Genomic DNA, 143,276 nt, shown 5'->3' with positions numbered 1-143,276 from the left:
ATTATGTACTTGACAGAACTTGTATCTAAAACATATCAAGTGTTAAATGATGGTCAGCATCATTGACTTAGGAAAATGAAAATTGAACTATGATGAGATACCACAATATATACCTGTTAGAATGGTTAAAATTTTAAAATACAAAAATGAATGTTGCCAAGTGCTAGCAAGAATGTAGAGCAACCAGAATTCTCATCTATTGCTGATGAAAATGCAAAATGATGCAGCCATTCTGGAAAATAATGTGGCAGCATCTTTTCTTAAATTTTTTTTGGTTTTTACAGACTGCATTTTGATTCATTGTACACAAATGGGGTACATCATTTCATTTCTATGGTTGTACTCCATGTAGTCATACCATTAGTGTAATCATACATGTACATAGGGTAATGATGTCTGTCTGATTCCACTATTTTTCATACCCCCTCCCTCTCATTTCCTTCAACATAATCTAAAGTTCCTCCATTCTGCTCTCATCCCCCTCTCCCCGACCCCTATTATATATCATCATTCACTTACCAGGGAAAACATTCAGCCTTTGGTTTTTTGGGATTGGCTTATTTCGCTTAGCATGATATTCTCCAGTTCCATCCATTTATCTGCAAATGCCATAATAGTATTCTTCTTTATGGCTGAATAATATTCCATTGTGTGTGTGTGTGTGTGTGTGTGTGTATATATATATATATCACAGTTTCTTTATCCATTCATCTGTTGAAGGGCATCTAGGTTGGTTCCACAATATAGCTATTGGGAATTGAGCTGCTAAAACATTGATGTGGCTGCATTACTGTAGTATGCTGATTTTAAGTCCTTTGGGTATAAACTGAGGAGTGAGATAACTGGGTCAAAAGGTGGGTCTGCTCCAAGTTTTCTGAGGATTCTCCATACTGCTTTCCAGAGTGGCTGCACCAATTTGCAACCCCACCAGCAAGGTACAAGTGTGCCTTTTTCCCCACATCCATGCCAACATCTATTATCATTTGTGTTCTTGATAAAAGAATGTGGCAGTATATTATGAGTGTAATCACAACCTATCTTGTGACCTTTCAATCCCACACACCAGAGGAATAAAAACCTATGTTAACACAAAAATTAGTACACAAATGTTTACAGCGGTTCTATTCTTAATCACCAAAACCTAAAAACCCAAATGTCCTTCAACAGGTGAAGAGATAAACAGTAGCATGTTCGGTACAAGGAAACACTAGTTAGCAATAAAGAGGAGCAAACTATTGATACATTCAACAACCTAGATGGATCTTAAAAGCATTGTGGCAAGTGATAATAGGCTAAAATAGTTACATACTGAATGGTTCCATTTGTATAACAGACTATAAAATGCATACAGAGAGTGATTGTCAGGAGTTAGTAGTGAGTTACCACAAAGAAAGTGAGTAGAATAGAATGGATGAGTGAGGGATGGGGAAAGAGTGCTAGGGACAAAGGGGCAGGACATTTCACTGCATACCTAGTTTTGTGCAGCTCTGACTCTTCAAAGCAGTAGTTTCACGTACCCCAAATCAAACAATCAGTTAGTAAATTAATTAAATCAACAAGGTTGTGCAGAAAATCAAAAATGGAATCTGAGACAACAAATGAATCTAATCATATTAGTAACGAACACCATAAACGCAAATAACCTAAGTAATTTTGGAAAACAGTATTTTGACCAGACACTGTAAAAACATGAAGAACTGCTCACAACACTTGCACTTTGACAAAATTTTGTTAAAGAAGTAGGGATTATCAATTCTGAAATTATGTACATCTGAGATTTGATTGAATAATTAAATATATTGTGAATAATGAGAACCAGAGATACAGGTATGGAAAAGAGAATGAAGCCTGTGGAGTTGAATAGGATTTGGAGGCACCAGGGTGCTCTCCTTGTGTTTCATATGCAGAGGCTAAGTAGAGACATACATATCTATATGGCAATAGACTGTGTTTTATATATATTTTTATATATATATATATATATATATATAAACACACGCATATATATATTCTAACCAAGAGGTCCTATAAACAATGACACCACAGTAGCAATGAGCACAGATCTTATTTTCTAACTACCATTCTTCAATAAAAAGAACCAGGAGTCCTTGAAGAGTAGTTGATATCGGAGATTAGAAAGAAAATACAAGATAAACCTGGAAAGTTGAATGCTGCCAGAAAGTAAGGAAGCACTCAAAAAATGACAGGGATGGGGCTGGGGATATAGCTCAGTTGACAGAGTGCTTGCCTTGCAACAAGCACAAGACCCTAAATATTCAATCCCCAGCACCACAAAAAAAAAAAAAAAAAAGTGATGGGAATGAATGAAAAAGTTCACAGGAACCAAGTTAAAGGAGTTCCCAATATCCAAATCTGGGACAATTTAAGCAACAAAATAAATAATGACTATAATGGAGAGATACTAAATAAATATCCTGGAGTCATTAGTGATATGAATAAAAACAAACAATAAATCAATAAATAGGAGAAAAGGAACAGCTCTTCTTTTAAGAGCTCAAAATAATAAATATAGAAGGAATGATGAAAATTATCACTAGGCAAACAGCCCAGCAAATAATCATTACAACCAAGAATCATTTGTAGATGCTAAAATTAGTGGACAACTTGTGAAGAGAAGCAAGATATTCCCATGATCTTCAAGTATCTCCCAAAGGATACTTATCTGTTATATTTTTAGAGGTTATGACTACAGCTTTGTGTCTGTGTGTGTGGTGCTGGGGATGGAACCCAAGATTCTATGCATGTTAGGCAGGCACATTACCACTGAGTTACACCCCTCAGTCCAGGACTTCAACTTTTAATAAGACAAATAACAGAATAAAAAAGGAGAAAGCTTTTATGTCTTTTATGACAGTTACAGGGGCTTGGGTTGTGACTCAGTAGAGCACTTGCCTAGCATGTGTGAGGTACTGGGTTTGATCCTCAGCACCACATAAAACTAAATAATTACTTATACTTATATTACTTAGTTATAAAAAGGTTTTTTAAAAAGACAGTCATAGACCAATAAGTACATGATAAGATGCTAAGCATAATTAATCATCACAGAACAAATCAAAACTACTATGAGAGAGCCCTTCATACCCAACAGAATGCCTAAAACCAAAAGACTGATGATATCAAGTATTACCAAGGCTGTGAAGTATCTGGAACTTCCCTATATTGCTGGAGGCAATGTAAATGGCATAACTTTGGAAAACAGTTTAGCAATTCTTACAAAGATAAACAGACAGACAAAAGGCTAGGAGAATAGCTTGGTCTAAGAACATATAGACCCTGGGCTCAATGCCCAGCACCAAAAAATTTTAAAATAGATAAACGTATCACATGGCCTCAAATATGCATTCCTAGATATTTACCCAAGTTTTAAAAAACATGTTTCCACACAAAGAAATGTATACAACTATTTACAGTGACTTTTTCCATAACATCCAAAACTGAAAACAACCCAAAGGTCCATCAACTGGTAAATGGAGGGCTGGGGTTGTGGCTCAGTGGTAGAGCACTTGAATAGCACGTGTCAGGCACTGGGTTCCATTCTCAGTACCACATATATAAATAAATAAAGGTACTGTACCCATCTAAAACTAAAAATATCTTTAAGAAAAGGTGAATGGATAAACAAATTGTGGCATAATTCATATAATTAGATATTATTATTGATACAAAAAATCTTCTATACTAATATGTGAGAAACTATCAATTAATTTTTTTTTTTTTTTTTTTTTTTTTTTTTGTGGTGCCGGGGATTGAACCCAGGGCTTTGTGCTTGTGAGGCAGGTACTCTACCAACTGAGCCATATCCCCAGCCCAAGAGAAGTATTAATAAATTTCAAAGCATCACCTCAGATACAGCATTAAACTCCAGGATTAATTAACTCAAAAAACTTAACACCAAAAAAACAAATAACCCCATTAATAAATGGGCAAAGGAACTGAACAGACACGGCAGAGAAGAAGAAATTCAAGGTCAACAAATACTTGAAAAAAATGTTCAACATCTCTAGTAATCAGATAAATGCAAATCAAAACTACTCTATCATCTCACTCCAGTCAGAATGGCAAAGATCAAGATTAAAAGGAACAATATGTGTTGGCGAGGATGTGGGGAAAAAGGTACACTCATTCCTTGCTGTTAAGACACAAATTGGTGAAACCACTCTGGAAAGCAGTATGAAGATTCTTCAGAAAACTTGGAATAGAACCATTTGACCCAGCTATCCCACTCCTCGGCATATACCCAACAGACCTAAAATCAGCATACTACAGTGATGCAGCCACATCAAAGTTTATAGCAACTCAATTCACAATAGCTCAACTATGGAACCAGCTTAGGTGTCCTTCGACAGATGAATGAATAAAGAAAATGTGGTATATATACACAATGGAATATTATGTATATTATCCAGTCATAAAAAGAAATGAAACTATGATATTTGCCAGCAAATGGATGGAACTGGAGACTACCATACTAAGCAAAATAAGCCAGTCCCCCAAAACCAAAGGCCAAAAAGTTCTCTCTGATATGTGGATGCTAACTCACAAAAAGGAGCACAGGGTAGGGAAGAATAGAAGTACTTTGGATTAGACAAAGGGGGATGAAGGAAAGGGATAGGGAATGGGAATAGGAAAGATAGTAGAATGAATCAGACATTACCTGCCTTTGTGCATATATATGCATATATGAATACACAACCAATGTAATTCCACATCAGTACAACCAGAAGAAAGGGAAGTTAGCTGGGCACGGGGGCACACACCTGTAATCCCAGCAGCTCAGGAAGACAGCCTTAGCAAAAACAAGGTGCTAAGCAACTCAGTGAGACCCTGTCTCTAAATAAAATATAAAATAGGGCTGGGGATGTGGCTCAGTAGTCGAGTTCCCCCAAGTTCAATCCCTGATACCTCCCCCACAAAAAAAGAAAGGGAAGTTATACTCCATGTATGCATAATATGTCAAAATACACTCTACTGTCATGTATAACTAATAACAGGGATTTTTTAAAAAAGAATGCAACCTGCACCTTTTCCCTAAAGTTGCTCTCTCCTCTAGGAATTTTCCCCTCTTGCCTTGTAAAAATGACAACCTGCTTTTAAGTGGATTTCTGGTGGGGAAAAATGGTGTCCAGGTGAGAGAGAGAGAGAGCGAGAGAGCGAGAGAGAGGGGAGAGAGGAAGGAAGGAAGGAAGGAAGGAAGGAAGGAAGGAAGGAAGGAAGGAAGGAAGGAAGGAAGGAAGGAAGGAAGGAAGGAAGGAAGGAAGGAAGGAAGGAAGGAAGGAAGGAAGAGAAAGAAGGAAGGGATAGAGTAGGAAGGAAAGGAGGGAGGGAGGAAGGGAACAAGGAAAGAGAAAAGAAAAGAAAAGAAAAGAAAAGAAAAGAAAAGAAAAGAAAAGAAAAGAAAGAGAAAAGGGAAGGAAGGAAAGAAAGAATTATATAATTGGTTGCTTTGACCAGGTCATATGGGAACTTTTTCGGGTAATGGAAATGTTATATGTCTTTAATTGGGGGGCGGTTCTGATAGTCAAGTTTCTGTCACTCTGACAAAATACCTGAGATAATCTCCTTAAAGGAGGAAAGGTTTATTTGGGCTCTCACAGTTTCAGTCCATGGTCACTTGGCCTGTTGCTTTGGGGCTATGGTAACAGAACACAATATGGGAGCACATGGCAGAGGAGATGAGTTCTCCTTATGGCAGCTGGGAAACAATAAGGGGCTAGGGCACCAATGTCCTGTTCAAGGGTACACCCCCAGTGATTTAATTTCCTCCAACCTCTTCCAGGTTCTACCACCTCCAAATAGTGCCAAGAACTGGTGATGCCTTTAACACATGGGCATACACTTCCAAAATAGCAAAAGTTATCTAGGTAGATCTACTTGTCAAAACTTATTGAACTTTATACTTAAAATATGTGCAATTTCTCCATGTAAACTGTATTCCAATTGAGTTGATTTTTTAAAATAGAAAAGTTACTAATATATGAAATGACATGAATAAATTGCACTGACTGAAAGAAGCCTGATCCAAAGGACTACATATTGTATTACTCCACATGTATGAAGTCCTGGAAGGGGCAAAACTAAATTATGAAGACAGAAATCATAATAGTGGTTGCCTCTAGACAGAGTGGCAAGGCTAGATAGTGAAGAAAGAGGCAAAGGCAAGATTGTAGGAAGGTTGTCAGGAGCAGGAAATGAATTACAGGTTTCTTTGAACCATCCCAAGACAGAGGCAATGCCCTTCTAAGAACTCTGTTAGTGGAATGGTGTCTATTGAGATTGCTTAGTTGCTGGAAATGTCCTGTTCCAAGGGGAAATTCCATGCCTGCCACATACTTTATTGGTTCAGTAGCCTTAAATTCAAATGCCATCTGTCTGTAAGTAAAAGAGATATAGGTGCAAGCTGATAAGTTTTAATTGGCTGCTTTTGCTCACAACTTTGTTTTGTTTATCTTGAAGCAGCTTCCTTTTATCCTGTTTATCTTGAAGAAGCTTTCCTGCTTATCTTGAAGCAGTAAATCCTTTTGATGTTTAAACCTATATAATAAACATGCAGAGCCTTCTCAGAGTCAGTCTCTCTCCTATCAGGAGTTTGGTTGATCCACTAGGTCCTGCTTTCTCTATATGAGTGTTTGTCTTTTTTCCAATCCTCTCACTGCCCCATTTGGGAAACCGAGGAAATGTCACACAGGCCCAGACAGAAAGTGGAAATATTCTCTATCTTAATTGAGATCATCAAAATTTACCAAACTATTCCCTTAAAACCTGCTTTTAGGGGGCGGGGAGATAGCTCAGTCAGCAGAGTGCTTGCCATGTAAGCACAAGGCCCCAGTTTCGATCCCCAGCACCCCCTCCAAAAAAAAAAAAACAAAAAACCCTGCTTTTAGCTGGGTACAGTAGTGCATGCTTGTAATCTCAGCAACTGGGTAGGCTAAGACAGAAGGATTGCAAGTTCAAGGCCAACCTCAGCATCTTATCAAGGTCCTAAGCAACTTAGTGAGATCCCATTTCAAGATAAAAAATGAAAAGTACTGGTTCATTGGTTAGTTGCCCCTAGGTTCAATCCCTACTAAATAAATAAATAACATAATTTTTTTTAAATTTTAAATCTGGCTTTTTGTGTGTGTGTGTGTATGTGTGCTAGAGGTTACTCTACCACTGAGCTACATCCCCAGCCCTTTCTATTTATTTTGAGATAGGGTCTTGCTAAGTTACTCAGGTTATCCTCAAACTTGCAATCCTTCTGCCTCAGCCTCTTGAACCTCTGGGATTATAAATGTGCACAAGCATGCCCAGCTAAAATCTGTACATTTTCTTGTACATAAACTATATATCAATTTTAACAATGAAATAAGAAATAAAAAATAATACAGATGAGCATGGTGGCACACAATTTTAATCCCAGTTACTCAGGAGGCAGAAGGATCCCAAGTTCAAAGTCAGCTGTGGAGAGCGGTGAGAGTGACAAAAGAGGCAAAGATCTGCTTCAGAACTAGAACACTTAACCTAAGAATTGTAAAGGGCCCCACCTCACCTGAGATAAGGCTCTGCCTCCCACCTTACTACATGCCAGGATGGCTCCAAAATAAACCAGACTTCAGCTTATTTAGAGTTACATTCAAAAGATTGGGGTTTTTTTGTTGTAAAATTACTGTGATCTCAAATAGGGAATATAATGTAGAGCTCAGCCAAAATTCAAGAGAGCTATTACACAAACTAAATGTTTTTACTGTTGTTAATTCCATTTTGTGTTTTCCTTATAAACTCTGTTGCCTGATTAATGTTTTGCAGAAGTACTACTTCAAGAATAAACAACCTAAATTAGAGATAATAAGCCATCACGTACAGGACAGATAAGATAATATAAACCCCAATTAAATAAAAAGGGATAAATGACTGTAAATTCATAAACATTAAAGTTCACTACTCTTACTTTATGACTGGTGAGACTGGCTTGCTGGATGTTTAAGATCAAAATTAGAGATTGAGATTAAAATAAAGGGGCCAAAAAACCAGTATTTGGCTCTTACCCGCAGAGTCAGCCTGAATCCAGTGAACAAGAGAACTTCTCTAAGAAGCTTTGCAACTCTGGGCCACACAGCCTTCCAATCAGGGACATTGATGAGATCACTGGAGGATGAAAAGCCAATCAGAGCACCTGCTGCAAAGGAGGGTCATTGCAAAAAGGGAGCCAACTCATCAAGGAGACCCTACCTAGTGAATGGCAGGCACTAAAGGAGCTAAGAAACTGCTCTCCCATCCTCTGTCACTGCTCTCCACAGTTAGCCTCCATAACTTAGTGACACCTTGTCTCCAAATAAAGAGTGAAAAACAAAGCTGGGGATGTAGCTCAGATATAGAGTGGCTCCGTTTTAAATCCCTAGTACCAAAATATTAATTAATTAATTAATTAATTAATTAATTAATAATAATAATAATAAATAGAGCATTGAATGAGTTCAAATGAGGCTTGAGAGGAAAGGATGGAAGACCCAAGAGGGTGGTACTGAGAAAAAATTATCTTTGTACTCCCCAGTGTCACAGAGGAGCAGAGGATGACCTTTTTATTTACCACAGGGAGCCCTGTTGCTGGCACATTTTCTCAGAATCTTCTCCTCCCTTCTTAACCATCATTAGTTCCACGGCTAATTAGCTGTGTATGGGCTTTGAGGCCCAGGAGTCTTGAAAAAATTAATGAGCTGTTTCTCTCCATAGGATGGAAATCCCGGGTTCCCTCCCTCCACCACTGTACCATACCTTCCTTAATATTGCCATTGCCACTAAAAGAGATGTCAACTTACTGGACTAAAATGAAGAAGTTGCTGGCAAAGAACAACCTAAGGCCTCAAATGTCCAACAGAATGATGGCAGTGGAATATGATTAATGTATGAAGGTAGAGCCCACTTACTTGGGTTCAAGTCACAGCTCTGATTATATGATCCTGAGCAAAGTATGTAACCTGTCTGTGCTTCCATTTCTTCATCTGAAAACAAGAATAGAATACAGTAGTAGTATCTAGGTAATATGTTTTCTATGAAGTATTTTGAAAACTGTGACAGTAACATTAGGATCAACATTATGCCTGATCACTGACCTTCAATTTCTTTGAAGGTGGCCAACCCTCCTCAATTTACTTTCAGTTTTCATTGTGAGGACCCAGTTGAGGCAGCAACAAGTCCAGAAGCTCCTAATCATGGGAAGCTCTGGCAGTGAGGTAATAAGGAATTTTTGACCTGACCATGGGTAAGTCATGATATTTTTCTTTACCTAATTAAGAAAAAAAAACCCACAATGAACAAATCTCATGTCAAGTGTGCCTAAGCAAATGAGAAACATGACCAAATTAAACATTAGAAATAAATCAAAATGGGGGAATTAATTAATAAACATCTTTATAACAGCATTGAATATAAATAGTCTTAACTCTCCAATTAAAAGACATAGACTGGAAGAATGGTTAAGAAAAAAAAAAGATCCAACTGTATGTTGTTTAAAAGAAATGCACTTTACAGGCAAAGTAAGCCACAGACTGAAAGTAAAAGGGTAGAAATAGCTATACCTTGTGAATGGAGACTGAAAATAGCAAGAGTAGCTACTTTCATATCCGACAAAACAGACTCCAAACCAAAATTAATCAGAAGAGACAAAGGTCACTTCATACTGATAAAGGGAATAATCTAAAAAGAAGATATAATGATAGTAAATATTTATGCCATCACGTGTGGGTGCAACTAATTAAATAAAAGAGACACTACTTGAATTAAAGCCTCAGAGAAACCCCAGTTCAATAATACTGGGTGATTTCAACACACCTTTCTCACCAAAAGATAGGTAATCCAGACATAAATTCTGTAAAGACTCTTTAGACCTGGAAAATGTTTCAAATCAAATGAACTTAACAGATATCTATAAAATATTCCATACAATAATAGATGAGTACGCATTCCTCTTAGAGGCTCAAGGAACCTTCCCCAAAATAGACCATATTTTAGGACACAAGGCAACTCTTAGCATATACCAAAAAATCTGATATAATTTCTCACATCTTATCAGATCATAATGGAATTAAATAAGAAATCAAAACCAAAAGAAACCCTACAGAAAATATAAATACATGGAGATTGAACAATACGCTTTTGAATGATGAATGGGTAATAGAATAATTCAGGGGAGTAATTTAAAAATTCTTAAAATCAAATAAGAATAGTGATACAACAAAGCAGAACCTCTGGAACACTATGAAGGCAGTTCTAAGAGGAAAGTTTACAGCTATGAGTGCCTACATAAGAAAATCAGAAAAATCCCAAATAACAACTTAATGATGCATCTCAGCTCGTGAAAAACAAGAACAAACCAATTTCAAAACCAGTAAAATGAAGGAAATACTTAAGATCAGAACCAAAATCTATGAAAATGAGAAAAAAATACAAAGATCAACAAAATGAAGAGTTGAGTCTCTGAAAAGATAAACAAGATTGGTAAGCTCTTAGTCACACTAACCAAAAGAAGACCCAAATTAACAAAATTAGAGATGAAAAAGCAGAAATCACTACAGACATCACATAGATCCAGCAGATCATTAGGAACTACTTTAAAAACTTATACTCCAATCAAGTGGAAAAACTAGAAGAAATGGATACATTTCTAGACACATGATCTGCCAAAATTGAATCAAGAGAACATATAAAACCTAAATACACCAATAACTAACAATGAGATAAAAGCAATAATAAAAAGACTTCCAAAAAAGAGAAACCCAGGACCAGATGAATTCTCAGCTGAATTCTACTGAACCTTTAAAGAAGAACTAATCCTAATGCTCCTTGAGTTATTCCATGAAATATAAAAGGATGGAACCCTTCCAAATTCATTCTATGAAGCCAGTATCACACTCATATCAAAACTAGATAAGGACACATTAATAAAAGAAAACTACAGACCAATATTCTTGATGAATTCATGCAAAAACACTTAATAAAATATCAGCAAATCATATTCATATTAAGAAGATTGTGTCCAACGTGGTGGTGCATGCATGTAATCTCAGCAGTTCAGGAAGCTGAGGCAGAAGGATGATGAGTTCAAAGCCAGTCTCAGCAACTTTGTAAGGCCCTAAGCAACTTAGCAAGACCCTGCCTCTAAATAAAACATAAAAAAAGGGTTGAGGATGTGACTCAGTGGTTTAGCACCTTTGGATTCAAACCCTGGTACCAAAAGGAAAAAGATTATACATCACGATCAAGTTGGTCTTATCCCAGAGTTGCTGTTTAACATATGCAAATCAATAAACTTAATTCATCACATAACTAAGGGACAAAAAATCACTTAGGCATATGAATAGATGCAGAGAAAGCCTTTGACAAAATCTGGCACCCATTCATGATAAAAACATTGAAGAAACTAGGGACAGAAGGAACCAACCTCATCATAAAGGTTATATAGAAAACAAGCAAAGCCAACCTCATAACAAATGGGGGAAGACTAAAAGCATTTCCTTTAATATCTGAAAAATACAAATTGCTCATGTCATTGAAAATTTTCCATGTATTTGTTGGTCATTTGTATTTCACACTAGAGAAGTATTTGCTTAAATGATTTGCTCACTTATTAATTGGGTTATTTGTGGGGTTTTTTGGCATTAAGTTTTCTAAGTTTTTTTATATAGTTTAGATCTTAATACTGTCAGAAGAGTAGCTTGCAAAGACTTTCTCCCATTCTTTAGATTCTTTCCTCACATTCTTAATTGTTTCCTTTGCTGTGCAAAAGCTTTTTAATTTGATACCATTCCACTTAATAACTCTTGGCATTATTTACTGAGTTTTTGGGGTCCTATTGAGAGAGTCGCTGCCTGTGCCTTATATACTGGAGTGTTGGCCCTACATTGTCTTCCCAGTAAACATTAAGGAAATTGAGGAGCCGGATTTTTGTCTTACATACCTTTATATTCTAGTGTCCGGCACAATACATGGCAAAATAGGCACAGTCAAACCCCCACATCCTCAGGTCCTGAGTTTTTGTGTTTGGTTTTGTTTGGTTGGTTTTGTTTGTAATGTGTGTGTATGTTAATGGAGATTGAACCCAGGGCCTTGTATATGCTAGGAAAGTACTCTACCACTGAGCTATATCCTCAGCTCAGGTTCTGTACTTATGGGTTCTACCAAATACAGATGGAAAATATTTGAAAAAAATTGCATCTCTACTGAACATATACGGACCTTCCTTTTGTCATCAATGGCCTAAATAATAGTGTAACAACTCTCTTTATACAGCATTTATATTGTATTAGGTATTGAGTATTCTAGAGATAATTTAAAATTTATAGGAAGAGCAGACATGGTGGCACACATCTATAATTTCAGCAATTTGGGAGGCTGAGGTAGGAGGATTACGAGCTCAAGTCCAGACTCAGCATCTTAGCAAGACTAGCCTATCTCAAAAGAAAATGGTCTGGGGATGTAGGTCAGTGGTAAAGCAACCCTAGGTTCAATCCCTAGTACCACAGAAATTTTTTTCTAAAGTATATAGGAGGATGTGTATGAGTTGCATGCAAATACTGCCCCATTTTATGCAAGGGACATTTAAGTCCGTGAACTCTGGTATTTGTGGGGGTTGGTTAAAGGCTCTAGAACAAATTCCCAGGGATAATTTAAATATTTATTATATGCATACATGAATTTATCAGTAAATGAACACGTAACAGGAGAAGCAAAATGATCAATGAGCATCTTCCATTTTCTACTGTGCAAGACATCTTCAATACGTTTCCTTAAGAGGTGTCTGTGTGTGTGTGTGTGCGTGTGTGTGTGTTACAGGAAAAATGTATGTATACTGTAAAAAGGGAGACAGACAAGGATAAGTACAGTAGAGAACTGTAGCATGAACAAGAGCAAGAAGTTTGGCAGCTAAACATAGGCAGGACAATCCTTGGATGGCAGACCCTTCCTGGACCACCTTACTCTTTCCCACTCAGCAGAAGCAGCAGAAAGCACATTAGTGCAGGAATCAGAGCCTAGAGCAAGATTATAGCCTCGTGGACAAGTAGATAAGAACTCTTTTCCCAAGACTGAGGATTCAGTCGCCAGGACTCCAGTATGTAGGAACTCCAGGTAGTACTAATGGTCATCAGTCAGCCAGTGGCCACTAGATCTCACAGCTTCCCCTGGGCTTCTAGAATCTCCACAGTTTAAGCAAAGAAGTATCCACTCCCAGACTGAGTTTTAGAGGTTGGTTAATCACCCGTTCTGGTCAATTAAAGAGAGTTTCCCCTCCCCTTAAAGTCTCCACAAATCAGGATTAAAAACCTCGCTCCTAAATTCACCAAGCACCACATTTGTCCCTAACCAGCAAGACTCTGGGATGGTAACAAAAAGTCACATACACGATTTGGGAATTTTCACTGTGGAGTAACCGCAAGAAGCAGCTTGGATCCTCCTTGGAAAAACTAATTCAGGGAATTCCCTAGAGAGGGTATGAATTCAGAGAAATGATGCACTTTCAAGGAATTTGAACAGCAAATTTGGATTATGGACTTCTTTCTCTTCCCTCCTCTGTGTGAAAATCCCTCCTTAATTGAGTCCAAAGAAAAAACTATTCCAGACTGAGTGTCCCCATTCACAAACTTGGAAAGGATTTCTTCTTGGAAGCCTGTCATTTTTGCTTCCTAATGGCAGTGTTAGAGGATGTTCTTGTTCTTGTCATAACTTCTCTCAAAGACAGAATTTTTATTTAGCCGGGGATTGATACCAGAGGCGTTTAACCACTGAGCCACATCCCTAGCCCATTTTTGTATTTTATTAAGACAGGGTCTCACCTGAGTTGCTTAAAGTCTCCCTAAGCTGCTGACGTTGGCTTTGGATTCATGATCCACCAGCCTCAGCCTCATGTGCCCTGGGATTAAAGGCTTGCACCACCACACCCAGCAAAGAGAGAATATCTTACCTTATTTCATTTTTAACAAAATCAGAAACCAGACAAAAATGCAGAATTAGGGATTTTTTTTTTTTTTTTTTTTTTTTTTTTTTTGGATCAGAGCCCAGTGCTCTGTGCTTGTAAGGCAAAGAATTAAAGAATTAGGGATTTTGATAGGTTAAAAAGATAGAACAAGTGGCACAGAAGTCCATGAACTTCCCTGTTGCCCCAAGCTGATGGGTGGCTCTTATCAAGTTAATCTATTCATAGGATCTTCTCTGAAGAAGAGCCTCCATTCCCTTCTGTGAGTAATGCCTCACAGAAGTTCTCAAGAGTGCTTTGAGAATGAATAATGCTTTAGAAATGCAAACCAAACTCAGTCCAAAACTACTTTAAATTCGTATTTACTGAAGGTTGAAGTTAAAATTCAGTGAAGACAGAATGGTGGGTGAGAAGCATGGCAAATACTCTTCCTAAAAGTCATCGGTATATATGGACAAAATAAACACCACCATTTCAGGACTCTGTAATTTAACCAAAGGCATTTGCCAACCATTTTCCAAGTCACACACAGATCCATCAGCAAAGGGTGGAGCTTTACTGGCTTAAATCACAACTTCCAACCAATCATGGGTGACCAAAAACTTAATACTACAACCAAACTCTAAACAAACAAACAAACAAACAAGGGTAGCCCAATGGTAGAGCACAGGCTTAGTGTGCACAATGCCCTGGATTCAATCCAAGCACCAAAAGATAAATAAAAAGGAGAAATTTCTTTTAAAAGCCCACTAAATCACTAAGTGATGACGTCAATGGCTACACACAGCAAAGGAAACTTATCTCATAGAACTTGTCAACAAAAGTAATTAGATACAGCAATAGTTGCTATCCCTTAGAAGTGGGGTGATTGTAATCTCAATTGTAATTGAGAGCTGATACAATAGTATTTTCTAAATTATCCGATTTTAACAACAAAAAATGCAAAACAAGCAAATATGAAAGTGTGACACATCCAAGGGAGGGGAAGGTCAATAAAACTTGTTTCTGGAGCTCCCAGATGTTGGACAAAAACACCCCAAAGCATTTATAAGTATACGTGCAAAGAAATAAAGTGATAACATCAAGATTCATCATATAAAAAATACCATTATAAAGACTATAACAGGGAGTCAGTCATTCGGTGACCGCGCATTCTATCCCGTTCGAGGGCACGCAGAGCAGGCAGGCCTACCCGGAAGCGCGCGCACACGCACGCACGCACGCACGCCCCGCCCCGCGCCGGTCAGCGAATCCGGTGGGGACCCGGCGGTCCTCTAGACTCAGAAGGTGAAGCCGGGGAAGGCGGGGAACCCGGAAGGGGCCCGGGAACCCGGAAGAGGCCCAGGAACCCTTCGAGGAGTAGGGTGCCGATCGTTCAGCCCTGCAGAGTACGACCGAGAGGAGCAGGGCGCCGCGGAGTCCGATCCGGAAGAGTCAGACCCGGAGGAGGCGGGCGGCGGGGAGGAGATGAAGGCCGGGCAGCCGCTACCGGTGCTGCGCTCCTTTAATTCGAGCGAGCCCTCCCGGGTCATCCTCCGCAACCGCAGCCCGCGGCCGTGTCGCTGGTGTGGCTTAACTTCCGTGGTGAGCCACAGAGCTTCGGGACGCTGCAGCCCGGCAGACACCTCCGCAGCCACAGCTACCGAGATCATCTTTTGCTCTTCGGAGATGCAGAAACACAAGATGTGCTTCTGGTTAACCAAACTGAATTATTTGTGCCATTTGCCACCGTTGATGGACAGCCCACTCTTGCCAACATCACACTGCCAGTGTATACCCTGAAAGAGCGATGCCTCCAGGTGGTTCGAAGCCTAGTCAAGCCCGAGAACTATAGGAGACTGGACATCGGCCGATCACTCTCTGAAGATCTGGAAGACCACCCGAATATACAGAAAGACCTGGAGCGACTGACACAAGAGCACATTGCAAATCAGCAATTGGAAGAGAAGACTGAAGAATTAAATTGAAATTAGCATTCTTGTGACTCAGCTTTTCATGGTACTGAAGAGTCTTGGTCTAGATAATAGGACTGGTCGCTTAATCTCGTTGCAGAGTGCCTTATTCTTGAGTACAATATACTCCATTTCTTAAAATAAAGTTAACCAACATCCCTATGAATTATGATGTTTAGGGGCAAACATCACAAAGTGTCGTTTAATAAGTGCCCTTTTTAGAAGTACTTATCAGGAGAAAGCAGTTGCATTTTTGCCCTCTAGTAAGTCAGGAAAGTTTCAGTATGTTTGTGTAATCAATAAGAATTACAGTGTATCCTTCAATAGTAAGAAAGTGGTGGTGTCTGCTCTTAATGGATTGTGGTTGGTGTCTACCTCCCTTTTTAGAAAGACTGAAATGTCAGGGACAGGTTTTTTCGCTCCAGTGTCCAGCGCATTATGAATCTTCAGTCAGTATTTGTTGGATGCTTTGGTAGAAAGTGTTGGAGGATTGGCTTCTGTTGGATCGAAGAGAGAGGCCTTAAGGTGTAAGTAAGCAAAAGTCAAAGGGAGTTAATTTTCTAGAAGCACTTTTTCCAAGTTTCATGCTTTTCTTGGTCCACTCTTGTTACAATGGTGTTTTGTTTTGGTTTCTAAACCGGGACTGGTTTTGCAGCATTACTGATAATGGCCTTTTTTATAACTTTATATCTACATAGTATAGCAGAAAAGAGTTGTCCTCATGTTTATTTCTAATATTAAAGAGCTCCTGTACTATAATTAAGTTGCTGCCAAGTCTAGTATTTCTGTTGCTCTCTCTGTAAATTCATAGCATTATCCATTTAGTTCAGCATTTTACTTCAACAGGACCTAGTTACACTTTTCACCCAGTTAGAGGAGAGGCTGAAGCCCTCCATCCTTGGGCCAGTTAACCTAACAGTGAGTTTATGGAGAAGCCTGGAATGTTTTATAGTTTAATAAATGTTCACATCCTTTCTTATAGACTGGAATGAAAGTCATTAACTCAGATTCAGTACTTCTGTCAGACTTTTAGTAACAGTTTTAAAAAGAAAGAAAGAAAAAACTCCCCAGTGGAAAAAATTTTAGAGAAGACAGAAAAGTAAAAGAAAGTGGAAAGATCACTGTAGATACACTACTTAAATACAACGATGGTTAACTTTCTGAACCATTTTCTCTCAGCCTTTCATAGGCATTTTTTGGTTGAGTGGGTGTTTCGTTTTGTTTATGTTCTGAGGATGAAACCCAGAGACTTCCCACATACTAGACAAGTGGTCTACCACTGAGCTGCACCCTCAGCCCGGATTGTTTGGTTATCTTGATATAGTTAATATCATACAGTATACACAGTTTTGTATGCTGTTTTTTATTTAACCTTATAAGTTAAATATTTTTCCATATTATTATAAACTTTTCATGGATGTTAGTATAGTCTTCCTTTTATAATTAATGGGTGGGGTATTTCTTAGCATCATTAATTTCTTCGGACACAATCCCATGCTCTAAAATCAGAGTGAAGCAAATTAAACAAGCTCTGCCATTTCCCTACTACCCTTTCAGTGGCACCCAATTTTAGCCCCTTCTTTCAGCATTCAACAAATAAACTGACTGTTTTTAGCATATTGTAGTTTTTATTCAATAACACACCTAAATATTTAATTTTTTGTTGAAATGTTGGATGGAGAGACAGATGTGAAGGCAGAGGGTTGTATTTGCTGGTGTAGAACTTGGCTGAGTGAGATCTAGATTGGGATAGGGCAGGGATTTAAGGAAATTGGCTGGGGCCATACTAGTTCAACATAGGTTTTGTGTTTTTAAAATGACCTTGTGTCAAAATTAGATTTCGTGTTCCTCTCATTAAAATGTAATTTGAATTCTGTTTCTGTGTTGTCTAAAAAAGACTAAACACTTGTAGCATGAGTAATTTATGTTTGTCATTTGGAATCTGCTACTGTATTAAATGTATTGTTGGTGGCTAAGCTACCTACCTACCCATCAACAGATGAATGAATAAAGAAATTGTGGTGTATATACACAGTGGAACATTACTCAGCCATAAAGAATGACTTTATGACATTTGCTAGTAAAAGCGTGGATCTGAGAATATTGTGCTAAGTGAAATATGCTAATCCCAAAAAACCAGAGGCCTGTTTTTGTTGATAATTGGAAGCTAAACCACAATAAAGCAGAGGGAATGGGAAGAAAAGTTCAATGGATTAGACAAAGGGGAACAAAAGGAAAAGAGGAGGGACAGGGATAAGAGTAGAATAAATCTAACCTAATTTTTCTGTGACCATATGAAAATACCTAAATGCACCCCACCATCAAGATACCCTATGCTTGTATAATTTTACCAAAATGGATTCTACTGTCATGTGTAGCTAAGAAGAACCAATAAAATAAAAATTGTTTAAAGTGTATTGTTAAGAGACTTTGTTATTTTTTAAAAGACTGGTTTTTAATACATTAAACAAGGCTGAGTAAAAGTGGGGAGAAAGGAAGAAAAGGAAGGAGAGCCCAAATAGAAAATCTGGAGTTGAAAAGTATATTAACTGAGATTTTAAAAAGTCACCAAAGTTGGTCATGATGCTGCAAACCTGTAATTCCAGTTACTCAGGAGACTGAGGCATGAGGATCACTAGTTCAAGGTCAGCCTCGGCAACTTAGCAAGACCCTATCTCAAAATTTATAAAGGACTGGGGGTGTGGCATGGTGCTAAAGCACCCCTTGGGTTCAATTCCCAGTACCACAAAAAAATAAAGGGCTGAAAGGATGTAGCTCAGAGGTAGAATACTCCTGGATTCAATCCTCAGTAATGCAAAAAAAAAAAAAAAAAAAAAAAATCTAGAAACTGTCTAAAAGATCCAGGAGCCAGCATCTGGCAAGTGTCGTCTTGCTGCAACATCCTATAGCAGAAAGCAAAAAGACAAAAGGGGATCAAACTTGCCCTTTTATAAGGAACTCATTCCCACATTAAGGCATTAATCCATTAATGGGGTCAGAGTCCTCATAACTTAATTGCCTCCCATTAGGACCCACCCCCTAACACTGTTGCAGTGGTGTTAAGTTTCCAACACATACTCTTGGGAGGACACATTCAGGATTCAAAGTATGACACTTTCTTAATAAACTGCAAAAAATTCTAGAATTTCATAAAGAAATTTTTAAAAAGATAAGAAATTTTTTAATTTTAATGAAGAAGCCTGAAGTTCTGAGGTAAAGCCCAATCTAAATGCTGAGATATGAGAGTTTCTTTTCTTTTTGTGTGTTGCAGAGGGGAGAGGGCAGTATTAGGAACTTAACCCAAAAGCACTTTACCAATGAGCTAAATCCTCAGCCTATTTTTAAAATTTTATTTGAGACAGGGTCTCACTAAACTTCTGAGGCTGACCTCAAACTTGAAATCCTCCTGTCTTAGCCTCCCGAGTCACTAGGATTACAGGCATGTGCCACTTCACCTGGCTTGAAGATTTTTCACATACAGCTCTAAGGATCCTTCTGATACTGTCTCATCAGATGATATTCAGAATCTAAAGTTCAACTGTAAGAGCCTAAATGTTTGTACAAAACAACTTATTAAATGAAACTGGTACCATTATTCAATACTTGGTTACCACAAATACCATTACTTCATTACTTAGTAGTGATAAAATAAAGCATGCTGTTACTTGACAGCAACACGAAGATTTTAAAGGATAGGGGAAATTTTATGTTTTTTTAGATATCTATACAAATGTGATAAAACTGTCAAAATAAAAAGGAGATTAGAAACCTCAGAGTTAGTGAATCCCTCCAAGGAAGAGGCAGTAAGGTGGGTCAGAGAAGTGGACACAAGATGTGAGTTAGTAATTTTCTAGATCTTGGGTTCAGTACTAGGTTAATGAATGATGGATCATTAAAGATATGATTTGTACTTGTATGATATTTTGTGTATTAAATTTTGTTTAAAAAATGCAATTTATAAATATTTATGTACCTACCTTTGACCCAGAAATTCTACTTACAGAATTGAATGTCAATATATTTGTGTGGCATAAAATAGATATATGAGGTTACTTACTGCAGTATTGTTTTTAATAGCAAATTATGAGAAATAAAATTAATAAGGGAGTAGTACAATAAGTAAAGTTACATATAATGGAATAATATGTAGCCTTTGAAAAGAGGCAACTTTATACACACTCATATGGAACAATCTCTTAGCAAATGAACATAATGAGGTAATAAGCTAGTATTGTGTTCTAAAAGTAAGGACATTACATATTTATAGTTATATTTGTATGTGTGCCAACATATTATCAACATATTGGCTCTCAACTCCAAATTCAACTTCAATACTTGTTTTGCATTAATAGGCAGAATTCCTTCAAGGATTTCTCTGTCTTGTGGAAAGAAAGAGAGCTCTGGAGAAACATTACAGGAGAAAGGGGCTTGTCTTCTGGATCCACTGCTGACAGGTGGAAAGGTAAACTAGTTATGTTCTGCCCCTTCCATGTGTCTAGAATACATAGCAATCCCATGGCCCAACCCAGCTGTTGATCATCTTTTACAGCCAGCCCAAAATGATGGACACCCCCACAGTTCCCTCTGATCGTCTGCACCCCCAAAAGATTTTTCCCTACAGCCCTCCCAGTTCAGACAGGACCACAAGTCCTCCCACCTAGGGTGGCACTCAGACTCTATGTATGTCAAGCACCCTCTCGCCAACTGTGGCTTTCCTGTGCCCCCAAGTAGGTGCTTCCTGCTTTCTCAGCGCCTGTGGATCAGCTCTGAACCAGGGAAACTACCAAACTTCTCTGCTATTCCAGTAAGCTACAATACCCCTTCTTTAGTGAAGTTGGAATTCTGCACTGGGAGAAGGAGCTTAACACTCCCTTAGCCCAGGAATATCCAATAGGTTTATATTTACATTGTATAGTCTTTTAAAATTTTTGTTTGTTTGTTTATTTATTTTTGGTATCAGGGATTGAACCCACTTAACCACTGAGACATGTCCCCAGCCCTTTTTTATATTTTATAGAGACAAAGTCTCACTGAGTTGTTTAAGGGACACACTAAGTTGCCCAGATGGCTTTGAACTCAGAATCCTCAAACTCCTCCTGAGTTACTAAGCAGCTGGGATTACAGGCATGTGCCACTGTGCCCAGTATTATAGTTACTCTTCTATCATAGCTTAACTGCTTTATTTTAAACTTCCCATTTGAAACACTATGATTTCTGTCTCCTAACTGGACTTATACCAGTAAAATATAAATAAAACATTGTGAGCATATACACTAGTATAAAATAAATAAAATAAGAAACTGGTCACAACTGTTACACCTAAGAAAAGGGAAAAGTTTGAAGAACAAACATGGGAGGGAAATCTGCTTTTTCTTTTGTGTGTGAGAGTAGCACTGGGGATTGAATTCAAGGCTGTTTTTATTTTTTAAATATTGAAACAGAGTCTTGCTAAGTTGCCCAGGATGACCTCAAATTTGTAATTCTTGGTCCCCAGTCTCCTGAGTCACTGAGATTACAGGTGTGCACTACCAAACATCCCAGCAGGAAATCTATTTTTTTAAGTATATCCTTGACTGACCTTTGAATGTTCCAGCTGTGCATGCTCTACTTATTCTAACAAATTCTAACACTTGTGTGTGTGTGTGTGTGTGTGTGTGTGTATGTGTGTGTGAAAGAGAGAAAATTTTAAGCTGCTGTAGGCTCAGGATAGAGGTGGCTACAAATTTTTGCCTGAATAGGAATCAGTTTCTGTGCTCATCACTAGTGGCCAGGCAAAATGGCCATAATAAAGTGGTAACCAGAATAAAAATTAAACGAGGTTAAATTTATAAACATATTGTTCCTTATACACTCCCAAAGCTTGCATTATCCATGAATATCGTATATGCCCAAAACTAACACAGATTGCTAATATATCCCATACTGTTGTGGTTTAGATAAGAAGTGTCCCCCAAAGCTCATGTGTGAGAAAATGAAAGTTTAAAAATGAAATGATTGGGCTATGAGGGCTTTAAGCTAATCAGTGCATTAATTCCTTGATAGGGATTAACTGGGTGGTGACTATAGGCAAGTAGGTTGTGGCTGGAGGAGGTGGGTCATTGGGGTTTGACTTTGGGGTATATATTTTGTCCTCGTAAGAGAAGTCTGTGCTTCTTGGTGGCTGTGTCCTGACCTGCTCTCCTTTATCCCCCTCTTCTGTCATGATGTCCTGCCTCCCCTTGGGCCCAGAGCAATGGAGCAGGCTGTCTGTGGGCTGAGATGTCTGAAACCATGAGCCTTAAAGAAACTTTTCCTCCTCTAAAATTGTTCCTTGAGGTCTTTCGGTCACAATGACAAAAAAGTTGACTAAAACACATACTACAATATAAAGCCAGAAGAATTTCAAAAAAACTAAACTTGGGAGAGACTCACCAAAATGACACATAATCCTGAGATCATCATTGAACTTGCTTTGTACTTGTGCCTATAACCACATATGAAAAGCATCTGAATAGATCAGAAAAGCTAAGGCACTCAAGGACTGCAGAATAATGTGATGACCAAAGGACTGTGACTTTGTGATATAAGAAATATTTCATGTCTTCCAGTTCCTGGCAGGGAGCTCCTAAAACCCTTGTAATTTTCTAAACAATAGGAGTGCTAGGAGAATCTTTATTTCAGATCTAATATTTGATCTTTGACCTTGGTTCCTGACACAGAGCTCCTTATCACTTGGAATTTCTTTGTAAAAAGAACATCTTTTGTACTAATAAGGTGTCACTTGGGTTCCTAAATGGTTTCTAGTCACCAAAAAAACCAAACCATGATTAGAAGCTTGGAACTTTCAGCTCCACAACCCATCCTCTGGAAAAGGGAGAGGGGCTGGAGATGGAATTAATGATCAGTTATCCCTGCATGATGAAGCCTCCATGAAAGATTCCTGAACAATGGGGTTCAGAAAGCTTCCAAGTTCCTGAACACACATAGATGCTGTTCTCCAGTCGGCATGCCCTGGATAGAGTATGGAAACTCTGAGTCGCTTCTCACATTCCTTACCCTAAGCATCTCTTCCATCTGGCTATGCAGCTGCATTTTGGGTAATACCCTTTATAATAAACTGATAAACATAAGAGCTTTCCTGAGTACCGTGAACCACTCTAACCAATGATCGCATCTAAAGCAGGGAGTTGTTGGAATTCCCGTATGTAGCCAGTAGGTCAGAATTTCCAGAGCCTGAACTTGTGATTAGCATTCAAACTGGGTGGCAGTCTTGTGGGATACCTTAACCTATGGGATATGACTCAACATCCAGGTATATAGTACAGAATTGAATTAAGTTATAGGATGCCCAGTTGGTGTCCACTGCAGAATTTCTTGGTCAGTGTGGGAGAAAAACAACACATTTTAGTGATCAGAATTGTCAAGGGTTGGGACTGGGGTTGTAGCTCAGTGGTAGAGAGCTTGCCTAGCATGTATGAGGTACTGGATTTGATTTTCAGCACCACATGGAAATAAATAAAATAAAGGTATTGTGTACATCTACAATTAAAACGATACTTCTAAAAAATTGCCAAGGGTTGAGAGCATAGTAGGAGAAAGCAGCTAAGGTTTGCTTTTTATTTTTCCTGTTATACAGGATTATGACCAATTTTGCAGTAGTCAGATTGTCTTGAACTTGAACTTTAGACCCACAAATTCTTACTCAGAATATGGTACCAATCCATAATGTTTGTATATTTCTGGCACGTTGGACATTCAGCAGCAGCAGAAGTTAAGATCAGTCTTGGTGAGTGGAAACACAAGCTGTTGGGCCCATTTGTACCTTCTGCCTCCATAGCTACTGCTTTCATGAGCCCATTGTGCCAGCACTGAGGTGGCCTATGCAGAGGCTGATTGATGTGAACTGAAACACTCATTCTCTTCCTTGGTGGTTTAGTGTGTCTTCAATTATGAATGTGCACTGGTGGGCATTAGCATACAATACAAAAATACTCTCACACTTGTTGCATTTTCACAGAATCATTCATGTGCCTCTTCCCTGGATTTCATTCTTTGATCTTCCAAACCTTGTCCTTCCAAGCCCTTGGTCATCTAGCTAAGCCATTTGTCAGAGTGTATTTACGTCTATTCTCTACTGAGCCACTTTTCCTTCCATACAAAATGTATAACCAGGTGTATCGCCCAAAGCCCTGTTCTTTGGGAAGATTTCCCATCACTGCTTCTTCCACAGCTACTTTTGAGTAGGGCTACAGTGAGCAGCAGTCTCTTTTTGTTTCTTATTTTATGTTCTTATTTATTTTACTTTCTTATTTTTTGTTATTTTATTCATAATTGTGGAGTTCATTATGACATAGTCATACATGTGATACCAGTTTGGTGGAGTTTGGGAACAGGTTCTTGTTCCCCAGTGTAGAATAAATACCCAAGAAACACTGAAGCAAGCATAGCAAGCAAATTTTATTTAAGAAAATGAAAGAGGGCAGACTCCCACAGAGGAGAGGGCACTGGAACATAAAGTTGGTGGGAGGGGATATGACTTGCTTTCTTATAGATCCCAATACCCCCTCTTTAAACACTGTCTTCTCTTTCTTCCCTGTATACATGACTAAAAGCAGGAGCACAAGAGGTTGTTAGTAATCCAGAGGGCCCAGGAGCACACTCCCAGAGGTTGACCAGACAAACTCATTGTTCTTTCTTTGATAACCAGTCATCATTGTCTCACCCCCCCATCCTTCATTACTTACATTGACTGCTTAATCTTTGCCCCTGCCTCTTGCTGAGGAATGTGATGTATCCTATCCACTTAGGCCAGGCAGGGATACAGGCAAATTGCTTTTTGGCAAAGAAAGAATGTGGGGGTCAGCACTGTGGTCCCATTTTATAGAGTTATTCTCTCAACTTCATGTTCCCCCATCCTTATCTATTTCCTAACACATGCATATAATATAATTTGCTCCATTTCAGTTCCAGTTTTCCCCTTTCCCTCCCCTTCTCCCTCCCTCCCCCACCTTCCCCTACTCTCTTGGTCTTACTTCTATTAATTTGTTTTAAATGATATATTATGGATATACATAAAGTGTAATTCATTGCGATATATTCATACATGCACATAGAATGGTGCATAGAACCAGTTTCATTCTGTGGTTCCTCCCCTTTCCCATCCCTCTTCTTTCCCTCTTGATTCCCTTCCTCCACTCTTCTGGTCTCCCTTCTATTTTCATGGAAGCCCCCCTACATACACCTTTTTAAAAATGTCTTCTTTCTCTCCAGCGTCTGCGTATGAGAGAAAACATTTGATCTTGACTTTCAACATGCCAATGCAGGCACCAACTTCCTTAATAAGACTCCCAAAGCTCAAGAAATAAAATCAAGAATCAATAAATGGAATGACTTCAAATTAAAAAGCATCTGCAAATGACTAATATTATTCTTCTTTATGGCTGAGAGATATCATTACCATATATACATGTATGATTACATGAATGGTATGAATCTACATCGTGCACAATCATAGAAACTCAAAGATGTACCCCATTTGTGTACAATGAATCAAAATGCAGCCTGTAAAAAAATAAAAAAAGATAATTAAAAAAAAGCATCTGAACACCAAAGGAAACAGTTTAGACATAAAGAGAGAGCATACAGAATGCAAAAAATCTTTGCCAGTTATTCCTCTGACAGGTGATTAATATACCAAAAATATAAAGAATACAAAAACTTACACACACACACACACAAAAAAAAAACCCACAAATAATCCAATCAATAAATGAACAAATGCCAGGCACAATGATGCACACCTATAAATAACCCCAGCAACTCAGGAGGCTGAAGCAGGAGGATCACAAGTTCAAATCTAGCCTCAGCGACTTAGCGAGACCCTATCTCAAAATAAAAAATAAAAAGAGCTAGGGATGTGGCTCAGTGGTTAAGTGCCCCGGGTTCAATCCTAGTACAAACAAATAAACAAATGATCTGAGCAGACATTTCTCAAAAGAAGAAATACAAATGAGCAGGAAATACATAAAAAACTTTCAACAAGCTTAGCAATCAGGGAAAGGCAAATCGAAACTGTACTGAGACTTCATCTTACCCCAGTTAGAATGGCAATTATCAAGAATACAGATGATAACCCGGCACAGTGGCACATGCCTGTAATCCCAGCCATGTGGGAGGATCCCAAATTGGAGTCCAGTCTCAGCAATTTAGCAGGACCCTAAAGAACTTAGCAAAACCCTGTCTCAAAATAGATAATAAAAAGGGCTGGAAATGGAGCTCAGTGATAAAGCATTCCTGAGTTCAATCCCCAGTACCAAAAAGAAAGGACACAAACAACGGCAAGAATGTGGGGGGGAAGGTACACTCATATTGTTGGTAGGACTGCAACTTAGTACAACCACTTTGGAAAGCAGTATGAACATTCCTCAAAAGACTAGGAATGGAACCACCATACAACCAGCTGTTTCACTCCTTGGTATTTATCTGAAAGAACTAAAATAAGCATACTGTAGTAAGTACATGCATACTAATGCAACCCAATTCACAATAGCCGAGTTATGGAACAAGTCCCAGGTACCTATCAACAGCCAAATGGACAAAGAAAATGTGGTATATATATGCAATGGAATTCTACCTAGCCATAAAGAAGATAAAATTAGGGCATTTACTGATAAATGGATGGAGTGGAGAAAAATATGCTTAAAACAAAAAGCAGTCCACTTTAGGCTCACACCAGTGCATTGAATTGATTCACCCATGAACTAAGATTAGCCTTTTTTTCCCTCTGTAAACTTGTCATAAGGTACCCCTCCCGCTAAGACAGATTAAAGATGGCTATAAACTCTTTGACAAATCTCCCATCAGGAAGGGTATCTACTTCCCATCCTCTTGAATCTGAAACTGGTCTGTGGCTATTTTGACCACCATAATGTGACAGAAGTGACAGCATGCCAGTTCTGGGCCTTGCCAGTAAAAAAACTGGCATGGCTCTTGGAGTCCCAAGTCACCATGTAAAAAACTTGACTTTCATGCTGGAGAGACCATTTGTAAGGTCTTGAGATAACATAAAGACAGAAAGGTCAAGATGAGCCCAAACTGGTAATAAACTCATCAGGGTGCCAGGCTGGAGCCGTCTTTCAACTGAATACCTCCAAGAGATCCCAGATGATACAACATGAAACATAAGACTCACCTAACCAAGACCTTCCTGGATTCTTGGCCAATTATACTGTAAGATACAATGACATTGTGGTAGGTTTAAGCCATCAAGATTTGGAAGATTTTATAATACAAGAAGAGATAACCGGAACACCCCCATGAGTCACTGATGAAAGCCAAGGCAGAGGTACTGAGTCAACAGTGTGGACCACATGGGGATCTGGGTTACCTGCTGATACACCTTGCTTTTGCCCTCCAGTCCTGCTCATGCTATATCTAGAATGTATCTAGAATGTGACCCTGTGACTTTTTCATATTGTGATTGGTTTGACAGTATTCAGATAATGATGGGCATTTCAAGCCTAGTAGTCACTTGATCCCTACAGTCAGGAGTTCTGTCTCTAATAAGGTCTTAGCAGGCTGGGAGGACTTCCTAATGGAGTACACTTTTATAACACATAGCATAGACTTGTTGAAGAACTCCAGAGGTCTGTGTTGTCATTCTCCTTTGGAGGTTTATCAATATCACAGGGCATCTTTTCCCATCACTGATACCTCTAGTATCTCGTACTCTAGAGTCTGTTGGGTCAGCTGACCAAAGTAGCAGGGCTGTGTAGAAGAGCCACAGAACCCCTTCCTGCTGTGGGCTCCAGTTAGCCACTAGTGAATAGTTCCATGCTTAGTAACCTTATGAATGTGGAATATGCCACCCCTAGAACTAAAAGACTATCAAGCAAAAATGGTGTTACCATCAGCAGTGCAAGTGCAATAACTTGTCCTCATTCCACTTGCTAGAAGTGGTGTCACACCTCTAATCCCAGGGACTCAGGAGACTAAGGCAGGAGGATTCCAAGTTCAAGGCCAGCCTTAGCAATTCAGCAAGATCTTTAAAAAAAAAAAAAAAAGCAGTGTGGACCAGAGGCTGGGATGCAGCTCAGTGATACCCCTGGGTTCAAATCCTCAGTACTCAATTTAAAAAAATGTCTAACATGCTCCAGACTACTAGACCTCTAAAAATTTCAGAGATGGTCTTGAATCTTTATAGGGTTTATCTTCCACCCTCTGGAGTGTTTTGTCTTACCAATGGCCTCAACCTACTTACCTTTCTAGTTTATTCTATTTGATTAACTTGTTGTCATCAATATAGTGGAACTATGGGATGTTTTGTGAAATGTCCAGAAGGTCATGTTCAATTGTATGCTGGGGCTAGTTCTTACTGCCTCATGGAGCTGATTTTTAAATTTTCAGGAACTTTTCAAACCAGTTGTTAAACAGCCAATACTAAAAATTGCTATATAAACTTTTATTCAAATAAATTATATTAAGACAAATTGTAATAAGTACTTAAACTCATCATTTCCTAGTTATTTTACCATAGTTCACTGTTATTTGTGCTCTCATGGTTATTAATATCTGTTGTATCTGTATAATAAAACTACTATATAATATATAACATAGTGTGTTACTGTGTGTCTCTTTCCAACCTTTTTTTTGAAATATCACATTGACAGCCTAAAATGGACAATGGTGGGAATATTTTAGACTATGGAAATCAGAAAGGGCTACAAATCATAGCTTTTGATTTTCAACCTGGAGTAGCCGCTTATCAGTGTCCTTATCTCTTTAGACCACATAATCCTAAAGCAAAATTGCAAATGCGAACTTATATCCACACCCTGTAACTGTAAATTGTCTCTGGTCCTCTTTCCTGAAAGTATTTGAACAGAACATTCATCAGATTGATGGCTGTGTAACATGGACCTGGAACCATGTTAATCAGGCACGATGACTGCAATTACTATTCCTTGGGTTAGTTTATGATAGTCCAGTCATCTTCCAAGATTCATATGGTTTTTGTAGTGACCAGATTGGTGAATTAAATGGGGCATATGAGAGGGATGACTAGCCCTGAATCCTTCAAAAGTGACATCAGGCAATCATGTCTTTTTTATTATAACATTGTTCCTGATTTCCTGCATTTGTGGAGAAGGGAGTGCAGATTTAGGTCCTCCATTTGGCTTTCCTCGCTATTCTTTTACTCCACATACTGAAGAACCAGTGTGGGGATCCTGCATCCCCTTTACACCGTAAAAGGCTGCAGAGATGACTTCCAGGTAGGTCAACAGGTACATTCACTTGATGTGGATTTGGGCCAGCTGAGCCCACAGGACCCAGCTATAATGAAGGAGAGTTATGGTAATGACTCAGCTGAACCATGTCAGGGTAGGACTAAATGCTCTAAATTCTTACAGTCCTAGGGTTTCATAATTCTGTTACCTCAGAGAGAAGTGTTGAATGGAAAAACAAGAAGTTCAGTGAATCCTAGGCCAGGCATGGTGGTACACACTTGTAATCACAGATACTCAGGAGGCTAAGGCTGGATAATTGCAAATTTGAGGCCAGCCTCAAGTAGCTTAGTGAGACCTTGTCTCAAAATAAAATATGAAGGGCTGGGGACATAGCCCAGTGTTAGAGCACTTGCCTACACAAGGCCCTGGGTTCAACCCCCAGTACTGCAAAAACCAAAAAAATATGTGGGGCCCTGAGTAAATGAATCAGAGGCTTGAGAGGGATAGCTGGAAGTGGAAAGGAGACACATTGTCCTTATTCTTGCTATTGACAGAGAGAAGCATGAGTGACCTTTTAACCTACCACTGTGTTGATGACTCTTGCTTGCATATTTTCTATAGACATTCTCCTGCCCCTTTACCATAATTATGGGCTAATTAATTGTCTATGGGCTGTGGAACCCTAGGGTCTTAACAGAATTAATGAGTTCTTTCTCTCCATGGGATGGGAGTCCAGGGACCTCTCTTTTCATCACCACACAATGTCAACCTATCTAGCTCCAGTGCCACTAAAGCAGACTTCTCCCAGATTGAGAGAGAAGGTTGTTGGTAGACCTTCTTAGCAAAGAGGTATCTCTGACCTCCCTTGGCCTCATCTTCCCGGCAGTTAGGGTGGAGTGTGGTTGGTGAACAGCCAACACACTTGGGTTGACACATCAGCCCTAGTGTTTATTAACTATATTGCCTTGGGCAAGTTACCTAAATTTACTTTGCTTCAATTTCTTCACATTAAAGGAAAGATAATACTAACACATAGAGTTGTGAGGGACAATTAGAGGAATCTGGAAAATGTTTAACAATCAGCTTGGTTGAGGGAGGCAGTCAATTTGTAGTATTTGCCCATGTCCATAGTGTAAATACTCCTCCTGTAGCTAATTCAGGCTACCAATGACTTAATAAGAATCTCACAAATTCTCTGAAAATTTAATAATCAAAAGACAGCAAGAGCCAGCTCTAGCTCATCACATACAGATGTGCTTCAAAAGTGCTTGCTAGTAAACATTAGCAATCTTTGTTAGAACCACAGACCTAGTTGCCCAAAGAAACCTATTCTTTATTTTTAGTTGTTCTGTTTTGTGGTGCTAGGGATCAAACCCAGGGATTCATGCATGCTAAACAAGCACTTTGCCATTGAGCTATATCACCAGCCCTTTAGTTTTCTTCTTGATGTCCAAGTGGAGACTGTGCCAGCTACGTGTTTTGTCATGGTTGATTGCTGGCAGCAAAGAGATTTCTCTTTGATTGAGGGTAAGTAAAATGTTTGGTCTTCTCCTATGAGATATCAGTTCCCACAACAGTAAGACATCAGATTTGGAGTTGGAGGGAATTTTTGTAAGACACATTGAATCAACCAGCCTGACAGGTTCATCCCTCTAGCTCTGAACGGGAACAGGCCATAGTCAACCACAGTTCCCAAGTGGGCTCCCTCTTTTTGGGCTTTTCTGAACACCTAAGACTGGAAAAAGAGTCTCTAGAATCTTGGTCCTGACACTTATTAGCTAGGTGACTTTAGATAAGTTGCTTATCTTTTCTGAAACTGTTCAGTCTGGTAAAATTGGGATAATAACATTTTCTTTGCAGGTTGCTATGAGAACCAGAGGTTCAGGGAGCTGCTTAGTATCAGGCTCAGCACATAGGAACATACAGGAGCCACTAACAGCAATAGTAGGTAATGACTATGAAACTATCATAGACCCTTTAGGGAGGATCCCTAACCCAGCTCTTCTTACAATGCTGGCACCTTGGGGCTCAGAAAAAATGAATAAAAGCACAAATCAATAAATGAATGTATATGAAGGAGGAGAATTAAGAGAAAAGTAGTAAACGAAAGACATCAAAAGAGAAAAAAAGGAGACAGTTCCTTAAAAAGATGTAATCTAAACCGGATGCATCGGCAGATGCTCGTAATACCAGCTATTCCAGAGGCTGAGGCAAGAGGATCACAAGTTGGAGGCCAGCCTTAGCAACTAAGACCCTGTTTCAAAATTAAAAGGACTGAGGATGTAGCTCAGTAGTAAAGTACCACTGGGTTCAATCCCCAGTACCCATCCCCCCCCAGAAATAAGGTAGAGAAAGAAAGCAAAGTGACAAGAGAATGACCAATTTAAAAATGCAGAAAACTGATTAGGATGATAGTTGACTGGTGAATTAGAAATGGTTGGCTATTGTTTAAGATTGCATACAAAGAATTGTATATTACAAAGAAAACAAAGGAGGGGTGGCTGCTGACAGGCACAGAGTTTCTTTTGGGGTGATGTGAAATGTTCTGGAGGTAGGTGGTGTTAATTACATAACTGGTGAATATACTTGAAAACTCTTAAGTTTGGTTGGTATGTGAACTATATCTCAAATAAAAGAAAAAGCAAGAGAGAGGGAAGGAGGGAGGAAGAAAATTGAAAATTCAAAGCCAGGCACAGTGGTGCACATCTGAATTCCCAGCACTTGGGAGGCTGAGGCAAGAGGATGACTTGAGCCCAGGAACTCAAGACCAGCCTGGGCAACGTAGCAAGACCCTGTCTCAGCAAGCAAACAAACAAATTCAGAAAGTTAAGTTCTATGCTGAAGGTGGAAAACTAAGAAGTCAGGGAGGGGTACATAAGAGCTTTGAAGAGCTTAAAGTGTTTGTTCAGTTCCTTAACCTGGGTGGTGGGCACCACACAGATTGACTTCATTATTTTTTAAGAGCAGGCACAGTGCTGCACACCAGTAATCCCAGTAACTCAGGTGACTGATCACAAATTCGCCGAGGCAATTTAGCAAGACTCTGTCTCAAAATAAGAAATTTAAAAAGCTGGAGATGTAGCTCAGTGGTAAAGCACCCCTGGGTTCAATTCCCCCCCACCACACACACACAAAGTTATTCTTGTTTATAATGTTCCTATGAACTCAGTATTTTTAACATGTATGGGGCCACTCTCCCCTCTCGCTGGTAAACTTCCCATAGTAGGACGAAGCATGTGGACCAATTCTCCTAACCAGGTCAGCTGAGTGACTTAGATTACTAAAGAGGCCAGGGCAACTGAACTGATCTTGCTATGAGTGCAAGTCTCTTAAAATGAAAGAAAATCTCTCCCATAGATAATGCATTCTATCTCGGATAATCTCCCTTGCCAAGGAAGTATAAAATAGAATATGAAGTTCTACAAAACTCATCCAACCAACAAAGAAATAATCAAACCTATGGAAATAATGTATATTCAGAACATTCATTCCAAATGTATTTACTTGCTATTTATTCCAATGAATAAATTAAGTTAGAATAGCACTCAGAACTTAGGGCACCCAACAAATCTCTGCTGAATGAATGAGTTGACTGATCCACATTTGACATCAGCCTCCTTTGACCTCAGTCAAGTCAGAAGCACCAGTGTGAGGCATCTAACAGTGTCCACCACATTCCACACACTGTCCATTCCCTAGCCATCTGACCAGGAGTGAGCATCCAGGGTGTTTTTACAAAACAAGATGGAACATACTAATCCGACACACTCATCCCTCTATCTCTGAACAGGAACAGACAGACCATGGTCAACCAAAGTTCCCCAGTGGGATTCCTCCTTCTGGGCTTCTCTGAACACCCAGGACTGGAAAGGATTCTCTTTGTGGTTGTCTTAACTTCCTACCTCCTCACCCTGGTGGGCAACACACTCATCATCCTGCTGTCTGTGCTGGACCCCATGCTCCACTCCCCAATGTACTTTTTCCTCTCCAACCTCTCCTTCTTGGACCTCTGCTTCACTACAAGTTGTGTCCCCCAGATGCTGGTCAACCTCTGGGGCCCCAAGACCATCAGCTTTCTGGGCTGCTTCATCCAGCTCTTCATCTTTCTGTCCCTGGGAACCACTGAGTGCATCCTCCTGACAGTGATGGCCTTTGACCGCTATGTGGCTGTCTGCCAGCCCCTCCATTATGCCACCATCATGCACTCCCGCCTGTGCCAGCAGCTGGCAGCCGTGGCCTGGATCATCGGATTGGTGGAGTCCGTAGTCCAGACACCAGCCACCCTCCACCTGCCCTTCTGCCCCCACCACCAGGTGGATGATTTTGTGTGTGAGGTACCAGCTTTAATTCGGCTGTCCTGTGGGGACACCACCTACAATGAGATCCAGATGGCTGTGGCCAGTGTCTTCATCTTGGTGGTTCCTCTCAGCCTCATCCTTGTCTCTTATGGTGCCATTACCCAGGCAGTATTGAGGATTAACTCTGCAAAGGGACGGAAGAAAGCTTTTGGGACCTGTTCCTCCCATCTCATTGTGGTTACGCTCTTCTACAGTTCAGTCATTGCCGTCTACCTCCAGCCCAAAAGTCCCTATGCCCAAGAGAGAGGCAAGTTCTTTGGCCTCTTCTATGCAGTGGGCACTCCTTCACTTAACCCGCTCATATATACCCTGAGGAACAAGGAGGTAAAGAGGGCATTCAGAAGGTTGCTGGGGAAGGAAGTGGAGCCCAGACAAAGCTGAGGGAGAGCTGCTTGACGTGTTTTAAAACTGAGAGGAGATGCTACATGCTTTAATCAGGAAGATTGAGTTCTGCAGCCCTGTCTTCACACCCATCTTGTTAAATCAATAGATGATTATGTGTGTGCACACCCGCGCATACACACCTATGCGAGAGAATATAGGTAGGGAGATAAGTATCTCTATATAAAACATTTATAGTGAATCAAACTTAATATTTTTTCTCTATTTTATTTTCAGCAATTCACCCTCACAATCATGTTCCTAATGTTATCATTCTAATTCCCCTCCCTCGTCATATTGTCGCTATTTGTCTCCATTCCCTGCCCTATTTTCTTTGCTTCTGAGTTTTTTTGTACACTTAACTTACATGTCTGGTTTGCATTCCCATTCTGATTTGTCCCCCAAATATCAGTAAGGGAGAGGGAGAGCTGGTAAGTTCAGACACTCACCCACAACACACAGTGTGAGAAGTAAATTCAGGACCCCTGACAACCAGTCAGACAGTTCCCAAATACACACTGTTGTTTTCAGATACCCATAATCAGATACCCCACTATCCTTAGTCTTGAAGGCAGAACACATCCATGGGAAGAAACCTTAACTTCAGTCCTGGCATTTCTTCCTTATAATGCCAGCAACCAGCTCAGAAAAGGAAAAGTGTTCATGTTTGTATACAGGGGACCTTGGTGCCCTCTATTGGCCAAATGTGAAATTGCATGTGCCATCCCTGGCTCATGACCCAAGACTTCATGAACATCAGCACACACTGTACTCTGCTCAGACAGGAACTATTATTATAAAGTATTTATATACTGGTTAAGAGATTCCAGATACTATTCAGTGTAATTTCCACACATTAATGCATTTAACCATTGTAACAACACCATGAAGCAAATAATACATCCTTTTTCAGAAGCAGAAACTAAGATACAGAATTTGGAACCAGAACTGACCAGACTCCATGTTCTTAGCCCTGCCTTTAGGTACAATTATTGCCCTCCCAGCCCAGGCGAGATGCCTCAATTTCTCAACAAACTTGAAGGCAATCATCCCAATCTAGCAACACATGTATCATGGTCACTCCGTTTTAAATCCCTAGAATTGTGGCTTTTTGTTTTTTGTTTGTTTTTAGTACTAGCAATTGAACCCAGGGATATTTTATCCCTGATCTACACCCCCAAGCCTTTTTATGTTTATAACACGGTCTCACTAAGTTGCTCAGTCTGGCCTCAAATGTTTGATCTTCCTGCCTCCAGAGTTGCGGGATTACATGTGTGTGCCACCATGTTCAGGTGGAATTAGTTTTCAAATGCTTCAAACCATGGCAACAAAAACAAGTAAACTCTTGTACATATTTTTACAACTCAGCTCCTGCCTTGGTTCTTCCACTAGATTTCAGGCTTCTATGAGGCAAAGAATTTTGCAGAAAATTGGCAACCAATTCTATGAATAAATGAGTGACTGACTGAATGAATCTTACTCTCCAGAGAATGTGTAAGTGGCAATAAAGTCCTAATCCTATAGATGCTACCCGCTGGCTTTTCCATGGCACTGATAGCAATACCAAATTCTATTTCTAAGATGGTCATGATGATGCACACCAGCAATCCCCAAAACTCAGGAGGCTGAGGCAGAAGGATTGCAAGTTCAAGGCCAGCCTGGTCAACTGAGACCTTGTCTCAAAATAAAAAGAGCTAAAGATGTAGCTCAGAGGTACAGTGTCCCTGGGTTCAATCCCCAGTACCACAAACATTTTTTTTTTTTTTTTTTGCAGCGCTAGGTAGGGATCAAACCAGGGCCTCAGGCATGTTAGGCAAGGGCTCTCCTATTGTACTACATTCCACTCCCAAGTTTTTAAATTTTATTCATTTGTGTCAAGGTCTTCCTATGTTGTCTAGGATGGACAAATTCTCTTTGAGTACATGCCAACAAAGTAAGAAAAATGAAAATTCCAGTTTCATTTCTAGGCCCTACATAAAATGGCTTTGATCCAACATTTACCATTATCAGCCCAGAACAGCAGCATTAACTCTATTCTAATCCTAATCTTCATCCTAGTCATTTATGTGTTAATCTTATTTTCTCCTCAGCCTAATTACTAATCTTAAAGTAGGGCCTTCATTCTACGTTTAATAATTCTAATCTCAGCCCTATAAGCGACACTAATGTTAATTCTACTTTTCAAGTCTCTTATGTAAGACTGTTTCTCATGACCTGCTCCATCTTCTCTCACTGGCACCTAGAGACCTCTACTTTTTCCTTCTGTTTATCAGCTCCCTAAGCCCAGAGGCCCTAATGTTTGGGAATAGTACCATTGTTTCTACATGAACTCTGGCAGAAATACAAGAGAATTAAGTTGACAGGAATCTGTTTTAATGAAACCTGCTTAGTTAAATAAATGGTTTAACTCATGCATTACGACCAACATTTCCTATTCTAAATTCATTCAATATCCATGTGGAAAGTTATCTATTTGACACTCTAGGAGAAAAACCCCATTTAAGTTTATTTAATCACAATCCTAAAAGGTAGGGACAAAGACATATCTCCAGCACAGGCAGCAGTAACACAACTGAGTTGGGAAGAGATAAAAGGTCAAAGGAAAGCACAATAAAAGCATACGGTGTGAGTGCTTGTAAAAGTGTGGTAGGTCAGAGAAGTCTTCATAGAGGTTTGAACCATGGTGGAGAGAACAAAATTAATTTGAAATATTTGCTGGTTTACTGGGTATAAAGGGGTAATGACAGGACTTATGCATGTTACACATTAAGATGTGGAGGTGTGGGCTGGGGATGTGGCTTAGTAGTGGTAGAGCGTTTGCCTGGCATGTGTGAGGCCCTGGATTTGATCTTCAGCACCAAAAAAAAAAGATGGGGAAAGTGTGCTGGCCCTGTAAACTGGGCTTCTGTGCTGACACCATCCCAAACACAATCTTTTTTTTTTTTTTTTTTCATAAGCAATTTGCCTACAGCCCTGCCTGGTTTAAGTCAATAACATGTTACATTCCTCAGAAAACAATCAGTTATTTGCAGGAAGAATGTAGGCTTGAAATTCCAATAACACAAGTTACCCTAAAGGGGGAGACTATTGTGACCCTTATTCAAACCAGATTCCAGAACTCAGGGAGAATTCCCTCTAACCATTAACCTGTAAGAAAGGTTCCAATTAGAACCAGTCAGCATTGGGCCAAAGTGACCTAAAGTTGTCATGCTCAGTGGGAACTTGAAAGTCTGAAGTCATCCTGCTGTCAGTCAAAAGTTAGGAGGTAGACCAGAGCAAGCCTCTCTGGAAACTTCCATGGGACCCCAATAAAACTGGAGGGCAGGAGAGGCACACCATCCCTGTCTTCTCTAAGAGGATCCACTCTCTCCCATGAGAGGGTCTCCTTTTTCTTTTCCCTATTCTTTAGCAAATTCATGCCTGCTACTCTGAGCAACGTTATCTGAAAGCTTCCTGGCATGATCACAAGAACTGGGGTGAGATGACTGCCATGGTTGACTGAGCTTGGTGGCATGGTATCCTGTAACATGGTTGGTAGCTAGTCAGCCATAAGTGGGTAAGCAGAGAAAAGACAATAAAGGGTAACAGAAAGCCAAGGGAGGCATATCTGACAGATAAGTACCTGGAAGATGCAGGCCTGATATGTTAAAACCTTACCCAGCCTTAAGAAAACCTACCATTTCTGTTGTCATTATCTCTTGTAACCAAGTATCCAGGCACTTTTTTATCACCAATACTAAGTCACAACCCCCAATCTCCCTGATAACCAAAACATCAAGACCCTCACAAAGAAAGGGTGATGGGAACTATTCAAAGGATAATAAATCAATTAAGGTCATTGAGGCAAAAAGAGAACGTGATAACAACCCCATTACGAGGACAGGAAATTGAGATAAAAACAGGGGGACTCAATTTTGTTAAAAATTCCAGTGCTCGCTTTGGCAGCACATATACTAAAACTGGAATGATACAGAGAAGATTAGTATGGCCCCTGCAAAAGGATGACATGCAAATTCATGAAGCGTTCCATATTAAAAAAAAAAAAAATAACAGAATGAATCAAACAACATTGCCCTATGTAAATTTATGATTACACAAATGGTATGCCTTGACTCCATGTACAAATAGAGAAACAACATGTATCCCATTTGTTTAAATAAAAAAAAAAAAGAAAAAAAAATTCCAACTCTGAGCACCATAGTAGTCCATGCAGTTTATATACTGTCAAAAAATAATAATAATAATCTAAAGGTGGACTTGGGCAGGACTCTGGAAACTTCCCTGACTCCCAATAAAACTGAAGGGCAAGATGGGTGCACTATGCCTCTCTTCTCTGAGAAGACCCACTCTTCCTTGAGTGTCCCTTTCCCCCTTCTTTCTAATAAACTTATGCCTGTAACTCTAAGGAACATTTCTGAAATCTTTCCAGCCTAATCACAAGAATTTGGAGTTGAATAGCCTTCACGCTGCTTCAGTTCCAAGAGAGCCCCAGCTATTTAAGAGGCTGAGGCAGGAGGATCCCAAGTTCAAGGCCAGTTTGGGCAACTTGGTAAGACCCTGTTTCAAAAAATTAAGGAGGACTGGGATGTGGCTCCGTGATAGATTGTCCTAGGCTCCATCCCAACACTGCAAACTAAGAGGGGGAGGATATGTGTGAGGAAGGAGTTATACCAGGGAGGCAAAAGATTAAGTAGGAAAGTATTTTAGAGAGAAATAGAAGCTGCTGGATTGGATTCAACTGAAAAAAAAAAAAAAAAAGGCAGGGGTGGGGATGGATCCCTTTCAAGTGTTTCAAGCCTGCAGGACTTAGGATGCCAAAGAATAGGTACTTAACTATCCACCTAATTCCTGTTTTGGAAAAAGGGAACGTTATTCAAGAACCTCAGGGTTTTAGCTAAGGTTCAAGTCAGGTCACCAGCCCACTTACAGGGTCCAGCTCCTGTTTATCCTCCAGGCCCCAGCATGAAGGCAGCCTTCCCAATTTCTCCAGTGCAGAATATCACCACCAACCCCCCTTGAAGAGTACCAGAATAGCTACTTTGAAATATGCCTCTTTAGCATATGGATTCAGCTAAAGGTCATGAGAACCAATGGGCCAGAGAATGCTCTCAAAACTGGGAAGAGGTTTTTCCTTTGGTAAAGGAAATTTACATTTGTAAAGGTATAATTTTATCTATGAAGAAAGCACCAGCTTAAATCTGCATAACAAGCTTCACTAACAGCTTTCTTCCCAGAAGCCCCAAACCTTCCTGCTTTGTGTATGTAGCCTAAGATGGTATAAAGCCCAGATTGTTACCACCCCTTTGTACTAGTGGTAGTCCCACTGTTACCCCACACTAATCTTATACGCCTAGGTGACCTAGCTGAATTTCTGCCCCACCCTAATATTTGAGGACAAGATGTCTGAAGGCCAGAAGTCCCTCTTCAGGTGGGCTAGCTGAAAACATCCCAACCTCTATAACTTCACCATGCTAAATGACACCCCTCCCCTAGCACCATGACAGTTGAAATTGCCATGTGGAAGACTAGAAAAAAACATGAAAAGGAGCAAAAAGAGGTGGCGCTTAAATTCTCAGAAAAGTTCCATCCATCACCTTAAAAGGTATGAATATTTCTCTCCTTTATTCACCTCCTCCCCCCTAATTTCTTTTACCCTATATCTATAACCTCCCAATGCCCAAGGGGTGAGAAGTTGCTTTGCAAGTTTATCTCCCACTTTTCCTATTCCTGGCCAAGAATCAGTCTCTTCCCCTGCTCAACTGGTGCTCAGGCTTTATATTGGTTCCATAATTCTAAGAGGGAAAAGGGACCTAGCCTTTGGGGTCAAAAACTGGTAAAATCACACTGTGTGGTGGCACATGCCTACAATCCCAGTGGATCACAAGACCAGCATCAGCAATTAGTGAGGCCCTGAGCAATATAGGAAGATCCTATTTCAAAACTAAAACATTTTTAAGAGGGCTAATATAGTTCAGTGGTAAAATGTCCCTGGATTCAATCCTTGGTACCAAAAATAAATAAATAAACAAATAAATAATTGGTAATACCATTAGTACACATACAAATCATGTTAGTAAACTTCTAATAGTTTTCTCTTGTTTTTTAGCTTTGGTACTAGGGATTGAACCCAGGTATGTTCTACCACTGAGCCACACCTTGAGTCCTATTTATTTTTATTTTGGAGACAGGGTCTTACTAAGTTGCTTAGGGCCTCACTAAGTTGCTGAGGCTGGCTTTGAATTTATGATCCTCCTGCCTCAGCCTCCAGAGTTGCTGGGATTATAGGCTTGCACCACTATGCCAGGCTTTCTCTTGTATAATATCTTTTACCAATCTCATTGACAGAATCTCAGCTGGAGACCAAAGATAGGTAGATAGGTAGAGGAAGATTTTCTTCCCTCTCCAATACCCTTTCACACACACCTCAAGATGCACATGCATGCTGCATAAATATCCCTCACTTTGTTATACCAGTCCCCAGCAGTGTCTGGCCCACATCAGCTTCCACCTGTGTTCCAATGCAGCTGCCACTGTTGGTAGGTCTCATCTTCCATGAGTCACTAGTGTGTCCTTCCTTACTCCAGCGGGCATATAAGTGGATTCCATGTTGTTGAAGTATTTTGAATATCACCTATTAGAAGACCAGCTGTCATGTGATTGCCCTTAAGTTAATGGACTATGAAGGGCAAAGAAAAGGAATTCTCTGCTCTAAAATCCTAGGGAAAAAAAAAACGGTTTCCTGTCTAGGTTGGCCTAAAATTAATAAGGACCATGAGAGGAGCCACAATCACCAGGGCCATTTTCAACACTGTAGATGAAGGGCCAGGTGTGGGGCAATAGCCAGCCCTGAAGCTCCCACAAGGAATCAAGGGCCTCCTAAGAGGCTGAATGCCAGAAAATAAACATGATTGGGGTGGTTAACTTGGAAGAGGAGATAAGTAGTGGAGTGAGCCATAATGAACACTGGCTTTGGAGTAAGCAGGTTAGACCCATGGATCATTTTCTCAAAGGAGGCTACAACAATATATTTATCCCATTCCACATGTGGTGTTGTTTACAGTGTGATAAAGTCTGTACTTCCACCCCCTGAATCTGGCACAGACTTGTAACTAACCAGACCAAGATAATATGGCAGAAGCCCTGCTAGTGATTTCCAAGCTTCCAATAGGGGAAAAAAAAAAAAAAAAAAAAAAAAGGTAACACTGTCACTCTCTTCTCTCTCTCTCTGATACTCACCTTTGGAATCCAGTCACATCATGAAGAATCCCAGGATACAAAGAAAATCATGTGTAAGGGTTCCAGCCCACAGCCCTAGTCCAAGTCTCAGTTGAGCCAACACCCACCTTTCCACACTGAGTGAAGGAACCTTTACATGATTCCAGCCGCCAGTCTTCAAACCTTCCAGCCAATGTGGAGTAGCCTGTCTGAACTTCTGACCCATGAAGGATAAGTTATTATTGTTAAGTGGTTTTTGGATAATACGTTACATAGCAATTGATAATAGCACACAGTATGAACACTGGTTATTTTCCTTATTAGCTGTATGACACTGTACAGGATTCTTTCTCTCCCCAAGCCACAGTCTCCTTATCATTCATTCAGCATACAACCCCCTCCCTGCAGGGTTGTCCTGAGCACCAGAGCTAATGACTGAGATGCTCAGTGCTCCTGGTTGGTCTCTTACACTGTCTCATTTTATTTGTTCATCTTCACTGGTCATTACCCCATCTTGGGAACATACGTCCCATGCAAGGGATCTTGTGCACTGCTCTGCCTCAGTGCCTAAAAATGCACCTACCACAGCAACTTGCCCAATCGACACTTGTTGATGGATTGCAAAGATAAGCATACAACAGCAAAGTGCTCACGAAACACTCTCAAGCCAGGCATGGTGATGCATGCTTGCAATCCCAGAGGCCTGGGAGGCAGAGGCAGAAGGATTGTGAGTTCAAAGTCAGCCTCAGCAATTTAACAAGGCCCTGTATCAAAATAAAAATTTAAAAATAGGCTGGGGATGTGGCTCAGTGGTTAAGTGCCCTGGTACAGGAAGGAAGGAAGGAAGGAAGGAAGGAAGGGAGGGAGGGAGGGAAGAAGGGAGGGAAGAAAAGAAAAGAAAAGAGAAAAAGAAAGAAAAGAAAGAGAAAGAAAGAAAGAAATGCTCTCTATACATGACAGGGACTAGGGCAGGGAGGCAAGAGACCAACACAGAGGAGAGCAGAGGATACCAAGACCTGGCATGCAATCAGGAGTCTGTGATGTTCTCAAATCAGAAAGAGACCTGATGTCAAAGGGGGAGTCCTGTCCTGAGGCAGGGGCTGGCAATACAGAGTCTGCCTCAAGACCAGAATGAGGGAAGCAACTAACTCCTAAACTGCAAAGCAGTGGCCTCACTGCCCAGCAACTCATCCCCTCACACCTTTTGCATCAGTCACCTCTGCCAGTTCTACCATTTGGCTTGGTTCCTGCACTCCTGCTAGCAAAGAGTGTCTGGTTCGCCCTTAGCCACAGTAGAACAACTGACCCTTTATTTATAATTTACACCCCATCTAAGTGCAATGCAAGTTTGAGGTGGTAATTTGGATCTTTTAGGTTCTACCCAGGGCTGATATATAGCTCCTGCTGCTGTTTCTAAAGCCAACTGTTCACTTTCACACTGCAGGTTTCTCTACTCCATAGGCTTCTTCCCCTTTCCTTGAGAATATTCCACTGTGGGAAGAAGGGAAACTCAAATTAAGTCTAATTGATCCGAGGTAGATAATCACAGTAGAAGGTTTTTGGAATACTGACCTAAGATTTAACCTACCCATAAACGGACAATGAAATAATGGGGTCCAACCACCCTTGCAGCTCTTGTGCAAAAAAGTGAGATGAAAATCAGTGCCCAAGTGAAAGAGAAAAGTTGAGCTTCAAAAAAAACATATCTCCAAAAGGACACAAAGAATTGTAAGGTTCCAGGCAAATTTTTTTTCTCCCTTGGCTATTTAAAATGCATTTTCATTTTGATTGCAAATTCTTTCCAAGATGATCAGAGTTCCTTAAACAAAGATGTATAAGGTTGGAAGCACTCAGGGGCCAAATCATTCAAAACTTTTGAGCAGTCATCATTCTTTTGTTCTTACTTCCTGGGAAGGAAGAGTCCTCACATCTGTTCAGCCACCTGCTCCAGGCTCCCAGTACATGCCCACACTGTCAGGGAACCCATGAAATACTAGTGACAGAGGTTAGCATATACCCGACATTATAGCATGGACCAAGCAAGACCTAGGCACCTGAATGCATAATTAGTCCAGTCCTTGCACCCACCATATGGAAAAATATATGGTTATCATTACTATTCTATATTCACAAATGAGGACATGGAGAATAAAGGGATTTTTTTTTTTTTTTTTGCATATAGTGGGATCTGATACCCTGGCAGTCTAATTCCAGAGCCCACACTTTTAACCACTAATGTCATCTTTCACTAATCTCAGCCTTAATCGTGTCCTACTTTGCCCTGCTAAGTCCTTAGTGGATCAATAAAACACCTCTTTCCACCCCTTTGCTTCAAAGCCTTTTCATTAACTTGGAGCTCTCTGAGCCTCCCTCCTTGGACGGGAGCCCGCTCTGTTCACAGTACAGAGGGCGAGGTGCTGAGTCACACTGTTCACTGGTTTATTGAGATTCAGGAAGATCCTTCCCCGAGAGACACCACAGTGTGAAAGGGACGCCACCTCCCGCCCCATCAGTCCACCTGTCCATCCAACAGTCAGAGGTACCTTCCTTTGGTCGGAATTCTCTTCATCTATCCACTGGAAACATCTCCCCAAACCTGCCCCCATTTTTTTTTTTTCCTTAGTGTTCACAAAAAGAAAGAAAAAAAAAAAATTAAAGGGAGCAGTCTCAAGAGAGGATGATGTGAGTGCAGATTGAGGGTGGTACAGGAGTACCAAGGAGAGAGGGGGAAGTATGAGCAGAAACTGGGCATGACAAAGAAACAGTGCGGATGGCCCTAGCAAACAGGGATTGGGGGAAAGTGCAAAATTATGTGCAGGGAGGGTACAGACGGTTCTGTTGGAAGAATATGGTGATCTTAAGGTGCAAAGGGAAGGTACACAGGTTACATTGAGGGTAGGTACACAGGGAAAATACAGATAAACATGGTTGTGTAAGTGGAAAGACAAAGTTTAGCATGCTAGACAAATGGAACACCTACCCAGGCATACTTGGGGGCAAACCCAGGACCACAAGAGGAATGCACACAGCTGTGAGTGCAGGGCACACAGGGAGAACATGTGACTGCAGCATGACAGCACATGGGAACAGCACACGTGACCAGGAGACAAGTGTCACAAGCAGGAGAAGAGAGGATGCATGTGTATAAAAATGAGCACACACAGTAGAGTAGAGGCAAGCAGCATTCGAGCTTGGGGGAAAGAACAAGTCCCCAAAAGAAGCAAAATTTAAGGGGAAGAAAACATGGGAACGTGTGAAAGGGCAAGTAGGATCCTGTGAAAGGGCAAGTAGGATCGAAAGGGATTATGATGGTGAGAGGAAGGGGATTATGATGGAGAAGCCCCTGCTGGGGTGGAAAGAGCACTTGTGGGGAGAGACTCCTGCTGACAGGAGCAGAGCACAAAGGTGATGGGAGCTGCAGGGGTTGCCGTGGTAACTAGACAGAAGGCTGTCTGGGAGACAAAGATGTAGTGAGGCTGCTGAGGAGTCATGAGTGAGTAGCTTCAAGTGAGGCACAAACTAAATTATGAAGCAGTGATATAAAATTATATGAATGAATAAGATAAAAAGATCTATTTCCCAGAGTATTTGGAGACCCAAATAACCCCAGGACTCACAGAGGGAGGTGTATTTACAAGAGATGGGACTGATAGCATGTTCTTCCCTACTAAGGATAGGGGTCCCCTGCTTCCAACCCAGTCCCCCACCCTCTTCCCTCTCCCTTTCCCTCCCCTACTGGTCTGTCCTCCCTGACACCCCTCACTTGTAAAGCAAATGGACTCGACTCCCATCACAGCTAAGCCGGTCGGGGGGCTCTGGGGGTCCCCGGGGTAGGCCCCCAGAGGGATCTGGGGGTGTTGGGGGGTGGCGCCTGGAGCGGAGCTGCTGCCGAGACTGGAGCTGATGGCGCAGTTCAGAGACTCGTTCCTCTTTCTGGAGGAAGAAACACAATTGGGAGAGCAGGAAAAGGGGAGGTCGGGAGGCAGGAGGAGGGAAAGGGAAGAGTGGGTGGGAGACAGGGTAAGGTGACAGAAAAAAATTAAAATAAGGAATCAAGAAAAGAACATAATAGGAACACCAATAGAAGAAAAGAGATCAGGGAGATAAGAATTTTAAAAGAAAAGGAAAAAAATGAAGAAGAGTCAGTACACAAAGGCTCTAATAAATCACAGATATTTATGTAAACCCAGTAGGAATATCCCCCTCTAGGGCTCTGAACTAGGCCCTAACTGCATGCAGCCTGTGGCACACTGGACACTGTGGGCACCTGCCCAGACCCCTTTTGCTGCAGGCACATTCAATACCCAGCTGTGAGTGTTGGCTGCTAATGGTTCACAGCTGCTTCCCCCTCGTTGCTACGCACAGCCGACAGCCACCCTCTTGCCCCGAAGGGTCAAATCAGCAGTGTAGTTCCCACTCCACCTGATCAGACAAATACTAGATTTTCGCTAAGACAGACACTTGCTCAATCCTGTCCCCTTCCGTGCGCTGTTCCACTCACTCACTCCCTTGCAGGGTTTCTGAGACCCTCCCTCCATAAAGCATGAGCACTTGAACCTACATATCAGGCTCTACTTCAGACAACCAGACCTAAGAGTCCTTCTGGACCCTGGCCATCATCCACATACCTCAGCGATGATCTTTTCCAGTTCACGGTTTTCCTTCTCCAACAGGCGGGACTTCTCCTCCTCGTTATTGTTGGTGGATGACCCTGTCTTCATGGTGTCCTGCGCCTCAGACTGCCATTCCCCTCGGGTGATAAGCCTGCGCATCTGAGGGCAAATGTTTGGGCATGGGATGGCGAAGCAGGGGCTATGTCAGTGATCAGAGGGTGGAGGGTAGGAGTAGGAAGGAATGAATAAAAGAGGGACAAGCTAGACCCAATCCAAGGGAAGGAGTGGGAGGAGGGTGCAGGGAAGGGCAGGGAACAGAGTCCTGGGAAGAAGGGACAGAAGGGACATGGGACTAGGGAAGGCAGAAGAAGAGTCAGAAAATCACCTTGGGCACAAAGAGCACAACCAGGGTAATATAGGAAGAAAAGACGATGGCCAGAGAAGCGAAGGCAAAGGCCGCATCCTGTTGGCTGGACAGAATCATGGTGACAGGGGCAGTGATGAGGCACAGGACCTGGGGATCAGAGCAAATTTGAGAAGACTCAGATATGCAGACTCAGATGGGATCTATAGTCTTCTTCCCTCAGTAGAGATCCTGTGAGGACAAGATCCTGGTGAATTTTCCATAAATTTAGAATCATTCTCAACTTTAGATTAACAAAATGCCAAGACACAGTGGTGCATGCCCGTTTTCCCAGTAACTCGGGAGACAGAGGCAAGAGGATTACAGTTTAAGGTCAGTCTTAACAACTCAGCAAGACCCTGTCTCAAAATAAAAATAAATAAATAAAAAGGGCTGGGGATGTGGCTCTGTAGTAAAAAGTTCTCCTGGGTTAAATCCCCAGTACCGAAAAATAAAAAAATTCAAGTTAAATTTTTAAAAATGCCAAAGAAACTGTGCCAAACAGGCTCTAGGTTAACCCCTCCCTTGAAGCAGAAACTCCCAGGATCTCTCTGCACCTATTCAGTCAGTCCCTGGAGACATCTGGGAGGAAAAGTGTACTCAGATTCCATCCCATGAAACAGACAGGCAGCTTGCTTCCTCACCTATATATCTATTTCACTGGGTAGATACAAGAAAATTAATGATATAATATCTGTAGTTAGCTTTATAAATCAGACATTAACAAACTTTTCAAGACTTCCACATAGTGATACCAGCTCTGGTGCCTGATCCTCCCTAGTCCAACCACATCTCAGTCACCATCCACAGCCATCATGCAGGGTCAATACCAGGTGTCCAGGGAGCTTACCGCCACATTGTAGATGGCCATGCCCACAGCCCTGTGGTCATTGATCTTCTCAGTGGACACACTCTTGGTTTCATAAGCCAGAAAGATTCCCAGCAGCAGCAACAGCCCTTTGTAACCATAGAAAATACCTAGGACAGCAGGAAAGGGTCACCTGGGCACCAAGAACCTTCAGGTTCCCCACTCAATCCTTGTCCTCTCTCTACCCATCATTCACTGATGCTCCTTCTTGTAGTCCCACAAGGGAAAGGGAGTTCTCCTCTCCAGTCTAGTTCCTCTGACCTGGCAAGCCTCCCTGTGATGCACAGTCACTTTTCACACAGGAAGATGGTGCTCATCAACAGCTGTCATCAGACAAGAGCCTCACTGACCAGCTGGGAATGGGCCAGATTAGGCCATATACAATATCTCACCCCTTTCCCTCCAGGGGGAAGATGGATTTCCAGGCTAAGGGTATATTCACCATTTGCGGTTATAGGTCAGAGAAATGTTAATAAGGCAAAAAGGAGCATAAATCCATGACCTCACAATCCTGGTCTTACTTGGAACTGACCAGAAACAGATAGGGTCAAGCCAAGGGATGCAGCCCCACTGGTCCCTCTGCTGAACACAAGTTCTTCTTCATCCCTGCTTTGAACCCTAAGCTCCTCACAGCAAAGACGAACTCTCCCCTATTCTCAAAAAAGGTTAGCATAATAACAAAGAGAGAAACAGTCAAACTGGTTGTCAAGATCTGTCTCCTCTCCCAAAGACCATTTTCCCTCCAAACCTAATGTCCTTGCCCATTCCTCCTGCTTTTGCCACAATGTCCCCCCACTCTCCCCCACATTCACTCACCAAGCCATGTATTCATCTTCTTGGAGCTGCAGTGCTCCAGCTGGGGCAGAATAGAGACATCAATGTCTTCCTTCGGTTCCTCCTTGGCAAAAGTCTAAGGGAGAAAAGGGACCACAGGGAAGATAAGATGGTTGCCATCCTCCCCTAAACTCATCATGTGTAGCTTTGTCCCTCAAGACCACCAACAACCCTGAGGACCCTGACAGCCAGGGGCTCAGCCTCCTGTCCCACTACTTCCTCTCAAGTGGTACCTCAATGGTCCGGTGCAAGGGGTCCACGATCTGCCAGATGGCAAGAGTGAGGACATCCATGCCCACCAGCAGGCCCACGGTGGCGTATAGCTTCCAAGGCTCCAGGGTCTAAGCAAACATTCAGAGAAGGCAGGTCAGGGAAAATTCTCTAAGCCCCTGGAGCTAAGGAGTTAGGGCTGGGGACTGAGAAGCAGCTCACCTTCCTCCATTCCTTCTTTTCCTCCTTCTTTGTGAAGACTGTATGGACCCACCAGATCTTGGTGAACATGGAGCCATAGCCCAGACTAAAGCCTAGGCCCAGGAGCCAGAGGCGGGCCTAGAAGGGGAGAGAGGGCTCAGGCAGAAGGGGGCAGGGCAGGAGGCAGGGCTATGGTGAGGATGTTCAGGGCTGTAGGAGGGAGTGTGGGCAGTGAACAGATGACAAAGCAGGCAGGACGCAGCCAGCAAGCAATGAGGTGTGTGGGGAGGAGAGCTCAGGGCAGGGGATGGTCTCCCTACTTCCTACCACCCCTGTCATCCACCTTGTATTTCTCCACAACCAAGGCAATTTTACTAAAATATCGTGATAACCCCCGATGTCTACAGGTGGCATTCTTGTCACCTTCAGATGTGACAAGAACCCCCGCACAACGTGATCCCCTACACCAGTCTAGGCTCATCTCCCAGGCACTCACCTACTGTAGGCTCTAGCCACACTGAACTACCAGCGCTCTCTAATCTACTCTCTTTTATGTTTCTGCAAGCCACATGACATTCTCTGTCCCTGCAGTAACCTTCCTCTCTTTCTCCAGCTGGGAAGTCTCATGCAGCCTTCAATACACAAAGGCCACCTCTTTCATGAGGCCCACCCAGCCACTCTGTGAGCTGCTTCCCTTCTCTGCTCCCACAGCACCTTCTGCAGATCCCTACTCCTGTACCTCTCCTACTGCACTGCAGCTACTGTCTCCCTCTCTGGCTGCACTCTATTCTACTGAGAACAGATAATTCCTGATGATCTGCATATACATGTGAGTGCAAATGCCATGTGCACAGTACATGATTGGGACAGGAATGGGAGCAGGGGAAAGCGAGAGTACAAATGGGCAGAATCAGGAGGAAGCGTGGGTGTTTCCTACGGCATAATAGAAAACCACTCAAATATCACTGCTGAAGCCAGCCTTTTCCCACAGCCTCAGAATCTTTCATATACTCAAAGTCCCAGAGGCCCTCCTCCCTGTGTGATGGCATCCCTTCCCCCAACAGCTCTCTTAGCTGACAGCTTAGATTCTGCCTTCATCTTCCCAAACCCCAACTAAGGCTCCCACGGGAAGCCCAGAGTTCTGGTGCTCAGCCCCCACACCACAGACAAGCCACCATTGTTCAGGAGTTCTTTGTGCAGACCCCCTTCCTTGGTCTTCAGTACCTCCCTCCTCTTCTATACAAAGCATGCCATGGCAACCTTGGAACTAACAAGTGAACTGCAGAATGAAAAAGGTCTAGAGGTCCAGAGAGAAGGAACAGCCAGAGACCAGAGGGGTGATGCTAGGAGGAAGCAACAGGGACAAGAGTCAGGGAAAGATAAGGAAAGGCGGGGAAGTATAAATGGTGGGAGGTGCTCCTGAGAGGGGTGGGAAACCACATTCTGAAAGGTATATGCCCTCCTCACCTGGCAGACAAAAGGAAATTGGTTCCTCCCGATGTGGTAACCATCCAGCCCAAGGGGGAAGACAGCAGCTAATGCCAGTGAACAGCCCACAGCAGTCAGATTGTTCAGGTTGGGCTGAGAGTTCTGGATATAACTAGGGCAGAGGCGGAGAGGGTGGGAGAGGAAGAGAGCAGAATTACCCCTCTTCTCCAAGGAGGCTCAGTCCTCCAAATGTCATACAATAGCATGACCTCAACTCCAGGGTCACAGGACCACAGGAAGACAGGCAGCAGACTTGTGAGCCAATGAGCCTGCTCACGGGGCTGAAAATGGAGCTGCAGAGGGCTCCTCTAGCACGGGGCCCTCACGGAAATATATTCTATTGCTTTAGAGCCCAACATTGTGGTTACCTGGCCCCAGAGGGTTTTTTTTGTTTTTGTTTTTGCTTCCTTTCTTTCAGTTTGCTGCTTTGGATCAAGGGTGGGGTTATACCTGGATCCCCCTCTTGCAATCTCAGTAAGTCCAAATGGAACTTTCTATAACACATGGCCTTAGGAGTAATAAACACAGGTTTTAGTCTCACTCCCTCTAAGGAGCATGATCATTACCTTGGAGTGGCAGACAGAACAAGGATCATAGCAGAAGAGGAACTTACCGGACATGGGAGTTGTAGATGTTAAAAGACAGACAGACTACAGCTAGGACAATGCCCAGGCTGGAGAGAACCGAGACGGAGATAAAGAGTTTCTGTGACAGGAAGCGGAATGTCTTGATGACCAAGGTCTGGTCAGCTGGAGGGGAACCTCCTGCATGACACAGGGGAGGAGGAGGGAGAAAGAAAGGAAGGTAGAGGGGTGAAGAAGAGATAAGGAAAAGGGGTGAAGGACAAGGTTGCGGCAGATGTTCAGTCTTTGCTGAGGACGTGAGGCCCCCACTGCTCTGCACAGGTGTGGCTGGCAAAACATTCACGACCCTGGGGCCATTGGGGAGCGACCAGAAATAAATGAAAAAGATGGAGTGAATGCGGAGGCATTTCACCAAAGTTGTAGAGTCTTGTTTTGTTACTGTTTGTTCTTCCTGTTTCTCTGTCTTTCTTGCAGCAAAGGAAAATGGGAGAGGAAAGAAGGGGATAGCTAGTAGAGAAATAAACTTATGAGGTCTCTTGTCACCAAATCAAAAGCTGCAAAAGACAATTACTCCATGAGAAAGCTAAAAGGACCTCAAAATATCTAATGTGGCCTCCTAACCTTAGGCAAAACAAAAAGAAACTAATCTGAAATCTTAACCCTGGCAGAATGATATTCCCAAAAGTGTTTTTCAGTTATTATTAAGGGGAAGTTTAAATTTGTCAGAGTTCACCAAAAAACCTAATAGCAATTTGCTTCATTTTAAGAAAAAAACCTAATTTAGGCCATGCAGCATTTATGGCAGTACAGAACACTGTCCTAAATTTATTAAAAAAAAAAAAGAACTCCAGCAATGTTGGGAATAACTAGGTTTTGTTGGGCAGGGCAGGTAGCAGCTGCCTTCAAAGGTTATGCCACCCACCCCACAAACCCCAACCTCCAGGTGCTGACCCCTTCTTTTAGCAGTAGGTCCTTCATTTTGCCTACCTTCAGGTGATCTTTCCATTTCCTATCATTTAGCCCACCAAGTACACCAAGAATAATTGCTCACTTTCCCTCTTTTAAAAGCACATGGTAGCAGACGACAATGATCTGAGGTTTTTCATCCTCTCTTACAGTTTAAGTAACTGTTTTCCTGACAGAGACAAAGAGACAGCTCTAGGCTTAAACTAGTTGGTTCAGATATATCAAGGCACCAGGACATCTGGAAACCAAATGGAGTTGCCATTTTCCACCCCCTGCCCGCCCCCTGCCTCTAATCCCCAGTTTCCCCAGCAGTGTGCTATTAAAAATAGTACTACCCACCTCCTAGTCCCTCTGCAAATACACCAGTCTCCTCTCTTGCTCTCTCTTAATCCCTGCCTCTGGCCCATCTCCCTGCCACCATTTCAACCCTTTGGAACCTACCACCCTACCCTCATTCAAATGCGTGACCATTCTCTTTGATTATTCAGAGGGACTAAAGGAAAATATACAAGAGAGCACTTACCAATCCACTTATCTGTTTTGGACCAGGAAAGATCATCCTTGGTGCTGTCATAGTAGCCAATCTTTTTGTAGCTACCACCTGAGCAAATGACAAGAAGAGTGGCCATTGGTAAGTGAAGAGCCATCGTGGGCATTTCCAAATTCCCATACCCCTAAAGCTGCTTTTCTTGACTTCATGTGACATTGTCTTCATCTGAGTAGCTAAAGGACATCTGGAAGGATCTAGAAGTTGCTTGAAACAACCTCACTTAAAAGCAATATAAGGTGGTAGCTGAGTGCAGTGATGCATGTCTATAATCCACACAACTCAGGAGGCTGAGGCAGAAGGATGGACAGTTCAAGGCCAGCTGGGCAACTAAGTGAGGTCCTGTAAAAGAAAAAGGCTGGGATGTAGCTCAGTGGCAGAGTGCCCCAGGTTCAAAACCCAGGAATGAAAAAGAAAGGAAAAAAATAAAAATTGGTTCCTAAGGCAACTTGAATTAACATCCTATATGTTTAAAACTCTTCACTGAGGAAGGCGCCACAGTACGTCTGCCACCTATTCCACTGCCTCACAGCTCTCTCAGCAAGATGTCTCTCACTCTGATTCTGGCTTGGAAAGCTTTAAACATATTTCCGCTTATTCTCTCATGATGGACAGAATCACAGGATCTGTTTTCCCAGTGGCTTTCATTTTAATTTTAGAAATTTATCTCCCTTTGGCTTGGGTTCTAATTCCTTGGATAAGTTACATCTGCCTCTTAAAGAGCCACTATGTGAAATTCGGTCACTACTAAGATTTCTGTTCTAAAACTGTCCCAGTTAACATAACTTTTCTTTCAAAAGCCAACTCACACGGCTTTCACCAGTACTGAAGTCCATTCCCTCTTGTTTTAGACACAAAGAAAAGCTGAGAGAATGTGCGGGTTCAGGAGGAGAGAAGAAACTTTTTCACAGGAGGCTAAGAACTAGATCTCTTGGCCATCCCATAAAAGGCTGCGAGTGAGATGGAACTGAAAAACTAACTCACCAAAAGTTTTACAAATACTTAAGTGTGCTAAGTTATAAGAAAATTCTTCCAGAAAAGCCCAACTACAGAAAATTAGGAATGCTAGTTATATAGCAAGGATATTCAATGGATTCCCTTAAAAAATTAGCATATTTCCTAGATTCAGCTTTCCTTGCATCTTTGAGCAGGCACTGACAGCTCGTGCATGTCTCAGAAGAGAAATTTTTCTTTTTTTTTTTTTTTTCTTTAGGTACTGAGGATCAAATCCAGGGCATGCTAGACTCTACCACTGAGTTACATTCCCAGCCTTTTAAAAAATTTTTACTTTGAGATGAAGTCTTGCTAAGTTGCCCAGGCTGGCCTCAAACTTGCAATCCTCCTGGCTTGGCCTCTAGAATAGCTGGGATTACAGGGTACACCACCATACCTATTGGAAGGAAAACTTTTGAAACTGAAAGAACAAAGAAAAGCTGTTTTTAATTTGCATGCCCCTTAAAGAACATACCACTCCAAGAAATCCAACCCTATCTAAGCTTTTTTTTTTTTTTTTTTGGTACTGGGGATTGAACTCAGGGGAACTGGGCCACTGAGCCATATCCCTGGACCTATTTTATATTTTATTTAGAGACAGGGCTTAGTGCCTCACTTTTGCTGAGGCTGGCTTTGAACTCACAATTCTCCTGCCTCAGCTTCCTAAGCCTCTAGGATTACAGGCATGCACCACCGTGGCCAGCCCCATCTAAGCTTTTTATTAGTGTTATATAAAAGCTTGATGAACACTGTTGAAAGAGAAGAGCAAGAGGGGAAGCACCAGGCAATCTTGTGATGTCTTGGGTGTTCTTCCAGGTGGGGACCTGGCCCAGCCCCAGCCTCCCCCGCCACCACCGTGCACCTCTACCCCTGTGCTCACCCTGTAGCTGCTCGATAAGTGTCCATGCCATCCGGGAGCCGCTGGCATCAAACACCACATGGCCCTGAGGGGAAAAAAACATGTGGAGGAAGCAAAGGGGATAAAAGCAGAAGTGAAAAGAGAACATCGGGGACTCTCTGACTCCTTCTGTTTTTGATGTAATTGAGCTTCTGAATGAATACTATTTATGGCATTTGCCTGCATATAGGACATACCCCAGATGCCCATACCCTAGATTTTAGAAATATTATTCTTTTGAGAAGCAGCTTTGCCCATGAGATTTGAATGGGAAAAATCCTCAGACAGAACACCAGGAGACCTAGCTTCCAGCTATGTGGCCTAAGCAAGTCACCAAATCCCACTGGGCATTTATTTTCTCATTTAAAAAAGAATAAGGAGATGAACTTTGGGGTTGTTTCTTCTTTTAGAATCCTACAATTCTAATCTGACTCATAAATACCTGGACTGGTTTGAAAGAAATGAGGGGAGGGGTTGAAAAATACACCATTTTGTTCTTTTGTAGTTTTTTGTGGGATTTTCTGCTTTGGGGATCCCCACTCCCCTGCTCTGAGACTAACTTCTGCAAAGAAGTAAGAGAAAGATGGGGAAAGCATGTTTCTAAAGGAGCCTCTGAGGGGGTGTCTGTTGATGGGAGGACAGGGGAGCGTGAAAGTTGCTGTAACTCACAGAGACACCCTCAAAGGACGAGGAGTTCATCGCCCGGTAAATTTGGTCGGTAATGGTCTGGTTGTTGTAGTTGAAGTCCTCCAGGCGCACACCTGAACGGCCACCTCCTCCGGATGTCTTGTTCAGGGCTAATGCCAAGGCCCAGATGGCATCGTAGGCCAGCGGTGCTTCCTGGAAGCCGCCTGTCTCCTCAGGGTGTCTTTTGAGTCGCTTGGTTAGTTTCTCCACAAATTCCTGGGATGTCTGGGGACAGAGGAACAAGAGAAAAGGATTGGAATGTGTGTGGGCGCAGGGGGAGGGGACCATCCAATTTTGGCTCAAACACTTCAACTTGAACGGATGGTTTGTGTTCATGTTGTCAGATGAAGCATATGTACATTCAAAATCTCTAACTATGCCCATGTGTCTGTCTTAGGTTTGAAGCAACTAGACTAGAGCAGAGATTAGCTGGGCCCAATGGTCTTAGTGTATACAGCTGCTAGCTCAGAACTACAAACAGAGAAGTCTGATGAATAAACACTCTGGTAATGAGTGGCAAAGGATAGAAAGTAAAGCTAGAGTAAAGGAAGAGACACAGATATTGCGATGAAGAGTTGTGACATTGATGTCCTCTCATCCTTCAGACTCTCAGTGGAGCTGACCCAGGTCTAACAGCTCCTCCAACACGGAAAGATCCTAGAAAAGGCAACACCCACAGCCTCTGTCACTCTGCTTGTCAACCCGGAAGATTTTTCTTCAGTGTGTTAACTTCTTGCCATTCTAGTTGCCTTTTAAAGATTTTCCAGAAGACTGGGAACTGCAGAAATATCCTTCACACATCGTGTGTGTGTGGTGCTGGGGATCGAACCAAGGACCTCACGCATGCTAGGCACCCTCTGCAAATAAGTCACATCCCTACTCCTACCCTTTACACTTTTTTAAAGTCCATTATTCAATCCTACTCACATCACTCTCAACACTCAACCTTATACCAAGAAAGATAAAAAGAACCACAGTTCCTCTAACTCTTATACAACAGGTCAAGAGACCTGACTTTGCATACCTAATTGTAACCTCATTTGGTTTAATAACTATAGATGAACTGCTTAACCTCTTGGAACTATCTTCTGTATAATGGAGAAAATCACATCTTCCCTTCCTCACCTCACAAAAACACACAGGCAAAGGCTCAACAATGACTTGTTTGCAAGGCACAACTAATACACAGCAGTGCTACACAAATTACTGTTTGAATCTGGACTGTATTAACACAAGGAAGAAAGGAATAGATGAATAAAGAATAAACAAATGTTCTTCATGCCCTGACCACATTTTTTTTTCTATGCAACTGAGTTTTGAAGACACACATGGGCCTAGGCTCTACTACTTCTGATGACAGAACGAAGTTCTAGTTCTCTTTTTTAGCACCTATCACTGTGTCCAGCCCATCATGTACAAACAATTAATGTACATTGAATTAGGACAGTGAAAATAGTGTGCATGATAATATAAGGATAGAAACATGTCATTATACATTTTTTCACACCCACAGAATATACACTAGCAAGAATGAACTCTTCTGTAAACTATGGACTTTGGATGACTATAATGTGCCAGGTTAATCAACTGTAATAAATGTACCACTCTGGTGGGGGCTGCTGCTAATGTAGGAGGATTTGCATGTGTGGGGGTATACAGGAACTCTGTAGGCTCAATTTTTCCTCACACTTCAACATTGCCCATTACATGAGATTGAAACCTTAGAATCACCTTAGACTCTTTCAAATCACCAAATCCTCTTTCTTTTGTTGAGAGGTCTTGTTAATATCATTCCTCACTACATAGGAGGATGATGATGATGATGATGATGATGATGATGATGATGGCGGCAGTGGCTAACATTATATTGTCCTTACTGTATGCCAGGCACTTTTCTAAGGCGCACATATCAATGTATTTAATCTTCAGATCATCCAGTGAGGTAGATACTATTATCCCTATTTTATGAAAAGGAAGGTGAAACATGGAAACTAGATAACTTGCCCAAAGTTACACTGCAGTAAGTGACAGAGCTGGGATTCAAACCCAGGCAGTCTGGCACCAAAGCCATATTTATTTATCTTTGCAATTCTGGGGACTGAACCTTGGGCATCAAGTGCTCTACCCCTGAGCTATACCCTCCGGCCTTTTTTATTTCTATTTTAAGACAAGGTCTCACCAAGTTGCCCAGGCTGGCCTTTAACGTGCAATCCTCCTGCCTCAGCCTCCTGAGTAACAAAGTCTGTACTCTGACCAACTACCCATACTCCTGTACACTGAAATGCCTCTCTCCAAGAGCACCTGCTCACAAACACCTAAGCTGAGACTTTGAGTAGTCCTTCAGTTTCCAGGTCTATCCAATCCTCAATTCAAAGTAGAAACTGCATCAGAAAATCACCAAGATGGGAAGGGATTAATCTGTTCCATATGATACTACCCCTGCCCATATCCCCAAACTCTCAGCTCACTCCAGGTCACGACCTCTAACACCTGGCCAAAGAGAGCACCATTGTCCTCCCTTACTAAAACTAGGAAAAAAACATCTTTCCCCCTTGAATCAGCAAAGATAAGGTTATAAATTTCCCGAGAGAAATTTTACTATGCTGCTGAGGAAAACAGAACAAGAAAAACTCCACCATTCATGGAAATTAGTGAATTAACCAAGTGCAAGTTTATGATCCTCATTTTTTAAATAGTTCTGTATGTCTGGTCACCTCTATGTGTGAAAATGGATGCTCAACAGTGATCTGTGTGTCCTAAGGTAGCTTTGTAGTTTTTTTTGTACCCAGGTCTGATGGGCTCCCCAGTCAGGATGAACTCACAATCTCATCCCCAGGTAAGCCACCTTCCGTCTTCCCCTCTAGATCACAGCTACATTTCATCAAAACCACTCTAATCCACTCTCCATTTCCTTATATTGTCCCTAAAGATTCTTTTTCTATATCATGATTTCTCAAATCTCCACACTGTTGGCAATTTAGGCAGGACAGCTTTGATGTCAAGGCTGAGCTGTGCATTCTATCTTTTTTCTAGTATTGAGAAATGAATCTAGGGGTGCACTGCCACTAAGCTACATCCCACAGGGTCTAAGTTGTGCAGGCTAACCTAAAACTTGTGATCCTCCTGCCTCAGCCTCCCATGTAGCTGGAATTACAGGTGTGCATCACCATGTCCAGCTCACATTACAGAATATTTAGAAGCATTGTTGGCCTCTACCCATTAGACACCATGAACAGCTATCCTTCGACCAAGCCTTCACCTCTAGTTTTATCAACCAAAAGTACCCCCAGACATCTGCAACCTCTGGTTAAAAACTACTACCCTTATAGTTGTGAAAGTGTAATTCCCAAAGCAGTAACATCGGCACTCCTGGGAACTTGCTAAAAATATAAATTCTCAGGCCCTATTCCAGATCTTCTGACTCAGAACTTCTAAGGAAAAGGCTTATTAGTCTGTGTACTACCTTTTCTAGGTGGTTCTATAGAAACTAAAGTTTAGGAAATACTGATCTAAACAGATGTGAGGCCATTCTGTGGAGTGAAAGCAACAAAGCTACTTTTCTAAGTCGCTATAGCTCTGCTCTGCCTGTTTCAATTCTTGCTTATGATTCACTTCTCTTGGTGCTATTTGATTCTCTAGTCAGTTGTTTGGGTTGCTTCTATTGCTCTATTGGAAAATCTTGGCTCCTCTACTTGGTATTTTAGCCTGGTATCACTAGAAGGCCTGTGGCCTAAAAGGCAGGCACCATCTTCCTTTAGCGACGGAGCCAGAAAGAGACTTTCTAACCTCCTACTCCAAATCTCAAGTGTCCCTCTATATCTGTAAACAATTCTTGGCTTTCTGTCTGGCTGTTCTAGCTTCCTACTATAGGACAGCAGCCACGATTGGCAGGTCCTGGGCTCAGGGTACCAACCAACCTTTCCACCTTCAGCAACTAGCACCACTAATTCCCCACTTCTGGAGAATGACTTGCCTCTCTAGTACTCTATAGGGAAGTGAACTTCCAGAATTTTTTCATTGCATTTTTCAAATAAGATTGATTAAACAGAGTCCCCTTCAGAATGTTCCAGAATAGAGTCTATGATCAGAGTCCATGTGGCAGTTCACCATTCATCACAATCCACTACCAGAACCAACTTCCTGAATTTTTATTTCTCCCTTGCTCAAAAACTGCTCAGCTAAACAGTGCTATCACCTCTAAGTACAAGACTTTAGTCAGGCTTCATGCTTACCCATGGAAATGATGGGACAGAGCAGTTTGGAGTTAACTAGGAGGCAGTTACAGCAGGACAACTCAGTAGCTGCATGGAACAAGCCACTAAATTTCTCTGGTCTTAATTTTCTGGCATGTAAGATGCAAATGATAAATATACATCAGAGTATTGTTTAAAATCTGTATTTTAAGTTCCTAGTTTACCAAATAAAATCAATTGCTAATAAAACTCTTTTAAATAAACACTTTGGGGGTTCTACCACCATTAGCTCACCCCTTGTCTGTTCTCCAAAGTAGGCATTATATACCTAAGTATGTACTTGATATAATAAGTAGACATGCAGCTTACCCCATTGTGCTCACCAAGATCTCTGTGTTCTAAGATGTCGTGCTGAGCAACACTGAAGCTCTTCCCCAACATCCACACCCACACCCACACCCACTTGTGCTCCCACCTGCAGGGCTGCCCCAGCCCTCCCAAGTCAGACAATGTGCCTTCTACTTCCAAGTCTGTCACTAGCCAGTTATCTGGGACTAAATGATTTCAGTCTTTTTCATATCTAAAATTCTAAAAAAAGAATCATTAAAAAAAAAAAAAAAAAGCATTAGGATCCAAGCTAATTTCATCATGAGTGACTATTAAGCAACTCTAAGGTACCAATGTAAGTCGCCAAGAAAATAAAATGTATTTCTGCCCAGAAACTGTGCTCTGGTAAAGGTGTGCTTGCGTATACAAGCATCTATATTATCATTAACGCCTCTCCCTCATTTGACTTCATACCAACTGCTCCTTGTTTCTATGGCAACAGCCCTTCCACTCATCAGGGGCCTACTGAACACACCACTCTATCATTTTTCTCTCTCTCCCCTGCCTAAGAAAGTCACAACAGAGGTACAGGAGACATGATGCAAACAGGCTTAGAGTGGTCACAGACCCCTCTCCTTCTATAAGTTCAAATTCCACACCCTGTCCCCTCGGCCCCAAGAGGCTCTCTAGTCCCTTCCACCCACTCCTCCCCGGTGCCAGCCTCCACGTTTCACAGTCTCACCATGTTAGAAATGCTGCGGGTGTTGGCAGGATTCAGCATGACAATCTCAGTGGTGATGTGGCCCTCCACTGCCTCGGTCATCTCATCCACTGTGCAATTGATGGACGGATCATAGATTTTGAACCAATTGTCAGCATACCACCCAATGAGGAACCAGACATACTTCTTCCCAAAGAGACGTTCCTTGTACACCTGCATGCAAAGGAGCAGGGCTGGGGTATGGTTTAGGGTGTTTTTGTTGTTGTTGTTTGTATTATCTCACTGGAAGCTATTCAGAGAATTTTAAGAAATCAGAGACGAGCAATAGAATTAATAAAATGTACAAGAAATGTACAAGTCTTAGGGCTGGGGGTGTGGCTCAGTGGTAGAGTGCTAGTCCAGAAATGCACAAGTCTTACAGTAGTAGGAAAATCTCAATAACCCCTCCTCCCAAGTTCTAAGTTCCTCCCCAGACCCTCTATTTCTGAGTGACCTTTCCAGTCAGTCAGAAAGGATGGCATTCATGAGCTACTCAGGAAATGAAAAATAGGTGGAAAATGGGTAAGTATAATGTGTGGGGTGTGTACAATTTGTGTTTGTGTAGAAAAGGGATAAACTCAGAGCCAACAAAAAGAGATATCACATTAATCATCACCTCAGATCATTTGCTATTATTAATTTGAGCAGAGACACAGTGAGGAGACCCCAGCATAAAACCAAGGCAAGAAGCCCACCCAGTCCCCCTCCTTTTTCAGATTCCAACTGCACCTCACAAAAAACTTTCCGGGCTTCGGTTTCATAAAAAAGTCCCACGATGATTCGGGCATCTTGGCGCTACAGAATGGAGACAGAAACAGAGGTCCTGAGGGACACCTAGGAGTGCCTGAGGGGCTAAGCCAGGCGCTTTCACAGCTTTGATTTCCCATCCCAGAGTGTTTAGTGCAGAGTAATGTTCAATGGGCAGTAGATAAACGTCAGCTAGAAGATGGAGCTAAACTTCCCCAGGAGACACTGCTGCCTCACAGAATCAAAGTCAGTCCCTGCCTGATTCTCCTCTCCAACAGACCCAGGTCCCTCAACCCAGCCTCTCCACAGGCCAAGCCCAAAACTCCTGGCCATCCCACCTTCAGATTTTTGACAGGAACGGCTGGATCTGAGAAGAAGCTCTGGCGGAAAGTAATCTCGATTCCAGCCTCCTTCACTCGCTCCTCTAGGTCGTCCAGAGTCTTGGGTAGGAAAGAGAAATGAGTAGGAAAACCTTGGGTGTTCGATGGGGTAAAGCAGAGATGTTAACTGCATCAAATGGGGACTGAACTCTCAGGAGTGACAGAGCAGCGTTCTGAACCTCCCTCCAACAGCTCTGTCCCTAAGGCAAGAAGAATTCAAAGGAAAGCATCTGCAGTCTTAGGAGGTAGTTTCCCAAGTGGAAAGGCATGTGGTGAGCCTCTCCTCAGGTCTGTGTTTGAGGAAGCCGCCCCACTGACCTGACTCCTACAACTCACCCCACTCCTACCCATAAGGGGAAAACAAAAGAACCTGAAAAAGATAAGAGGCAGGTGGGCAGACAGACAAAAGGATCAGAGAACAGCCTGAGTCACTGAGAAAGTGAGGAAAGAGGATTAAAGGGCCACTGAACATGAGTGGGTGGAGGACCCAAAGAATACAACAGAAGGGCGAGAGCAGACTGCCTTCTTTGGATGTAGAGCCATGCATTTTTTCTCTATTCCCATAAACTTCCCAATGTCCCTTCAACCTCCTTATGTCTATCAGCATCTCTCGCCCAGTGTTAACTACCAGACTTATGTGCTTATCTCTTGTCAGTCTGTCTCTGCCTCTCACCCTGTGCGAGGTCCCCCTACTCAACCACTAGCTCCACCCCTTTGTTCCCATTCACACTCCTACCCACCCGCTAGTGTCTCTGGAATCCACTACTTTCCTGGGTTCCTATTTTATATTCTTTTTCTCCTCTTGACTCAACTTGAGATTGAACCTCAGTTAACAGAACTGAGTCATTTGGGGCCTATCTGTCTGGGGAATAGAGCATCAAAAGGAAAAAAAAAAATCACAATATCAAAAAAACATGAAGAGGATCCCAAAAACTCAACTCACTCATCCCCTGGCTACAGAAAGAACATGCACTTAACCCACTTGGAATGTGTTCTCTTTCAATAAAGAACCAAGATCTTTCCCCACAATGAATCCTCTGTCACATCTCTCTCCACAGGACTTTGAGTGGATGTCCTCTTCTACTCTCTCCCCTGTCCCTGCTCACCGAAGTGAAGACCTCTGTGGTCTGCTGAATGGTGGCAATCTTCTTCCAGCCCCACTTTTCAAAGAGTTTCACACGGGTAGGATTGTGGAGCGTGGCGGATGGATGTGTTCGGAAGAATGTGGGGAAACGCTGCCGGTTTGACAGGGCTGGTGAACTGGAGCCATAGGAAAGCTAAGGGGACAAGGAGAGTGGACTCCACTGAGGGCTACTAAGAGTTCCTTTAACCCTTTCCTTGCCCCTGGGGTTTTCTACCCAACTCTCTCCAAACTTTCCCGCTTTTTCTCTAGGAAAAGTGATTCTCAAAGGCCCACAGACCCCTCACAATCAGGATGCTTCTTCATTCATCTAACTCCACCCACTCGGTTGATGAAGACGGAGGTCAGCTTAAGTATGGTTAGGCCACTGCTGCTGAGAGGTCAACCAGCTGAGGTCTGCAAAGGGTTCTGGATCCTGGAAGTGGGACCCTCCCCCAGTCCTCTTAAAATACAATTCTGCCTTAGCACAGCCCAAAAGGAGACCAGCTCCACCCCCACTTCTGACCCCCACACCCTTGCTTACCACAATAAGGTTCCACATCCTGGCAGCCTCAGCCACGAGGGTGGAGACAGAGCTGCAGCCGGGCATGAGGATGATCTTGATCGGATCATTGTAGAGCAGTTCATACAAGTACTTGGTGGCTTGGCCTGGGTCACACTGAGTGAGGAAGGAGGGGTTGGGGGTAGGCTCCCTTAGGGCTCCTCCCCCTTTACTGTCTTATCTTTCTTGGACAACCTAGTTCCTTCTTCAATTCCTCACTTTCATCACTATTACCATATTCTTCTACTTTCTGACATCTCTTCCTGTCAACTTTCTTGCTTCTCTTTCATTAAACTCCTTTCTCTGTCTTCCACTGGCTCTGAATCCCTCTCCTCTCCTGCACATCCCTCCGTCAGTATTAATGCATATGTGCCTTTTGTCCTTTAGTTCATCCTCTGACATCCCCAAGTCCACTTCTCCTGACATCCCTGCCCTTCATCCCATGTGAAGAAAAGTCTGCAGGAACACAAATAAATTCTCCCCAGGTCCCCAGACAGCTTCCTCAAAACCATATTATGAAATTTCCTCCTTCGCCTCTAAGAACTCCCTCTCCTCTTCATTTTTTCCTCCCTCTTTTCAGGGCATGTGATAAGTAAACAAGAGAGAACAGGAACAAGACCAGTAGGGGGTCTGCTCAGCGCCCATCTCCTCCTGCTGGGCCCTGACATTTGATAAGTCCATTAGAAAAAAGCTACACTCAGGGGTGGAAGTGGGGAAGAATCTAAGATGAGGAAAGAACAGGGAGAATAAATAGAATGGAACTCTGGAGAACAAATGATTTCAGGGATGCCTGGAAGAGAGGCATGGCGCTGGATAAAGTAATGCAGAAAGCCAGAGGAAAGGGAGGCTGAGAGGAGGGGCAAGGGGGGTAGGGAGAGACAGCCATGGGTCTCCCACTACCTATTCCCCTCCTGCTGAAATATGACATTTCAGAAGCTGCTGGAGACCCAAACGAAGTGGAGAATAAATGGCAGCCAGTGGGGAGCCAGGACAGAGGGGAAACAGACAGGAGACACAGGCGACTGGGGAGGGTGAACTGGGGGGTACAAGTAGAAAGGAAATAAAGAAGGCTCCCTAGAGCCTGCTCACTCCCCACTGAGGCCTGACATTTGGGACACAGTGGGAAGTTAGAGCCCAGAGAGCAAGGGGAACCAGGGGAAGCTGGTGGAAGCTGGAAAACACTGAACCCTGGTGCCCACCCCACCTTCACCTCCTGCCCAGAGCATTGCTCAACTGCCTTTAAGACTTTCTCTTCATGCCTCCCATCTGGGCATCTTAGTATATCTTTACCATTCTGGAGTCCCACCTTCCTGAATTTTCCCAGCATCTATTACTCCGGACCCTACCCCTAGTTTCTCCCTGGTTCCTCAGTGCCCCTCCACTTACTGTCTGAAGAAATGGTTAGTAAGAACACATGGACACATAAGAGCCTAAAGTTACATATAAACAAGGCAATGTACACGGTCCCAATGTTCTAACAACTCTTTCATCCTTTTCACACCCTATCATCAGGGCAGATTCCCTCCCTCCTCCATTAAGTTCTTCTTCTTCCTATTGCTCTTGCAAGGATCTGGACTTGCAGGCAGGAAAGGGGCATATTCTAGTGGACAGATTCCAGTTCCTCTGCCTTCTCATCCCCTCCTTTGATGCCTCTGCTAACTTCCCCAGTTCCCTTCTCCTGGGTCCCCCAGCTATTCCCCAACACCTCCAGGAAATCACCTGTCATGACAGATGAATATGAGCTCACAGCCAGGCCTTCCCTACCTCCTTGTGATGCCCCCTCATAAAGCCTGCCCCCATCTCACCCAGTCTCTTTCCCTACACTCCCAACCCTATCCCTGACCAATTATCTTTCTTGGTCTCCCAAGTCTGACCCCTCCAACAAAACTGACCCTCTATTTCTCTTCATGACTCCCCTACCCTAATACCTTATTCTTTTCCTGTACCCTGCTGTTCTTCCCTCAGGCCTCCTAGGGTGAGCTACAGCTCAAGCAAGATTTCTGTTGGTAAAAATGTAGATAACACTTGGGATTCCTTCCTGACCCAGGAGTTAGTCTGTATTTTTAACGACTCCTCTGGTGATTCTTATGTACACTGACATTTGAGAAATACAGAGAAGGTAACAGTCCAAAAGGATTTTAAGCTCTGTCTTCAAATGCCTAACAATCCTTAAGCTCTCCTCTCCCCAAGCATTCTACCTGCACCCCCACTTCTGTTCCCTTTCCTTTTACATGCTTATTTTCGGTGTATATTGATGTGCTAAAGAATGGATATAAATCCTCAGCACACTCCAAGTGTAAAATCCCCATATGTTCACCCACTGTTCCCTATCTCCCTAACCCAACCCCTTAAATCTCTGGGGTCACATGTCAGAGAAATTTAAGGAGAGCCCAAATTTCCTTCTCCATGTCATAGCTTCCCCATTCCCCACTTATTCATGTAGGAGAGAAGGAAGGTAAAGAAATCTTATTAGAGACTATCCCCTAACACCCCTGGACCCAAATTTCCTTCCTTCCCCCTCTCCTTTTCCTCTCCTCTCTAAATCTACATTTCACATCCAAAGGCCATAATGCTAAAAGGAAAGATAAAATCAGGACCCCCAAGTTCTACAAGATCCTCTAGGATATCTCACTATCCCTACCCTTCCTTCTTTCCCCCTCCCCCACTCCTTTCTTTTCTTTCTTCTCCCTGTATTCTGGATTCCTTTCCATCACCATGTTATGGTGGGGGCTCCCCTGGAGACCCCTAATCCAATTCATCCTCCAGTGCCTCTGCCCACCTCTAGTCCATTATCCTTCCCCAACAGCTATATGCCATACATTCTCACAGTCCAGGAATCCTCAACAGGGCTGGGGATGGAGGGATGAGGAGTCAGATAAGGCTGGAAGCTACCTTGCTGTTTGTTTTGATAAATAAACTAGAGCTCTCAAGTCCCTCAAAATTTTCCCCATTCTCCCTATTCCTTCCATCCTCAACCTACCCAGACTTACCTTGTTACCATGGTAATTGTAAACCCTGATCCAGCTCCCCACCTCTGACATTTCCTACAGCCCCCAACCCAGTCCAGGGTTAGTTTACTCCCTCGGAAGGCCAGTATCAGCTAGGATCCTAAATCCCATCACCAGTTTTCTCAACCCTCTGCACTTCCATGAGTCTCCCATTGGAGGGCAAAGGGTTTGCCTTGCAGCGTGATTAACCATCTTGAACCCCCTAGACCCTCATCTTGAACCTCTAGCCCCTGCTATTCTCCCCCAAGCTCCTGCACTCCCAGTCCATCTCCTCCTAGTCACACAAGGGAGGGGTTTGCCTCGCAATCCCAAAAGCAACTCAGACTCAGGCGGGAACACAGCTGGCCCCCTGCCCTCCAAGCCCCCATCCCACCCATTCCCATGTCCGGTGCTACCTTGCTGTCGTGGTGGATGAGCTTGAGCTCATAGTCCGGCAGGATGTCCCTGCGGCTATTCACGTCCTCCAGCGCCATCTCCACCGCGGGCTGGCAGGCCTGGCCCCCTGGCCAGCCCCCGCTCATGGGAAACAGCGCCCCGATGTACACTGCGCGCCGTTCTGAGGAGGGGTGCGGGGGGACCCTCGGGTGAGGCCGTGGGAGATGAGGGGAGTGGGAGGCCCACACTGGAGCCACCCCAGCCGCCATCACCACCAGGAGAGGCAGTGGCCACCCCACCCGGAAACAGGGGGCCTCCGGACCCATGGCGGGGAGGGGGCGGGGGTGGCTGCTTGGGGAGGGGGGAGGAGCTCAGGGGGGACACTTTTTCTGGGGAGGGCTGCTGAGGGGGTGCCGGGCAGGCGCCTCCATCCCCGGTTTTGTGGGGAGGAAGGGGCTAGGGCCCCGGGGAAGCAGGGAAGGTGGGCTTCCTTTGGCCCCCGCGACTCTTGCTCCCGCCACCGCTACCGCCACCGCGGACTCTCCTCGCGGACTGACTGACCGACGGAGGGGAGGAGGAGGGAAATGTGGGGCTGGGAGGGGGCTCTGACGTCACGAGCTGCGCGGCAGCGGTGGGGGGGCAGGAGATGGGGAGGGAGGAAGGGGGCGGGGATGGAAGCGAGCTCGAGGTGGGAACCACAGCCAGGGAGGGGAGAGGAAGGGAAAGAGGGCAAGCTCAGGAGGTACAGGGATGGACAAAAGGGAGAGGTCCCATCCACCTAGGGGGACCTTAGGGGGAGGAGAAGAGAGGATGGGCGTGCCAGGAGGGCAGGGTGGGCGGAGGAGCAACGAGAGGCTGAAGAAGCGAGAGGGATGGGGAAGGCAAGGAGAATGGGACAGGACCGAAAAGGGGCTGGCGTCTGAGGTCTGAAAGGAGGGTGTAAACTGAGGGTGCGAGAGAGAGGGTCGGGATGGGAAGAGTTTGGGAAGAGAGATGAGTTAGGAAAGGAGGACTGGTATAGAGGGCAGTGTTGGGAACAGAGGAAGAGAACGTGGGGTAAGTAGATGAGAAACGGAGACGGGAGACGGAACTGAGAATAAGGGAGTAAAGAACTGGGGGAAGAGTGAGAGCCCTAGCCAGGGTTGAGGTGGGTGGAATAGGCTGATGGAGTCCATCAGGTGAAATCCTAAAAGGGGGCAAGCATGAAAAGGTTCCAGAGAAGGTCGGAAGGAACCCCGTGGGGAAGACGAGGTGGAAGCTCAGGTTCGCGCAGCACGCTGCCGCCCCCTGCCGGGACTCTGCCATTTGGCAGCGAAGCAGAATCTGGGAGGAGGTGGAGCCCAGGGAAGTGCAGCCAAGCAAGGAAATGGGAGGGACCGCAGCCCCACGGAAAACCGGGAATGGAGGCAGGAAACAGGTAGGGAAAGAAGGGGACGTTCGCAAACGGGTGGGGGGGGGGGAGTGGGTGAAGGATGACATCCATAGCCTAGGGGCAGAATTCCTGGGGGTGGAGGGTGAAGAGTGAAGGGTAAAGGGATTGCAGTGCACGCGATTAGGGTTTCTGATCTCACCTGAGTGTGGCGTTCGATTCACTGGCAGCAGGAAAGACCGGGATCAGAGAAGAGTTACCACTGGCGCCCAGCTTCCCAGGCCAGATCCCCAGCCCCCTCCCACACCTGTCCATGCCGAAGACCGGGGAGGGCAGAAGCCTGCGGTTCTGAGGGGAGGGTGCCTGGGGATAAGAGCAAGGTGGGGCTGGGGGTCAGGACTTGTTGATTTTCTTCCTTTATTTTTCATAGGACATAGAATTTGAGACATAAGGACCAACAGTTAAGGCAGGGGCAGGTTCTGATTCTGTGGAGCCTGAGTATTACAAAATTTTGGGGTCTCTGAGAAAAAAATTACAATGACTTTTAAGCAATTGCTGTTAAAATACCTTGTTTTTGCAATTTTGACAAAATGAAGTAGCATGTGAACACATTCTTAGAGCCTACTACATTATTAGAGAACAGAAAAAGGGCCCTGTAAATGAGGAACCCTGAAGCTTTGTTAGCTTCATAGTAAATCCACCCCTGGAAAGAACACCCCATTTCCAAGATGGAATGTTAAACTAGAAGCAGAATAACTTGAGTTAATTGAAGACATGCCCAAGGATCTTGTAATAGTCTACAGGGTAGAGGAAGCATGAGGCATGGAATCAGATGCCTGCATTCTAGAAGAGAAGACTGCAGAAGGAGAGTCTGAGTGCCCAGAAAAGAGAGACGTTTGCAGAACTAGATGGCAAAAAAGGTGGTAAACACAAAAATTATTCCCTCAGAAAATGCTGGAAATTGTCTAGAAGGGACAGAAAAGGACTATAGTCTTCCCATCCCATCTCTGAGTTGTCCTTAATGTTCTGATAATTCTGCCCCCAACTTTAAGTCTTGTACCCTGATGCATTTCCACTCCTGGATCTCCTCTTGCCAATTTTTCTAGATGGTGCATGACTTTATAATTATCAATATAAATAAAATTGAGGGGTCAATTCTAGAAGAGGGTGATGCATACAAAGTTCTAAGTTTAGAGAAAGAAAATGAATCTAGGGAAACTTGGGAGTATTTAAACCTTAAGAAGGTGAGGGAAGGTTAGATTCATAAAGGAAAAGAGAAAATATAAGTCCCAAGAATTGGAAGCAGGGAAAAATTATAAAAAGAGGAAAGTAAAGGAAGTCCCCAACATAGGGAAAGTGAATACTGGGGATTGCAGAAGTTTGAGGCAAGTGGATAGTGGATAGAGTTGGGCTTTCATTTCTGCCTTTCCAAGGCCCTCCTCACATTCTTCGTAGGACCCCATCCTTTCCCACCATCCATTCCCACTCCACCCCGCTCCCTTCCTTGTACAAGCATCCTCATCAGCTGCATGCAGGCAGCTATTCCCCTCACCCTGGCAGTGGGGCTTGGGGGTGCTCCACTGGCCCTGACTACAGATGCTCCGGGAGCTGCCCACCAGATGGAAGTCGGGGTCACACCGGAAATCCACCCGGGCTCCGTCCAGAGCTGGGAGGTCCCCACCCGTCAGGAAAACTTTCCCATTTTCCAGGGTCAAATAAGACTTGGAGCAGATTCGGACTGTGGAGAGACAGGAAATGAGAAGAGAGGCAAGTTGGAGAAGGCTTTTTTCCCTTAGGAGAGCAGGGGACTTGGGTTTGAACCCATAGTATCTTACTCTACAGAAAATAAGCAGTAAAAAAGATTTTGCAGCCCTATCTTCTACTCCCCCATTAGTCCTGAAAGCATCCACACATTCTTAAAAGAAAACAAGAAAAAGTATTTCCATTGTAGGAACCCAAGATGGAGCTATAAGCACACAAAATGGGATCTCTCCAGAATCCACTATAGTGGATGGTTCTCTGTCTTTGAAATGTGTAGATAACTTTGGATTCACAATCAGATTTGCTCTTAATATGGTTGGTTAATATTGAAGTGTCTTTTGTTCCTTGGGCATACAGTCATTGGACTGGACAGGGGTTGGGCAATATATTGAAACCATTTTAGCAATTTTTGGCATAATCTGCTATTAATAATCCTTAAAGAGAATAACTCATAAGATGAATAATCAAAGTTATTTCATCTAATGATCACTGGCCTAAGGAAAGGAGGATGAATGAAATGTTCAGGATGCTTGCTTTGCTACTTCTAACTATCCAGCAACATCTGCTTTACATAGAAGTCGTTCATTAAATGTATTTGTAAATTTGGTTATGCTGAATTTAAAGTGATGACTTGAAAGCAGTAATGCTAAGCTTGAGGCAGAAAAAGTAATGGTCTTGAAGAGGGGTGGGACTTCCCAAGGCTACTCACCACAGCGGCTGGGTGTGTCCATATCTGTCCAGGAGCCGTTGGCCAGGCACTTGCGCACCTTAGGTCCCACCACCTCGCGCTCCCCCCGGCACACATACTCAATCTCATAGTCCACCGGCAGGAAGTTGATAGCCTTCACCTGGTCCCGAGTCAGGCCCCGGTACCTGATGCCCCCTTCCCAGGGAGGGTGTATGATCTGGCAACCTGAAGGGTGAGTGGGGGAGGCAATACTGAGAGGAATGGTGGGAAAGAGGGAAAGGCCAGTTTCTCCTAGGGAGGCAGGGGAAAGTAGGGCGTGGTCAGTGGACTAGCTGGGAACTAAGGGGTGGTTGGGGAATAGATGGTAGGTGTGGGTACAGATACAGAACCCCGGGGTAAAGGACAGTGAGTAATGGACTAAGTTAAAGCTGACAACAGAACCCATCAGTAGGGAGGGAAGAGTGCTGGTTGGGATAATGGAGAAAAGCAATTAAGAGATCATGAAGGATATGAAATGTGGGCGGAGCTTGGTTTAAAAAAAACGGGGGCTAAACGAGGATCTTTGATTTAAATTAAGAAAGAGAGGGAGCCCTTATAAAACCACCTAGGCAATAAAGTGGGACCACGGAAGGGGAAGAATTGTAGTAATGTGGAAAAGGGTAATGGGTCTGAGGAAATGACCCACAGAAAGGTGGTACAGCGTAGTATTTTGTGGAGCAGAGAAAAGGGGTGCTAGGTAGTAAAGTGGGGTGACAAAAAGGAGGTCAGGAGTAGTAGAGTGGCGCGGAGTAGGGTTGACTACTGGGATGCTGGGCAGGGCTGAGGGAATAGTGATGAGAAGCAGAAAGGAGGTGGTGCAGGGAAAGGGGAAGTAGGGTCCGAAGAGGGCCCGAATCACCGAAGGGTGCACCTTCTGAGGTGGCGTTGGGGGTCTGCGCCCCGCCAGCGCCCAGGGGGCGGAGGAAGAGAGGCGCCAACAGCAGCAGCAGCAGCATCTAAGTGAAAGGCGACTGTGAGGACCGAACCGAGCCTCCCCGGCGCGGCGCGGCGCAGCCCGGCCCGACCCGGTCCGGCCCCGGGAGGCGACCCGGCCTCCCTCCGGATGCCTCCCAGGCTCCGACCCCGCTCAGTTTAAGGACGAGGAGAGCGCCCCGCGGAGGAGGCGGGGGCGGAGCCCCGCACGGGGTGGGGGGAGAGGAGGAGAGAAAGCCTGTCCCCACCCTCCTCCTGCCTCCCTCGGCCCCCCACCCTCCCGGGACTCCACCTCTCACCACCTCCTCTCCCCCGGCCCCCGCGGCTCGCTAGAGCCCGGCTTACCCACGCTCCGGGGTTCGGCCGCCTCATCGTTCCCCGTTTCCATCCCCGCGATTCCTCCTCTCCCCAGCCCCGATCCCCCGCCCGGCCCTGCGCCCGCCGGCCCTCCCCCGCGCGCCCCTCTCCAAGCCCTGCTTCCCCGGGGCCCTGGCTCTTACCTCGGCGCGCCGGCCCAGCTCCCCGGCTCTCCCCGGGCCTCAAGGCCCCAGGCCCGGCCGCTCCTCCCCGCTCCCCCCTCCTTTCTCCTCCACCTTTCCCCTCCTTCCGTCCCTCCTCCCCTCGAATCCGGGCTCTAGCCCGGCCAGGGTCTCTCCCCTCCTCTCTCTCGCTTCCCCCAAACCCCACCCCCGTCTCTCCTTCCCTGGGGCGGCGGCGGCCGCGGGAGCGCGGAGCCGGGAGGGAAGGAGGCGGCGCCGAGGACCGGGAAAGCTCTCGGGCGGAGGGAAGAAGGAGGGTGCAGGGGAAGACAGGGCGGGGGGAAGAGAGGGGGAGACCAGGGAGAGGGCGCCTCCCACAACCCGAGCCCCGGGAGCCGCCCCGGATCCCAGCCCCGCCCTGGACCGCCCACAGCGCGGGGGGAGGGGGCAGTGGCGAAGCGCTGGGCTGAGTGGTAGAAAGGGGAAACTGGTGCTCACGCGCACCGGTGGGGACTGAGCACTGCCGAGTGACCTGCGGTCGAGACAGCTGGAAACTGGGGTAGGGGTGAAGAGCCGCGAATCAAAGAAAGGGGAGCTGACACTGAGACTGGAAGCTTAGGATGAAGGTGGAGAAAGACCGTTGCACAAAGAGAAGGCGACGCTGGATCCTGGCGAGAGGATAGAAGAAGAGGCCAAGGCCAGGAGGAGAAGTGAGACCAAGGGAGAGAAAGGAGAAGCCTGGGTCAGAAAGGATGCTGGGGACGAAGCGGGGCACCGGGAGCCAACTAAGCGCGAAAAGAGTTGGGTGGGGAAGAGAGCTGGGAAACCAGAGCGACTCCATGGTACAACAGCGTTGCTGGTACTCAGCCTGCCTGCTCCGTGAAGGAAAGCACGGGGCAGATTGGAGGGGGACATGAAGGAGAGAAAGTGAAATAGAGAAAAGCGGGAGGCGGGGGATCATGAGAAAAGGAACCTCCAGATGGGCAGAAGCCAGTATTCTCTACTCCAACAGGGCCTGGCAATCTTAATTCTTGTCTAAGGTCCAACTGGAAGCTCTAAAGATGGTAGGGGAGTGCAGGCCTTTTGACAGCTCCTGAGGCTCCAGGCTGTTGTATGATAGTGAAGACGTGTGCAGTGTTGTTATGTCGGGGGTTGTTGATGAGTATGGACCTGAATTTGGGCAGAGAGTGGAGGGGAAAAAAAAGGAGAAAGAAAGAAAGCTTTCTGGCTGAATAATGAGAGACTGCTAGAACGTAGAACCCAGGCTCTCAACCTTCAACCTTTTTTTATAAGTATTTCGTAATGACCCTCCTCCCATCATTAATTCAAATTCATAGATGGTATAACTTCCCTATATACATGACTTTAAAAAAAAAATCACGGTGCTTCTCTGGCTGAAATATAAAGGGGGAACAAAAGAACAGTTACTTGTAATAAAACAACAAACAGTATTTTAATATGTGAGTGTTGGGACCCAGCTTCACTAGATCCAGGGGGATGCTTGCACCCATCCATAGACTCTCGGAGATGTGACTGCTACCAACACAAGCTAATACAGGTGCAGAGACGGTGACTCAACTACCTCCAGCATGTTGCCATCAATGAAAAGACTTAATGAAATGTTGAGCAACTCTTGGTAGAGAAGTCAATCTTCTCTACATTCACACAGAACTGTAATTGCATTCCTAGAAAGTTCACTTATATTTAGATCTTTTTTTTTTTAAATTGTATTAAGTTCTAGGCTCAGATAATTAAACACAAGTTTTTACCTACATGAATGTCCTAGGAGATTTCTAAGAATCTGGATGAAGGACAACTCTTCATTGTGCAAACTGTACATTGAAAAATAGCTCATGCCCCTGCCCTGCCTTATAAATGCCAATAGTGCTCCCCCCCCCATCCACCACTGTAATTACAGAAAAGAAATGTTCTCTAGGGAGAGGTTGAGAGCCATTGAACTAGAAAAGAGCAGAAGAGAGTGGGAAGGATTTCTAACTACTTGAAATGATAGCCACCCTCCTCTGAGTGGCCTGTCCTCTCAGCAGAACAGAACCAAAGAAATGAAGTTATCAACTAAATTAAAATTATTAACACCAGGAAAAATATCATGAAGATGAGAAGTTTCCCATGTGCTTGGGGAAGTTTCCTGACTGCTCACTCTGCATGCTGGTCTGTCTGTCTGGCAGTACACCATTCCTCAGTGCTCCTGTGTGCTCAGTACCCACTTCCTAGCCCAACAGAGTCCTTTTACAAGGGAGTATCTGAGCATGTGAACTCTCAGGAGCCACAAACCAGCTCTCAAGATCTTTATCTAGACAGGCACAGTGTTACACACCTGTAATCCCACACTTGGGAGTCTGAGGCCGGAGTATCACAAGTTCAAGACCAGCCTGGGTAACTTAGACCTTGTTTTAAAATTAAAAATGAAATAAAGGTCTAGGAATGTAGCCCAATAGTAGAGTGTCCCTGGGTTCCATCCCCAATACCACAAACATACACAAAATCCTGATCTAGTCATTCATTCTTGCAACTTGATCTGGCTTCCCTGAAGTCCTGCCTGGAATGAGGGGTATAGAAAAGAATCCCCCTTGGAAAGAGAGTCCATGAAATTGAAAGTTCAGTGATATTCATTGCCATACTGCTGTTGCTAAATCAGAAAAGGAGACAACTTTAATGTGTAAATCACAAACGTTGACTCCATAATTAGAATGTGTCTATTCAAATGAACAGTCATGAAAACATGTCTGAAAGATATGTCAAATGATATTGACATGAGGAAGTATGAGGATCTGAGGGGGGAAAAGATAAGATATGGGACGTGTACAACTGTGATAAATACAAATGTTAAAAAGCTGGAAGAGGGTTTTGGTGGAGAGGATCCAAGATGGCGAACTAGAGAGAGGATGCGTTCCTTGTCCCTCCATAACTTGGGTTTCAAGCAGAGAATATCTGTTTCTTGGTGAGGCAGTCTTTGCTGCTTATCAATCCCCTGCTGTTTACCCTATTTGTCCACTGTGATCACCTGCAGTCTGCCAGCATATCAACTACTTTTCGAGTGCAGTTTGCTCACTGACTGGCACCTATCATCCACCATTTGCTTGCCTCCTGCTTGCCACCTGCCTTTCACCTACCCACCATCCACCACCCCAGGTCCACTTTCAATCCTGCACTAGTAGCCAGCAGACTGACTGCAGATGGCCAGTGGATCACCAGCTGCTTGCTGTTGCCTGGAAATCCACTGTCACAGAACCTGCAGTTTTGGTTACACGCGGCTGCTGCCATTTTGAGACAATAGCCAGGACCTGTAGGACACCTAGCCAGACTGACCCAGCCCCATCTCCAGCTCAACCAACCACACCCCAAGCTGCAGCTCCCCATTTGCCAACATATTTGGAAGCCAGAGCAGTCATCTTGGATTATCCTGGAAGCAGAAGCTCTCATCTTTAGGTGGGGCAAATCCCATCCTGAGATGCCTGCTGGAGACTGGAAGCTCACTGTCAGGTACCTCTCATGCATCCGGCTACTGAAGACTGGGAGGTTTGAATACTACATGGCTGTTAAGAATGTAGATTTTTTTTTCTCCTTTTTGAAAATTTTTAAGTTTTTAATTTCTTTACTTTTCTTGCTCTATTTTCTTTTTGTTTACCTGTTTCCTCAGAATCTTTTCTCATGCTAACAACCAACTTCTTTTGATTACATTTTCACTCTTTCTACAATCTAGAGCTTCTGTATACTCTTTTCCTATCCCACTAACAGCTGCATCCTACACCCCTCCGCATCCTCTTTGTCCCCCATTAGAAATTGCAGACCTTATTGCAAATCTGTTTGTTATACTGTAGATAATTGAACTCCTCCTTAAAGAAGAGGTTTTGGAAACCTATAGGGTCACTATAAGCCTATAGGAGGGGAACTGCAATACCTCAGATCTGCACTGCTAGAGGGAAAGATATGCGAACAACATGAAAAAAGGGAAGAAAATGATCCAAACAAACCTAGATTCTATATTAATAGAACCCAGTGACAGCATGGTATAAGACATGTCAGAAAAGGAGTTCAGAATATACATAATTAAAATGATTCGTGAAGCAAAGGATGAGATAAGAGAGCAAGTGCAGGCAATGAATGATCACTCCAATAAGCAGTTGAAAGAGCAACTTCAGGAAGCAAAAGATCATTTCAACAAAGAAACAGAGATTTTCAAAAAAACGAATGAACAAACAAACAAACAGAAATCCTTGAAATGAAGGAAACAATAAACCAAATAAAAATTCAATAGAAAGCATCACCAACAGAATAGATCACTTGGAAGGCAGAACCTTAGACAATGAAACAAAATATTTAATCTTGAAAATAAAGTTGACCAAACAGAGAAGATGGTAAGAAATCATGAACAAAGCCTCCAAGAACTATGGAACATCATGAAAAGACCAAATTTAAGAATTATTGGGATTGAGGAAGGCTCAGAGATACAAACTAAAGGAATAAAAAGCTGGAAGAAAATATATCATTGCCTCTGGATCATGAATTATTTTGTTAACGTTTTTGTGAAATTTTTGTTCAAAATTTTCACAAATCTGAAAACATCTAAATTTTTTTAAATTTTTTTTAAAACCTTCCCAAGCAAGGTGAATCATTGTAATCAATATCTGTTATTCATTGCGACAGAGGCATCTGAAAGGCAGACAGGGGCTCCAATTATGTTCACTGTACAAACTGCTCACCTTTTAAATCCACTAATAGCTGTAATTTTCTCCTTTCACACTTCTTCATCCTCCAATTTGGTGTCCAGGATTCCTGGTCCTATTTCTCAGGGCATTTATTGAGGTCTTCTCCACCACCACCACCATATTACTTCAGTATCCTAACTCTACCCTCCCCAAAGACAATTTGATTTGGGGGGGGGGATGGTGCTAGAGATGGAACCCAGGGCCTCTAACAGCTAGGCAAGTGTTCTTCTACTGAGCTATACATCCATCCCTCCACTTCCTTCATTTCATTCACATCAAACAAAACTGTTTTCCTCTATAAAGTTCCCTGAGCCGGATCCTATCCTTCTTCCCTCAATTGTGTATATTTGCATTTGGCAGTGCCATCTGCTTTTACAGTTTTTGACTGTGGTGCATGGAAATGGTGGAGTTCCTACTAAGACTACTTGAGAATGGCTAATCTTGTTCATTTTATTTCCCATACTTTCCATCTACTTTCTTTCCTGTTTTCTGTCTAATCTTCTGCCCATCCCTGAGAGCATATAGCCCAGAAATTAACATTGCAGAAGCCCTGAAAATATATTAACCAAAGTAGCTCAACATATTGATGATCAGCTAGATACTAGGTGCTCTTCAGGGACTATCTAATTTAATTCTCACACAAAGTAGATATTCATGTATTGATTTTGGAGCTGAGTAAACTATAATTTAGAGAAAGAGGCAAATCAGAAGTTACACAGCTATTAAGTTGACAGACCCAATACCCAACCTCAAGTCTATTAATCTATTTCTAAATTCTTTCCACTAAATTCAGAGATTTAATTTTAATACTCTCCTTTCACCCAATACCCCACTGTTCTCTATCAAAGGTCATACTACTGTCTATACTTCCTGCTGCTTTCTCACTGGAGGTAACAGTGGCCAGTTTGTGAAAAGAAGATATATACGTGTCCTCTTCTTTTGGGGCTCCTGTCTTCAGAAAGAGTTTTCTATCCTACCCAGCAACCACCATATGCACACCATGCTGGAGATCAAACCCAGGGTCTTGTGCGTATTAGGCAGGCGTTCTACCACTGGGCAACATTCCCAGCTCTCCCACACAGCTCTTGCTATTTAGAAAAATGTATGAGGCAATGTGTTAGAGTCAAACATTGAGCCAATCCCAGAGTCTCAGGAAGCTGAGGCAGGAGAATCTCAAATTCAAGGCTAGCCTAACAAATTAGCAAGGCCCTATCTCAAAATAAAAAACAAAGGGTTGGAGATGTAGCTCAGTGGTAGGGGTTCTAACTCCAGTACTGAAAAAAAAAGAACATTGAGGTTATTAAGACTCTGGCTTAATAACACTGAGGGTCACTCTGGTTTTATAATAAGGACTTGAACTCTTTGCATCATACTTTACTATCATTAACACTTTCCTGTTTATCCCTTCCGCTCATTTTTCATTTGTGTGTTTTCTTTCTTCCTGTTTTGAAAGAAGTAGGCAGTCAGAATGACTGACCAGAAGAATGAAAGGAGTTGAGGAAAATCTTTACCAAATCCTCTCAATTGCTCTTCATGCACAATTCTAGTTTGGTTGTTGTCTTGTTTGGTTGTTATCTTAGTCTCTTTGGGTCACTATAACAAAATGCCTTAGACTGGGTATCTTAAAACAACAGAAATTTATTGCTGACATTTCTAGATCAAGGCACCAGCAGATTCTGTCTTGTGAGGGTCCACTGCCTCAGATGGTGCCTTCTAACTCTATCCTCACAGGTGGAAGGGGCCCACAAGCTCCCAGGGACCTCTTTTTAAGGGCGCTGGTCACCTCCCAAATGCCCCACCTATTAATACCATCTCATTGGGAATTGGGTTTCGACATATGAATTTGGGGGATAGACACAAACATTCAAAGCATAGCAGGTGTACACAAGGAGGTATCTATAATAATTGTTCATTTGTTAGATGTGCACTTTTGGCCTTGGTTCTTTATGCTAGTATAGGGAACAGGAAGTTACAAAGTTATTGCTATTATGTCTGTATGGGCATATAAAGGAGAACTTTGTCTGAAATTCACAAAATAAAAAAGCCACATTGTGAATACCTGTTCTAACAGTGACCTTCTCCACTGACAAAATGCCCTGAGTTGGCAGGGATACTGTCACCATCTCAAAAGTACTCTGAGCTAATAACCAGGTGGCAAAGTCAACCCTGAATTGTTTATAAAATTAATTTCTCCATAAAACTTATTTGTTTATTTATTTATTTACTTATTTATTTGATACTGGGGCTGGCAGTGAACTTGCAATCCTCCCACCTCAGTGCCCCAAGTCCCTGGGATTATAGGTATATGCCACTGAGCCCAGTCATGAGTAAGCCATTATATAATAAGTGAATGAACACAAAGTAATTAAATGCTAGACTAACCTAAGCAATAAAAAGGAAAATAGAAAGTTTGTTTGTCTCTTCTTCTACAATGTATATGAGGTCAAGTTAACAGGAAAGGTTCAATTCTTACAAACACAAATTAAGTGAATATTGCTACTCCAGGAACTATGAAAAATTAGATTAGTTTAAGAATTCAAAATAAAAAAGTATTATGTTTAATTAAATAATTAATTATATTTAGATATAAATATACATAATTTTTCATGCCAATCTGAAAGGCATATGCATCATAGCAGGTGCAGTTGGTTGGTAGGGTTTTCATTTGTTTATTTTACTATAACAGATTTGTCTCTTTCATTGTGTTCAATGGAGGTATCTATAATAATTGTTCATTTGTTCAATGCACACTAGGCAAATAATAGCAAAAAGATTACTTTTACTAATTAAACAGATGCATCACCCAGATTTTTCTATGAGAAGCTTACAGGATGCTGAAAATCCATCATTTAATATAGGTATACAGATCTGAAACCCACAATAAGCACAATTATATTTCTGTATTAAAGGCAAGATTCGAAAGATATCGCTGATAAGTGGAGGATGACACATAATGGGGGGGAGGGAAGGGTTAGAGTTAGGGTTAGGGAGGGGGGCAAGTATGGAGGAAGGAACTACTGTATAGAGGGTAAAGAGGGGTGGGAGGGGTGGGGGGAAGGGAAAAAATAACAGAATGAATCAAACAACATTGCTCTATGTAAATTTATGATTACACAAATGGTATGCCTTTACGCCATGTACAAACAGAGAAACAACATGTATCCCATTTGTTTACAATAAAAAAAAAATAAATAAAGGCAAGACTTTTGTTGTACACAAAGACTGCAGTAGCTTCACATTTGGTTTTGCCACAAAATCAATGCAAGTTAGGCCAGGTTTTGTCACCAAGTGAGTTATAAACAAAACTTCTCCATTTAATTTTGAAATAGTTGACATGTGAAGTTGGGTTTCTATATAGCTTAAGATGATTCATTTCTAATGTAATAAATCATGTAGGAAACCCACTCTGTATGATTTCAATTTTTAAAAAGTAATGGAAATGCTTTTATACTGATTGTATTGGTTACAAACATGTCAAAAGTGATTAAATTGCATACTTTAAATGTGTTCATTTTATTGAAATTCAATTTTACCTCAATAAAGCTATGGGAAAAAATACTTAGTTTTCAGCATATTGAGAATTTTAGAATTGCAGAAAAGGATGTGTGGGAGTGGTGACCTATCCCTGTAATTCCAATTACTCCTGAGGCTGAGGCAGGAGTATCTAAACTTTCAGGCCAGCTTGGGCAATTTAGGAAGAACCTGTCTCAAAATAAACTCAAAAGGACTGAGGAAGTAGCTAAGCTAAGTAAAGCACTTACTTAGCATGTGCAAGGTCCTGGGTTTAATCCCCAGTACTGAAAAAAAAAAAAAAAAAAAAGTGTGGAACTAAGTTTACAAACATGAGAAGATATTTACAGGTCAACACTTAGGAGGCAAATGAACAAATTTGAGGCAAAAGACTGGAAATTCTATTCATGAAAACCCCATAAAACTGCCAGCAAGGATTCCCTCAGGCCTTAAATGAAAATCTGTTTGCATCCATACCCATGACCCTATTACAACAGGGCAGATGGGTCCTGCACTATCCCAAAGAATAACATAAACTAACTCCTCGGCCCGGCCTATACTCAAAGGACTTAATATCAGCATACTACAGAGATACAGCCACATCAGTGTTCATAGCTGCTCAATTCACAATAGCGAGATTGTGGAACCAACCTAGAAGTCCTTCAATTGATGAATGGATAAAGAAACTGTGGTATATATATATATATACAATGGAATATTATTCAGCTATAAAGAATAATAAAATTATGGCATTTGCAGGCAAATGGATGAAATTGGAGAATATCATGCTAAGTGAGATAAGCCAATCTCAAAAAACCAAAGGACAAATGATCTCACTGATAAGCAGATGATGACACATAATGGGGCGTGGGGGGGGGGACAAGAATGGAGGAAGGAGGGACTGCACAGAGGGAAAAGAGGGGTGGGAGGGGTGGGGGGAAGGAAAAAATAACAGAATGAATCAAACACCATTACCCTATGTAAATGTATGATTACACAAATGGTATGCCTTTACTCCATGTACAAACAGAAACAACATGTATCCCATTTGTTTACAATAAAAATAAAAAAAAAAAATAACATAAACCATTCGAATTCTAGCAGAACAGAAAGCCAGGAACAGATGTGAAGCAAGGGCTGCTTCTAGCAATTGAGAGTAAACAAACACCTGCTGAATTTACTCTTCTTTCACTATCTTTCCAAACCATCACTCTGAAATTCTAAAAAGCCTGCATGACTCATACACACCTTCAGATGCTTTCAGTATTTGTTACACTTAGATCTGCACAGAAACAGAATACCTTAATGGTGCATAATTTACAAAGAACACTCACATTCTCCTCCTAATTGCTTTAGCTGTTTCTGTATGGTAATCTCCATTTTTCAGTCAAGAAGGCTAAAACTCAGAAAATTTAAAGGACATGCCCAAGCTCCCACAGCCAATAAAATAGTAGAGCTGGATCTCAAAACCAGGTCTCCTCTGTCATTGTCCCCTTCATTGGCAATGGTCTAGTCATGCTGGCCTGATTGCAGATTGTTTGTGTGTTTGTTTTCCTGATGCTGGGGTTTGAACCCAGAGGCATTCTACCACTAAGCTGCATCTCCATTCTTTTTCATTTCATATTTTGAGAAGTGTCACTAAATTGCCCAGGATGGTCCGGAACTTGTGAACCTCCTGCCTCAACCTCCCCCTAATCGCCGGGATTAGAGGTGTGTGCTACCAGGCCTGGCCTGATTGCAGTTCATTAGACTGGCTCAAATACTTTCAACTTAACAACCAAGCACTCTAGTTCTCTCTGTCTGGATATGCCCTCCTCAGCCTTCCCTCAGCCCATCTTCACGTTACTAATGGCTTAAATGCCACCTTCCCTGAATTCTCCAGGGAATTAGACCCCTGTTACCCCATATCTTTCTAGTCACCCTCCTAGTACATTGTTTTCAAAGCCTTTGTCTCAAGGACCAGGGATGTAGTTCAGTAGAATAGAGCACTTGCCCAGCAGGCACAAGGCCCTGGGTTTGATCCCCAGCATTACAAAAAAGCAAACAAACCAAAAAACTTATCTCAGTGGTTATTATAATAATTATGGAATAATTTATTTAATATCTTTCCTCCTGATTGGTGCTGAGTTCCACGAGGACAAGAACTCTAGGTATGTTGCTCATAAGAACTGTGTGGTATCTGTCACCTGGTTAGAAGCTTAATAAAAGATCAACCAACCAATATGCTTTCAGACTCAAAGATGAATTTGCACACCACTTTCCCAAACTATTAGCCTCCTATTAAACTTTCTGAGCTTTTGTATTCTTGTGTGACAAGTGAAGAAAAGTTGAAAGAATTACAAGAGAAAATGAGAGAGTTCTTTGTAAATTATGCACCATTAAAGTATTTTGTTTCTGTGCGGATCTGTATGTAACAAATGCTACAACCAGGTAGTTCTTTGTCAAAGCTATTGTTTGTCATAGTCCCATTAGGTGTTAGTGAAATGGAAAGCTTTGTTCTAAGGTCCTTAATAGCGACATATTTCTGCATAAATTTAAGTCATTCTACCCTACAAGATACAGTATAAAAATAATAAAATTTATTTTGCCATAACCTGTTTGGAGTTGTGTAGATTATTGTCTGGCTCCTTATGACATTCTCTGACATCGATATTATTATTTCCATTTTATAAGTGGGTAGAATTGAACTCAACACGTTTAATAATCTGCCCTATGTCTTACGTATAATAAGCAGAGATGAAGACACTGACTCCAGAGATCCTGCTTAGCCCAAAGGGCAGCTGTGGGAAGCATCCCAAAGTCATCCAGGGGTCTGTCTTCCCAAGAGTCCTCTGTGTATATTTGATGCTGCTGTGGATGAATACACTGGGGTAATCATTACCTGGGTAAGAGTTTTGTTGGGAATAGATTCACCTGGCCATAGAGCAGGGGCTTTGGCTGGGCTGCAGACAGAGTCCTCTTCAGAAAGACTTCAGCATTTATCTGCATGTTCCTTTTAGCAATATCTTTAATTATTCACCCTATTTGTAGGTGCTGTCATTTTGCTGTCAATGATGTTCATATGCCCAATATCCTTAACTCAGCGAACGGAAGCTTCCTCACCAGCATTAGGCCCAGCAGGAATTCTGTGCATCCCCCACTACCCATGAGTCCCCTAATAGCAATGCAGGTAAGATTTCTGGTGCATGCACAAGTTCTATTCCGTATGGCAACAGTAATGGTAACATAAGTTGGGCTACAGTACAGCAAAATGATACCAGGAAGAGGGCCTTATCACTCTTCTTGCTCTATTAAGGACACCAAGCTCCTTGATCTTTATCCCAAGATCCTACTATGAAATTAGGGACACAAATGGAGAATTTCCACCTGTGTCTAGAGCCAACTTTTATTCTGTCCAGGTAATTACAAGTAGGATGATGAATACAAAAAAAGAGACCATAATCTGATGGACCGTAAAAGGACTGGTTACCCTCTTGTCTCTGGTTGCTGTCAAGTCACCAGCAAGGCAGGCTGGACAAGGAATCTTCTTTCATCCTCTTCCTCTGCTCCCTACCCTGAGTCATAAAACTGAAGTCTCCCTCCCTATGCCTGACTCAAGTGAAGCCACCAAGGGGAAAACATAAAACAGCAGGGGGAATATACCAAGCAAGTGTCCCTGAAAGTGTGAATATACCAAGCAAGTGTCCCTGAAAGTGTTAGCTTCTTACCAACATTTTCCTAAGGAGATTGAGGGGTAATGTTGCCCCTAATTCTTGAGGCCTATGACTCAAGAATATAAAGTGAGCTGTGGTTGGTGTGTAGGAGGGAGAATGGCTGAACACATGAGGGCAGAAAATGAAAACATTTCAAACTGCAATAAGCAGGCCTTCTGAAACTATTCTTAATCTTAACTCCTGAGTGATTTTTCTCCTCCAGGCACCAAGGGGTCACACTATCTCCAAGTTCTTTTTTTTTTTTTTTTTTTTTTTTTTTTTTTTTTTTTTGTGGTGCTAGGGATCACAACCCAGGGCCTTATGCTTGCAAGGCAAGCACTCTACCAACTGAGCTATCTCCCCAGCCCTCCAAGTTCTATCTTGAAGTTATTTTGGTCTTAAAGAAGAAAAAGTTTGGGACTTTTTTCAGAGAATTAGTTTGCTTTTAATTTGGGGGTGGGATGGGATGTGTCTTTGAGTGAGCTCAATAAATGTTAGAATTTATTATAATAAAATAGAATTGCTTTATTTCAGAAAGATTTATAATAGAATAAATTCAGACTCAAGTTTTATCAGATGAAGTGTGGATTATTCAGTTTATAAAAACATAGTTTATAAGAACATTTTTATACCATATGGTAAGGTACACCTAGTCTATCCTATTTATTTAGAAATAGTCTTTTTCACATGTGTTTTTGGTGGTAAAGCAGAGAGTGCTGAGGGTTGTGTTTCCTTACTTGTAGGGGAGGTGGATGAACAATGGGTTACTGTCATGTTCACTTTTCTCAGTTATGAGATTGTTTCACAGACAATGTAACTTAGGTAATTCTTCTAGAAGAATAAAAAATACCAGAGGGCTGCAGGAATAGCTCAGTGATAGAGCACTTGCCTGGCATGATTGATATTCTGGGTTTGATCTGCAGCACCACAAAGCAAACAAGCAAGCAAGCAAGCAAACAAACAAAACTAAGATTTAAAAATAAATAAATAAATAAGGACTGGGGTTGTGGCTCATGGAGGAGTGCTTGCCTAGCATGTGTGAGGCACTGAGTTCGATTCTTGGCACCACATACAAAAAAAATAAAGGTCCACCAACAACTAAAAAATATTTTAAAAAATATAAATAAATAAATAAATAAAAATAAAAATAAAAACTAAAATCAGCTAGACAGAGTGGCACAGGCCTTTAATCTCAGCAACTCAGGAGGCAGAGGTAGGAGGATCACAAGATTGAGGAACTTAGTGAGACCCTGTCTCAAAAAAGGGGCTGGCAGGCAGTGCCCAGGGATGTAGCTTAGTGGTAAAGCACCTCTGGGTTCAATCTCCAGTACAAAAAACAAAACAAAATAAAACAAACAAACAAAAAAATCTATTAGAATCAAGTCTGCAGCAGTGTCCTAGAAGCAGTAGTCACTATGAGTGAGCAACTTACTCTCTCTGATTCTCAGTTTCCTTACCTATTAAAAAATAAAAAAGACCAGGCCAAATGTCGCCTGCCTGTAACTGCAACTACTGGGAGCCTGAGGGGAGGCTGATGCTTATGCTGGAGGGTTGCAAATTCAAGGCCAGCCTGGGCAACTTAGCAAAACCCTATCTCAAAATAAAAAGTCCTGAGGGTATCATTCAGTAGCAAAGTATTGCCTAGTATGTACAAAGCCCTGGGTTCCATCCCCAGTGCCAAAAAAATAAAAATAAAAATAAAAAGTCCAATATCAAGAGCCTTAACCACATAAGAAACACTGAAAAAATATCAGTACATTTTTATGGGAAAGAAATTCATAAAAGATGATCCAGGCCTCTAAGACACAAGGAAACCAAGAAAAAAATGTTTGTGTGTGGTGTTACAAGTGTAAGAGGCACTCACTGAATTTTTATGGTTGGTTTAGAAACAGAAACATGGAGTCTGTCAAATTTCACAGCTTAGAATATATATTGTCTCACTTCCTTCCACCAATAACCAGGATGTCAGAAGGAGCAAGCTGAGAGACGCTGCCCCTTTTTCCTTCAGGAACTTCTGCTCTAAATCCTGCACTCAGACTCCTGGGTCTTCACCATCTCTGAACCTGCTTCTGACCCCAGTGCTGTAATAGTCAAGAAGTACCCCAATACCAGCACTCCAAGATCTACCAAGCATTCTTAGCCTCTCTGTGCCTCGCTTTCCCCATTCTTAAATAGAAATAATGATCTATCCTTCCTGGTATTGCTGTAAGGATTATAGGAGATAGTCATGTATGTAAATGTACCTAGCCCACAGAGGCTCTCAAAAATTGTTAGCTTTGACAAAACAAATGGGATACTATTTTACCAACTAAAGGTTTGCAAAATAAAATAAATCTGATAAAATCAAGTGTTGCAATGAGGTCTGATATATATGCTGTTAGCATGAATATATATTAGTGCAACCATTCTGGGAAAGAAATTCACATTATAGTGCAGAGTTTAAATAAGGAAAACATAATTAACTCCCCTTCCCCTTGGATGAGTCTCTGGCACCTCACAATAGATATAGAAGAGATGTCCTATAGCAGAAACACCTGGAAAAGCAGGCCAGTCAGGTAAGCTTGGGTTCTGGATATTTCCATCACCTGGCTGAACTTAAACTCATTACATCCCCTCTAACCTTGGTTTCTTCTTGGCTTCTTAAAGTGAGAATAAAATTAGTTTATCTGATTATCTAACATACTGCTATGAGAAACAGATACAATGGTAGAAACATGCTTTAAGAATATAAAAATTTGGGGCTGGGGAGATAGCTCAGTTGGTAGAGTGCTTGCCTCATAAGCATAAAGCCCTAGGTTCAATTCCCAGCACCCAAAAGAAAAAAAAAAAAAAAGGAATGTAAAAATTCCAAATGAACACTAATTAGTACTCCTTCTACTGACAGGCACTCAAATGGTATGTTTTACCATCAAGACTTTGGATGTCCTTGGAGGCGAAATAGTTGGTGTGTTACTATTTTAGTAATTATAAACTATGTACAATTTTAGGGAGTGATTTTTGTATGTTGTGTCTCCCCCTCCCCTTTGGCATATCACTGTTGAACTTTCTAGCATCCATCCTTCCCTGTGCCTGTGACCACTTCAGAGCAATAACTTAGCTTGACCATTAGATGGCACTAGTTACAAGGGAAGCTTAAGATCTCTGCTGAAATTGACCATTTCTAGGAGCAAATGCTTTTTCAAGTTTGTTTGTTTGTTTGTTTGTTTTTAAATAATTATTATAAAGGCCACATGCTCACTGTGAAAATGTATCAAGCAATGAGTACAACAAAGAACTCCAGTTCTGGTGAGCCTCTAGGCAGTTTCCTGGCCTTGATTTGATTTGATTATAATAGTATACAGCCCTGAGTAACCTCAATTAGGTAGAAAGCTGTGCTGGGCTAGTTGAAATGCCTGTAAACGTTTTAAGGCCACCCAGAAAGATAACCATAACCAATTCAAAGTCATTATGCCCACCCCTAAACACCCACATAGCCACATCCAGCTCTACCCTCAAATTTTAAGATTTTGATCCCTTTATAGTTTACCAAGCTCCTTATAAAGTTCTCTGGCATCTCTGAGTGACAATAGTAGTAACAGACTAAACCAGTTCAAGCCTTATGGTATTACTACGCCAGTAGCTGATCAACAGTGCCAAGAAGCATATTAAAAATCTTACAGGTAAGTATATGTTAACATAAATAGAGGTTTTTCTGTCGTCCACAAGAATTTTTCTGGGATAAACCTGTAACTACATGTCAGTTTTCTGTTTGTTTGTTTTTAAGAGGTTCTAGGGACCGAACCCAGGGCTTCATGCATGTTAGCCAGTGCTCTACCACAGGAATACATCCCCAACTTTTTAAATTTTGAGACAGAGTCTCACAAAGTTGCCCAGGCTGGTCTGGAACTTGCCATTTTCTTGTGTCAGCCTCTAGAGTGGCTGGGATTACAGGTGTACCCCACCATAACCAGTTACACTCACATGCCTTCTTTATCCAAAGACTTGGCAACACCAACCATTCAGAATGCTGCAGAGAATCAAGGGCAAATGGAAACCAAATTACTCTGGTTAATCAAAATGGCCGGTGTGAAGAATGACTACGGGTGATTCAACTTGGTTGTGTTCAATTTTTAAAAATCTGAACCTCAGTTTTCTTGTCTGACACTGGGAAAATTATTGAGCAGCCCCCAGGGCTGGGTGCTGCAGGTCCAGAAGCATATAACAGACATAAAGAGATGATGGATTGCCACCAGTGAAAAAAATTAATGTGTCCTCTTGGTGGAACAGAAAGGAAAATGACACAGGGAGAAGGATTCAGGTCCTGGCTTGTTAGAGTCTTAGAAGCTGTGGTGGTGGACATGAGTAATAACACTGAGGGAAAGGGAAAGTAAGGAAAGATGGAGGAAAGGCATTAATTAACTCAGCCAGTCACAGTGGCACACACCTATAATCCCAGCAACTCAGGAGGCAGAGGCAGGAGGACTCCAAGTTCGAGGTAAGACTAAGTTGCCCTAAGCAACTTAGCAAGACCCCATCTCAAAATAAAAAGGGCTAGGGATGTAGCACCCCTGGGTTAAATCCTCAGTACAGGGGGGTGTCACTAACTTCTGACCTCTGAAAAGCAATCGAAGTTGTTTTATTGTGGTTCTCTCCTGACTCTCCAATAGCTCTCCAGACAACTGAGGATATAGTTCAGTGGTAGAGCCCTTGCCATGCAAGAGTGAGGCCCTGCGTTTGAATCTCAGTACTAGGGAAAAAGAAAACTTCTGTACATACCTGAAGTTGCTCATTAGGTCTTAGAGTTCTTAATCAAGAATCAAGTGAAAAGTACAAACCTGACAGCTAACAGATTAGTGTGATCTAGATTAAGTGAAAGTGTAAATATTGACCTAGGGGCTTAGTGTTAGAGTGCTTGCCTAGCATTTGAGAGGCCCTGGATTCCAAACAATTAATACATAAATTTTGACCTCAAGGTGTTAGAATACAAGAAGATACCTGCTGGCAAAACCACAACATAGAGATTCAAAGGTGTAGGTTTTAATTTGTCATTCATTCTTTTAACAGACTATGCTATGTATCCCTCATTATTTTCATTATTCTATACCTAACAAGACATATGTATGCCTTTTGGGCTAACAGTCTATGCAGTTTCTGTACAATAGGTGTTTTTTGCTTGCTTTGTTTGTTTTGGAGAATCAGACACAGGTCTGTGCACTTTATGTACCTCAACTCATTGAAATACTGAAATCTCATGAACAGAGTGAGTGGTATAATTCCCTTTTTAAAGAAATTGAGATTTCTTTAAACTATCTGCAGAAGTTCACCAGACTTTTTACAGGGGAGCTAATTAGTGTTCCTCCATCATCTAGGAAAGGGTGGAGCTAGTATTTGCATCTGAGCATTCCAGGCTATTATTCTATTATATAGGCAGATACCAGGTCCTCCATATTCTGAAATAAGGATATTGAGTCTTGAAAGAGCTCTAGAAATTCTAGATTACATAGGTGATCCCTTCATATAGTTTTCTCTGCTGGGGGAAAACAAAACAAACAAACAAAAAAAACCAACTGTGATTGCCAGGCTCCAAGATGATAAGAAAACGACAGTTGCGCAGTTTCAAAATGGCCACTACTGAACTCTCCTCGTGTCCGAGGGACTTCTAGTGACAGAAAGGGTCATCACTAAGTGGGTACTCCTCCCAGACTGGACTAGGGTGCCAAAATGGCCACCTGAGTCTTCCTGTTCCAATACTACAGGATCCAGGCTTCCTAGGTCCGGGTCGGATTAAAAGGGAGAAGGAAGTAGACAGCGGCGGAAAGGCCTGTAACCAAGGGCAGAGGGCATGAAGCAAAAGGAAAGGCTTTTCCTGCAGGAACTGAGGTCCGAGCGCCGCACACAGGCAATTCACTCCAACGGGCTTGCAATCGCCACGTTCTTCTCCGCCCCGGGCTCCGGGCAGCCTGTTATTGCTGGTGAAGCTGTGACGTCAGCAGCTGCTGGGCGGACTTAGGGCACCTTCTCGTCCCTTACCTGCAAGATCCAGCAGTCGAAGTGGCGAAAAGTGAAGATGGCAGGGAAACGGAAAGGAGGCATGGAGGAGCAGAAAAAGAAAAGGAATGAAAAAAGCTCAGGGTATTCTAGACAAACTTCTTTCTGTTCTATGCTGGCGGGAACATCCAGGAATGGGAAGCTCACTCCTGAAGTCCATTCCCACCTTGGACAGCTCTGGTGGAGAAAGGTGGCTTTGGATTGGGCTGAAATTTGCCTTCCGGGCCTTCTCATATCCAACTGTTCTTCCCCCATGGGGACCTACAGAACAACCTAATGCCTCTTCCACACCACATCCCATAGCCCTGGGGTTGAAATCCGCAAAACTTCATTCCCATTTACGGAGTAGAGGTGGGGAGGGGAGGCAAACGGACTTCACCAGACTCATAACAAGCTGAACTCTTTTCCCTTGAAAATATGAAAATATTGATGAATTTCAGAATAATAACAGGGAACACACAAAAATGAAAAAACTGCCAGACATGGCGATGCACACTCCTGTAATTCCAGCAGCTCAGGAGGCTGAAGCAGAGGGGTTACAAGTTCAAGGAGCTTCAATGGGACCCTATCTGAAAATTAAAATAAAAAGGGTTGGAGATATAGCTCAGCTCCAAGATGATAAGCAAAATGACAGTTGCCCAGGTTAAAAATGGATAGTTCAGTCCTCAGTAGAATTTATTTATAAAAATAAATAATTTTTTAAAATTAAATGGGGCTGGGAATGTAGTTTAGTGGTAGAGTGCCCTGGGTTAAATGCCCAGGACCACACCACCACCAAAAAACAGTCCGTGTTCTGATTTCTCTAGCACTCCTAAAGCATCCGGCTAAATGAAGACATTTTATAGTCTGTTATTGAGTCTCAGTGGACTAACCAGAATAACTTAAGTACACAACTATTATAAAGGCAGAGTAAACTTCATGGGTATGTGACCAGGACAGTTATATAGGGTCCCATGCCTACAAGGGGACACTAGATTAAAATGCTCTGAGGTCACAGTCACACCTTGGAATTCTTTTTTTTTTTTTCCCCCTGGCACTGGAGATTGAACCAGGGGCACTCTACCAATCACTAAGCTACAGTCCTGGCCCTTTTTTATTGTTTATTTTTTGAGACAGATTCTCCCTAAATTGCCCAGGCTGTCCTGGAACTTACTATCCTCCTATCTCAGTCACCCAAGTTGCTGGGACTCTAGGTATGCTCTACCATGCCCAGATACACCCCAGATTCCTGCTAGCTTAGTTTTGCTCATGGTTTCTCTCCCTTCCCTTATATACATCAACTGGTTGTTTCCCAACAACCATGACATCCAAAGGCTTTCTCACCACAGTTCCAGGAATCCACTCTTTTTCAGAAGATGTGAGATATCTGAGAGCACAGACAGAAGTACGGTGAGCTCATCGGGTGCCCTGTAGTGTAATGACTACAAATGCCAATGCTGGGACTAGAAAGCCTGGCTTGAAATCCCAATTCTGTTGCTCCCTAGTTAAGCAAGTTACTTTACCTCTTCTGTTTCTCAATTTTTTAAGGAGCAAAATATTTTAACATTTATTTTACTGTTATGAGGATTAAATGAGTTAATGTATATAAATTGATGGAAGCATTCGGTAAAATGGTTGGATATTCGGTTTTGATTTTTTTCAGATATGTTGTAATTTCTCCAAAATGGTTTTGATTGACTTGCTAGTTCCTGATCCACTCTGCCCACCCAAACACTCTCTTCCATTCCTCCACCCCCATCCTTATCTCCCTTCCAGCTTTTGACAGCTGGCCTGGTGCTGAACCATTACAAGCACCCTACCATCCCTGCCTAGGAAAGCATCTTCTGCATGACTCACCTCCTGAATATTTATCAGGGAGGCAGAGCATCCCAGGCCACTTAGATTCTGGAAAGAGAGAATTTCTACTTGAAAGGAAGTCAGGGACACATGGTGCCTCCTGTTCACATGGGATTCACTCCCCTGACTTTCACTTTCACCTTCATGGTTCCAAATTAGCCAAACCCTGATTGTGCCCAAACTCCAGCTACCTTTCAGGGAGAAAAAATAAGCAAGTCCCAGATTCAGCTAACTATAATCCATCCTTCTAGCCTGGTATGTTTGTGTCAGACAAAAGCAAAAATGTATGCCCCGCCCATGCTTCTACCCGTTACTTCCCAATGTTACCTTCTCTGTGCCTGACATAATTTTTTGTGATGATAGAAATGCTCTACATTTGTGTTGTCCAGTGTGGTAACCACTAGCTGCAGTGCTATGAGCATTTGAAACAGCTTATGCAATCAAGGAACTGAATTTTTTAAAATTTTTATTTCATTTTAATTAATTCTAATTTTAATGACACTTTGTGGCTAGCAATTACTATATTGGACAGCTTGGCTCTAAATTGTCCACCCTGCTCCTTTTTCTTATTTGATGAGGCATTCTTGCTTTAAGATTGGGAAATAGGGCTGGGGATGTAACTCAGTGCTAAAGTACTTGCCTCACATGCTTGCAGCCCTGGATTCTGTCCCCAGATTTAAAAAAAAAAAAAAAAAAAAATGGGAACTTAGTGTCAATGCTTGTCTCACTTGTGCAGTTCTCAGTTGAGTCTGAGGTAAGAAGAAAGCTCATATTTATTCCAGACCCCACAGACACCAAGGAAATCAGAGAACTGTATAAGGCTGAAGGACGTGTCCTGCATGCTGGCTCTGTCCCTGGTGCCTGTGTTGATCATCAGTTGCTGATCCTCTTCCTCCATGTTTGCTCTCTGGGTAGAGATGATCATCAGTTCCTGATGTCTCCTTATAACTTTGCCAAGTACACTCTTTGGGGGTGAAAAACTAACTAAACTCAAGAATCCTGCCCCATATCTTAAGCATAAGGAAGGGAGTTTGGATTTGTAGTAGAATAGAGGGAGTTTGACATCAAGAAAAATGACCTGGGCTGGGGAGATAGCTCAGCTGGTAGAGTGCTTGCCTCGCAAGCACAAGGCCCTGAGTTCGATCCCCAGTACCGCAAAAAAAAAAAAAAAAAAAAAAAAGAAAGAAAGAAAAATGACCTGGTAATGACAGTTGTGAGACAATAGAAATAGGAAGACAAGGCCAAGTAGTCTTTTCTCATCCTTCTCCTCTTTCTCCTCCTCCTGCTGATGATCCTCTTCCTTTAAAGAATCAACAATAATCACACTCCCTTGACTGATTACAGGAGGTGAGGGAGATCCAAAGAACCTTACAGGCTCCATGAACAAGCCTCTTCTGAGGTCCAGTAAATGATTGATCCCACTGGCTCCTCGATGCCCTCTCTAAGGCTAGGTCACTGGGAGGTGGTAAGGGAGGAAGGTTCAGTACCAGGCAGCCACTGCTCCATTGCTCTGAGGGGGGTGGGAAAGGCAAACCCTGGTCATTCCCTTAGTCTGTAGCCCTTTTGTGTGTGTCTGGCAAGGGTGACGTAGAGCTCTTCCTAAGGGCACAGCTGCAGCAGTGGCCTGGGTGGAGGCAGGGCCCTGGGCAGTACTGCCTCCCAGATCCTCCCTTCAAGCTTCCCAGGGGTAAGGGACATGCAGCCCAAGGGTCTTTGCTTGGCCTGACTCCATCAAGGGGACTCTCTGTCCCCAGTAACAGCAGAGATGGCAGGTTTATCAAGCGTCTCTCTACCCAGCTATGTCCTCACCCTTCTCTTCCTCCAGCTGTCTTCCAGTTATGCAGGTAAGACTTGTTTATTCCTGTTGTGTGGAGACCCAAGGACAGAAAAGGTAGTTTCTCAGGGCTCACCTTCAGTCAGCCTCAAACAGCTATATGAATTATCTTTCTAAAAACTTAGATCTACTAACACAGTTCTCCTCCTCCACAACCTCTGTGGCTCCTTTCAGAATAAAATCCAAACTTTGTTTGTGTGTGTGTGTGTGTGCGTGTGCATGTGCTTATGTGCGTGCTCACATGCACATGTGTGGTGCTGGAGATTGAGCCTGGACCTCATACATGCTAGGCAAGTGTTCTACCACTGAGTTACACCCCAACTCAGGCTTTGATTTTTCACCTCTCAAATAAGGATAAAATAATAATAACTTCTTCGAGTTGTTGAGTTAAATAAGATGAGATATGTAACTTGCTTATCAGTACCTTTTTACAGTAGATTCCAATAAATGTTTGTTGAGTTATAACATCTTGTTTTATTTGAGAATTTGCCCTGCAGAATTAGGCACCAATAAGTTTTCATAGGGGAACCTTTTTACCCCATGTGGAGGAGAAATAAATGAAACAGAAGGGCTGCTTGCTTTGGCAGCGCATACACTAAAATTGGAAGGAATGAGATTATTAGCATGGCCCCTGAGCAAGGTTAACATGCAAGTTTGTGAAGCATTCCAAAAAGAAAGAAACAGAGGGCTAGGGAAGTATCCCAATGGTATGTAGCTATCTGGGATGCACAAGGTCCTAGGTTCAATTCCCAGCACCACAAAAGAAAAAATTCTGTTTTTGGGCTAAGGATGTAGTTCAGTGGCAGGGCACCTACCTAGCATTCATGAGGCCCTGGGTTTAGTCCCCAGTACCATAAAGAAACACAAGACAGGGCCCTAACCTCAGGGAGCCACCTGACTGACAGAGGAGGCCCAGTCTAGACACTCCCAGGGAAAATCTTTTTGGATTTAAGAAAGAAACTAGAACCATTCCCCAGGATCTAAGGGAGAAACCAGTCTTATCTGGTAGCTCAGAGTCTAGCTTGGAAACCATGTTTTAATAAGAAAAAGACTTGGAAGATGTTAGGCACAGGTGGACCAGATCTGGAGTGCGGTGGAAGGTACAGAGAGTAAAAAAGAGTGAAATAGACCCACTCCCAGAAGGTCTCAGAGAGAATTTGAGGAACAGGGTGTAAACAAGGACAGAGGGCTGAGAAGTAATGGAGAGTGACAAAAGTAAAACCTCTAGGGGAAAAGGGATCAGTGTAGCCAGGACAGAACAGAGAGATCCATGGGAGAACTAAACTTCAAGATACTGGACCACATTCCAAGGTAGAACCTAAAGGCTGGCTGAAGAATCAGAGACAGATGCTGCTGGCAGAAAGGTGGGCAGCAGCTGTCAAGAGGATCACGTACTAGAATATTCTGTACAAGACACTCAGGACATCTCTATGACTGGAGACTGTTTTGTTGTTGCTCATTTGTTTTGGAATATGCTCAAGGGGAAAAAATGAGCTTCTCCCTGACTTTTGAATTCCACTTAACGATTGAGCGTGTTTCTCCCATTCTCGTTTGAAGCAGTTCTTCCCATGATATGCCTGTTTGTCAAGGCCCCCTCTGACCCTCAGTTTCTTTTCTTTGGTGTCTTGGACAGGACAGTTCAGAGTGATAGGACCAGGGCACCCCATCCGGGCTCTGGTGGGGGATGAAGTGGAACTGCCATGTCGCATATCTCCTGGAAAGAACGCTACAGGCATGGAGGTGGGGTGGTACCGTCCCCCCTTCTCTAGGGTGGTCCATCTCTACAGAAATGGCAAAGACCAAGATGCTGAGCAGGCACCTGAATATCGGGGCCGGACAGAGCTGCTGAAAGACACTATTGGTGAAGGAAAGGTAACTCTCAGGATCCGGAATGTAAGGTTTTCAGATGAAGGAGGTTTCACCTGCTTCTTCCGAGATCACTCTTACCAAGAGGAGGCAGCGATGGAATTGAAAGTGGAAGGTGAGTCATTCAGTGAAACACCACATACACACCCACCAAGGAATTCATTGTAATAGGATTTGATCAATTACAATGCCTTAGGAATTATGTCTCTCTTTATAACAAATAAAAGGACACTTCAAAGCAACACAGAAAAGTTCCACTTAGATACTTAGATTAACTTGCAGATTATTTATATTTCCCTCTAGTGGCACAAAACGAAAAGAATTAGGTTATTCTGGATTTTTGCTGTCTCCATTTCTCATCTTTTCTATTTGGCTTTCTTTAAAATTTTTTTCTCTACATGTATCCACAAATGTACAGATTATAAATACTTTTATATTCAATGAATAAGTACAATCATATAGGAAATTATGGGTTTTTCTTTTTCTAAATTTCTTAGTTGTAGATGGACACAATACCTTTATTTTACTTATTTATTTTTATGTGGCACTGAGGATATAACCCAGTGCCTCACACGTGCCAGGCAAGCACTCTACCACTAAGACACAACCCCAGCCCCTGAGCTTTTCTCTTTTTTTTCTTTGGTAGGGTCATACTTCTATTCTCCTGCCTCTCCTCTTTTCCACCACTGTGATTCATATTAACTTTCTTGTATATATACTTTCATATGTATATATATGAAAACATATTTAATATAATATATAATATTATATAATATATTCATACATATATATGCATATATACGTGTGTAAACAAACCCAGGGTCACAGGGCTTTTGTTCCCCACATTCTGTAACTTGCTTTTATCATGAAATGCCTCCAAGTATAGCTCTGAAACAATCTGTGTGTGTGTGTGTGTGTGTGTTGTGTTTCATTGGGTGAGAAACATTATTGAAAGCCATATTCCTGGTAAAACATAGTACAACAAAATGAACAAGTAAAGCAGATATCTGAATTACAGAAAGAGATATCACCTATGGTTTTTACCTTATTTGCTTCAATTCTCCAGAAATCCATTTTCAGTATATTTTCTGAGATGAATGATTTTGAAGTTAGTTAATTACTTCAATCACTCGTTCCATCTTAGGAAGGTTAAAATGTGGCAAGGTGAAGTGGACAGAGGGGGAACTTTGAAGATTAGTGGCCATTTAATTGAAGAACAAAAATGTTCTGAGTGCCTGAGCCTCTGGTCCTTTCCCCTCCTTCCTCCTCCACCCCACCCCCACCTGCAGTGCAAACATCAGACAAACCATCACTTTTGTGTCTGGGTTGGGGTTGACTGTTGCAGTGTTGGGACCTGAAGATGGCATTGTGTGCTGAATAACAATGCACTATTTCTAGAGATGAATTGCAGGGACATGAAAATAGCTCTGTGTGTCACAGAATGTTCTTCAGACAGCTGTTTTTACTGGGGAATTTTTACCCACAAAGAAGTCAAATAGGAAGGATTTCTGTGGTTACAGATTTTCATCCTTCCTGCTCAATAACTTCCTAGTTCTACCAAAGAACTGCCTCCCCAACACACTCCCTGAGGCCCACCACACAAAAAAAGGGGAGAAAAGAACTAAGAGAAAATACCCTAAAGCTTTGCCTCAGGGGAGAAAGTTTTTCTTTGAGTTGGTTTCCACATTCCAAACCCCTCCTCCCATCTTCTGGTCTGCACGCCTAAGAATCTGAAAAAAGGCTTGTTTTATAACTAACCAAGAGTCCACTTGACTGCCCTGGGGAGCCCGGAAGCTGAAACAACTTTAGGAATGAAAGGCAGTAACCATATTTTTTAAATATGAAAAACTCCTTCTCTGAAGAGTTTCCCATCTTTCTTTTTGACTTTTTTGATGTCATTTTTATGATTTTATTACAGTCTCTAATCATTTCTTTAAACTCATCATGAAAACTTAAAAATATTTACAAAAGTGTAGAGAATGTCATAATGGACCTCCAAGTACTGATCTCCTGGCTCAGCAGTTATCAAACCAACTACAACCTGATTTACCTGATTCTCATTCATTGCCACTCCCTATCAACTTGCTGAAGCAAATCCCAAGCAAGCAGCTTTATCATTTTATTGCTAAGTGCTTGAGAATGTATCACTCAAATATAAGAACTCTTTTTTTTTTTTAAAGAGAACAACCACAATCCTATGATCATGTCTCTAAAAATCAACAAAAATTCCTTAGTATCATCAAATAGTCTGTGTTCAAGATTTCCTTTCATAAATGTATTTTTACAATTTGTTTTGTTTGAATAAGATACAAACAGGCTTTACGCATTTGTATTTGCCTATAGGGTTTCCCGTAGTCTGAATTTTGCTGACTACATTCTCACATTTCTGATTAACATGCCCTGTATTTTTGGTAAACTGAGAAATCTAGATGCAAGATCAGACCCAGGTTTGATTTATTTTGGCATGTTTCATAGGGGCTGATAATGTCTGCTTTTATCTCTTTCTATGTTTCTAGTTAAAGGGTTATAGAAAACAATATTCCTATAAGACAGCTCCCCAAGAAAAATAGAGGGACGGTAAGGCTCGGGAAGAGAGAGGGAAGATTGGCCAAACATTAAACCTCTCCCAGTGCATTCCTGATAACAATGGGCCCTAAAGGAAAGGGGCGGATAAGAATTGCAGGCCCTAAACCTTGACCTTCTGCAAGTTAAATTAGCCCTGAATGATGATGGGCAAGATTTGAGTACTCATCCCTCGGAGTCTGGTTTTAACCTGTACAACTAGCCCCTGATGGTCAAAACTGCATGTGCACAGGTTTCCAATGATTACATCATCCTCATTGTACCCTATAAAACCAAAATCCCCTCTGTAACTGATGGCCATTTTCCCCCTCCGGAAAATGGGGCCCAGTGGTGCCCGAATCTGCGAAGGAATAAAGGCTTTTCTGAATTCCTGGAGGTCTGCTTCCCGTCCTTTTGTACTTAAACTAATCTTTTGTGAGGGTATAAGAACTATGCAAAAAAACAAAACAAAACAAACAAACAAAAAAAAAAAAACAAAAAAAAAGGTCAAGGATGTAGTTCATTAGTGGATCTCCCCTGGGTTCAGTTCATACATCATCCTCATCATCATCCTCATCATCATAATGGTGGATGTCTATACTGAACTTGTAGAATTTTTCTTGTCATTATTCCCTAAATAATACAGAACTATTTACATACTATTTACATTGTATTAGTTATTATAAATAATCTAGAGATGACTTAAAATCTATGGTAATGCACAAACACAAAGATAAATAAAGTGTATGGGAGGGAACTGGGGGCATACTTCAGTAGTAGAGCACTTACCCAGCATGATGCATAGGGCCCTAGGTTTGACCTTCTGCAAGGCCAAATAAATAAAATATTTGGGAAGATGTGCATAGGTAATATGCAAATACCATGCCATGTTATATAAGGGGTTTGAACATATGTAGATTTTGACATCCAAGAGGCTTCTGGGACAATTCCCCTGTGAATTCAAAGGGATGGTTGAACCTGCTTAATTATATCACTACAGGTAACTTTCAAAAGGAACTTAAAAGTCAAGTGTGCTGCATATTTTTTATGGGGAATACAATAATAGACAAGAGCCTTGTTCTGCATTTCTTTTTCAAGGCTAAGCTCAGGTGTCACTTCAGAGTCACCTTCTTTGAATCTTGGTGATATCCGTTCCTTTATTCAAAAGAGCTTATGGAGCCCCAGATGCTGTGTTGGGAATTGAGGATGCAGCCTGGGTGGTGTCGATTGTGCATTTCAGATCCCTTCTACTGGATCAACCCTGGAGTGCTGGTCCTCATCGCTGTGCTGCCTGTGCTCCTTCTGCAGATCACTGTGGGCCTCGTCTTCCTCTGCCTGCAGCACAGACTGAGAGGTACGGGGCAGAGGTTGGGCCCATCAGGATCCTTCCCTGTCAGGAGCTAGCCTCTTAGAGTCAGGTCAGTTAATGTTTCCTTTTGAGAGACTTCTGAGTTCAGAATTCTACAATGATAAATTTTACATCTTACTGAATGCTTTCACATGTAAAATAGGAGCTTGCATTTCCCTAAGAGGTGAGGCTGATAGGTACTGACCTTGTTTACAAAGAAGGCAACTGAGGCCAAGAGTGATTCAGTGACTCACTCAAACTGACACAGATTGTAAATGGCAGGACTCAAATCCCTGTACCGTATCCAGTAGCTTCAAGCATCAGGGAGAGTGAGCTTCAAAGTCAGGCAGGTCTAAGCTATTAGGAGTTTTAAATAAAAATTCTGAAATGAAAGTGCCTACCACATAGTATGTGTTCAAAAACAGTTTCCCCCATTTTTCCATTCAACCCTGAGGCCTTGGGTTCAGCTTCAGTGAGGTTCTTTGTGCCCAGTACTTCATTCTGAGCCTTCTCCCCTCACTGTTCTCTCTCCTGCCAAAGCACAAGCAAGGACTTTCACCTCTTACCTTCTCCTGTTACTTAGAGGATAAAGTAGCAAAGAGGGTTTGGAGCATCTGAGGGAGAACAGGTATTAGTCAGATTTCATGGGATCTTTTCTCTCATCTTGAATTTATCACAGATGCTCACTTACTTCTCCCACCTGAAAAAAGGCCTTCATGGGGGCTGGGGAGATAGCTCAGTCAGTGGTTTGATCCCCAGCACCACAAAAAAAAAAAAAAAAGGCCTTCATCCATCTTAGCTGAATTAGAAGAATGAGAATGATGGAATTGGGCAGCCTGGGACTGAATTCCATCTTGGGCTGGACTATCTCTAAAATTCTCAAGTTCTCCAGGCCTGTTGCCTCATCTGTCAAGTAAACATTCTCCCTCCTAAATTGTAAGGAGGATTAAAAGGGATAATGTCATGTAAAGTACCCAATAAAGAGCCAGTCACAAAGTAGCTGCTCACTAAATGTCTAGCCCCTCCCTTCCTCATTCAGATGGGAAGCAGGTTTAGATTTACAAAGTGACAACCCAGTTGGGTGGGGTGGCAAGGTGAACTGAGAACTCCCCAAAAAGGAACAAAGAGCAGTGGGAGAGGTAATAAAGTCCTAGGATGATTTGGGGCATTGCCATTTACTGAGGTTCTTTTTTGAGATGGGGTTTGGCTAAGGCTGGCCTCAAACTTGCAATCCTTCTGCCTCAGCCTTCTGAGTCACTGGTATCAGAGGCATGCACCACTGCGCCTGGCTTTACTGAGGTTCTTGAGAACTTATTTGAAAGTTCTAGCAGGGGAGCATAGCTATTATGTACCCTTGACCAAAGACTGGTCAGGGAAGGTTCTCTTTGACCAAGGGTACAACTTTGGAGGAAAGGGACATCTACCTAGCCAGCTAGATCAGCTGAGTCAACACTGGCAATCAATGGGGTGACAGATGTTTGCCCTCACCTCCTGTTGTCTGAAGTTCTGTTCTAAAGAAGCCTCTTGCATTCTTTCACTATTCAATCCAGACAAGTCAGGGAAAGGGCCAGACCCTTGGTTTCAAATCTAGTGCTTTCCTGCTTCCTAAAGATGCTCAGGGCTGCAGAGGAATAGCCTGCACTAAGGGCGAGGGCACTGAGTATGGAAGGGCTCCTATCTAGTTCCAGAGCAGGAACTAAAAATGTTGCCTTTTTCTGTTTTAGGAAAACTTCGAGCAGAAATAGGTAAGTTCCAGCTACCCTTCCTCTCCAATTCCTCTTTTTTGGCCTTTTGTCATAACCCAAATTGTCATTTTCTCAGACCATCTCTGCCTCCTCCAATACCCTTCAATTGGGAAATTCATATTTATAAAACAATAACCAGCTAAGAACTGTAGAACATCTCCTTGCTGTCCTCTGCCTTTAGCCAGGGCAGAAGTAAAATCCTATAGCTTCCTCTCCTGGGTCAGGACTAGAACAAATTTTAAGTGATTAAATAACAATGACTCAGAGAAGAAGGGATCTTTTTTGAGTGCCCTACTAAATCCATTTTTATTTGTTCCTCTTTCAGAGAATCTCCACCGGACTTTCGGTAAGTACAGGTGTACCATGGCCCTCCCAAGTCAACTTGGTTTTTCACTCAGGTTCCAGTCACTTGGTGGAAAAAGAACCCTTGGCTTCTGATAGATATTCCCCCCTTCCTTTTTTTTCTATCTTTGAATGTCATCATTTGCATCTAGGATTGGTTAAAATAGCAAATACTCTTATACCACATGCCAGGTACTATACCACCAACAACTTTACAAATTTTTTTTCAATATTTTTATTTTTAGTTGCACATGATAGCAGAATTACTTTGGCAGAATATACATACATAAAGTATAACTTATTCTATTTAGGTTCCCACTCTTGTGGTTGCACATGATGTGGAGTTACCCTGGTTGTGTATACAAATACAAGGCTAAGGAAAGTTATGTTCAATCAATTCTACTGTCTTTCCTATTCCTTTACAAATGTTAAGTGTTAAATCCTTATACACTTTTCTTTTGGAAATTACAAAAGAAAGATAAACACACAACGGTGTATAGTTGGGGGCGTGAAACATACTTGAACAAACAGAACGAAATAAAACACACACAAATCATCTACCACTCTTACGTGGCAGTTACATGGCAGAGTGAAGTTTCATGAGTATAGACCAAGTAACCATACTCAAGTACTCAGGGAGGGTTTTTTGGGGGAGTAAAGTCACCAAGCCACAACAGAAATTTGATCCCTGGAGGATATGGTCTCTGCTTTTTTCATTTACTACAGATTGCCCTGTGCCTAAGGACAATGCCAACAACAAAAGAGCACCCAAATATTTGAGCTGAAATAAATTCTGTAGAAATTAGAAGATGGCATTAGGCAGAGCACAGACATTCCTGTGTTGAGCAGCCTTTCCTGCTACAGCAGAGGTCCTGGTGCCTCACACACTTGTGGGAGCAATAGGATTTTTATTTTGAAGGATTTCAATATCAAAGGTCTGAACTTTTTGTATCATTAAAGGATCCCTTCCAGAATGTTTTTCTTTCTTTTTTTTCTGCCCAGTACTGAGATTCAGTGTCGGGAATTAAACGCAGGGCCTTGCACTAAGCAAATGCTCTACCACAAAGGCACATTCCCATCCCCAGAATGTTTTTAAACGTACACATAAAATATAACACATAGGAACACAATGAAAATCTGTGTTGGAATACAGTTACCAACATGTAAACAAACTGATATATTAACAAATGTTCCTTTAAATAACAAAAGTAATGCATAAATAAAGTAGCAGCAACTCTCAATATAAACAGCACCTGGAGATTTCTGTAATCTCCATCCTAATGGGATGGAAAACAGCTGTGATTTCCACTGGCAAGAAAGTACAGGTACTGCTGATACTGTGGTGCGAATAAAGATGTGATGCTTCTCATCCAAATTCATGGACTCCCTGGATTCTGTCCCAAGTCCTTTGGTGTTCTTGGATCAGAAGCCCAAAAAGGAAAAGGGTGGGTAAGTATGAAGGGAAATACATATTAACCGTGTTTGTTCTGATGAACAATTCAGATCCCCACTTTCTGAGGGTACCCTGCTGGAAGATAACCCTGTTTGTAATCGTGCCAGTTCTTGGACCCCTGGTTGCCTTGATCATCTGCTACAACTGGTTGCATCGAAGACTAGCAGGTGCCGCAGCGGGGAGCAGGCAGTAAATAGGACCACTGAGCAATGGGGGACCCAGGCAACCCTGAGTGGGAAATAGTGGAACCAGGACTTAGGATTCCAGAGCCCTGGAATTCCTCTGTCCTCATGCCCATCCCCAGGCTCCTCAGAGGAGCTGTGTTACTGAAATCTGTGGGGCCTCTCAGTGGAAAGGAAGGGTGGGTCACTCTGATTGTCCACAGAGAGGGTGTAGGAGGGGGTAGCCATTTTCCACTGATCACCTATTTACTTCTCTTTGTTTGCAGGGCAGTTTCTTGAAGAGCTAAGTAAGTTCTCTTCTCTTTCTTATAAGCTGGGAACAAAAAGTCAGAAAGAAACTGAAGCAAAAAGAAGGGGTTACTGAGGAAAGGAGTGGCTGGAAAGCATGGAGGAGGAGGACTCACCCTGTGAGGGAGGAGGGAAGGAGTTAGAGTCAGGTTTACAGGTGGCAGAGAGGGAAGCTGGGCTGCTCTCACCTACTGTCTCATCTGCTCCACCCTCAGTGCCCTGAGGTAGGAATCCTCTCTGGTTGGCCTCCCTTCTTATTCTCAATAGCAGCTGCCCAGTGCTTCACCCCTGACACCAACCACCAAGGCAGCCACAGAAATAAGATGACCCCAGGGGTCTTTTAATTTCCTAGGTTCAGGGGTTTCATGATAAAAACTTCTGACAAGGATTTTTCAAGTTATTTTCTCCTCCTTCTAGGAAATCCCTTCTGAGTGCTGTGGCATCTTTGACAAGGGTGGAGGCGAGCCTGGTGGGTCCAGAGACTGATCCTTGGGGATGTCTCATCCATCAAGTTGCACACTCACTGGCCACTTTGCTACGGAGACATTCCAATCCACACTTCCAGGAATACTCTGAATTCCAAATAGAATTGATTTCCCTTCTGTCATCTACCTTTTTTCTCCCTTTCCTCAGCTCCTTCCATCCTTTGCCATTGTTTGCTTTTCATGTCTTTCTCCTCCTCTGTCCTTCACTAGGAAGCCCTCTCTGGCTAAAGCAAGGTGGGTCTCTTTTCTCCATCAGAGGACACCTGTGCTGGAGCATAGCATAAAAACTGGAGACCAAGAGTCTCCTCACTGCAAATTACAGAACATCCAATTTGCAAATGGTGGTTGTTTTCTTCCAAGACTGAGCCCTTATTGAGCAGAGCTGAGAGGGTAGAAAGAATCCAAAATATCACAGAGGAAGCTGAATGAGCTTCAGACTGAGGATGTAGGGAGCCCTAACCAAGACCTGGAAATGGGGAGAGACCACAGAATACCAGCCAGAGCTCTACCTTGTCTCAGCAACCTGCGGAGGGCCTCGGGAAGCAATGGAAGGGAACAAAGCAGCGCAACTGCTTTAGAATGGTTTCCGTTCTGCTCCCACCTCTTCTCTGCCTCCCTCACACTTTCTCTTCTCTAATCTTTTTTCTCCCATCTTCATACCTATCAGAGTAGCCATGGTTTTATTCAACAAATACTACTTGATGATCTATCAGACACAAAGAAACAAGTTAGGTGCTAATTAATAATATGAGTTTCTATGTGCACACTTCTTTTCCCTTTTCTTTGTTGTATTTTCTTCATCATCCATTCACCTCTCTCTCTCTACTCAAGCCTCCTGACCCTGGAGGTCAGTCCTCAGGAAAACCAAACACAAAGACCTCTGTTGGAAAGGCCATTTATTTGTTTTGAGATCTTCACTGCCTACTTTGCCTTGTCTCCTTTGCGTGCCTTCTCCCATACTGCCTCTCTCCTGGGAATATGGATTCTCGAAGATCTGTTTCCTCCATGCCTCCAGTCCTTCCCAGTCATGGAGAATCATGAAAGCACCCAAGCCTCTGGCCCAGGATTACCCAGCATTTATGGGGACTGCCCAGGCACTGTTCCTTGCCTTTATAGCGTCTCCAGTGATTCAGAAGGTCCTCTTTCTCCCCAAAGCAGAGGTCACAGATGGGGCAACGGTAGATCTTTTGCTTCCAATGAGTCTGCTGGTGCTTGGCGAGCCAGAAGGATGAGCTGAAGGACTTGCCACAATGGAAGCAGGAGGTCAGCTGCTCTGTGAGGTGGACCTTCTGGTGGCTAGCGAGATAGGCTTTCTTGCTAAAAGTCAAGGGACAATGTGGGCAAGAGAAGACCTTGAGTCTTGAGGGCTGCACTAGAGAAGAGCTGAATCTGGTATTCAGGCAGGAGGATCTACTGTCCCGTGCTTGTGTCCTGGTCACAGGACTCTCATTTCTAAATATGGGTTCCTGGGTCCTAGTCACTGATGCCTGGTTCACAAGTCCCTGGATGGAACTCTGTCTCCTGACAATGGGCTCCCGGAATCCAGCTGTGCCTGGAACCCTCGCAATATGCTCCTGGTTTCCAGCCACTGGCTCCTGGTTTTGGTGTATCTTCTGGTGGCGTTTCAGCTCAGACTTGTCCCGGAAGCACTTCCCACACTCAGGGCACGAATGGGGTCGGTAACCCAAATGAACACGGCGGTGCCGACTCAGTCCAGAAGCATCACAGTAGGTCTTGTCACAGAGTGAGCAACAGAAGGGTCTCTCCCCATGATGTTTGCGCCTGTGGTAGCTGAGGGCCTTGGGGCTCCAGAACAACTTCCCACACTGGCTACAGATGTTAGTCTGCTTAGGGTTGTGAACAAACTGGTGGTTGTGGAGGAAGGAGCTCTTGCTGAAACACCTGCCGCAGGTGTGGCAGAGAAAAGGTGGCCCAGCTTGGGATGTCTGGAATACTGAGGTCCTGCCAGAGCGTGGACTCTGGCCTGTCCCTCTGTGAACGAGGGAGACTTTCTTATCATCACTAGTCCCCTCATCTCTCAGATTCTGACCTGGCTCTTGAAGTTCTTCCTTCTTGCCTCCTGCAGCAAACGAGGAAGTATTGATGACACAAGAGTCACAAGGAGAAGGCCAGTGCACGCTTTCCCTTCAGAGCGAGCCACTTCCCTTTCGCCATCCCTCTCCCACCGGGGCGTTTGCCCTCGCCCTTGGACTTCATAGGGTGGAGACAAGAAGAACTTTAGGCTTTTCAAATTATAAGCAAATAAAAATCTAACTGGAATCTTCCAACAGTGTCAGAGATTTTCTATTTTAACTTATGGTCACATTTCTTAAAATTCATTTTCTCATTCCAATCTTGTTCACACTTTCACAGACACTCCAGAGATATCCACAGCCACACCATGTATAGTCATCTCCCCATATTTGTGACTTCGATTTTCATGGTTTCAGTGATCCATAATCAACCACAGTTCAAAAATATTAAATGGAAAATTCCAGAATTTGAGAGAGAAAAAGACCATATTCACAGAACTTTTGTAAGTGTCCTATTTTACTATTGTTGTTTAATATGTTCAGAGTTCAGTGCTATCTGTGGTTGTGGTTTCAGGTGTCTATTGTCCACTCCCACCCCCATACTGAGGAGTGAACCCAGAGTCGTTCTGTCACTGAGCCACATCTCCAGCCCTTTTTATTTATTTTTTTTTATCTGAGACAGGGTCTTGCTAAATACCTAGGCTGGGTTCAAACTTGCAATCCTCCTGTCTCAGCCTCCTAAGTAGCTAGGATTACAGGCAAATGCCACTGTGCCTGGTATCCACTGGGAGCTTTGGAAGACTCCCCTATGGATAAGGAACACCCAGCCCAACGAGCACCACTGTATCATGCAAATTGGGAGTAAAGAGGTGTTATTACCAATTAAGTTGGAAACCAGGTATGGTTGCCGAGGCATGTAATCTTAGCTACTTTGGAAGCTGAAGCAGGACAATGGCAAATTAGAGACCAGCCTTAGCAACTTAGGGAGATCCTGTCCCAATATAAAAAATAAAAAGGACCGGCATTGTAGCTCAGTGATAGAGAGCCCCCTGGGTTCAATCCTCATACTACTTACTTAATTAATTAATTAAATGTAATAGGAATAAAAAGGGTTAGGGATGTAGCTCAGTGGTCAAGTGCTTGCCTAGCATACATGGAGCCCAGGTTCAATCCCTAATACCTCCAAAAGAAAAGAAAAATAATCAAGTTGGATGAAATATAAACCAGAACAGTTCTAGCAAATTGGGAGATGTGTCAGCCTGGCTTGACATCTTCTTAACTCCTTAGTCTATTCCCATGAACAAGTTTCCTTTTCTCCAGTCCACCATCAAGCTTTTTCTCTCCTGCTTCTCTTTTGTCTTAGAAAGAACTTTTTCATCAAAGGGGTATAACTGACATAAGCTATTCACATATGATCTTTCAATCCTTAGAAACTGAAGACATTTATTTGTCCTGAAAGGCTTACATATTCATCATGAAGTCAAAGACACCCTTTCATCTCCAGGTCTCTTCTAGCTTCAACAACTCTGATCAGGCTGGAAAAATGGATGACAGGAGAGAACACAGAGAACCTTGATTCTCTCAATCAGCTCTCCATCCTTCCACGGATAGTCCTGGGCCCTTTTGATTTTCTCTTCTTTGCAATTCTTACCTGAAAGGAGGCCTTGTCTGTTTGGGTGATGGAGATCTACTCTCCTCTGTCTCTCCTCTTGCTCAAGCTTGGTGATCAGATCTGGTCTAGGCAGAAATATTCTTGCTGGTAAGAGGGAATGAAAGAAAGAGTAAAGTTGGCCCCAGGCTTGGACCCTTCACATCTGTTGGGGACAACAGATTACTTCTAGTATGCTTGCTTTAAGAACCTTAATCTGGAGGGCTCTGCACTTGATGAACAGAATGTGTCAGGACTGATGATGTGCCACCTTGCAAGCTTAGGCCTTAATAGATCAGTAGCTACCATTTCCTGTCCTTTGAAACATCCTGCCAGGCACTTTGGCTCACATCTGTAATTCTAGTGACTCAGGAGTCTGAGGCAGTAGGATTGAAAGTTCAAAGCTAGCCTTGGCAACTTTCCAAGACCCTGTCTCAAAATTAAAAATAAAAAGGGCTGGAGTTGTGACTCAGTGGTAAAGCACCCATGAATTAAATCCCCAGAACAAAAACAATAACAAAAATACCCACTCTTGTAACCCCGCTTCCATGCTAGAAGGGAGCTCAAGCAGCCCTGTGGAAAGTTCTACAGGAAGAGGAACTCAGGTTCCTGTCCAAGCTTCCAGTCAAAAGCTATTGTGAATATATGATTACACAAATGGTGTGACTCTACATCATGGACAACCAGAGAAACAACAGTTATACCTCATTTTTGTACAGTGAATCAAAATTTTAAAAATTAAAATGAATTTATCAGTCACATGAATGAGCCTTCTTCAAAATGAATCCTCTAGCCCCAGAAGCCACTCCAGCTGTCACCATATTAGACAGAAACAAAATTTCCTTGTTGAGCCTTGCCCAAACTATGGATTTGTGATCCAAATAAATAATTATTGGTTTAAGTCCTTAAAAAAATAAAAACAAAACTTTAATCTGAACGCTTAGATGCAGAAACACATTCCAAAAGGCCAGCTCCTAGAAAAGTGCCTAGCTCATGAGTGACAATAAATATGTTGGATGAATAGACAAATTTGCATATTTTGAGAACACTATCATCATGTTACAATGTTATGTCCGCCTTCATGCAGATTTTCATTTCTTTCTTTTTTTGGTCGTGCTGGGGATTGAACTCATGACCTTGTGCTTGCAAGGCAAGCACTTTACCAACTGAGCTATCTCCCTAGCCCAGATTTTCATTTCTTCTGCTTTTACCCCTGAGCTTAGTGACCCAGGTTTTTCATATCTGAAAGGTACAGAACTAGGTCAGTGAAGTTAACTGTGCCCAGGTAATGACTGAGGACCCCACCTCTTACCCACAGACTCCAGGTTCTTGAAGGTTTCTGACATAACACCCTGGTAAAGGGCTCTCTGACTCGCATCTAGACATTCCCACTCTTGCTGGGTGAAATTCACTGCTACGTCCTCAAAGGTGACAGGCATCTGGAAGAGCAGGACAGATTCAGAGACTGTGTATATACACAGACCAACATCCAGTATCAATATTCAGAGAACTAAAACCTAAGAGAAAAATAAAACCATGGAAGGAAGAGAGAAATTAAAAAAGACAGGTACTAAACCAGCAACTGTGACCTACAGAAAGGAAAGGAAGGATACAGCGAAAGGAAAAGAAGATGTGGTGGGAAAGGAAGCAGGATACACAGAATATGAATAGGAAAGCACAGCAAAGGAAAAAGGCAGCCATTCTGACAAATTTCAGGAAGCACTCCCCAAAGGATCCACAGTGGTGTGGGAGACTAAGAAAGACTGTGGCTCTTTTTTCTGTTGTTTAGCCTAGAACAATCTGAGACTTCATTAGACCCACAGGCAGAAGAATAGGTGAAAGAGCTCCTGGAGTCTAGGGCTGCTCCCCTCCTCTTTCTAGCTTGTTCTCCTCACTTTCACCTGCCATCTCTCTTCGCCATTTCTCTTTGTGGCTTCCTGAGGGGCTGTTGTCACCCCACCCACCCAAGAACACCATACCTTCTCTTCTGTGGTGTCTTTTTCTAGCTTTATCCACTCCTGGCCTAGCCCCCAAGGATGACTGGACTCCTTCTTGGAGCCCTCTACCTCCCAAAAACTGGGCAGATGGAGAGGTCCCACAAAGACTTGAAGGTTTGATATGGCTTCCCGTGACAAGCGAGTCTGCTCCAAATGGCTGTCTTCTTTGTCTGTTCCGCTGTCCAAATTCTCCTCCTGCACCTTTGAGAACATCTTTGGTTCCCTCAAAGTCTGAGCTACAGAGTTCAGGGACCTGGTCACCCTTCGCTCAGCTGCCATTGTCCAGTAATGCCAGGCTGGAGGTAGGCGTCCACCTTCTGTTCCACCCTGCTTTATGCAACCGGCTGGTGCCTACCTCTAGGAACCTGAGGTCAGAGAGAAACAAAATATATGAGGAAGAGGGAGAGTAAGAAACAACAGCTTCCTTATTTGGTCAGTGAACACCAAGAGTTAGTAACCCTCTACTCTGTGACCAGCACGGCCAAACTCTCTGTTCTGGCGAGGGGTGAAGGGGAATTAGAAAAATAACAACTCACACAGATTTTAAAGATTAAGCTGGGATCAGATGGACTGCTGCTCTCTGATGGAGAAGCAGATCTAAAGAGTGACGCTAGTGATCTTTATTTATATATCTTATTATCAAGTTAAAAACTATGCAAGCATTATTCTTTGTATTCAGGAAAGTTACAAAAACTAGGACATCTATGTAGCTTTTCCACATTGCAAAGTGCAATGTTAGGAGCTTTGTGTAGCTCTTGGGAAAGTCTAGTGTTAAAAGTTACTGTAAAGTAGGCAAGTTCAGGAGTAGCAGAACTGGTGAAACACTGTGGTTGTCTAGAATAAGAATTCCTCTATTCCCAGGAACTATGTGCCTGAGACCAAGGTCAGAGCTGATAGGACTCTTGCACAGAGCCTCCTCATGCAGGGCTTTACCACAGCAGTTAAGCATCCTGTGTCCTTGCACAGAAACATTCCCAGGCAGTAGGCATGCCACAGCCGTGAGGTCATCAGAGACACCCAATCTCAATCACTGCTCTCCCACCCTCTGTCACCATTTCCCACAGTTCTACTGAAACCTCTCAGCAGTACCCCATGAAGTAACAATTATTGGCCCTATCTTAAGGTGTGCAAAGTATAGAGATGCTGAGTAACTTGTCCAAGACACTCTCAATCTGTGGGAAAGTTAGTGTTGAAACCCTAGACTCAGTATCACTGAAAAGCATGTGTCTAGGGCATCCAGACCTGAATCTGTCACAAATCACCTTTAGTTAGTCTCTTCATTTACTCTGACTTGGTTTCATGGGAAGTGTGAAAATAAGAAACTAAGATCTAAGATCCTTTCCAGAATAAATACATACACACACACACACACACACATTTACATTTAAAATGATTCTGTGACCTAGATTTTCTTCTTTTTTTGGGGGGGGGGGGGCTGGGTCTCAAATCCAGGGCCTAGCTATATGTTAAGCAAACATTCTACCACTGACTGAGCTACATCCCCAGCCTATGACCTGGATTTTTAATACAGCTGCTCCTCTATTCACAATGGGGTTATGATGGGGTTATATTCCAATGAGTCCATCGTAAGTTGAAAGTCAGAAATGCATTTAATGCACCTAACCTACAGAACATCTTGGCTTAGCAACAAAGCACACTGCAGAGTATCAGTTATTTCCTCTCCTGATCTTGTGCCTTACAAGAAGCTGAAGCTCACTGCCACTACACAGCATCAAGAGAATATCAGAGGCCAGGTATAGTGGTGCATGCCTGTAATCCCAGAGGCTAAGGCAGGAGGATCATGACTTCAAAGCCAGCCTCAACTTAGAGAAGCCCTAAGCAACTTAGCAAGACCTGTCTCTAAATAAAATATAAAAAAAGGTTTAGGGATGTGGTTCGGTGGTTGAGTGCCCCTGGGTTCAATACCTGGTTCAATACCAAAAATAGAGAGAGAGAGAGAGAGAGAGAGAGAGAGAGAGAGAGAGAGAGAGAATATCAGAGTATTATTATAGGTATATCACTAGCCTAGAAACAAGATCCAAATTTAAAATCCAAAGTACAATCTCAACTGAATGGGTAAGGTTTTCCTACCATTGTAAAGTCAAAATACATTAGTTGAACAATCATAAGTCACTGTAAGCCAGCAAGCATCTAAACAGCCCCATTTGTAAAGATTAATACTAATAACAACCCAACAGCTCTCACTTACTCAGGGGTCACAATGAGCCAAGCACTGTAGCTCCCTCCCTGCTCACTTTGAAAAGTTCTTGCTCTGATGCAAACATGGCAGTTCACCCTGTTCCTGCTGACAACCACTCACCCACATCTTCCCTCCCATCAGTTGCTGATTTTTTTTCCTTTCACTTTTTAGGAAGGGTAATGGAATTGATAATATCAGCAAGGAAAAAGATTTTTGAGGAAAATGAATTGGGTCCCCCCCCAAAGATGTCATGACAACTGCAGTCCTAGGATCTGAAGGTGATTTTCTTCTTCCTTCCTCTCTCCCTTTTCCTTTCTTTCAAGACTATTCAAGATCAGCTAGGTGTGGTACTGCAGGCCTGAAATCCCAGTGACTTAGGAGGCTGAGGCAGGAGGAATCCAAGTTCAAGGCCAGCCTAGCAAGACCCTGTCTCAAAATAAAAAAAGGGCTGGGATGTAGCTCAGTGGTAGGGTGTCCCTGGGTTCAATTCCCAGTATCAGGGGAGATAACAACAAGACTATTCATGGTCATTTCATTAAGTAAAGAGATCTCTTTTCCAGCCAACTGCACTTTAAACGGCCTCAGTAATAATGTCCATAAAGACTTGCCTTTCCATTCACCAGCATGGAAGACCTTTGCTACCATTAGTCCTCAAGATGGTTTTTGTTGAGTGGCAGGAAGAGGTCCTTGATCAGGATTCTAACTTCTGTGAGGGTTGACTCTCTGGCGGCCTACCTCCCTCTGCCTCCCCACCCTCTGCAATTTACCTCCAAGAGTACTTTCTTTGTTCACAGGACCCCAGAGCTCAACAGGGGTCGGGGGAGGAAGGAAGCTAGATATGACTCACCAGACTTTCGGCTATTAAGGGGCTGGAGGTCACAAGCGGGTTTACCTGTACCGGCTTGTCCCCACCCTTTCAGAATGCAATTCCCCGTAAGGAATGTGTCGCCATTTTCCAGTCCTGAGTTGAAATCAATCGCTTTCCAAACCAAAATCATCTCATAGTTTTTCACAGGAAATTCTGAGAAGGCCCCCCAAGTCCCCAGCACACCTGCAAGGCTTTGTGAGATCTGCCCTTGCAGTCCCAAATCCAGGTATTCAGCCACGTGAATATTCTGTCCTTCAGCAAACCGCCCAACACTCGTCCCTCTAACTCAGCCTTCGGGTCGCTGCTCAGGCCTTCAAGGATACTGTCCAGCCACTGTGCCTCCCAGGCCGACCAGATCACGGTTCCTGGCGGGCGCTTGTGGCCCGGACTGCGCACTCACAGTGTTTCATAGAGCATGCATGTATGGCACCCCAGCTGGAGCCGGGGCTGTTCGGCTCACCACTGCTGCGCACAGCAGGAGCTAACACTCACTGAACCAGCTTCGGTGCGCTGAAACAGTCTCACTGACTAGGACGCCACTGACCGATGTCCGTCTGCCCTGAAACTTCCTTTCTGGGATCACGACTCAACACGTGCCAGGAGTCCTTGCTTCGCGCAAGTCCCCAACGTGGCGGGAGTGGACAGTGCACCAAGTCACACACCTGGCTAAGTCAGGGATCCCAGAAGCTGGAAGTTCCCCCAAGATTAGGGTCTCAGTCCCTCCTCGCCTGCCACGGTGAAGGACAAACCCTCCATCGGCCTCCACGGCAGTGAGCGTTACTCCTCGTTGCCTTACTCACCAGTCCAGCCCCGGATGTGACTTCTGTGCGTAGAGTCTCGGCAGCTGATGGCTGGAGCGCTCCGCCCAAGCACAAAGTCCTGGGCTCTCGCAACCCCGCCCAAACCCCTCCTGCTTCCGCTCGCTCGCAGTGCGCAAGCCAAAGCAGCACGGTTGGTGGTCTAGGCAAGGTCAGGAGTTTGCAACTTAGCCTAACGCCAAGAGAGCACCGCCTTGCCCCATTAGCCCGCTCCTCCTACTAATTGATAACGACTGGTCCCACTTCGTGCTAAGATTTCCCTTTTACTCTTGGAAAAAATATGAACTAAATTACCTCGATTAAAACCACAAAACCACTAAAAACTTTTTGGGTTCACTTGGTGAGGGAAAATGAGAATTTCATAGACCCTCGAATACATAACATCTTAGAAGAGTAAAAGACACGGAGTGAACACAATGAGACTTGGCTGATGCCCAGATACTAGATAAAGGTAGGGAGCACTGAGGATCTAGTCAAGATGAGTCCTAGTAGTTACTCCTCCTCACGTACAGGAACCTAGTCCTCCGTGATCATCATCGTCGTCGTCGTCTTCTTCTTCTTCTTCTTTTAATCTCTTAATCAGCTCAACTGAAATCACAATTTTATTTTCATTAGCATTTTAATTGTAATTCACTTTGTATTATTTATAATTGCTGTATTTTACATTAGTAGGAGGTTTTACAATTTGCACAACGTTTTTGTAAAAAAAGACTCCTTAAATTCTGACAACTTCCCGTGAAGTAGGCATTACTATTACATTTTTTTTTTTTTTTTTTTTACACACCCAGAGATGATGTTGAGCATTGTGAAAGACCATGGACCCACACTGCACCAGGACTTGAACGCACACTCTGCTTTAGAATCTCCATCCTGATGTCTTGGCTTCATGGGAAAGCACTGAGTGGCTGGCAGGTGCAGGTTTTGAACCTCAGTGTTCTCAGGTTATGTGACACAGTGTTTCAGACAGACAGTGGATATCTGTAGTGTCAGGCAGAGTCAGAGCAAAATAGTTAGCTGATAGGGAAGGTTATGGGAAGCACCTTGAAGCATGTAGATTACCATTATCTTCAGACACACTGGAAAACAGGGAGGAGGTGTAAGCAGCAAAAATGCTTTCCATTAAATATGAAGAAACTAGACCAGCCTTTCAGTAAGGACAGAAGCTGGCACATTTGCATGCCCTTGCATCAACCTAATCCCAACCTGATTCCAAATCACAGTATTTATAAACCTGGGCAGCCAGTCCCTAGACTCTAACTAACTGATTCAATTTGATCCTTAATTCTTTTTTTTTTTAATTCATTGTACACAAATGAGGTACAACTTTTCATTTCTCTGGTTGTACACAAAGTAGAGTTGCACACCGTTTGTGTGATCATACATGCACATAGGGTAATGATGTTTGTCTCATTCCATTATCTTTCCTTCCGCCTGGCCCATTCTCACCCTTCACATCCTTCTGCACAATCCATCCTTCCTCCATTCTTTCCTTACACCCCACCCTCTACCGTTATGTATCATCATCCACTTATCAGAGAAAAGAATTAGCAAGGAGGTAAGTACTGTGGGGATCCAGCTCCTTATGATTAAAGCTATCATGGTGGTAACCTCCATCTTTCCCACTAGGTGGCTCTGGCACATGTTCCAAACCCTATAGGATAAAACCATTAAGATAGCCAAGAATTTCTTGGTGTCTACTGGCCTATGGACCTTTTCCTAATTGACATTTGACATGTGGATCTTTATTTATTTGTTTATTTATGGTACCAGGGATTGAACCCAGGGGCCCCACAGTACTAAGCTATGTCCCCAGTCCTTTATTTTTCATTTTCAGACAGTCTCCATAAACTGCCCAGGCTAGCCTAGAACTTGTAATCCTCTTGCATCAGCCTTGCAAATTGCTGGGATTACAGGCATGTGCCATCACACCCATGGCATTCTTTGCTCTTTTTACTACATGTTTTCTTGTGGGTGGGATTTTGTTGTTGTTGTTTTGGTACTGGGATTGAACCCAGGGGTGCTTAACCACTGAACCACATTCCCAGCCCTTTTGACTTTTTATTTTGAGACAGGGTCTCATTAAGTTGCTCAGGGCCTCAATAAATTGCTGAGGCTGGCTTTGGACTTGCACTTGCCTCAGCCCCTGAGAACTGATATTGAACCCAGAGGTGCTCTACTACTGAGCTACATCCCCAGACCTTTTTATTTTTCATTTTCAAATAGGTGAATATATATATATATATATACACACATACATATATATATACATACATAAATATGTATATATACACACATTACATATATACTTATATAATATGCATAAATATGTTAAAAATATGAATATTTTTTATTTTGACTTAGTGAAAACTAAGTTGCCAAGACTGATCACGAACTTACAATCCTCCTGCCTCAGCCTCATGAATTGCTGGGATTCCAGGCATGTGCCAGCACCCAGCTCCAAGATCCATTTTTATCCATTGCTTACAGAGTGAAAAACTAAGTTTCAGAAAAGTGATGCTCACAAGGCTACATGGCAAAGCCCAGATTCCTGGTGAAATGACAAAAACTTGAATCTCTTATCTCTTAGTCCTTTACTCTTTGCCTGCAGTATGTCTGCTTGAAAACACTAACCTCAGATGGGAGACTTGGGGTCCGAAGATGTATGTAAGTGTCTGGATTCTAGTTCTGACACGAGGATGACCCTGAGGACAGTCAGCTAAGGGTAGGGCTCTAACTGGCTTCTTCACACCTATTCATCCATGCTACAAAGTTAGCAAGGAGAAAATCCACAGTGTGGGAACTGCTAGTCCCTTGACCAAGGAGAATGGACCAAGAAAGATGTCTCTAGATCTTGACTCCCATCAAAGCATGCCCCATAGATGGTGAATTCAGTGGCTAAAACCAGGGTCACATACTCCTCCACCAACCTGTGTTGACTCTAATCACAACTTCCTTTTGCCTTAATTTTCTCTAAGAAATTACCATAATCATCTTCACCTAACTCTAAAGAAAGTACAGTAGAGTTAAGATGGCATTGTGGATGTGGAAGGCTGTTATGATTTGGATGTGAGGTGTTCCCAAAAACTCATGTGTGAGCCAATGCAAGAACATTTAGAGGAGAAACCATTCATCGGACTGTGAGTCTTAACATAATCAATGAACGAATCCCTGATGGGATTAACAGAGTAGTAACTGGAGACAGGTGGCAACTAGAGAAAGTGGTGAATTGGGGGCATGGCTGTGGGGTATATATATATTTTGTATCTGGAGAGTGAAGTCTCTGTCTGCTTCCTGACCACCATGTGAGCTGCTTCCCTCTACCACACCCTTCCACCACATTGTTTTCATCCCACCTCGAACCCTGAGAAATGGAGCCAGCTGTATACTGATTGAGACCCCTGAAACCATGAGCCCTCGAATAAACTCTTCATCCTCTACAGTTGTGCTGGTCAGGTCATTAAGTCACAGCAGTGAAAAAGCTGACTAAAACAAAGTCCCTTTGAAAAAGCTCCCTGTGGCTCTGAGAGCAGAATGTGGCATCATTGTTAGAATCTCTAGCTACAACAACAGCATAACCCTCCTCCTTATTGGCAAGTTTATACTAACATCCATCAACTTACCAGTTTTATTTGGAGGATTGAATCTTAGGGCTCCTACTCCCTTTTCCTCTCAGTAATAAGTACATCAATAATCCTTCCAGGAGCTGGCTCTGTGAACCCCTCACTAACTATGTCCATCTTTCTCTCCCTGACAGACTCAGATTGAAAACAAGAAACAACAAGTAGAAACAACTTTCAAGAGACTACAGCAGGAGCTGGAGGACCAGCGGCATCTCCTGCTGGCCAGGCTGAGGGAGCTAGAGCAGCAGATCTGGAAGAAGAGAGTTGAGTACGTCACAAAGGTCTCTGAGGAGGTTACCCGGCTTGGAGTCCAGGTCAAGGAGCTGGAGGAGAAGTGTCAGCAGCCAGCAAGTGAGCTTCTACAAGTGAGAGACACCCCACCACCTCTTGGGAGAGCAAAGGGATTCCACAGGAAGGGGGCACCATGTTGTGAGCTGGAACATGTGGAGAGAGGCAGAAAGGGAAGTGGAGATTATCTCTAATGGGAGGGACACACGCTTATCTAGTTCCTCTAGCCCAGAGAGTCTAGCAACTTGCCCAAGGCATACACTGTAGTCTTGTCAAGAGCTATGGGTTCAGACAGCCCTGGGTTTGAATGTTGGCTCTTCTAGTTGTATCACTAGAGGAGTCTCTTAACCTCTATGCATGGGAATAATAATAGCACCTCCTTTGTAGGACTGTTGCAAACATTATAAGAAAAATTTCATGTAAAACACTCCACATGGGCCCTGACACACAGGGAGAATTCCAAAAATGGGGCCTGTTGTGATTATCATGATCCTGTCTCCTATCAGGTCCAGATGAGAACTCACGGCTGGTCCCTGCTCTCCACCAGCTCTTATCTTTGGAGGCAGAACTTACCCTGTAAGACTGAAACAGAGAAATTAGCACAAAAGAACTGGCTACAGAGTCCACATTAGCAAGGAAACATGAGGTAACGGGACAGTTTAATGAGTAGGTAATAAGTAGACACAACTCACTGGGGGAAAAGTGTTTTGAGCTGATATTTTAAGGAAGAAAGGAGGTACAGAGTCCCTGACAGGAATGATATGTGGAAATTAAATGCATGTTCTCTTCTTTCTTTTGTAGGATGTCAGAATCAACCAGAGCAGGTAGGGCACACTCCCCAGTCCCATTGTAAAGATAGAAAGAGCCCACACCTGTGTAAATACGAGGCTCTTCCCAAACTGCCCTCAACCCCTCATAAAAGTTGCAAAGAATTTTTGTCTCTTATCTTATCTGTAAAAGCCAGGTGGCTGACCCAAAAGCAAACTTTGCTGTCACAAAAGCCAACTTAAAGATAATAACAACCCTCCTCTCGGAGGTCAGGGTGACCCAGAACTTAAAATAACATGCTTTGTATACAATTTTATATGTTAACCAATTAAAAAGAACACTGTAAAACTGCTTGCCTTTCATTATAAAAACCCTGCTAAACAAGGGTTCGGGGCCTCTTAGCGCCACCGGTTACCGAGTGCGCGGAGGACCAGGCTCGAGCTTGCTAATAAAAGACTCTTTGTGCTTGCATTGATCGTGGTGCAAGCACACCTCTGGTGGTCTTTGTGGGGTCTCGAGCCGCTGGGCACAACATCTTGGGGGCTTGCCTGGGATACCCCAAGCCCACCCAGACACCTGATCATAGAGTCATAAGTGACATCATTGGCCGGTGAGTAAGGCATTGCCACATTTTTTTGCCTGGATTGCCTGCAGGTTCTGGTTCTGGGCTGGTAAAGTCCTGGTGGACACGCTATTGGACCCCAGCAGGGTCTCAGGAGATGTCCCCTCAACCTATCTGGGTGACTCTTTGTCGCATCTGGGCAACCTTTGTGTTGCATCTGGGCAACTTTTGTGTTGCATCTGGGCGACTTGGTGTTGCAATTGGAAATTTTTGTTTTTGTCGACAAAATACTGACTAGCCAATTTTGATCTAGCGCACTATATGTCTGTCTGTTTGTGTATTGTACCGTATGGTCTTTACTCTTGCCTCCTATTAAATTCTTCATTGTGTTAGTCCGCTACTATTCTCACTATTTCTCATTCTTAAATTTCTCATCTCCAATCTGGAGGAAGACGGGTCTATAAATCTCCTGATAGAAAGGAGAAATACTAATCAATGGTCAAATTCATTTCATCCTTTTGGAATTATACAGGGAACAGATTTTCAACCGGATTAGACAACCAGCAGTGGCTCTCTGCTGTAACGACATCTCCAACCCACATCGGCATCGTTTGGTCCAATTTCTTTTTTATCTAACCTTTACATGTCTCCTCCTCTCGATAGTTGGATATCTAGTTGCTGTAGAGATGGGCCAAACTCAAAGTACCCCTTTGGCCATAGTGGTCAGCCAGAGCACGTAATTTGTCAGTTGAAATCAATAAAAGAAAACTTATAACTTTTTGCAGGTTGGATTGGCCCACCTTCCAAGTGGGATGGCCCCCAGAGGGAACCTTCAAACTTCCAAACATCCGAAAGGTCAAAGATAAAATCTTCCAATCAGGGAAAATTGGCTACCCAGATCACATTCCATATATTTTAACCTGGGAAAGCTTAGTAGACAGTGACCCTCCAACCTGGCTTTCTCCCTTCCTACCGCCACTGCCCTCCCCCACAACTAAAATGCTTGCCCTAAAGAAGTTAGACTTATTTCTGTCAGAAAAGCCCACTGCTCCTCATCTTCTTCTCCCAGAGGAAGATCCAGACCCCCTTTTCTTTAACCTTCCTCCTTATATGCAAGCCCCTATTCCTCCTCAGGACCCAGGACAGGAGGCTGCAGAAGAAAGAGAAGCTGCCACAGCCGGAAATGAAGAAGAAAGAACTGGCACAGGAGGGCCGGCAAGGAGAACGCGAGGCCGAGTTTAGCGGGCAGCCTGCCCCTCCCAACCAGAAGCTCCAGATTCTACAATCGCTCTGCTGCTCGGAGAAACTGGACCGCCAGACAACGCTGGCAATCCCCGGTTTCAATATTGGCCCTTCTCTACAAGCGATTTATATGATTGGAAAAATCAAAATGCTACGTTTTCCGACAATCCTAAAGACTTGATTTCCCTTTTAGATAGTGTCGTGTTTACTCACCAGCCTACTTGGGATGACAGTCAGCAGTTACTCCGGATCCTGTTCACAACCGAGGAGTGTGAAAGAATCCAGATGGAAGTCAGAAAGTTGGTCCCAGGGGACTACAGACAACCCACTGTAAACCCTGACTTAATTAATGCTTCTTTCCCCTTGTCCAGGCCTCCACAAGATGAATGAGACTACAATATGGCTGAAGGTAGGGAGAGGCTCTGGGTTTATCGCCAGACTCTAATGGGGGGTCTCCGGGCAGCAGCTCACAAGCCCACTAATTTGACCAAGGTGTATTCAGTCATGCAAGAAAGGCAGGAATCACCCTCAGCTTATTTAGAAAGATTAATGGAGGCATTTAGACAGTACACTCCTATGGATCCAGAGTCACCTGAGAATCAGGCAGCAATAATAATGAGCTTTGTTAACCAGGCAGCACCGGATATAAGGCATAAGTTACAGAGAATAGAAGATTTAGAAGGGAAAAGTATTCAAGACTTAATGAGAATAGCCCAGTGGGTATTGAATAACAGAGATGCACCAGAAGAAAAACAGCTTAGGGCTACTAGGGAAATGACTAAAGCATTAGCAGTAGCAGTGCAGGGCGGAATGACAGAAAAAGAAAGAAACAGACTCCCGAGCAGTCGACCACCACCTGGGAACTCCAGGGCACATGATCTGGGTCAGAATCAGTGTGCCTACTGTAAGGAGGAAGGTCATTGGGCTAAAGAATGCCCTAAAAAAAGAAACTATAGATCTAGAGATGGTAAATGGATGACTAGGAGACTATCGGTCCTGGTCACCCAAGATGAAATGCACGATTAGGGGCGACGGGGTTCGGAATCCCTCCCCGAACCTAGGGTAACTCTGAAAGTGGAAGGGACTTCAGTGCAATTTTTGGTGAATACAGGAGCTCAATATTCAGCTTTGACTGACCCTCAAGGAAAGATTTCAACAAGCACCTCATGGGTGCAAGGGGCTACGGGGATTAAAAAGTGCCCTTGGACGACCAAAAGAACAATAGACTTGGGAACGGGAAAAGTGTCCCACTCGTTCTTAGTCATACCCGACAGCCCCTATCCCCTGTTGGGAAGAGATTTATTAACCAAAATCAGGGCCCAAATTCATTTTCACCCCGAAGGCGCCCAGGTAACAGATGGACAAGGAAAATTGTTACCTATGCTAACTCTTACTTTAGAGGATGAATATCGGCTACACCAGCAGCCGCAATCCCCTGATAAAAACATTGAAGACTGGGTACAGCGGTTCCCAGATGCTTGGGCAGAGACTGGGGGAATTGGGTTAGCTAAACATCGGCCTGCCCTCTATATAGAAACAAAACCAGGAGCTGACCCCATTAGGGTTAAACAATACCCCATGACCAGGGAGGCTCGAACAGGAATAACCCCCCACATCAGGCAACTGCTGAACCAAGGGGTACTACGACCTTGCCTGTTGGCATGGAACACCCCCCTGCTTCCAATACAGAAGCCCAACTCAAACAAGTACCGCCCAGTACTGGACCTAAGAGAGGTAAACAAAAGGGTGGCGGACATACACCCTACTGTGCCTAATCCGTATACACTTCTGAGTGCGCTTTCTCCTTACAGACAATGGTATACCGGTGCTGGATTTAAAAGATGCCTTTTTGAGCTTGCCTCTAGCTCCAAAGAGCCAAGAGCTATTTGCCTTTGAATGGACGAACATCGATAAGGGACAACTTACCAGGACAAGATTGCTGCAGGGATTCAAAAATTCTCCCACCTTGTTTGACGAAGCTCTACATGAGTACTTGGGTGAGTTTAGGCAAAATCATCCCAATCTAACCTTGTTACAATATGTAGATGATCTCCTTATAGCTGCTGAAAACTGGGATGAATGTATCCAAGGAACAGAAAATTTACTCCAGACACTGGGCAACCTGGGATATCGGGCGTCAGCAAAGAAGGCCCAAATCTGCAGACCTGAGGTAACATACTTGGGCTATCTCCTAAAGGGAGGTAAACGATGGTTAACTCAAGCCCGAAAAGAGACTGTTCTAAGAATCCCAAAGCCCCAGTCTCCACGCCAAGTAAGGGAATTCCTTGGGTTGGCTGGCTTCTGTCAACTATGGATTCCAGGGTTTGAGGAACTAGCCAAACCACTGTATGAGGCCACAAAAGACAAGCAGCCCTTTAATTGGATAATAGAAGCAGATAAAGCATTTCAACAAATCAAGGATGCCCTCTTGTCAGCCCCAGCCCTGGGACTTCCCGATGTCGTTAAACCGTTCTTTCTCTATATAGATGAAAGTAAATGGATAGCAAAAGGAGTCTTGACTCAATACCTAGGCCCCTGGAGGAGACCAGTAGCATACCTGTCAAAAAAACTGGATCCGGTGGCTGCAGGATGGCCCCCATGCCTACGAATGATTGCTGCCACAGCTGTAATGGTAAAAGATGCTGATAAATTGACTATGGGACAAGAATTACATGTGATCACTCCACATGCGATTGAGGGAATCCTGAGACAACCTCCAGATCGATGGCTCAGTAATGCTCGGCTCACACATTATCAGAGCCTATTGCTTAACCCTCCCAGGATTATTTTTCAGGCACCCTCAGCTCTCAATCCTGCTACGCTGCTGCCTGACCCTGACCTGGACACACCCGTACATGACTGCTCAGAAGTCCTAGCCCAGGTTCATGGGCTTAGAGAAGACCTGCAAGATCATCCGCTGCTCAATGCAGATGCAGTATGGTTCACGGATTGGAGCAGCTTTTTACATCAGGGTCAAAGGTATGCGGGCACAGCAGTAGTAACTGAGACAGAGGTGATTTGGGCTGAGCCCCTACCAATAGGCACCTCTGCCCAGAAGGCAGAACTGATAGCCATGACTAAGGCTCTAACGATGGGAGAAGGCAAAAAATTGACTGTATACACGGACAGCCGTTATGCCTTTGCAACTGCCCACATTCATGGGGCTATTTATAGGGAAAGGGGAATGCTAACTGCAGAAGGGAAATCTATTAAAAACAAGGAAGAAATTGTGTCCCTGATAGATGCCCTCTGGTTACCCAAGAAATTGGCTATCGTACACTGCCCTGGGCATCAAAACCCAACTGATCCAGTATCTAGGGGCAACTGTTTAGCAGATAAGATGGCACGAGAAATAGCCCTCCAGAGAGACTTGATTACGGTTGCTCAACTCCCAGACTCTGTCCCACGAACCCTTCCAAAAGACCCAAACTACACGGAAGAGGACTTATCATGGATTCGCCAGCAGCCACTAGCCCAATGCTTAGACGGATGGTGGAAAGACTCTGAAAGCCGGATAATACTTCCAGAACTGATGGGACAGAAAGTGTTGCGCAGGCTCCACCAGACCACCCACGTGGGGACAAGAAAATTACAGGACTTGATGCAGCAAGCAGGAATTAGAATTAAAGGTGTGCAAAATAAGATAGAACAGATTGTCAAAAGTTGCAGGGTTTGTAAGTTAACAAATGCAGGATATAGTAAGTGGGAATCAGGAAATAGATTAAGGGGAGATAGGCCAGGGGCATATTGGGAAGTTGATTTCACTGAAGTAAAACCTGGAAAGTATGGGTATAAATATCTATTAGTCTTTGTAGATACTTTTTCAGGATGGGTTGAAGCGTTTCCCACCAAGCGAGAAATGGCACAAATAGTGGCTAAAAAGATTTTAGAAGACCTCTTGCCAACGTATGGATTTCCCATAATGATAGGGTCGGACAACGGGCCAGTGTTTACTTCACAGGTAAGTCAGGGGCTGGCTTCAGTACTTGGGGTAAATTGGAAACTACATTGTGCTTATCGATCCCAAAGCTCAGGATAGGTAGAAAGAATGAACAGAACTTTAAAAGAGACCTTGACTAAATTAACCATGGAGACTGGCAGTAACTGGGTGGCTCTCCTTCCCTATGCCCTATATCTGGTGTGTAATTCTCTCTACAAGATGGGACTCACCCCTTATGAAATCATGTTTGGGACCCCACCTCCAATACTCCTTGATCTGACTGAGCGGCTCCTAAAAGAAGAAAATGTAGATGATTTTGAACTTTTATTTTCCCTCCAGGTCCTGCAGAGAGCCCACAGAGAAGTTTGGCCAAGGCTCAGAGGCCTGTACGAGTCAGGCCCGCCTCCTGTTCCTCACAACTTCCACCCGGGTGATTGGGGCCTAGTGAAGTGACACCGACAGAGTAACCTGGAACCTCAGTGGAAGGGCCCCTACATGGTCATTTTGACTACACCCACCGCTCTCAAAGTCGACGGCGTCGCCTCCTGGATTCATCACACCCACGTCAAGCCGACTGAACCCCTTTCCGACATTGTGCTTCCTGCCCTAGACGACTCTACGTGGATAGTGGACAGGTCCAAAGACAACCCTCTAAAGATCAAGCTTTGCCGCCACAGACTGTGACTATGTTCTTACTTTTGCTCCGTTATTTTGCCCTGGCCACAACCGCAGCCGTAGCTCCAGTTTTTGAAGCCACCAACCTCAGCCCACATCATCCTTATGAAATCACCTGGGAAGTAACCAACCCGGGGGCAAGAGTTCCCAGCCTGACTGTGACTGAATACCACCCTTTATGGACATGGTGGCCTGAACTGCAAGTAGACCTTTGCATTTTAGCAAATGGGGCTTTTTCTGTGGGAACAGTCACTATTAGTGTTAATGAAGAATTACACCTAAGTAAACAGGCCCTTTCAGATACAGTTACTGGGAGAACAAGGAAATTTAACTGTGCTTATACTCGTGGGAGGGAGGAACTTCAGCGTCCCCCCTTCTATGTGTGTCCTGGTTATTCTCACCAGAAAGAATGTGGAGGGGAAGAATCTTATTTCTGTGCTAAATGGGGATGTGAAACTACAGGGCAGGATTATTGGATAAAAGCCTCTCGTGATTTAATTGAAGTCAAGCGAGGTAAAAAAAGCTTCATGTAACAATAATTGTAACCCCCTCTTAATCACCTTCACCAATAAGGGAAAGCGGGATAGACGATGGATAAGAACCCGATCATGGGGGTTATGCCTCTATGCTGAGAGACCTGATTTAGGGGTTGTGTTCGCTGTTCAGATGATTATAAAGCTTTTCACCCAGCAATTAGGGCCTAACCAAATTTTACGCCCTGCAGCCCAAAGAATTCTGGTCATCCCCCCTACCCGAGGTCCAAAAATTATTAAATCAGTTACTAGCTTCCCAAATACGCAACAACCGACCACCCACTCCTTAAGTGCCCCCTACTTAAGGACTAAACAACCCCATGAACGGTCGATTGTAGATCCAATTCAAACAGAAGCTCATCCCCTTCTGAGTCTTTTGTCTTGGTCCTTCCTGGTGCTCAATGCCACCTACCCTAATTTGACTAGGTCCTGCTGGCTCTGCAATGATACTGTTCCCCCATATTATGAGGGAGTAGCAGTATAAGCGCATGTTAGTATCTCCACCAAGCTCCAGGATTGCCGTTGGCAATCTAAACAGTCCCTAACCCTAGAGCAAGTGTCAGGGCAAGGGCTCTGTTTAGGAACAGTGCCCCATGCCAGCCGGTCCCTCTGTCACTCGACATGGGGAATCCAACCTGAGGCAGAAAACTCTTTTATAATACCCCACAATGATTCCCGGTGGGCTTGCTCCTCTGGACTCACGCCCAGTGTCCACTGGAGTGTGTTAAAACAGTCAAAGGATTACTGTGTTCTAGTCAGATTGGTTCTGTGGCTAATTTACCATGGGCACCAGAGTTTTATGACTATGATTGAACAAGGATGGGGCATGAAACAGAACCCCATTCAACAAAAACGGGAGCCTATTTCTTCTCTAACTCTTAGTTTGCTGCTGGGGGCTAGCTTGGGAGGGTTAGGAACTGGAGTAGCATCCTTAGTCACTCAGAGCCAACATTATTCCAATCTAAGAGCAGCAATAGATGCGGACATGAGCATTTAGAAGATTCAATCTCTCATTTAGAACAATCTTTAACTTCCCTAGCTGAAGTGTTCTTACAAAATAGAAGAGGTTTGGACTTAATATTTTTACAACAAGGAGGCTTATGTGTTGCCCTAGGAGAAGAATATTGTTTTTATATAGATCACTCTGGGATAATCAAGGATAATATGGCAAAAGTCAGAGAAGGACTAACAAACAGAAAGAAAGAATGGGAAGCTAGTCAGAGCTGGTTTGAATCCTGGTTCAATTTTTCCCCTTGGTTAACTACTCTGGTGTCCGCTATAGTGGGACCCCTAATATTGTTGTTACTAGCTTTAACTATAGGACCTTGTATAATCAATAAGTTAATTGCTTTTGTTAAAGATAGAATAAATACAGTGCAGCTAATGGTGCTAAGGGCCCAATATCAGCCCGTGAAGTAGCAAGGGTTAAAACTATAGAGACCCAAGATTGGCTCTCTAAATGTTCTTGGAAAGAGGGGAATGTAAAGATAGAGCCCGCACCTGTGTAAATACGAGGCTCTTCCCAAACTACCCTCAACCCCTCATAAAAGCTGCAAAGAATTTTCGTCTCTTATTTTATGTGTAAAGGCCAGGTGGCTGATCCAAAAACAAATTTGCTGGCACAAAAGCAAACTTAAAGATAATAACAACCCTCCTCTTGGAGGTCAGGGTGACCGAGAACTTAAAATAACATGCTTTGTATACAATTTTATATGTTAACCAATTAAAAAGAACACTGTAAAACTGCTTGCCTTTCATTATAAAAACCCTGCTAAACAAGGGTTCGGGGCCTCTTAGCGTCATGGGTTACCGAGTGCGCGGAGGACCAGGCTCGAGCTTGCTAATAAAAGACTCTTTGTGCTTGCATTGATCATGGTCTCTGGTGGTCTTTGTGGGGTCTCGGGCCGCTGGGCACAACACCATCTCCTTCATATGCGTCCCTGAGGCACTGCCACTCACCTTCTCCCTCTGGATTGTGCCACTACCAGTGCCCTCGAGGTTCCAGTAAGGGGCAAAGGGGGATTAGAAAAATAAAGACTCACAAACACATATTTTGAAGATTAAGGTGAAATCAGATGGAGTGCTACTCTCTGATGGAGAAGCAGATCTAAAGAGTTACACCAGCAATATTTATTTATATATGTCTCATCAGGTTAAAGACTATGCAAGCATTATTCTTTGTATTCAGGAAAGTTATAGAAACTAGAACATCTTTGTAGCTTTTCTGCAGTTGCCATCTACAGTTGCAAAATTCAGTGTTAGGAGCTTTGTGTAGCTCTCAAGAAAGTCCACTGTTAAAAGTTTCTGTAAAGCGGAGCTGGTGAAACATTATGCTTGTCTAATGTAAGAATTCCTCAGGTGATCAAAGATGGTGGATTAGAGGGAGGCTGCATTCCTTGCCGCTCCATAACTCCGGTTTCAAGCAGAGGATATCTGTTTCTTGGCACCTATCATCTGCCATTTGCCTGCCTCTCGCCTATCCATTGCCTGCCTTACACCTATCCATCACCCAACACACGAGATTCACCTCCCGATCCTCCGACAACAGTCAGCAAACTGATCAACGAACGCCAGTGGAGCACCAGCTGCCTGCTGTTGCCTGAAAGTTCACTGTCACAGTACCTGCAGGTTTGATTACATGTGGCTGCTGCCATTTTGAGACAAAAGCCAGGCCCTGTAGGACCCCTGGCCAGACTGACTGAGCCCCATCTCCAGGAGCCCTCAGCCCAACCAATCACTCCCTGCTTCTGGGGCCTTCACATCGACTGACTGCTCCCTGCCGCCAGGACCCCCAGACCAACTGACTGTGCCCTATCACCGAGACCCCAGACCGACTGATTGCACCTGGCCTCCAGGTTCCCACAACCACACCAAACACACCCGACCTCCAGGACCCCTGCCTGACCAACTGCATGCTGCCTCCAGGGCCTCCTGCTGACCATGGCCACACCCTGAGCTGCAGCTCCCCATTTGCCAACACATTTCGAAGCCAGAGCAGCCGTCTTGGATAATCCTGGAAGCCGTAGCTCTGATCTTTAGGTGGGGCAAAACCCATCCTGATGCCTACTGGAGGCTTGAAGCTCATTGGCAGGTACTTCTCATGCATCAGGCTACTGAACTCTGGGAGGTTTCATTACTGTTTGACTGTTATACTGTAGATTTTCCTTTTTCTCCTTATTGAAAACATTTAAGTTTTTATTACTTTACTTTTCTTGCTTTTTTTCCTTTTGTTTACCTGTTTCCTCAGAGTCTTTTTCTCCCTTTTTTGCATGCTAATATCCAATTTCTTCTGATTACACTCTCACCCTTTCTATTATCTAGAACTTCTGTATAGTCTTTTCTTATCCCATGAACAGCCACATTCTACATCCCTCTGCATCCTCTTTGTCCTCCATTAGAAACTGCAGACCTTATTGCAAATCTGTTTGTTTTACTGAAGATAATATTTGAACTCATTCAGTTTATTATGACAATTTTGTTATTGTCCTCATAGGGGCTATTTGGTCTAGGATTGCATAGTGTCTGAATTGGGCACTGCTAATATTGATCTCCCCTTAAAGAAAGGGTTTTGGAAACCTATAGGGCCACTATAAGTCTATAGGGGGAAATCTGCAATACCCCAGACTTGCACTGCTAGAGGAGAAAATACATGAACAACATGAAAAAACAAGGGAAGAAAATGATCCAAACAAATCTAGATTCTATGTTAATAGAATCCAATGACAGTATGTTAGAAGAAATGTCAGAAAAGGACTTCAGATTATACATGATTAAGATGATTTGCAGGCTGGGAAGATAGCTCAGCTGGTAAAAGTGCTTGCCTCACAAGAACAAGGCCCTGAGTTCCATCCCCAGTACCGCCAAAAAAAAAAAAAAAAAAAAAAAAAGATTCACGAAGCAAAGGATGAGATAAAAGAGCAAATCTAGGCAATGAATGATAAAACCAATAAGCTGAAAAAGCAACTGCAGGAAGCAAAAGATCATTTCAACAAAGAGATAGAGATTCTCAAAAAAAAAAAAAAAAAAAACAAAAAAAACAAAAAAACAGAAATCCTTGAAATGAAGGAAACAGTAAACCAATTAAAAAACTCAATGGAAAGCATCACCAACAGACTAGACCACTTGGAAGATGGAACCTCAGACAATGAAGACAAAATATTTAATCTTGAAAATAAAGTTGACCAAACAGAGAAGATGGTAAGAAAACATGAACAGAATCTCCAAGAACTATGGGACATCATGAAAAGACCAAATTTAAGAATTATTGGGATTGAGAAAGGCACAGAGATACAAACCAAAGGAATGAACAACCTATTCAATGAAATAATATCAGAAAATTTCCCAAACTTGAAGAATGAAATGGAAAATCAAATACAAGAGGCTTACAGAACACCAAATGCACAGAATCACAACAGATCCACACCAAGGCACATTATAATGAAAATGCCTAACATTCAAAATAAAGATAGGATTTTGAAGGCCGCAAGAGAAAAGCATCAGATTACATATAGGGGGAGACCAATACAGATAGCAGCCAACTTCCCAACCCAGACTCTAAAAGCTAGAAGGGCCTGGAACAACATACTTGAAGCTCTGAAAGAACATGGTTGCCAACCAAGAATCCTATACCCAGCAAAACTAACCTTCAGAATTGAAGATGAAATAAAATCCTTCCATGGTAAACAAAAGTTAAAAGAATTTACAAATAGAAAGCCTGCACTACAGAATGTTCTCAACAAAATATTCCATGAGGAGGAAATGAAAAACAACAATGGAGGTCAGCAAAGGGAGTGGTTAGAGAAAAACCACTCAAAGGAGAAACCAAGCCAACTTAAAAACAAAAAATAAGCCAAATGACTGGGAATACAAATCATATCTCAATAATAACCCTGAACATTAATGGCCTAAACTCATCAATCAAAAGACATAGACTGGCAGAATGGAGTAAAAAGAAAGACCCAACAGTATGCTGCCTGCGAGAGACTCATCTCATAGAAAAAGACATCCACAGACTAACGGTGAAAGGATGGGAAAAAATCTACCATGCACATAGACTCAGTAAAAAAGCGGGGGTTTCCATCCTTATATCAGATAAAATGGACTTCAAGCCAAAGTTAGTCAGAAGGGATAAAGAAGGACATTTCATACTGCTTAAGGGAACCATAAATCAGGAAGACATAACGATAGTAAATATTTATGCCCCAAACAATGGTGCATCCCTGTACATCAAACAAATCCTTCTCAATTTCAGGAATCACATAGACCACAACACAATAATTCTGGGTGACTTTAATGCACCACTGTCACCACTAGATAGATCTTCCAAACAAAAACCAAAGAAACCATAGAACTCAATAACACAATCTATAACCTAGACTTAATAGCCATCTATAGAATATTCCATCCATCAACGAGTGAATTCACTTTCTTCTTAGCAGCACATGGAACCTTTTTGAAAATAGACTATATGTTATGCCATAAAGCAGCCCTTAGGAAATGCAAAAAAATAGAGATACTGCCTTGTGTTCTATCAGATCATAATGGACTGAGAGTAGAAATCAGTGACAAAATAAAAAACAGAAATTACCCCAACACCTGGAGACTCAATACTATGCTATTGAATGAAACATGGATAACAAAAAACATCAGGGAGGAGATAAAAAAAGTCTTAGAGGTCAATGAGAACGACGATACAACATATCAAAATCTCTGGGACACTATGAAAGTGGTACTAAGAGGAAAATTCATTGCATGGAGTGCATTCCAGAAAAGAATGAAAAGTCAACAATTAAATGACCTAACATTACAGCTCAAAGCCCTAGAAAAAGAAGAACAGAATAACAGCAAAAGTAGTAGAAGACAGGAAATAATTAAAATCAGAGCTGAAATCAATGAAATTGAAACAAAAGAAACTATTCAAAAAATTGACAAAACAAAAAGTTGGTTCTTTGAGAAAGTAAACAAAATAGACAAACCCTTAGCCACACTAACAAAGAGAAGGAGAGAGAAAACTCAAATTACTAAAATTCATGATGAAAAAGGAAATATCACGACAGACACCATTGAGATACAGAACATAATGAGAAACTACTTTGAAAATCTGTATTCCAACAAAATAGAAACTACCGAAGATATTGACAAATTTCTAGAGACATATGCTCTTCCCAAACTGAACCAGGAGGACATACACGATTTAAACAGATCAATATCAAGCAATGAAATAGAAGAAACCATTAAAAATCTACCATCTAAGAAAAGCTCAGGACCAGAGGGATTCTCAGCCGAGTTCTACAAGACCTTCAAAGAAGAACTCATTCCAATACTTCTCAAAGTATTCCAGGAAATAGAAAAGGAGGGTACCCTACTGAACTCATTCTATGAAGCTAATATCACCCTCATACCCAAACCAGGAAAAGACACATCAAGGAAAGAAAATTTTAGACCAATATCCTTGATGAATATAGATGCAAAGATCCTTAACAAAATATTGGCAAACCGTATCCAAAAACATATTAAGAAAATTGTGCACCACGATCAAGTGGGGTTCATTCCTGGAATGCAAGGATGGTTTAACATCCGTAAATCAATCAACGTAATCCATCATGTCAATAGACTTAAGGATAAGAATCATACGGTTATTTCAATTGACGCAGAAAAAGCGTTTGACAAAATACAACACCCCTTCATGCTCAAAACACTAGAAAAAATAGGGATAGTAGAAACATACCTGAACATTGTTAAGGCTATTTATGCTAAGCCCATGGTCAACATCATTCTTAATGGAGAAAAACTGAAACTATTCCCTTTAAAAACGGGAACAAGACAGGGATGTCCTCTTTCACCACTTCTATTCAACATGGTCTTCGAAACTCTCACCAGAGCAATTGGGCAGGCCAAAGAAATTAAAGGGATATGAATAGGAAAAGAGGAACTTAAGCTGTCACTATTTGCTGATGACATGATTCTATATTTAGAGGATCCAAAAACCTCCTCCAGAAAACTTCTAGACCTCATCAATGAATTCAGCAAACTAGCAGGCTATAAAATCAACACACATAAATCTAAAGCATTTTTATATGCATGCGATGAAACAGCTGAAAAGGAAATGAGGAAAACAACTCCATTTGCAATAGCCTCAAAAAAAATAAAATACTTGGGAATCAATCTAACCAAAGAGGTAAAAGATCTCTACAATGAAAACTACAAAACATTGAAGAAAGAAACTGAGGAAGAACTTAGAAGATGGAAAGATCTCCCATGTTCTTAGATAGGCAGAATTAATATTGTCAAAATGGCCATACTACCAAAAGTGCTATACAGATTCAATGCAATTCCAATTAAAATCCCAATGACGTACCTCACAGAAATAGAGCAAGCAATCATGAAATTCATCTGGAAGAATAAGAAACCCAGAATAGCTAAAGCAATCCTTAGCAGGAAGAATGAAACAGGGGGTATTGCAATACCAGAACTTCAACTATACTACAAAGCAATAGTAACAAAAACGGCATGGTATTGGCACCAAAATAGACAGGTAGATCAATGGCACAGAATAGAGGACACGGACACAAACCCAAATAAATACAATTTTCTTATACTGGACAAAGGGGCCAAAAGTATGCAATGGAGAAAAGATAGCCTCTTCAACAAATGGTGCTGGGAAAACTGGAAATCCATATGCAACAGAATGAAACTAAACCCCTATCTCTCACCCTGCACAAAAATCAACTCACAATGGATCAAGGACCTTGAAATCAGACCAGAGACCCTGCATCTTATAGAAGAAAAAGGAGGTCCAAATCTTCAACTTGTTGGCTTAGGATCAGACTTCCTTAACAGGACTTCCATAGCACAAGAAATAAAAGCAAGAATCAATAACTGGGATAGATTCAAACTAAAAAGCTTTCTCTCAGCTAAGGAAACTATCAACAATGTGGAGAGAGCCTACAGAGTGGGGGAATATCTTTGCCACTCATACTTCTGATAGAGCACTAATTTACAGAATATATAAAGAACTCAAAAAACTCTACATGAAGAATACAAAATAACCCAATCAACAAATGGGCTAACGAGATGAATAGACACTTCACAGAAGAAGATATACAAGCAATCAACAGATATATGAAAAAATGTTCAACATCTCCAGTAATAAGAGAAATGCAAATCAAAACTACCCTAAGATTCCATCTCACCCCAATTAGAATGGCGATTATCAAGAATACAAGCAACAATAGGTGTTGGAGAGGATGTGGGGAAAAAGGTACACTCATACATTGCTGGTGGGACTGCAAATTAGTGCAGCCACTCTGGAAAGCAGTATGGATATTCCTTAGAAAACTTGGAATGGACCTACCATTTGACCCAGCTATCCCACTCCTCAGCCTATACCCAAAGGACTTAAAATCAGCATACTACAGAGATACAGCCACATCAATGTTCATAGCTGCTCAACTCACAGTAGCCAGACTGTGGAACCAACCTCGATGTCCTTCAATTGATGAATGGATAAAGAAACTGCGGTATATATATTCAATGGAATATTACGCAGCTATAAAGAATAATAAAATTATGGCATTTGCAGGCAAATGGATGAAATTGGAGAATATCATGATAAGTGAGATAAGCCAATCTCAAAAATCCAAAAGACGAATGATCTCACAGATAAGCAGATGATGACACATCATGGGGCGTGGCGGGGGCAAGAATGGAGGAAGGAGGGACTGTATAGAGGGAAAAGAGAGGTGGGAGGGGTGGGGGAAGGAAAAAATAACAGAATGAATCAACTCATTACCCTATGTGAATGTATGATTACGTAAGTGGTATGCTGTTACTCCATGTACAAACAGAAACAACATGTATCCCATTTGTTTACAATAAAAATAAATTAAAAAAAAATAAAAGAATTCCTCTATTCCCAGGAACCTGAGACCAAGGTCAGAGCTGATAGGGCCCTTGCACAGAGCCTCCTCATGCAGGGCATTGCCACAGCAGCTAAGCATCCTGTGCCCTCGCACAGAAACATTCTCAGGCACCAGGCATGCCACAGCCATGAGGGCATCAGAGACCCCCAATCTCAGTCACTGCTCTCCCATCCTTACTACTCTCCATAGGATAACCACCCAGAAAGGCAAAAGCACTGACAGACAAAAGGGCCACTCACTCACACACAAGTCCAAACTCCCTGAAGTTTTGTTTTCTAACAGTTCACTTTTGAACTGGTATAGGAACATTTTTTTTCCTCCTAGAAATGGAGGTATAAATAATAATCATGTTTTTAGATTCATCTAGGAACATCTTTAATCCCCACTAATAGTAGTACTCAAAGGGAAGGTATTTTCTGTAGGCATGGAACCTGAAGAGTAGCCTGTTCATTCCTTCATTTTCTCAAATACATTTCTTCTTCCTTTAGAGTTTTTCAGGGGTACCAAAATGGGACACCTGGAAGGCTTTGACTTCCTTTTCTCTCTTTCTCTCTACTGTGTGCATTAGCAATCCTCACTAAGACTCAAAGACTAGGGAAAATTTGTCATATGCTGTGTGCCCACTTATGGGGAAGGGACAGGGATAATCCCATATGTCCATGAATCAGGAAGTGTCTCCAGAAATGCTTTAAGAGTGTCAGAGTTTGAGGTCTCAAAGGTCACTAGAGATCGTCTAGTCTGATGCAAAAGCTAAGACCCAGGGCGGGGGGTGATTAAAATGCTTCCTATTGCAATATGTATCATGTACTTCCTTTCATGTCCTTTATTTCTTTTCTTTTTCTTTCTTTCTTTTTTTTTAAGTACTGATGATTGATCCCAGGGCCTCCGTGCATACTAGGTATAGTGCTCTACCACTGAGCTACAGCCCCAGCCCTCATCTCCTTTAGTCTTCCTTCTTAGTCCCTTTCTCTTTTTAAAGATCAGCACACGAATTAGAATAATTTATGCCAGGCATGGTGGTGTACACCTGTGATCCTACAGCTCAGGAGGCTGAGGCAGGAAAATCACAGGTTCAAAGACAACCTCAGCAATTTAGTGAGGCTATAAGCAACGTGGTGAGACCCTGTTCAAAATAAAAATAAAAAGGGTTGGGATGTGGCTCAGTGGTTTAGTGTCCTTGGGCTCAATCCCTGGTTAAAAAAAAAAAAAAAAAAAAAAAAAGAAAGAAAGAAAAGACGAGGAATGAAGTTAAAACTACTAAGAATCTTTTTCTAAAAAACATAAGAAATTTTTTGTGAAATTAGGTTAGTCAAAAATTATTTATTATCCCTATTATCATTATTTGCAGTACTAGAGACTGAACCCAGGGGGGCAATCTACCACTGAACTACATCCCAAGCCATTTTCATTTTTTAAAAGTTTGAGACAGGGTCTTACTAAGTTTTCCAGGCTGACTTTTCACTTGAATCCTCCTGTCTCAACCTCCAAGTTGCTAGAATTTCAGGTGTGGATCATTGCACCCAGCTCTTGTTTTATTTTATTTTTATTTTTCATTTTTGGGTACCAGGGATTGAACTTGGGAGTACTCAATCACTGAGCCACATCCCCAGCCCTATTGTATTTTATTTAGAGACAGGGTCTCACTGAGTTGCTTAGCGCCTTGCTTTTACTGAGGCTGGCATTGAACTGTGAGCCTCCTGCCTCAGCCTCCCGAGCTGCTGAGATTACAGGTGTGTGCCACTGCACCTGACCTGTGTTATATTTTAAACTTTCTATTTTATTTTCTTAAAAGATAAAAGGTGGTTGGGGGGAACTGAGATGTAGCTCATTAGTAAAAAAAAGTCCTGAGTTCAATACCCAGTACCAAAAAATTAAATAAAATATAAAACAAAAAAGTGATGAAATGTATTTAATCAAGATTAAAAATGAACTTTAAAAAAAATGGTATTGGGGATTGAACCCAAGGGCCCTTAACCACTGAGCCGCATCCCCAGCTTTTAATATTTTATTTAGAGGCAGGGTCCCACTGAGTTGCTTAAGGCCTGACTAAGACTGGCTTTGAATTTGTGATCCTCCTGCCTCAGCCTCCAGAGTTGCTGGGATTACAGGAATGTCCCACCATGCACAAGAGAAACTAACTTTTGATAAACACAATTAAGGAAATAAAAATGCAATTCACAAAAGGGAGAAGAGTTTAGAAAACATATATATTTTCCAGAAGATTTAAAGAATGCTTATAATTCAATAAAAAGGAAACAACAACCCTTCTGTTCATGCAAAAAAGATTCAAAAAACATTTAGGAAAGAAGATATGCAAGTCACTAACAAGTACCTGAAAAGATACTTACCATCACTAGTTATCAAATAAATGTGAATTAAAGCGACAATGTATACCTACATCTAGAGTGGATAAAACTAATAAGACTTGAAACAATACTAAATATTCACAGATGTGGAAATTACAAATTTTATATTTTAGCTGGGTGGGGTGGCACATGCCTGTAATCCCAGTGACTTCAGAGGCTAAGGCAGGAGGATCTCAAGTTTGAGCCCAGCCTTAGCAATTGAGCAAGGCCTCAAAACATTTAGTGAGGCCGTATCTCAAACAAACAAACAAACAAAAACAAAACAACAACAACAAAAAACAAAAACAAAAAAACAAGGTTAGGGAGGTATCTCATTGGTTGCCTAGGGTGGGAGAAATCAAATTCAGAGATGCATCAGGTAAATAAAATTAAGAATAAGGTAAAGAAAACTAATTTCTCCATTTTCCTTATGGTGGTAGTAGCATGATTCTTAAAAAAAAAAAAAAAAAAAAAAAAAAAAAAATACCCATATTGAGCTGGGTGTAGTGGTACATACCTATAATCCCGGTGGCTAGGGAGGCTAAGGCAGGAGGACTATCTCAGCAACTTAGCAAGGCCATCCCAAAATAAAAAATAAAATAAAATTTAAAAAAGTCTGGGGAATGTGGTTCAGTAGTTAAAGCACCCCTGGCTTCAATCCCCAGTACTGGAAAAAGAAATTTACCAATATTCACCCGTGGAATTAAAATATATATGTATATATCGCTCTCTGCCCCCAAGTTTGTGCCATCACCAATTCCAGCACAGAACTTCTAAAACCACAGTAATGTTTACATATATGGTTTGTTTGTTTTGTATCAGGGATTGAACTCGGGGCACTTAGCCACTGAGCTACATCTCCAGCCCTTTTTATTTTTATTTTTTATTTTTGAGACAGGGTCTCACTAAATTGCTTAGGACCTCATTAAGCGGTTAAGGCCTGCCTCAGGCTCCCAAGTTTCTAGGATTACAGGTGTGCACCACAGCACCCAGCAGGACCCCTATTAAGTGTGCTAGGAAATTTTTTTGTTCTGATGGTTGATGTTTGACCCAGTTCCTGACACAGAGCTTCTAAGAACTTTATAATTCATTCCTTCCTTCCTTTCCAGTACTGGAGTTTGAACCCAGGACCCCATGCATGCTAAGCAAGTGCTCTCTCACTTTGTAATTTCGTTTTTTTCTTTTGAATTTTTAGTTGTATATGGACACAATGCCTTTATTTATATATGTGGTGCTAAGAATTGAACCCAGTGCCTGACACGCATGCCAGGCAAGTGCTCTACCATGGAGCCACAACCCAGCCTTCACTTTGTAATTTCTTAAGCAGCAGGAGTATCTGACATGGGGATCCTATGTTCCTTGGAATTTCCTGAGCGATAGGGGTATCTTTTCCTCTAGTGAGGTGATTCTTGGATTGTGGCTGGTTCCAGGATGATGAAGTCATAATTAAAAGCTTGGAACTTTTATCCCTAACTTCCATTCTCTGGAAAGGGCAGAGGAGTTGAAAATTGAAGTTTTCATCATGCCTATGTGATGAAGCCTCCATAAAAATCCCTGAAGTATGGGGTTTAGAGAGATTTCTGCATGGTGAACAAGAACACATCCACAGGCTGGGAGGGTGACTTACCCCATCTCCATGGTAACTAGAGCTTCAGCGTTCCAGATTCTTCTGAACCTCCTGCTATATGTCTTTCCTTATCTGGTCACTCATTTGCACCCTTTTCTAATAAATAGGTAACTCTTTATAGTTACCTTAGTTCTCTTAGCCATTCTGTAGTGGGTAACTGACCCAGATCTGGATATAAAGTAAACTAAGAACGCTGTCTGTAAGAATTACTCCCCGGGAAAGAGAGAGTTCCCCTCCGCATTTCCACCAGCTGGGTTTCAGGAAAACTAATGAGCACCATTTACTCCTTCCTTTTGGGATGTAAAGGACTTTCCCTAGGATCTAGCTACTTCTCTTTGAAGTATAAATGCCCCGATTTACTGAAGGCCTTGTAAGAGGAGCCAGTCTCCCTTATGGCATTCTGCTTTTGTAAACATGCTTCCCCCTTGAAAACCCTTATACACAATCATATAAACCTTGTGCCCCATTACGTACCGTTTTAGACTAGAAAATTTATGATACTAGATCGCCTATAATTGTTGTGAAAAATTGGTAAGGGGTGCTCAGAATTTGGAGTGTTAATCTCCTCTGGGCCTGCTCATGAAAATAAAGTTTGGTTTATCCCATTCTTGAGTGCCGTTTGCCACTTCTTGTGTGATTCCCATAACAATTCTAGCAAATAAATGAAACTGAGGAGGGAGATCTTGGAAACTTCCAATTTATGGTAGGAGAGCAGGTAAAACAGCCTGGGACTTGTGAAGTAGGAGGCAGTCTTGAGGCATCTGAAGTTGGAGGCAGTCTTGAGGGAATGGTCTTTACCTGTGGGGTCTATACTAATTCCAGTTATTATTAGAATTGAATTGAGTTGGAGGATAGCCACCTGATGTCCTGAGAGTGAGCCAAGAGTGGACTAAACACTGCTATCACACTGCAAAAGCTGGTCCTGGAAACCCCAGAATCAGGGACTAGAGCTATTCATGGGAAGCACAGGCCTTACTCTCAGCTCCCCTATAGGGCTCTTCAATTTTCCTGTAGCCCCAGCATGATAAAACTGAGAAACCTGAATAAGAGGGAAAAGAACCTCCTAAATCTCCTCTCCTCCCTTCATCTTCTCTTTTTCTCTTTTTCTCTCTGTGTAAATTATACTATTCCTTTAATTATCTAAAACTCAAGTGTAGTTTACCAATTGACTAATACTGACACTTCTGTAATTACTATTCATGAGAAAAACCCCAGCCAGAAACCCCTGAACCTTTCCTCAGCAGAATCCACCTCTCCTGAAAAGGTGTCCACTAAATGACCTTTACCCTGACCCTCTCTCTTAGGTTCCCCCCGACCCGTGCCTTTCGGCCTCCCTAGCAGGTCCTATTTCTTCTCTATTTTTACTTCTCCAGGTGCTTCCCCATCTTCCTAAGCCAATGCCCTGGGGATGTCCTCATCTACCCCTCTTCCTAGGAATGGGGAATTCAGGGTTGGCTCCCAGAAGGAAGCGCCTTCATTCCTGGAAGCAGCAGCAGGAAAAATGGCAGTTTTTCTTGGGCTTAACTCTCAACCTAGGAATCAGCCGTTATAACCTGAAGACCTCTCTCTGCTTTGAGGCCAGAGTCCACCATCACTCTATGAAGAGGAAATGAATGTGAGCATAGATTTAGGACTATTTCAGTCTTTGAACCTGATGCAGAACTGGGGCACCCCTTTGTGTACATGACCCTGCCAGTTGTTGGAAGTCCAGTGTGACCCTGGGAAGGTCCCCCACTTGAGGTAGGAGAGTTCTGGTCTTATGTACTCAACCCCATGGGCATACGTGTGTGCCACCACTCTGCCCTACAGTATTCTGATTGAGGAGCCAGCGAGAGGACTGGGCTGTAGTCTGGCTGATGTGGAGGCAGGGCATCATCACGGGGGCAACCATGCTTCTGAGCAGCCCTGTACTACACAGGGAAGAAGAGTTTCTGAAAGGAATCCTGCCCTATCTCTGAGGATTCCATCTCTTCTCTCAACAACCCCTCTCTCTAGCCCTTGATGACAATAATGTGTGGTTAGATACACACATGCACTCATGTATATATATGTATACATATAAGTGTATATACACATATATATTACACTATATTTTTATGTGGACCTTTATTATGGTATTATGGAACAAACCCAGGGCCTCTCATGAACTCTACCTCCACTGAGCTGCACCTCCCTGAGGGTTACTTTAAAAAAATTTTTTTGAGCATTTTTTTTAAATAACCTTAAATTTAGAATACTTTTTGTTTACAGAAATGTTGCAAAGCTATGACACTGGTCTTGTATATCCTACCCTCGATTTCTCCTATGGTAAACATCTTACTTTATCTATTTGTTAGAATCTTTAGGTTTGCATCATCCAGGCAATAGAAAATGTTTGGAATACACCCATAATCTTAAATCTCTAACAATATTTTTTCTTTGGCTTTATTTAGTCTGAAAAAATATGTTGTGTAAGCTAGCAGCATATTTTGGCATTAACCTACTAGACTCACAATACTCTAAGATTCATAGACTTTAAAAAATTTTTATTTTTTATTGGCAAATTATGATTACACATGATAGTGGGATTCATTGTGACATATTCATATATGCACATGACATAATTTGATCCATCTCATTCACCACTATCTCCCCTTTCCTTTCCTCCCTTCCTCTAATCCACATTCTCCACTTTACTGGTCTCCCTTCTACTTTTTTTTCTCCTCCCCTCTGAGGGGCCGGGGATTCGAACTGGGGTCCTTTCGTATGCTAGGTGAGTGCTCTCCAACATGAGCTATTTCTTCAGCTCCTCCCTTCCACTTTTATGAGATCCCTTGAAAATTTTTTCTTTCTCTCTTACCTCCACATATTACCCTTGACTGAGTATGGTTTTTAAAAAAAAAATTTTTAATGTGTTCTAATTGGTTATACATGAGAGTAGAATGCACTTTGACACATCTGAGTATGGTTTATTTTGCTCACATGATGTTATCTTGTTCCATCCATTTTCCTGCAAATGACATAATTTCATTCTTCTTTATGACCGAATAAAACTCCATTGTGTATATATACCACCTTTCCTTATCCATTTATCTATTGACAGACACTCAGGCTGATCCATAACTTGGTTACTGTGAATTGTGCTGCTACAAATAAATTAATGGGCTTTTTAAGAATTCATGCCTGGAGGAAAATAGGAATGGGGAGTAAAGGTGAGAGTGTTAATGGAGTTCCTTAGGTTTAAAATGGTGGCACATGCATGCAATCCCAGCTACTCTGGAGGTTGAGGCAGGAGGATTACAAGTTTCAGGTCAACTTGGTAACTTAGTGAGATGTTTTCTCAAAATAAAAAAAATAATAAGGGCTGGGCACGTTGCTTAGTGGTAGAGTGCCCCTGGGTTCAATCCCAATACTGAAAAAAAAAAGAAAGAAAAAAAAAAAAAAAAAAGAAGAGTTAAAACTAGTTTCATTTTCCTTCCCTATTAGTGTCCTTTATATCTATCCTTAATTTTTCTATCCTACCTCAGTCCAGCATCCCCTCTCCTAAGATGTACAACAAGGTAATGAACCTATAACAGATTCTCTCTCTCTTTCTCTGTTGTGTGTATGTTACTGGGCATGAAATCCGGAGCCTCACCTGCTGAGCAAGTGCGCTACCACTGAGTTACATCCCCTACCCTTGGATTCCCTTTCTCAATAGCATATTATTGTTTTTACTTCCTCACCCCATAACCCCAATCTTGCCAGTAAAGAAGAAAAATATGATTTGGACAAAAATCAAATCAATCAAATTGTGTAAGAATTAAGTGCACCAAGGTCCATGCCTGTAATCCCAGTGGCTTGGGAGGCTGAGGCAGGAGGATCTCGAGTTCAAAGCCTGCCTCAGCAACTTAGTAAGGCCTGGCAACATAGCCAGATCCTATCTCTAAATAAAATATAAAAAATGAAAGCAAAAATAACTGAAAAGGGGGACAGACCTCAACAAATCAGCAAGCTTTATTAAGCAGCGGAATGGCACATTTTCAGGAGAGAAAATGGCGATTGATTATAGGAGTGGTCTGATTTTTATAGGGTTTAAATGAGATTTGATTCATAACAAATGAGATTTGAATCATTTGTAAAATGCATCAGTTGGGCAGTCAGGGGTAACAGTTGTGCAAGTTCAAAGCCCAAATCAGGAAACAGTTGGTTGGAAAGTGTGAATCCAGAGCCCATTATTTCCCTCCCCCACCCCCTAATTCCTCACCCCCCACCCCTGTCATATTGTCCTCCTTTCTCCCTGGGGGTTGTTACTTTTCATATCCTTCAAAAAGGGCCTGGGATGTTGCTTAGTGGTTTAGCACCCCTGGGTTCAATCCCTGGTACAAAAAAGAAAAAACAAACAAATAAGCAAAAACAGACTTAAGTGCCATAAATTTCTTTGTATTCTATCCCTTCCCTGGGGTACCATATTCAGTTTCCACTCTCAACTCAACTTATGCTGATATATGGTATCCCCGTTTACAGTGATGTATTGGTCAGCTTTTTCATCACTGTGACCATAAGACCTGACAAGAACATTTTTAGAGAAGAAAAGGTTTATTTGGTTCACGGTTTCACAGGTCTCAGTCCATAGATGGCTCCATTGCTCTGGAATTAAAGTGAGGCAGAATATCATGGCAGAAGACTGTGATGGAGGAAAGCAGCTCAGAATATGGCCACCAGGAAGCAGAGACACTTCACTCATCAGGGACAAAATGTAAACCCCTAAAGGCATGCCCCAGTGATCTACTTCCTCCAGCCATACCCTACTTGCCTGTTATCAGCAGGTTAATCCATTCAAGCAGATCAATGCACTGATTGGGTTAAGGTGGCCAAATCATTTCACTTCTAAACTTTCTTGCATTGTCTCACACATGCGTTTTTGGGGAATATCTCATAAAAGTGATTAATCTCTGATCAGTAATTTTTTCTTTTTTTCAGTACTGGGGATTGAACTCAGGGGCACTCTACCACTGAGCCACATCCCAATCCTTTTTATTTTTTATCTTAAGACAGGGTCTTAAAAAGTTGCAAGGGTTGTCCTTAAACTGGTGATCCTCCTGCCTCAGCGTTCCAAATCACTGGGATTCCAGGTGTGCATTACCACACCCAGATGGAGTCCTAATTTTACTGCTCTTGTTAAATCACTATCTGCCCTCTTCCCCATGCCATTCCAGGGCATTATCTGGCCCTAAGAGGTATTAAATTCCTTTGAAATCCTGAAATTAGCATTGCCCACACCCCTGCTCTCAGGCTTACCTTATTTGGTAAAACTTTCATCTATATTGCCATGAAAACAATGGAATTGTGGATATTTCAGGATGGCCCTTTTCCTCTCCATCCAGTGGCACATTTTCATGCCAATTGAACCACCTGGCTGCAGGCATACCCGCTGCCTGTGTGCTGTGGCAGTGACTGCACCCTAACTTACAAAATCAGCACTGTTTTCCTCATTTACCCTTATGTTCTTCATGCTGTGTCTGCTCTCTTACAAGTTCCTGTATGGCACTTCTCCACATAGCAGCAGTTACCCATGAACAAGGCCTATTGCCAATCCCTTTGTCATCTTGAACTCTTTAAAGTGTCATTGTAACACTAAGTCCGGCTATATTTCTATCCCTCCCTGATGATGGAGATTCCATTCCACTCCACTCCATAGGATTGACTCATAGTTATAGAAATGTTTTTAAAAAAATTTTTTTGTACTTGTAGATGGACAGAATGCCTTTATTTTTATGTGGTGCTAAGAATTGGACACAGTTCCTCACACATGCTAGGCGAAGTGCTCTGCCACTGAGCTACGACCCCAGCCCTAGAAATGGTGTTGAAGGAAGAGGATCGGGCTGGGGATGTAGCTCAGCTGGTAGAGTGCTTGCCTAGCAAGCATCAAGACCCTGGGTTTGATCCCCAGCACCACAAGGGTAAAAAAAAAAAAAAAAAAAAAAATGGAAGAGGGTCTCTCATGACATCTTTGTAGATCACGCAGATTTATTTCTATTTTGTAATGGCTCTTGGGAAGAATTTTTAGAGTAAAGATAATAATTGGATATGCCATAGCTTCCCTACATTAGACCTTGAGGCATACTCTGCCCACTATAAAATCAACCCATGTTGTGGAACTTATTGCTCTTACTACAGTTTGCACTCTGGCAAAACAAAAAACTGACACTGCTTAACATTG

At 42.7% G+C, this 143,276-nt stretch overlaps 6 protein-coding genes and 1 pseudogene across 17 annotated transcripts; 5 read left to right on the top strand and 2 right to left on the bottom strand.

Annotated features, from left to right (window-relative positions):
* Window positions 1-9,212: 9,212 nt before the first annotated feature.
* LOC306666968 (von Hippel-Lindau disease tumor suppressor-like) lies at window positions 9,213-18,145 on the top strand (annotated as a pseudogene). Its single transcript has 2 exons — window positions 9,213-9,233; window positions 15,248-18,145. The product of its transcript is annotated as a von Hippel-Lindau disease tumor suppressor-like (transcript).
* A 13,322-nt stretch (window positions 18,146-31,467) lies between these two features.
* OR2H2 (olfactory receptor family 2 subfamily H member 2) lies at window positions 31,468-35,612 on the top strand. Its single transcript, XM_079149075.1, has one exon. It carries the CDS (start codon window positions 32,930-32,932, stop codon window positions 33,863-33,865), a length of 936 nt encoding a protein of 311 aa, XP_079005201.1. The 5' UTR covers window positions 31,468-32,929; the 3' UTR covers window positions 33,866-35,612.
* A 7,623-nt stretch (window positions 35,613-43,235) lies between these two features.
* GABBR1 (gamma-aminobutyric acid type B receptor subunit 1) lies at window positions 43,236-71,468 on the bottom strand. 7 transcript variants are annotated; one of them, XM_079148841.1, is made up of 23 exons: window positions 71,135-71,468; window positions 70,573-70,657; window positions 69,684-69,887; window positions 68,766-68,951; window positions 67,416-67,436; window positions 65,865-66,025; window positions 62,444-62,578; window positions 61,886-62,056; window positions 60,738-60,839; window positions 60,382-60,447; window positions 59,635-59,826; window positions 54,355-54,597; window positions 53,668-53,731; window positions 51,771-51,848; window positions 50,311-50,461; window positions 49,677-49,809; window positions 48,231-48,347; window positions 48,032-48,139; window positions 47,781-47,874; window positions 46,947-47,074; window positions 46,079-46,207; window positions 45,709-45,852; window positions 43,236-45,013 (listed from the first exon to the last, which is right to left on the bottom strand). In XM_079148841.1, exons 2-23 carry the CDS (start codon window positions 70,655-70,657, stop codon window positions 44,840-44,842), a joined length of 2,886 nt encoding a protein of 961 aa, XP_079004967.1. In that variant the 5' UTR covers window positions 71,135-71,468; the 3' UTR covers window positions 43,236-44,839. The 7 variants fall into 7 exon arrangements, with proteins under 7 accessions (XP_079004967.1, XP_079004966.1, XP_079004970.1 ...); XM_079148840.1 differs by lacking the exon at window positions 71,135-71,468 and adding an exon at window positions 70,980-71,033; XM_079148844.1 differs by lacking the exon at window positions 70,573-70,657 and having other exon boundaries at window positions 71,135-71,244.
* Window positions 71,469-92,412: 20,944 nt separating this feature from the next.
* Window positions 92,413-105,572, top strand: MOG (myelin oligodendrocyte glycoprotein). Of its 5 annotated transcripts, XM_079148923.1 has the most exons (9): window positions 92,422-92,749; window positions 94,373-94,720; window positions 98,408-98,521; window positions 100,240-100,260; window positions 100,586-100,606; window positions 102,106-102,222; window positions 102,504-102,524; window positions 102,943-102,994; window positions 105,097-105,572. In XM_079148923.1, the coding sequence occupies exons 1-8, from the start codon at window positions 92,671-92,673 to the stop codon at window positions 102,954-102,956; spliced, it is 735 nt and encodes a 244-aa protein (XP_079005049.1). In that variant the 5' UTR covers window positions 92,422-92,670; the 3' UTR covers window positions 102,957-102,994; window positions 105,097-105,572. The 5 variants fall into 5 exon arrangements, with proteins under 5 accessions (XP_079005047.1, XP_079005051.1, XP_079005050.1 ...); XM_079148925.1 differs by lacking the exon at window positions 102,106-102,222 and having other exon boundaries at window positions 92,416-92,749; XM_079148922.1 differs by lacking the exon at window positions 105,097-105,572 and having other exon boundaries at window positions 92,423-92,749; window positions 102,943-103,480.
* On the bottom strand, window positions 103,614-109,053 carry ZFP57 (ZFP57 zinc finger protein). Its single transcript, XM_079148952.1, has 4 exons — window positions 108,671-109,053; window positions 108,004-108,130; window positions 106,695-106,799; window positions 103,614-105,090 (listed from the first exon to the last, which is right to left on the bottom strand). The coding sequence occupies exons 1-4, from the start codon at window positions 108,965-108,967 to the stop codon at window positions 104,036-104,038; spliced, it is 1,584 nt and encodes a 527-aa protein (XP_079005078.1). The 5' UTR covers window positions 108,968-109,053; the 3' UTR covers window positions 103,614-104,035.
* Window positions 109,054-113,372: 4,319 nt separating this feature from the next.
* On the top strand, window positions 113,373-117,329 carry LOC306666718 (E3 ubiquitin-protein ligase TRIM15-like). Its single transcript, XM_079148948.1, has 3 exons — window positions 113,373-113,486; window positions 116,329-116,559; window positions 117,284-117,329. The coding sequence occupies exons 1-3, from the start codon at window positions 113,448-113,450 to the stop codon at window positions 117,308-117,310; spliced, it is 297 nt and encodes a 98-aa protein (XP_079005074.1). The 5' UTR covers window positions 113,373-113,447; the 3' UTR covers window positions 117,311-117,329.
* A 3,659-nt stretch (window positions 117,330-120,988) lies between these two features.
* Window positions 120,989-123,158, top strand: LOC306666650 (uncharacterized protein). Its single transcript, XM_079148863.1, has 2 exons — window positions 120,989-121,051; window positions 121,849-123,158. The coding sequence occupies exons 1-2, from the start codon at window positions 121,040-121,042 to the stop codon at window positions 123,091-123,093; spliced, it is 1,257 nt and encodes a 418-aa protein (XP_079004989.1). The 5' UTR covers window positions 120,989-121,039; the 3' UTR covers window positions 123,094-123,158.
* Window positions 123,159-143,276: the final 20,118 nt, after the last annotated feature.

Source organism: Sciurus vulgaris (genome assembly GCF_902686455.1).
Source record: "Sciurus vulgaris genome assembly, chromosome: 7".
NCBI lineage: Eukaryota > Metazoa > Chordata > Mammalia > Rodentia > Sciuridae > Sciurus > Sciurus vulgaris.
Note: the sequence above shows the minus strand (reverse complement) of the source record. Positions and strands in the feature narration are given on the sequence as shown.

Bases quoted from the DNA above. Each gene is read 5' to 3' on its own strand.
- OR2H2 (XM_079149075.1), top strand. From the start codon at position 32,930: ATGGTCAACCAAAGTTCCCCAGTGGGATTCCTCCTTCTGGGCTTCTCT.
- GABBR1 (XM_079148840.1), bottom strand. From the start codon at position 71,006: ATGAGGCGGCCGAACCCCGGAGCGTGG. The intron at 69,888-70,572 runs GTGCACCCTTCG...CTCACCCTTCAG, and splicing joins CCCCAACGCCACCTCAGAAG to GTTGCCAGATCATACACCCT. The intron at 66,026-67,415 runs GTGAGATCAGAA...ACCCCTCCTCAG, and splicing joins GAATCGAACGCCACACTCAG to AACGGCGCGCAGTGTACATC.
- MOG (XM_079148921.1), top strand. From the start codon at position 92,671: ATGGCAGGTTTATCAAGCGTCTCTCTACCCAGCTATGTCCTCACCCTT. The intron at 94,721-98,407 runs GTGAGTCATTCA...TGTGCATTTCAG, and splicing joins GATGGAATTGAAAGTGGAAG to ATCCCTTCTACTGGATCAAC. The intron at 98,522-100,239 runs GTACGGGGCAGA...TTTCTGTTTTAG, and splicing joins CCTGCAGCACAGACTGAGAG to GAAAACTTCGAGCAGAAATA.
- ZFP57 (XM_079148952.1), bottom strand. From the start codon at position 108,967: ATGGCAGCTGAGCGAAGGGTGACCAGGTCCCTGAACTCTGTAGCTCAG. The intron at 106,800-108,003 runs GTAAGAGGTGGG...CCCTCTTACCAG, and splicing joins CAAGAACCTGGAGTCTGTGG to CAAGAATATTTCTGCCTAGA. The intron at 105,091-106,694 runs GTAAGAATTGCA...CGTTTGCTGCAG, and splicing joins CAGACAAGGCCTCCTTTCAG to GAGGCAAGAAGGAAGAACTT.
- LOC306666718 (XM_079148948.1), top strand. From the start codon at position 113,448: ATGTCTTGGCTTCATGGGAAAGCACTGAGTGGCTGGCAG. The intron at 113,487-116,328 runs GTGCAGGTTTTG...TCTCCCTGACAG, and splicing joins AAGCACTGAGTGGCTGGCAG to ACTCAGATTGAAAACAAGAA. The intron at 116,560-117,283 runs GTGAGAGACACC...TTTCTTTTGTAG, and splicing joins CAGCAAGTGAGCTTCTACAA to GATGTCAGAATCAACCAGAG.